Source organism: Piliocolobus tephrosceles, chromosome 1 (assembly GCF_002776525.5).
Source record: "Piliocolobus tephrosceles isolate RC106 chromosome 1, ASM277652v3, whole genome shotgun sequence".
In the NCBI taxonomy this organism is placed as follows: Eukaryota; Metazoa; Chordata; class Mammalia; order Primates; family Cercopithecidae; genus Piliocolobus; species Piliocolobus tephrosceles.
In genome coordinates, this window is record NC_045434.1 from 179064583 (window position 1) to 179208761 (window position 144179).

General features: G+C 43.6%; 3 protein-coding genes across 4 annotated transcripts; 1 reads left to right on the top strand and 2 right to left on the bottom strand.

Moving 5' to 3' along the window:
- Window positions 1–13103: 13103 nt before the first annotated feature.
- CFAP57 (cilia and flagella associated protein 57) lies at window positions 13104–90354 on the bottom strand. 2 transcript variants are annotated; one of them, XM_023221559.1, is made up of 24 exons: window positions 90231–90354; window positions 89805–89983; window positions 85049–85365; window positions 83054–83340; window positions 81592–81799; window positions 80411–80563; window positions 69531–69670; window positions 68591–68756; window positions 67740–67853; window positions 61510–61722; window positions 59314–59487; window positions 53600–53761; window positions 49200–49355; window positions 47404–47497; window positions 46569–46759; window positions 45881–46054; window positions 44342–44500; window positions 41446–41589; window positions 36474–36563; window positions 36013–36129; window positions 34194–34328; window positions 33970–34113; window positions 25416–25548; window positions 13104–13482 (listed from the first exon to the last, which is right to left on the bottom strand). In XM_023221559.1, exons 2-24 carry the CDS (start codon window positions 89959–89961, stop codon window positions 13268–13270), a joined length of 3843 nt encoding a protein of 1280 aa, XP_023077327.1. In that variant the 5' UTR covers window positions 89962–89983; window positions 90231–90354; the 3' UTR covers window positions 13104–13267. The 2 variants fall into 2 exon arrangements, with proteins under 2 accessions (XP_023077327.1, XP_023077328.1); XM_023221560.1 differs by lacking the exons at window positions 36474–36563; window positions 90231–90354 and having other exon boundaries at window positions 13268–13482; window positions 89805–89961.
- Window positions 53618–98719, top strand: EBNA1BP2 (EBNA1 binding protein 2). The gene is made up of 13 exons (XM_023221561.1): window positions 53618–53699; window positions 71786–71833; window positions 89852–89996; window positions 90256–90404; window positions 90543–90631; window positions 90715–90798; window positions 91033–91205; window positions 91796–91919; window positions 93634–93723; window positions 95422–95497; window positions 95740–95833; window positions 98220–98382; window positions 98531–98719. Exons 3-13 carry the CDS (start codon window positions 89932–89934, stop codon window positions 98579–98581), a joined length of 1158 nt encoding a protein of 385 aa, XP_023077329.1. The 5' UTR covers window positions 53618–53699; window positions 71786–71833; window positions 89852–89931; the 3' UTR covers window positions 98582–98719.
- A 7691-nt stretch (window positions 98720–106410) lies between these two features.
- Window positions 106411–114914, bottom strand: FAM183A (family with sequence similarity 183 member A). The gene is made up of 4 exons (XM_023221558.2): window positions 114740–114914; window positions 111963–112022; window positions 109848–109951; window positions 106411–106596 (listed from the first exon to the last, which is right to left on the bottom strand). Exons 1-4 carry the CDS (start codon window positions 114900–114902, stop codon window positions 106489–106491), a joined length of 435 nt encoding a protein of 144 aa, XP_023077326.2. The 5' UTR covers window positions 114903–114914; the 3' UTR covers window positions 106411–106488.
- Between the last annotated feature and the right edge of the window lie 29265 nt (window positions 114915–144179).

Consider the following 144179-nt stretch of genomic DNA (forward strand, 5'->3'; position numbering starts at 1 on the left):
CTGGTCTTTGATGATGGTGATGTACTGATGGGGTTTTGGTATAGGTGTTCTTCCTGTTTGATAGTTTTCCTTCTAATAGTCAGGACCCTCAGCTGTAGGTCTGTTGGAGATTGCTTGAGGTCCAGACCGTGTTTTCCTGGGTATCAGCAGCAGAGGTTGCAGAAGATAGAATATTGCTGAACAGCAAGTGTACCTGTCTGATTCTTACTTTGGAGGCTTCCTCTCAGGGGTGTACTCCACCCTGTGAGGTGTGGGGTGTCAGACTGCCCCTAGTGGGGGATGTCTCCCAGTTAGGCTACTCGAGTCAGGGACCCACTTGAGCAGGCAGTCTGTCCATTCTCAGATCTCAGCCTCCGTGTTGGGAGATCCACTGCTCTCTTCAGAACTGTCAGACAGAGTCGTTTGGGTCTGCACAGGCCTCTGCTGCTTCCCCTGTTGTTTTTTAGCTGTGCCCTGTCCCCAGAGGTGGAGTCTACAGAGACAGGCAGGTTTTCTTGAGCTGCTGTGAGCTCCACCCAGGCCTGCCTTACAAGAGACCCTGAAGGAAGCCCTGAACATGGAAAGGAACAACCGGTACCAGCCATTGCAAAAACATGCCAAAATGTAAAGACCATCGAGGCTAGGAAGAAACTGCATCAAATAATGAGCAAAATAACCAGTTAATATCATAATGGCAGGATCAAGTTCACACATAACAATATTAACCTTAAATGTAAATGGACTAAATGCTCCAATTAAAAGACACAGACTGGCAAACTGGATAAAGAGTCAAGACCCATCAGTCTGCTGTATTCAGGAGACCCATCTCACATGCAGAGACATACATAGGCTCAAAATAAAGGGATGGAGGAAGATCTACCAAGCAAATGGAGAACAAAAAAAAGCAGGGGTTGCAATCCTAGTCTCTGATAAAATAGACTTTAAACCATCAAAGATCAAAAGAGACAAAGAAGGCCATTACATAATGGTAAAGGGATCAATTCAACAGGAAGAGCTAACTATCCTAAATATGTATGCACCCAATACAGGAGCACCCAAATTCATAAAGCAAGTCCTTAGAGACTTACAAAGAGACTTAGACTCCCATACAATAATAATGGGAGACTTCAACACTCCACTGTCAACATTAGACAGATCAACGAGACAGAAAGTTAACAAGGATATCCAGGAATTGAACTCATCTCTGCACCAAGCAGACCTAATAGACATCTACAGAACTCTCCACCCCAAATCAACAGAATATACATTCTTCTCAGCACCACATCACACTTATTCCAAAATTGACCACATAATTGGAAGTAAAGCACTCCTCAGCAAATGTAAAAGAACAGAAATTATAACAAACTGTCTCTCTGACCACAGTGCAATCAAACTAGAACTCAGGACTAAGAAATTCAATCAAAACCGCTCAACTACATGGAAACTGAACAACCTGCTCCTGAATGACTACTGGGTACATAACGAAATGAAGGCAGAAATAAAGATGTTCTTTGAAACCAATGAGAACAAAGATACAACATACCAGAATCTCTGGGACACATTTAAAGCAGTGTGTAGAGGGAAATTTATAGCACTAAATGCTCACAAGAGAAAGCTGGAAAGATCTAAAATTGACACTCTAACATCACAATTAAAAGAACTGGAGAAGCAAGAGCAAACACATTCAAAAGCTAGCAGAAGGCAAGAAATAACTAAGTTCAGAGCAGAACTGAAGGAGATAGAGACACAAAAAACCCTCCAAAAAAATCAATGAATCCAGGAGTTGGTTTTTTGAAAAGATCAACAAAATTGACAGACCGCTAGCAAGAGTAATAAAGAAGAAAAGAGAGAAGAATCAAATAGATGCAATAAAAAATGATAAAGGGGATATCACCACCGACCCCACAGAGATACAAACTATCATCAGAGAATACTATAAACACCTCTACGCAAATAAACTAGAAAATCTAGAAGAAATGGATAATTTCCTGGACACTTACACTCTTCCAAGACTAAACCAGGAAGAAGTTGAATCCCTGAATAGACCAATAGCAGGCTCTGAAATTGAGGCAATAATTAATAGCCTACCAACCAAAAAAAGTCCAGGACCAGATGGATTCACAGCTGAATTCTACCAGAGGTACAAAGAGGAGCTGGTACCATTCCTTCTGAAACTATTCCAATCAATTGAAAAAGAGGGAACCCTCCCTAACTCATTTTATGAGGCCAACATCATCCTGATACCAAAGCCTGGCAGAAACACATCAGAAAAAGAAAATTTTAGACCAATATCCCCGATGAACATCGATGCACAAATCCTCAGTAAAATACTGGCAAAACGGATTCAGCAGCACATCAAAAAGCTTATCCACCATGATCAAGTGGGCTTCATCCCTGGGATGCAAGGCTGGTTCAACATTCACAAATCAATAAACGTAATCCAGCATATAAACAGAACCAAAGACAAGAACCACATGATTATCTCAATAGATGCAGAAAAGGCTTTTGACAAAATTCAACAGCCCTTCATGCTAAAAACGCTCAATAAATTCGGTATTGATGGAATGTACCTCAAAATAATAAGAGCTATTTATGACAAACCCACAGCCAATATCATACTGAATGGGCAAAAACTGGAAAAATTCCCTTTGAAAACTGGCACAAGACAGGGATGCCCTCTCTCACCGCTCCTATTCAACATAGTGTTGGAAGTTCTGGCTAGGGCAATCAGGCAAGAGAAAGAAATAAAGGGTATCCAGTTAGGAAAAGAAGAAGTCAAATTGTCCCTGTTTGCAGATGACATGATTGTATATTTAGAAAACCCCATTGTCTCAGCCCAAAATCTCCTTAAGCTGATAAGAAACTTCAGCAAAGTCTCAGGATACAAAATTAATGTGCAAAAATCACAAGCATTCTTATACACCAGTAACAGACAAACAGAGAGCCAAATCATGAATGAACTTCCATTCGCAATTGCTTCAGAGAAAATAAAATACCTAGGAATCCAACTTACAAGGGATGTAAAGGACCTCTTCAAGAAGAACTGCAAACCACTGCTCAGTGAAATAAAAGAGGACACTAACAAATGGAAGAACATTCCACGCTCATGGATAGGAAGAATCAATATCGTGAAAATGGCCATACTGCCCAAGGTTATTTATAGATTCAATGCCATCCCCATCAAGCTACCAATGAGTTTCTTCACAGAATTGGAAAAAACGGCTTTAAAGTTCATATGGAACCAAAAAAGAGCCCGCATTGCCAAGACAATCCTAAGTCAAAAGAACAAAGCTGGAGGCATCACGCTACCTGACTTCAAACTATACTACAAGGCTACAGTAACCAAAACAGCATGGTACTGGTACCAAAACAGAGATATAGACCAATGGAACAGAACAGAGTCCTCAGAAATAATACCACACATCTACAGCCATCTGATTTTTGTCAAACCTGAGAGAAACAAGAAATGGGGAAAGGACTCCCTCTTTAATAAATGGTGCTGGGAAAATTGGCTAGCCGTAAGTAGAAAGCTGAAACTGGATCCTTTCCTTACTCCTTATACGAAAATTAATTCAAGATGGATTAGAGACTTAAATGTTAGACCTAATACCATAAAAACCCTAGAAGAAAACCTAGGTGGTACCATTCAGGACATAGGCATGGGCAAGGACTTCATGTCTAAAACACCAAAAGCAACGGCAGCGAAAGCCAAAATTGACAAATGGGATATGATTAAACTAAAGAGCTTCTGCACAGCAAAAGAAACTACCACCAGAGTGAACAGGCAACCTACAGAATGGGAGAAAATTTTTGCAATCTACTCATGTGACAAAGGGCTAATATCCAGAATCTACAAAGAACTCAAACAAATTTACAAGAAAAAAACACACAACCCCATCAAAAAATGGGCAAAGGATATGAACAGATATTTCTCAAAAGAAGACATTCATACAGCCAACAGACACATGAGAAAATGCTCATCACTGGCCATCAGAGAAATGCAAATCAAAACCACAATGAGATACCATCTCACACCAGTTGGAATGGCAATCATTAAAAAGTCAGGAAACAACAGGTGCTGGACAGGATGTGGAGAAATAGGAACACTTTTACACTGTTGGTGGGATTGTAAACTAGTTCAACCATTATGGAAAACAGTATGGCAATTCCTCAAGGATCTAGATCTAGAGGTACCATATGACCCAGCCATCCCACTACTGGGTATATACCCAAAGGATTATAAATCATGCTGCTATAAAGACACATGCACATGCATGTTTATTGCAGCACTATTCACAATAGCAAAGACTTGGAATCGACCCAAATGTCCATCTGTGACAGACTGGATTAAGAAAATGTGGCACATATACACCATGGAATATTATGCAGCCATAAGAAAGGATGAGTTTGCGTCCTTTGTAGGGACATGGATGCAGCTGGAAACCATCATTCTTAGGAAACTATCACAAGAACAGAAAACCAAACACCACATGTTCTCACTCATAGGTGGGAACTGAACAATGACATCACTTGGACTTGGGAAGGGGAATATCACACATCGGGGCCTGTCATGGCGGGGGAAGGGGGAGGGATTGCATTGGGAGTTATACCTGATATAAATGACGAATTGATGGGTGCTGATGAGTTGATGGGTGCAGCACACCAACATGGCACAAGTATACATATGTAACAAACCTGCACGTTATGCACATGTATCCTAGAACTTAAAGTATAATAATAATAATAAAAAAAAGAAAAACTGTGATATGGATACAAAGTTTTAATGTTAGGAAAGATTAGTCTTGTCCTTAAGGAAATTATATTGATTAGAATTTCTCTCAAATGAATTTAAAGTGACATTCACTTGGATTAAGTAGTAATAAAAAAAGGTGATATTTTCTAGTGGTTTTTTAAAATCTCAAGTAGTTTATCACTGATTGACCTTTATGTATATAACTTGAAAACAAAATATGTGGCCGGGCGCAGTGGCTCAAGCCTGTAATCCCACCACTTTGGGAGGCTGAGACGGGTGGATCACGAGGTCAGGAGATCGAGACCATCCTGGCTAACACAGTGAAACCCCGTCTCTACTAAAAAAAAAAATACAAAAAACTAGCCGGGCGAGGTGGCAGGCGCCTGTAGTCCCAGCTACTCGGGAGGCTGAGGCAGGAGAATGGCGTGAATCTGGGAGGCGCAGCTTGCAGTGAGCTGACATCTGGCCACTGCACTCCAGCCTGGGTGACAGAGCAAGACTCCGTCTCAAAAAAAAAAAAAAAAAAAAGGAAAACAAAACAAAATATGTGCAAGTGGTGCACTGGTTTGAAGATTTTGGCAGTAAAAGTTACCTAATCAGTTCTCAGTACTGTGTCTAGAAACCAGTCTTGGAAGTGTGATAATCTGTTTTTAAAATAGCTGAAAAGAAATTGTTTTGTCCTTGTTCTTACTTTGTCCTTATTTTGTTGTATAGTATTGTGTCCAGAATTGGTTCCTTCCGGTGGGTTCTTGGTCTTGCTGACTTCAAGAATGAAGTTGTGGACCCTCGCAGTGAGTGTTACAGTTCTTAAAGATGGTGTGTCCAGAGTTTGTTCCTTCCGATGTTCAAATGTGTCCAGAGTTTCTTCCTTCTGGTGGGTCCGTGTTCTCGCCTGACTTCAGGAGTGAAGCCGCAGACCTTTGCAGTGAGCTCTTAAAGGTGGCGCATATGGAGTTGTTTGTTCCTCCCGGTGGGTTCATGGTCTCGCTGACTTCAGGAGTGAAGCCACAGACCTTCGCAGTGAGTGTTACAGTTCTTAAAGGTAGTGCGGACCCAAAGAGTGAGCAGCAGCAAGATTTATTGCGAAGAGTGAAAGAACAAACTCCCCACAGCCTGAAAGAGGAACCCAAGCAGGTTGCCACTGGGAAGCTCAGATGGCCAGCTTTTATTCCCTTATTTGGCCCCACCCACGTCCTGATGATTGGTCCATTTTACAGAGCACTGATTGGGCCATTTTTACAGAGTGCTGACTGGTGCATTTACAAACCTTTGGCTAGACACAGAACACTCATTGGTGTGTTTTTACAGAGGGCTGATTGGTGCGTTTACAAACCTTTAGCTAGACACAGAGCACTCATTGGTGTGTTTACAATCCTTAACTAGACAGAAAGGTTCTCCAAGTCCCTACCTGACCCAGAAGCCCAGCCAGCTTCACCTCTCAGTATTTAAGTGAAAGATTATTTCTCATATTGAATTTACAAAACTGATACTTGCATTTACCATATTTTGGAGGAAAAAGTTGTCTTAGTTTGATAAGTTTGGCATAGGGCTTATCACATTTTTGATGCTTTGGGTCACAGTTCTGTCACTAGAATACTAGCAATTAGACATATGCAATGAGTAACCTAACTATTTTAATACACTGGTTTGAAATACTGCAGGCAGTTATTCCTAAACACTAAATCACAGTGTTTTTATTTGTAACATGTTAGAGAAAACGATAGGACTTTCTTTAGTATAAATATCCTAGTAACTAATGCTTGTGTTGTTAAGTTACAGGGCTTTGACTCTTGAGCCTCAAGAAGGCACTAACCTGATAAATTTTGAGCATTGGATCGATACCAGTCAAATCCTCAGGACAGTGATGCAAGGCCAGTGACTGGGCCCATGTGTTGGAATAACAGGGTTTTCTTGGAGTATTGATCTGCTCTTTAATAGAAAATTGGGACCAGGCATGGCGGCTCATGCCTGTAATCTCAGCACTTTGGGAGACTGAAGTGGTAGATCACTTGAGGCTAGGAGTTCAGGACCACACTGGCCAACATGGCGAAACCCTGTCTCTACTAAAAATACAAAAATTAGCTGGGCGTGGTGTCATATGCCTCCCAGCTACTTGAGAGGCTGAGACATGAGGATCTCTTGAACCCAGGAGGTGGAGGTTGCAGTGAGCCAAGATGTTACCCCACTGCACTCTTGAATGCAGGTTTCTGATAACTTTGGAGATTGTGTCATTGGATTAGAGAGAAAACTTTCAGGGCACTTATTGAAAGGCTGATGTGCTCATATCCCAATATGAAACAGAGCAAGAGTTGATTGCATGGACTGAACTAATAAGGGACTGAATTTTTTTTTTTTTTTTGAGACGGAGTCTTGCTCTGTCGCCCGGGCTGGAGTGCAGTGGCCGGATCTCAGCTCACTGCAAGCTCCGCCTCCTGGGTTTACGCCATTCTCCTGCCTCAGCCTCTGGAGTAGCTGGGACTACAGGCGCCCGCCACCTCGCCCGGCTAGTTTTTTGTATTTTTTAGTAGAGATGGGGTTTCACCGTGTTAGCCAGGGTGGTCTCGATCTCCTGACCTTGTGATCCACCTGTCTCGGCCTCCCAAAGTGCTGGGATTACAGACTTGAGCCACCGCGCCTGGCTGGGACTGAATTTTTTAATGGTTTTTGTTGTTTGAAATATTGCTGATTCTTTTTGTTTTCCGGAGTCTGGAGAATTTTTTTCTTTTGAGCTATTTATATCCTTGAAATATACTTTAAGTGTATTGAGTAGAGTATACTCCTGTAAACACAATTTGAAACATGTTTCTCTCTCTGCCTAATTTCTCCAGAATTTGGAAACTATTTGTGAATATTCTTTTTTTTTTCCTGAGATAGAGTCTCACTCTGTCACCCAGGCTGGACTGCAGTGGTGCGATCTCTGCTCACTGCAAGCTCCGCCTCCCGGGTTCCTGCCATTCTCCTGCCTCAGCCTCCCGAGTAGCTGGCACTACAGGTGCCTGCCACCATGCCCAGCTAATTTTTTGTATTTTTAGTAGAGACGGGGTTTCACCATGTTAGCCAGGATGGTCTCGATCTCCTGACCTCATGATCCGCCTGCCTCGGCCTCCCAAAGTGCTGGGATTACAGGCATGAGCCACCATGCCTGGCTGAATATTCTTAATTCATGGCAATGTGTTTGTTTTCATACATGAAATAAGAACCTGTTTTCTTTTGTAATGGGACACACTTGGAGGAACTGGTTATTTCCCCAGTGCTTTGAAATGGCCTTGTGATAGGTTCCAGCAAAGCTAATTTAGGAGAGCTTATGTTGTCAAGCTTCTTGCTACACTTTGATTCTTGCTACACTTTGTGTAGGTAATCAGGTCAAGTATATGAGACTGAAGCCTATTTTGCAGGTAGATTGGTCCTGCTGTGATTCATCTTTGGTGGAAGTGGCAGACTGGAGAAAGAAAGACGTTTCAGAAGAAAACTCTGTATTAGATTAACTTTTGATTCCTCAGCGGCCACATGGTCACTCATGGTATGGAGCTGCCTATGACACCCCTCCTCAGCATGAAGCAGCCAGAAACATTGACAGCCAGATTCCTCATGATTGAGCAACTGATAAATAGAAAGGGAGCACTGGCCAGGCGCGGTGGCTCAAGCCTGTAATTCCAGCACTTTGGGAGGCCGAGACGGGCGGATCACGAGGTCAGGAGATCGAGACCATCCTGGCTAACACGGTGAAACCCCGTCTCTACTAAAAAATACAAAAAACTAGCCGGGCGAGGTGGCGGGCGCCTGTAGTCCCAGCTACTCGGGAGGTTGAGGCAGGAGAATGGCGGGAACCCGGGAGGCGGAGCTTGCAGTGAGCTAAGATCCAGCCACTGCACTCCAGCCCTGGCAACAGAGCGAGGCTCCGTCTCAAAAAAAAAAAAAAAAAAAAAAAAAGAAAGGGAGCACTGAAACTGGCCCAAGACTCCCAAACTCCCAAAGACTGTTCTTTTGGAGGAACATAGAAATTGATCCTTCTGCTGTTAAAGCTTGAAACTTGTATTAGTTTTATCTGAGTTCCTTCCTCAGGAAAGGACCTTCAAAAAAAGTATCAGAGAACTGAAACTCACCAGATCACTGCACCAGATGCCTCCTTGCCTCTCCATAGTCCTTGTTTTCTTACACATTGTTACATTTCTTCGCTGGTATATAAACCCCTAGTTTTAGTGAGGGAGATGGATTTGAGGCTGAGCGCTCATCTCCTTGGCTGCAGCACCTGATTAAAGCCTTTTTCCTTGGCAATACTTGTCCTCTCAGTGATTGGCTTTCTGTGTGGTGAGCAGCAGGACCTGGACCAAACCTCGGGTGTTTCTCTAACATTCTCATGGTTCCACTTATAATACACTTAATATGTTAATACATGCAGCAGGTGTTTGGCACTAATTCCTATTTGTAGCCCCTGCCAAATCCCATAGATGAGTAATATATATAAATCTACATAGTAGATGAGCAATATATAGAAATTCTTGTATGCTACTGGTCATAGTAGGTGATTAGTAATGCTAGTCCCTCCTGCTTCCAGGTGCACAATGCTAGTCCCTCCTGCTTCCTTGGAAATCTGCTCCTCAGCCTACCTCAGCTTAGGGCAGTCTGGGCACATCTTAGACATGCTTGAAGCCTAAGTATGCCCTTGAACCTCCAGTGGTCTAGGAGAGCTCACCCCAGTGGAGTTCAGAAAGAGTGAACTCCCATTCCTGGCCCTAAGATGCCTTCCCTTTCACTTCTCACTCCGAATCCAGAGGAGTGATTATAAGGGGATCCTACTTGGGCACACAGATGTTCCCAGGCCTTCAGGTACTTCCTGGGACCAGCAATGGCTGGCTATATTTTGTATCAGAAGCAGGACAGTGATGCCAGAACCTTCTGTAGGTCAGGCTTTTCAGTATTGAGATAACAGGACACCAGGGGAGTCTCAGCTAGGTAGCTCACACTGCCTGGCCACAGCTGATGCCAAAACTCTAGAAGAAGGTGAAGGGCCCAGTGAGGAATTCTGGAGGCTGCTATACAAAAGTGGCACAGCACTCCCCAAAGGCACCAGCCATCACACCAGAATTGAGTGAATATCTAGAGCTCAATGATGGACTGCAACCGGGAGAGCAAGAGTGGAGTCTGTGTGCCAAGGCCTAGTCACTTGAGTGACCAGCAGGGGCCCTAAGGCTGCTTACAGGAGGAGGTGACTGCTAGGCCTGCTCCAGCCCTGAGGGGGCTGAAGCAGTAAACTGGATGAAGAAACTCATGAAGGAAAAGGGGCACCAATGGGGTGAGTGCCTTCAGTTTCTCCATGGAGTCTAGATAGACAAAGAAGAGGGAGGTCTTGGATGCTAGAGAACCAATGCCTCCCGATGGGTGGATTAGGAGCAAGCACTGAAGACAGAACATGGAGACGTAAGCAAGACTGAACCTCTGGCCCTACATTTACTAACAAGAAGCTGTGTGCACCCCTGTGCAGCCAAGAAAACACCTTGTTGACCTGCTGGCCAAGGTGCCAGGTTCTGCTAGGGTGGGGCCCTCCCTCGGCCCATACTTCCTCCTCACCAGCTGGACAGCATCCAGGTTTAGGTTAGGCTTAGATTAGCTTAGCCTGGGGGTTTCCACTCCTTTAACTTCTGATTTAGACTCTCAGGGTTTCAAGTTCCTATAACCTTCACTTGGTCTACAGTGTTTTGTTTGGGCATCTCTCCGGTGCAGTGCATAAGAAGAGCACCTTTGGAGTCACTGGGCTGACTGGGATGCAACCCCACCCCTGCCTCTGTGACTATGTGCCAGTCACTTTACTCCTCTTTGGTTCTGATTTCCTTGTCTGCGAACCGAGGTCCATCTTGTACGTGAAATGTGACATCTCGATTCGAAGACATTTTGCAGCTGAAAAATCTATCACTTGAATATTGATATGTCAGCCATTAAGAATTTCCTTCTGGTCTTCAGAAAAGCCCCAGTTTCTAGTGCATTTTTCTTTTCCCCAGGCCCCTGCTCCTTGCCCCTTGGTTTGGCTAACTCTCACCAGTCCTTAAGTCCAAAGAGTTCACATCTCTTCCTCCCCACTGCCATCATCCTGGTCCAAGCTACTGTCCTGTTTCACCTGGGCAACCACGACATCCCCTGCATCCACTACTGCATCCCTTACCCTGTAGAACTCTCCTAGCAGGACAGACAGATATTAAGCAACTAAACACACGTTACAGTGAGGATTATGAAGAAAAACGATGCGGTGAGTGCAGTTTAGGTGGGAGAGAGTCAAGGACTGCCTTTCTGAAGAAGTGACATTTAAGCTGAGATCTAAAGGATAAATAGAAGTTCACAAAGAGGTGTGGAGCAAGAGCGTTTCAGGCAGAAGAAACTGTGTGGAAAGAGCTGAAGGCAGGAAAAACCTTGGCCTCTTGTAGGAACTGAAAGGACGCCAATGTGGCAAGAGCTTGGTGAGCAGCGGCACTGACTCCCAGCGGCTTAGCATTGGCTTCTGGGTGGCCCATAGCTTCTGTGTGCCTTTAAGGTCCTGCACAATCTGCCCCTGCTGGCTCCTCATCCCCAGACTCATTTCAAGTCCGTTTCTTCTGCAAAGGTGAAGCCAACATGCTAGTTTGAAGTGGAGGAGTTTGGGTCCTGGAAGATCCCACCTATCCATCATAATAATGTAAATTGGCTGTCATCTTTGCAGCTGAACTTCTCTGGGGGTGCCTGGATCCTTCCCTGCTCTCTGGATCTGGCTTCCCAGTAGGGCGAGGACATGTGAAGAACATGCCTGCATGGGGGAATGAGCTGGCTGCTGTGACAGGGTGCAGGCTGGGTGGGGGTTGTTCCTCAGCAGAGAGAGTCTCCTGCAGACCCTGTGGAGCCCTTTGCTCCTGGCCTTTGCCTGCGTGCTCCTTCTGCTACCCCAGCCTTTGGGAGACCTTGCCAAATGTGACTGCCAAGCCTCAGCTCTCTGTGAAAGTCAATCCATGAGCAGTGCTGAGAGTTTCAGTAAAGTGATTACGGAAAGATGGGACAATGCCAGGTTTAAGACAGCCAGATGTGACCAGCAGGGACCAGCAGGGACTGTGGGCTTAAACATTTCTTATTTGGGTATTAGAGGGGCGTCTGGTCTCTGCAGGTGGGAGAAGAGAGGGACATTGGATTATATTCTTTTGCTCTTTAATGCATACAGAACTATCTCTCCTGGTACCTGTGTGTGGCTGGGTCTCCCAGGATGGGGCCTGAGAGGAATAACCAAAGGGAAAGTGCATCCCCTCCCACCCCAGAAATGGAGGAGCAGAGCAGGACCCTGCAGAACAAAGATGGCAAGTCTAGAATGACATGGAGGCAAGGGAAATGAGGGCAGGGCTCTACTTAGAGTTCCAAGAACAGGGTCAGCAGATAATGTAAGACTTTGGGGAATTCTTGCAACACTTCCATGTCTGCTATTTTACCGTCATCTTTTCCTTCTTCTTTACACAGATTTTAAAAAAAGAAACTCAGAGGCTGGGCACAGTGGCTCATGCCTGTAATGCCAGCACTTTGGGAGGCCAAGGCAGGTGGATCACTTGAGGTCAGGAATTCGAGACTAACCTAACCAACATGGTGAAACTCTGTCTCTACTAAAAATACAAAAATTAGCTGAGTGTGGTGGCACACACCTGTAGTCCCAGCTACTCAGGAGGCTGAGACAGGGGAATCACTTGAACTCGGGAGGCAGAGGTTGCAGTGAGCCAAGATCGTGCCACTGCACTCCAGCCTGGGTGACACAGCGAGATTCCATCTCAAAAAAAAAAAAAAAGAAAAAAATCCGCCAGGCATGGTGGCTCACACCTGTAATCCCCAGTGGATCACGAGGTCAGGAGATGGAGATCATCCTGGCTAACACGGTGAAACACTGTCTCCAATAAAAATACAAAAAATTAGCCGAGTGTGGTGGTGGGCAACTGTAGTCCCAGCTACTCAGGAGGCTGAGGCAGGAGAATCGCATGAACCTGCGAGGCGGAGCTTGCAGTGAGCCGAGATCGCGCCACTGCACTCCAGCCTGGGTGACAGAGTGAGACTCTGTCTCAAAAAAAAAACAGTCCTTAGAAAGCCTCGCTGCATTTCATGAAGGAGACAGGAATGAGCAGGCTTTGGTCCTTACTGAGCTGGCAGAGGAGAGGCCAGGTGAGGAGCAGCAGGCAGCCCCATCTGCAAGGCCTGGAAGAAAGGGTGGCAGGAAAGCCAGCCCCAAGTCCAGTGTGATCTCTCAGTGCCAGGCAGTCCTGTGCCCAGACAGGGACAAGCAGAGGTGGCTTCAGATGAGCTGGACCCCCCAGTCCTCAGCCTCCCCTCTTTCCCTCTCCTGGCCTTGGCCTCCCAACTAAGCAGAAGTTAGACAAGGTGTGGGCAAACATCTGTATTCTGTGTCCCAGATTCCCCGGGGCAAGAGAAAGAGGTTGCTGGGGTCAGTGCTGCAGGGACCATACAGACTCCAACCGCAAATCTGGCCTGGGGACAGACACGCTGTTCTTCTGGTTGTGGCTGGAGATGGCTCACCAGAGGGGGTCAGTTGGTCTTCACCTCTAAGTCTACCTCAGAGTTGGAGAGGGAAGGAAGCCGAACTCCAGCAAGGGTGTGGAATCCTGTGATCTGCTCTTGCTCTTGGATCTGGTCTCTGAGGCGCTGGATTTCTAGGCGCTGCATTTCGATGATCCTCCCAGTTTCTTCTCGCTCGTTCAACCTTGCGGTGGGAGCCGCGCTGAGCATGTCCCTGCTGGGTTCTGTGAGGGACAGCAAGACTCATGTGGACCTGTCCACTGCACTGCTGCGGAGCCGATCCTCCCCTCCTCCCTCCCTGCTTCCTCAAACATTTATTGGGCACCTACTGTGGAGCAGACACTCAATCCCAGATGCCAGAGGTACAGAGACAAGCCATTTTGCTGTCTCGCAGAGAGATGGAGAAGTGAAGCGGCATACTTCAGAGTGATGAGGTGAATACTGAGAACCACCGCAGCCCAACCCCTCTTCTAAGCCCCCAGATCCGCCTGCACAGAGGCCCCCACCCACGGAGGCTGCCCCTACTCCCATTCTCCACATCCTAGGCAGGATGGCACTCTTCTGCTGACCTATGTTGGCTTCTGAACTGCCAGTCTTTCTCCTTGTGCAAAACCCCTGCTCCTGGAGACAGACCCCTTCCTGCCTCTCCAGGTGTGTCCACTCATATCCTGTTCCTTGAAGACTTTCTCCCCGAGTCATCCTCCCTGTCTCAGGTGCTGGCATCATCCTGGGCAATGGCAGTGTCCACCAGGGTCCACGGCTCACCGCTGCCCCACAAGGCTGAACTTGCAGCGTTAGTGACCTTGGCCTCCACGCCATGCCAGCACCCACTCCCTTGTCTTCCCCTCCCTTGTCACCTGGATGCCATGCTTTAGGTCTTTCACTCTAGCACTGTTCTCTGTTTTCTGACCACAACTGCTGTAACTGCTCTATGCATGTCACACATGATCTTGGACTAAACCGAGACCCCCCTCTTCCTGGACAACTCAATTTCTTGCCTACCAAATGGGCTCTTTTTAGATTTACTCCCTTTTCTGGCCAGCTAGACCCCAGTGAGTTTCTTCCTCCATCTTCCCAACAGGACCCTCAGTGTTCTAGTTGCCTTGTCCTCCTGTCCTATGTGCCCTGCTTGGGATCCCCTGGGCTTCCTGGATTTGATGATAGGCATCTTTCATCAATTCTGGAAAAACTCTTGGCTGTGCCTTATTGTAATGTTGCCTCTCCTCATTCTTTCTTTCTCAAACTTCAATTAGACATACATTGCATTATCCCACTCTCTCCTCTTTGTCTTTTACTATATCTTTATCTCTCTGGGCTGCAATCTGGGCAATTTATTCTTTTAGCTCACAAATTCCCCCTTCAGATGTGTCTAATCTACTGTTCAATCTGTCCATTGAGCTTCTAATTATAATAGTTTTCATTTCTAGAAGTATTATTTGGTTCCTTTTCAAATCTGCCTATGCAATTTTGGAAGACTTTTGCTTTTTTGTCTTATTTTCAAATTCCTTTTTTATTTTTTCCGACATGAAATTTTCTTATTTTAATAATCATACGAGCTGTGAGTCTTTGTTGGTTTTATTCTGTAGTTTGATTTTTTTGTTGATTTTCACTCCTGGTGGTTTATTTTTTCAAGTATTTAGTGACTTTTGATTGTGAGCTCATGTTCCTCAAAACATTATTTATGGGAATTCTTTGAAGCCTGTATTTAAAATGTACTCCTCCAGAGAAAATTTGCATTTGCTTCTGCTTGGGGCCTAAGGACACTACTACTGTGGGGTCCTTTTAAGGTAAATTTTCAGCTAAGATGGCCTTGAGACACAAATTGAATGCAAATTCTAGACTAAAACTTGTCTGAGTAGGGACTTTGGTTAGAAATTGTCATGCAGAGACCTTGTCTCAAGTTTTTCTTTGCTTCATCCAGAGCCAAGATTGACACAAACACTTTCTCACCCATCTTCTTATGCAAGGTAAGTTTTCTCCTCTAGTCAATCTTTAGTTTCCTAATTCATTCTATTTTGCTTTGACTCTTCCTTTCTTTTTAAAACAGAGATCCTTGTCAGTCTTCCCATATGCATAAGGGGAGAAAAATAAAAACGTGCCTGCAACAGTAAACTGGAAGGAAAGCGTGGTTTTCCTAATATTTTATTAATTTATTTATGAAAGTTATATATGCTTGTAGTCAAATAACCCTATAAGGCTTATTACAAATATCAGTATCTCTTGTTCTACATTCCACTCAATTTCTCAATCCTCAGAGGCAACAATTTCAATTATTTTAGCTAATTCTTTTGATATCTACTTCCACACTCTGCTTTGATTAATGTGCTTACATTGCTTCTTTGATTTATCATTTTTAGGCATTATCTATTGACTTCTCTCTATGAAAGACGAGGATTTAGCTTTCCTTCAGCACCCTCCCCTGCCCCTGCATACTTCCTATCCTTTCATCCTCCCAATTTTGAGTAGATCAATAGTCAGAATTTAATTATGATTAATATAACTGCTGGTCACAGTTGAGCCATGTAGTATACAATGATTCATTTCTCTTTTCCATACAATAATTTCTGTTCCCTAAAGTTAACAATTGCTTTGTGTTTTCATTTGCAAAATTTTATTTTTATTTTTTTAAATTTTATTTATTTATTTATTTTTTATTGATTTTTGAGATGGAGTCTTGCTCTGTTGCCCAGGCTGGAGTGCAGTGGCGCCATCTCAGCTCACTGCAACCTCCACCTCCCAGGTTCACACCATTCTCCTGCCTCAGCCTCCCGAGTAGCTGGGACTACAGGTGCCTGCCACCACACCTGGCTAATTTTTTGTATTTTTGGTAGAGACAGGGTTTCATCATGTTAGCCAGGATGGTCTCGATCTCCTGACCTTGTGACCCACCCACCTCGGCCTCCCAAAGTGCTGGGATTACAGGCGTGAGCCACCATAGCCGGCCTCATTTGCAAAATTTTATATGTCCATATTGCTAATGAAACTATCTCAATAGTCCCATAGACAGTTGTTTTTGAATAAACATAGAAATTGACCCTTCTGCTATTAAAGCCTGAAACCTGTATTTGTTTTATCTGAGTTCCCTCTTCAGGAAAGGACCTTCAGGCTCCTTAAAAAGGGAATGTCAAAGAACTGAAACTCATCAGATCACTGCACTGGGTGGCCCTTGGTTCCTCCGTAGTTTTTGTTTTCTTACCCATGTTATATTTCTTCCCTGCTATATAAACCCCCAGTTTTAGTTAGTAAGAGATACGGATCTGAGACTGAGCTCCCATCTCCTTGGCTGCAGCACCTGATTAAAGCCTTCTTCCTTGGCACTACTTGTCCTCCCAGTGATTGGCTTTCTATGCTGTAAGCAGCAGGACCTTGACCAAACCCCTGGTGTTTCAGTAATATATTTTGTTTCCTTGATCAGGAATGTCTTGCTCGTGGCAGCTTGGCTGCTGTGGGCTGGGAGTCTCAGAAGCCCTCCTAAGCAGCTGCCCATCTAATTTTGGCTGAAGGTGAGTTTCCATCTCTCTCTGGCCCTGCCATAGCCAGGCCCAACTTTGTTCCTGATTGCCTTGGAAGAACTGCCTTTGAAATTTGACATCTGTACCCAGACAGGTGAGTGTCCTTTGTGGGTCCAGACAGCGGGATCTGCTCCTGTCAATTTGGGAAATTTTTAAAGGAATTTCCATTTGTAGGTGGAACAAGCCCAACGGCCTGAGAGGGAAGCACCCTGACTGTTTCAGTACGGACACTCTTGGGGACTTGTTTGTAATTGTGTGTTGTGTCCCAGCAAGTGAGTGTCTCTCTTGGGTACCAGACAGTGGGATCAACTCCTCTCAATTTGGGATATTCCTTATGGAATTTCCATTTGCAGGTCAATCAAGCCCAACCAGCAGAGAAAGGAAGCACCCTGACTGTTTCAGTTTGGACACTTGGGGCTTGTTTGTTGCTGCAGCAGTTGGATAATGTTCTGGTGATTGTGTGTGTCTGATATAGTCATGGGAAATCAGAATGTAGCCAACTTGATATTCTTTTGCAATACTGTTTGGCCCCAATCTTGTTTGGAATCTGGAGTTTGCTGTTGAATGGAAAAGTGGGATGGAGTTGCGTGTATCCAGGCTTTTGTGCTGCTGTTGTAAGCAGAGTCAGGCCTGGTTAATGTGTAATGTTTTCCTTTGGTGCTGTTTAGTTAGCCCCAGTGTTCTCTGGAGTCTAGGGAAGTTTGACCTTTAAAAATCAAACTGCCATGGAAACTGCTTTACCCAAAATTTCAGTTCACGTTCTTCATTGGATTAACTATTGGGGCAAACAATGTATAACTATGTAAAACCAGTGAGCTTGTATTGGCATTTCATGGCTAGAGTTCCAAGGTAAAAGTTACTGGATTTTTGTTTGTGTGTGTGTCTACATGTCCATTTGTATGTGTTTATTTGTATGTACACTTATTGTTACATGTTGTGTCTATCAAGATGGCTTATAAGTAAAAGAGCACTCATACATTAAGTAAAAATGTCCAAGCAATTTTCAAGTTCATGTGACTTACGTAAATCTTGACTAAACAAACTGGCTTTAAAATTATTCGTAAAATGAAAATAGAAATGTCTTCAGAATTGTCAGCATACATTTTTGTTTGGGTTTTATATATGTCTCTGCTAGATATTCTGAGGTTTCAGTGTTCGGCATAGAAGGTTATAAAGCTATTAACCTCACCAAAACAAAATGATCTTGGTTTATATGCCTTGACAGATAAGACTAATTAAATGTTGTTACGTGAATCTTCTGAGTTATTGGCAAAAATACCTGTGTATTTAACTTTGAGGCTCTTTTGGTGAGCACCTAATGTTCACTGGCTATTAAGAAAATGGTTGGACTGGGTGCAGTAGCTCACGCCTGTAATCCCAGCACTTTGGGAGGCCGAGGCAGGCGGATTGGCTGAGCTCAGGAGTTTGAGACCAGCCTGGGCGACACGGTGAAACCCTGTTTCTACTAAAATCCAAAAAAAAAAAAAAAATATTAGCTGGGTGTGGTGGCTTGCGCCTGTAGTCCCAGCTACTCAGGAGGCTGAGGCAGGAGAATTGCTTGTACCCGGGAGGCAGAGGTTATAGTGAGCCAAGATTGCGTCACTGTACTCCAGCCTGGGCAACAAAGCAAGATTCTGTCTCAAAAAAAAAAAAAAAAAAAAAAAAAAAAAGGACATGGTTAACAAAGAAATAACTAACTTTGTATGATTGTGTCTAATACCTGTTTTCAGAAGTAATCTAGATAAACTGTTAAAAATGAAGAAACCAGGCTGGGCGCAGTGGCTCAAGCCTGTAATCCCAGCACTTTGGGAGGCCAAGATGGGCGGATCACGAGGTCAGGAGATCGAGACCATCCTGGCTAACACGGTGAAACCCCGTCTCTACTAAAAAATACAAAAAACTAGCCGGGTGAGGTGGTGGGTGTCTGTAGTCCCAGCTACTCGGGAGGCTGAGGCAGGAGAATGGCATGAACTCGGGAGGCGGAGCTTGCAGTGAGCTGAGATCTGGCCACTGCACTCCAGTCTGGATGACAGAGTGAGACTCCATCTCAGAAAAAAAAAAAAAAAAAAAAAATGAAGAAACCGAATACATGTCAATGGGATAAATGTTTTAGGTAAACTTTTTGTGTAATTTAAAATCTTAAAATTATTTTTGATGCTCATTGGCTATCTGGGTCATTTCCAATTAAGAAAGGGTTATGGGCTGGGTGTGGTGGCTCAGACTGTAATCCCAGCACTTTGGGAGGCTGAGGCAGGCGGATCACGAGGTCAGGAGATGGAGGCCATCCTGGCTAACATGTTGAAACCTCATCTCTACTAAAAATACAAGAAAAAAACGAAATAAGCCAGGCATGGTGGCAGGCGCCTGTAGTCTCAGCTATTTGGGAGGCTGAGCCAGAAGAATGGTGTGAACCCAGAAGGTGGAGCTTGCAGTGAGCCAAGATCCTGCCACTGCACTCCAGTCTGGGCGAAGGAGCGAGACTCCATCTCAAAAAAAAAAAAAAAGAAAACTTTTTTTTGTGAAACAAGGTAGGGGAGAGAGACGTGAAGAAAGTTATGGATATGAAGATATATTTTTTGGTAAGGAAGGTTATAAAGAGATGATAATAAATTTGTATGAGAAAGAATTTTGTATGATGAATTTTTTGTCCTAGAGCAAAACGATTGTTTTTTGTTTGTTTTTTTTGAGATGGAATCTCGCTCTGTCACTCAGGCTGGAGTGCAGTGGTGCAATCTCGGCCCACTGCAAGCCCTGCCTCCCGGGTTCATGCTATTCTCCTGCCTCAGCCTCCCGAGTAGCTGGGACTACAGGTGCCTGCCACCACACCTGGCTAATTTTTTGTACTTTTAGTAGAGACAGGGTTTCACCGTGTTAGCGAGGATATTCTCCATCTCCTGACCTCATATCCGCCCGCCTTGGCCTCCCAAAGTGCTGGAATTACAGGCATGAGCCACTGCGCCCAGTCAAATGACTGGTTCTTTAAAGAAAAATGAAGAAGAAGAAAATCTGGGACTGGATGGAAAGCTCAGGCATGTCGCTCATGGTCTGTGTAAGCCACATGTAGTTTTTTTTGTTTGTTTCTTTGCACATACAGAGAAATTAAAAAGTTTAGATAATAAAATATTCTTTAAAACCTTATAGAGAATTGGAGAAATTTGGATAATTAACATTTTTATAATTAAAATTCTTAGTCTTGATGAAGGTAAAATAAGAAATATTTTAAAGACATGCATTGGCAGTTTGGCAATTCTTTTTTTTTTTTGAGATGGAGTATAGCTGTGGCACCCAGGCTGGAGTGCAGTGGCATGATCTCTGCTCATTGCAAGCTCCGCCTCCTGGGCTCACACCATTCTCCTGCCTCAGCCTCCCGAGTAGCTGGGACTACAGGTGCCTGCTGCCACACCCAGCTAATTTTTTTGTATTTTCTCTTTTTTAATAGAGACAGGGTTTCACCGTATTAGCCAGGATGGTCTCGATCTCCTGACCTCGTGATCCACCTGCCTCGGCCTCCCAAAGTGCTGGGATTACAGGCATGAGCCACTGCACCTTGCTGGCAATTCTTTTTTAATACAGTTAAGCATGAAGCCAGTTTAAGTGTGAAGCCAAATCTCACATACATGCTTGGATCGCTTCACACTGTGTTTGCTGTTTTGCATGAATAATGCTGGCACTGGAGTACTTACCAGTAGGTCATGTGCCTAGAGTGAATTTCTTTTTTTTTTTTTGAGACGGAGTCTCGCTCTGCTGCCCAGACTGGAGTGCAGTGGCCGGATCTCAGCTCACTGCAAGCTCCGCCTCCTGGGTTTAGGCCATTCTCCTGCCTCAGCCTCCCGAGTAGCTGGGACTACAGGCGCCCGCCATGTCGCCCGGCTAGTTTTTTGTATTTTTTAGCAGAGACGGGGTTTCACCGTGTTAGCCAGGATGGTCTCGATCTCCTGACCTCGTGATCCGCCCGTCTCGGCCTCCCAAAGTGCTGGGATTACAGGCTTGAGCCACCATGCCCGGCCGAGTGAATTTCTTGATTGCACAGGATGTATGGTGATATTGGTGGACTTAAGGATATTGAATTGTGTATGAGGAATAAAATATTCATCATGTGGTTTTTTGGGCTCTGGGTAAATGGTAGTCTCTAGGGTAGACTGAGTGGGGAAAATGGTGGCATTGGTTTCCTGTTTGTTTTGCTTCTAATTTTTGTTTGTTTGCTGTTTGTTCTCCTTTGTGTTTTGCTTGTGTATGCATATGTATAAAATCATCCATGTTCTTTAGTTTCTAGTGGAAGGCTTTTATAAGTTCTGAACAGAAATAGTACATTATATTATATTGTTGTTTGGAGAGGTGGATGAAAGTGGAACTGTTTGAGTGGTGTTTGTTTCTAGTGTGAGCCACTTGAATCAATAGTTTGTGTTGGCTTTAGATCTTTTCCTTTAATGAAGAAGAACTGTGATATGGGTACAAAGTTTTAATGTTCAGGAAATATTGGCCTTGTCCTTAAGGAAATTATATTGATTAGAATTTCTCTCAAACTAATTTAAAGTGGCATTCACTTGGATTAAGTAGTAATAAAAAAAGGTGAGACTTTCTAGTAATTTTTTTTTTTTTTTTTTTTTTGAGATGGAGTCTTGCTCTGTCGCCCAGGCTGGAGTGCAGTGGCCGGATCTCAGCTCACTGCAAGCTCCGCCTCCCAGGTTTACGCCATTCTCCTGCCTCAGCCTCCTGAGTAGCTGGGACTACAGGCGCCCGCCACCTCACCCGGCTAGTTTTTTGTATTTTTTTAGTAGAGACGGGGTTTCACCGTGTTAGCCAGGATGGTCTCGATCTCCTGACCTTGTGATCCGCCTGTCTCGGCCTCCCAAAGTGCTGGGATTACAGGCTTGAGCCACTGCGCCCGGCCTGTAATTTTTAATCTCAAGCTGTTTATCACTGATGGGCCTTCATGTGTGTACTCAAAAATAAAATATGTTCAGGTTTTTAATACAATTAAGCATGATGCCAGATTTAGTATGGAGCCAAATCTCACATACATGCCTGCATTGCTTACATTGCTGCAAATCTCACAAACAACTCTATTTTTTATTTTGTTGCCTGTGCTTTTGTGTCATTCACCAAATAAATATTGCCAAATCCAATGTTACGAAGCTTTTCCTCTATGCTTTCTTCTAAGAATTTTACAGTTTTAGCTCTTCTGTTTAGATCTTTGATTCATTTTGAGTTAACTGTTGTATATGGTGTAAAGTAAGGGTCTACCTTAATTCTTTCGTATGTGTATATCCGGTTTTCCCAACACTACTTCTTGAGAAGACTGTCCTTTCCCCACTAAATGATCTTGGTACCCTGGTTGACAATCACTTGACCATATATTTGAGGGTTTATATCTGGCCTCTATATTCTATTCCATTGGTCTGTATGTCTGTTTTTATGCCAGTATCACACCGTTTTGATTGCTATAGCTTTGTTGTAGGTTGTGAAATCAGAAAGTATGAGACCTCCAACCTTGTTCTTCTTTTTCAAGATTGTTTTGGCTATTCAGGGTACGTTGAGATTCCATATGAATTTTAGAATGGATTTTTCTGTTTCTGCAAAAATGTCATTGAGGTTTTTATAGGGACTGCAATGAAATCTTCAGATCACTTTGGGTAGTACTGACATCTTAACAACAAGTCTTCCAATCCACCACTTACTGGTATTTAATTTCTTTCAGCAATGTTTTGTAGTTTTCAGTCTTTTGCCTCTTCAGTTAAATTGATTCCCAAGTATTTTATTCTTTTTGATGCAATTGTAATGCAATTGTTTTCTTAATTTCCTTTTTGGATAGTACACTGTTAGTATATAAAAATTGCAACTTTTTTGTGTGCCTTGATTTTGTATCCTGTAATTGTGATTTTTGATCCTTTGTATAAAAAATTTCCTTAGGCCGGGCACGGTGGCTCAAGCCTGTAATCCCAGCACTTTGGGAGGCCGAGACGGGCGGATCACGAGGTCAGGAGATCGAGACCATCCTGGATAACACGGTGAAACCCCGTCTCTACTAAAAATACAAAAACTAGCCGGGCGAGGTGGTGGCGCCTGTGGTCCCAGCTACTCGGGAGGCTGAGGCAGGAGAATGGCGGGAACCCGGGAGGCAGAGCTTGCAGTGAGCTGAGATCCGGCCACTGCACTCCAGTCCGGGCGACAGAGCAAGACTCCGCCTCAAAAAAAAAAAAAAAAAAAAAAAAAATTTCCTTAACTCCTTTGGAAGTCTGGAGGATTTTTTTCCTTATACTCTGGTGTTCTGAAATTTCAAGATGATGGACTTGATGTGGGTCTGTTTTTAGCCACTGTGTTGGATAGTAGGTGGATCTAACAGCTTCTTAAACAGATTTTTTTCTGTTTTCAGCCCTACCTTCACTTCCACCTCCAGAGATATCTGCTCCTGATCATTGCTGAGCCTTTTGAGGGTTTTGTGGCATACATTAGATTTCTTCTAGGTTCACCACTCTGGCTTCTGGGTGGGGGTATATTGATGAAACACAAGTGACAGGAGTTGATATTTGTTGAAGTTGGGGACTGGGGTCACAGGAATTCATTAGACTTCTCTCTCAATTTTTGTGTATGTCTGGAAATCTCCATGATAGTAATATGAAGAATCTGACTATATCACATGGCATCCCGAGGAGGTCTCAACTGAATATTTTGTTAGGCTACTTGGACATATTTAAAACTTTTTTTTTTTTTTTTGAGACAGTGTCTTGCTCTGTCACCTGGACTGGAATGTAGTGGTGTGATCATGGCTCACAGCAGCCTTGAACCTCTGAGGCTCAGGTGATAAATTTTACTCTAAAATCCTCACACCTCAGCCTCCCAAGTAGCTGGGACTACAGGCACGTGCCATCATGCCTGGCTAATTTTTGTATTTTTTGTAGAGATGTAGTTTCACCATGTTGCCCAGGCTAGTCTTGAACTTCTGGGCACAAGCATTCTGCTCGCCTTGGCCTCCCAAAGTGCTGGGATTACAGGTGTGAGCCACGGCACCTGGCCTGAAACATTTTTTAAGAGAAGTTTTGCAATTGTTCACATCTGTGCTTTATTTTCAAGAGAAGAGAAGATGGTTTCACCTCTGAGAAGTCAAGTATGTCAGTTTTCTTTTCTGTTTTTTTGTTTCTTGTTTTTTGTTTTGAGACAGAGTCTCACTCTGTCGCCCAGGCTGGAGTGCAATGGCACAATCTCGGCTCACTGCAACCTCCGCTTCCCAGGTTCAAGCAATTCTCCTGCCTCAGCCTCCCGAGTAGCTGGGACTACAGGCCTGCGCCACCACGCCCAGCTAATTTTTGTATTTTTAGTAGAGACAGGGTTTCACCATGCTGGCCGGGATGGTCTCGATCTCTTGACCTTGTGATCAGCCTGCCTCAGCCTCCCAAAGTGCTGGGATTACAGATGTGAGCCACCGCACCCGGCCCCAGGTATTTCAGTCTTTATGACACATGCTGTGCTCTCACATCAACTCTGTGCACTTCAACCCTAGCCAAAAGTGCACAAAACGACAACACTAAATACATATATAAGATTTTACATATATGTATTTAATTTTGTTATTAAATATATATAGTTATATACTTGAAGACCAAAAAGAAGTTGCAAAAGTCGTACAAGGTTCCTGTGTACCATTCAGCCACCTTTCCACATCATAATCCTGTGTGACCGTGGTACAGGAAACAACTGACACTTCAGAGACCCAATCCATAGCTATGGGATGTTTCAGTTCAAGCCTCTAATCTTTATTCCTGAATGCAAACCACCAGAACACAAAAACTTGAACCGTGTTGGCTTAGTCTGCCACAGAGATGCCTTAATCTCTTGGTTTTATTGATTGTCCAGATAAGGAATGGATACTTGAAAAATGCTTCTTTGGGGCCTGAAAGCGGCATATGTAATTAAAGACTGTTCATGGTTACTCCACATTCCTCTCCTAAGGATCCATGTGCTGAGTTTCTCAGAGAATTTATTGCCAGGGAAACGTTTGTTTCTCCAGAAAAAAAGCTCCCTTTTGCCATACAATAAGAATGATATAAACGATCATATTTCTTTGTTTCTCTTTTTGCCTTAGCCGTCAGAAATTCAGAGGAACTTTAGGATATAATTGCAGTAACTGACTCATTTAATATTTATGTAATTATTTCCCCTCTTCCTTTAAATAGCTTCTCATCTTGCTTTTTGTCTTCATTTTAATTGTACAGGTTCACAATCCCTTATTCACTATTCTAAAATGCAAGAGGATCTAAAAACGGAGTGCCTTTTTAAATTCAGGAAGCTTGGTGTGAATATTCATATGTCACTACAGGAATACTAAAGTGTTTGATTTCAGGGCATTGCCCCAGACCCCTCTGGATATGTTATATAAAGTATTCACTTTCCAAAATCTGAAAGAGTCTGTATTCTGAACTGTAGCTAACCTCACGGATGTCAGCCAGGGGACTGTGGACCTGTGTGTGTCTGAGTGTGGGAAGGCCCTCACGGATTCCTCAGAGAGCAGGCACGTGTCCCGGACAGGATCCCAGACGGCTATGTGGAGATGGGACCTGATACAGAAGGAAGCCAAAGGGAGACCTGCCTGCGGCTGCATGAATCCCTTCGTCCCAATGCCCATCTCCCCTGGCCACTGGTGACATTACCTGTCTCTGAAACTTCTTGTGGTCGGACTTTCTTGGTCAGTTTCAGAGCTGCTTCGAGGTCATAAACTTGGGACCGAGTGAACTTCAGCTCCCTGCGGAGCTCATTAATTTCCTTGATCAGAGAGACATTTTCCTGCAGAAAAAGGGGAAGATTGAGGGAGTGTGGACAGATGCATGGTCAGTGGGCACATGGCATGCCCTCCTGGGCTGAGTGTATGGGGAATGGGCAGGGTTAGGCCTGGATCCAGAACTCTGGATCCTCTACTGGGGCCTGAGCCTTTATTCCAGCCTATTGCTCAGCCTCTTAAGGAACCAGCTAACTTACCTTCAGGTGGACTCAGCACCATTCCCCCATCCACTTATGCTTGTTGCAACGTCAACAGCAACAACAATGCTTTTCCACGCACTTTTTATATGAGTTTAAATGCATCATAACAACCCTATGGCTGGGTTGTTATTACAATCACAATTTTACTGAAGAGAAAACTGAGGCACAGAGAGGTATATGACTTGCTCAATTACACAGCTAGCAATCGGTAGAGTCAGGATTCCAACCCCAACAGTCTGGCTCCAGAGTTCGTAAGCACTGTGCTGTACTTCATTCATTTTTCATTCATTTGCTGAACCCACATTTATAGGCTATCTGGGAAGTGCATAGAATGCAAACAGAAATAGGACATGGTCTGCCCTCAGCAGCATGCTATTTAGTGAGTAAAACAGAAAAGTACATGGATAATTAACGTCTGCTGCATCCATTGGAAGCTCACTTCTCTGATTTGTGTTTGACAAATATCCATCCATCCATCCATTCATCCATCCAACCATCTACCTAATAAATGTTTATAGAGTACCCATAATGTAGTCATGCAATATTATAGAGATACTATGTTAATCCTAGAGTATAGAGAGTAAATCTTAGTTTCTGCTCTTGAGGAGTTTACAGTTTAGTGGGGGGCGTGGGTACAGTTCAGCATGGTGGCCACCTTGCTGTGATGGAGGAGTGGGCCTAGAGGAAAGATGCTGACTTCTGTCTGAATGACTAGGGTGGATTCCTAGGAATTGACTCCCGGGCTGAGGCTTGAAGGAGTCACCAAGGAGACGGTAAAGGTGTCCCAGACAACTAGAAGAGCAGGAGCAAAGGCACAGAATATGACACAGCTGATGGGGGTGGGGGAGACCTGCAGCAGTCCTGCATCACTGGAATGCAGAGTGAAAGGAGGGGAGTCGACAGGAGTGAGAACGAAGCTTGCTGGGGGCAAGGTGGTGCAGCCTCTGCACTCTGGGACCAAACAGTCTCTTCTCTTCTCTTTTCCCACACCTCAAATCTCTGCCTTCCATTTCACATCCAGCACAAGTACCCCAAGGAGGAGCCCCATCCCCAAGGGCCCAAAGAGACTGGCCACTTTGCTCTTAGATCCCACAGCCACAGTGGCTTGTCTACAGCAGTGCCTCGTGTATGACCATACAAATACATCACCTGACCACCTTGTTAGCTGCCACTCTGACTCATAGGTCTGGGATGGGCCCTGAAATCCTGCATTGGACTTCCAAGAGATGCTGCTGCTGGTCTGCAGGCCAGACCACACTTTCAGTTGCAAAGCACCTGAGGGTCCGCACACCAGAAAAGGCAGTTGCAGGCCAAATCTACGTAAAATGGACCTGTGCCAGGAACAAATTGTGCTTCCACTTGGGACATTATCTCATGAGTGGGGGCTACGGAGTCAAAGCCCAGTGAACAGGATGGTCTTAAGCACTGTTCTCCCTGAGCTGTGACAAACAGTCCTCTGCTGTGGGGAGGTACCTGTGGAGCCCAGGAGGGAGTGGGGGTCGGGCTAGAGACACCGCAACAGATTCTTTTCCTCCAGAAATGCTTCATCTAAAGCACAGATCTACACCTTTAGACTTCAGTATATTACTTAATGTCAGTATTCCTTACAATATAGTTTGGATGTTTGTCTCCTCAAAATCTCCTGTTGAAAATTGATCTCTAGTGTTGGAGGTGGGGCCTAGAGGGAGGTATTTGGGTCATGGGAGCAGATTCCTCATGAAGGGCTTGGTGCCATCCTCGTGGTAATGAGTGAGTGCTTGTTCTATTAGTTCCTGCAAGAACTAGTTGTTTTAAAAGAACCTGGTCCTGGCTGGGCACGGTGGCTTACACCTGTAATCCCAGCACTTTGGGAGGCTGAGGCAGGCAGATCACGAGGTCAGGAGATCGAGACCATCTTGGCTAACACAGTGAAATCCCGTCTCCACTAAAAATACAGACAATTAGCTGGGCGTGGTGGCGGGTGCCTGTAGTCCCAGCTACTCGGGAGGCTGAGGCAGGAGAATGGCATAAACCCAGGAGGCAGAGCTTGCAGTAAGCCAAGATGGTGCCACTGTGCTCCAGCCTGGGCAACACAGTGAGTCTCCATCACAAAAAAAAAAAAAAGAAACTGGCCCCTTCTCCTCTCCTGCTCCCTCTTTTGCCATGTGACACGCCTGCTCCTCTTCCGCCTTCCATCATGAGTAAAAGCTTCCTGAGGTCTTGACCAGAAGCAATGCTGGCGCCATGCTTCCTGTACAGCCCTCAGAACTGTGAGCCAAATAAATCTCTTTTCTTTATAAATTACCCAGCCTCAGGTATTCCTTTATAGTCATGAAATTCTCTCTCTCAGATGAAATGCCTAGTCCTCATTGTCAGCCCCTCATTCTTTATGCTAGGATCTGTACTTGTGTTTCTGAGTCAGATGTTTTCTCCATTGAATGCTTTACCCTTTTAACCAACCCAGGCCTTGGTGACTGTGGTGTGATGGGCCCCCCACCAGGTTACTTAAGGGCGTATGCTCACTGTCTGAACCCTCAAGGCCAGGCAGTTTGTCAAGGCCATGGTGCCCAGCTGAGGCGCAGGTGTCCCTGAGAATCCAAACATCCTAGAAGATACCTGAAAACCTACCAAGGAAAACAGTCCCATGGCACATACACTGTAGGTGAAGAGCCAGAAAATTAGCTTAAAAGCAGCTTAGAGATGGGAGGCAATGCAGGTCTCTAGAGCTGTCCTGCGGCTGCCCAGGAGTGCCCCGCATGGAAGACCTAAATAAACTCATCTACTCACCAAGCTGGACTTCTCATTCTTTGGTCTCCCCAGTTTGGGAGGGAGGGTGGGGAACATTACAGTTCCAGATTTTCTCATAACAGTGATAGGTTTCCCACATTTCCTTTCCAGATGCTGCTGGTAAAACTCTGCTAGATCCTCCCATGGACCTTGTCCTTGCAGACTTGCTATCATGACACGATCAATACAATACATATTTATTGGGTTATGGACCTTGGACCCTGCCTTGCATGTTAGAGGTGCTCAATAAATATGTGCGAAATGGATGAGAAAATGAGTAACTAATGCAGTGGATACCAAACCGAATAAGATGAGATTCTTACTAATAAGGAAGTTACAAACCAAGGGATAAGGGAGAGGTGAGAGCTCAGAACAGAAGGGAGGGTCTTAGAGCCACAGGGGCAAGCTTGCTCGCTCCAGATCTCTCTCCATTTCTCCTTTCAGTAGGCTTTGCTAAGCTTCACTTCTCCTGATCCTCATTAAATAACTCATTAATAATCATCAGAATAAGCACTAGAAACTGAAAGCACAATTCGAGTTCTCTCACAGTTTGCATCTTTAGTTGCTTCCTCTTTTTGGTCATCTCCTTCCATTCTGTCACTGAGTCCTGTTGATTTTGTGTCTGATCTGATTCTGATGTTCACCCTTCCTGCTGGTTTGTCACCAGCTCTCAGCGCTCTCCCCTGTTCTGCTGTAAAGTCCCCACCCGCAAGTGGAGCCCTGTCCTGGTTTCTCCCCACCCCCTCCACCCTCTGCAGCCCCGTCACTGTGATTGGGATTTCTGGCTCCTGGGACCTGTTGGTGTGAATGCCTGTTTCTGACCCCCGTGCCAACCTCTGACATCTTCATGATGCTCCCTCACCTAAATGGGTCTCCAGGGCTTGATCCTTGTTGGAGTATGATTGAGGCCCACCACTCAGTGCAGCCTGACTCTCTTGTTCTGTTCATTCATTCATTCATTCATTCATTCACTTACTCATTTAAGAAAAGTAAGAACCAGTTCCTGAAAGCTTACACTGGTCACTGTGCCAGAGGTGGGAGGTCCCGCTTGGCTCCAGTGCACAGCTGCCATGAGAGGCTGAAGCAGGGGCCCAACCCAGTGTGAGGAGGGCTCCCAGGGGAGACAGAGGAGAAGAGTGTTCCAGGCCCAGAGCCAGGAGGTTGGAAAGGAGAACCTAAGGCAGGAAGAGCTTGATGATAACAATAATAAGAGTAACCACAATTGCAAGTGTTGACTGGATCACTGCAATGTATCAAACAGCGTGCATACAGTCCCTCAGTTCCTCCTTACACCAACCTTGTGAGGAAACTGAGGCCGTACCTCAGTGGTAGAGCTGGGGTCTGAACCCTGTCATGCCTCCATCCAGAGTGCCCTGTTCCTCCATGACTACTGCTTTCTAGGCTCTGCTGTCCCCCCTCACATGTCTGTCACCTCCATTCCAATACCTCACATAGTATCATGGCCAAGGACACCCCCAATATATATAAGTTGGGCTACCCGCAAAATGTTTTCTGGGATGGCCTGTGTTCTGAGGGGTCCTGAGGTCACACTGAGGTCAACTGTTTATGCTTTGGATGGCTTTGTGAATTAAAAATGTGAATGCAATGGGTTTGCTGAGCCTTCTCTTCCTGGTCGCTCCCTGGTCATTTGACCTCCAAAAGCCCCTCCAATCCTCCATTCCCCCACCCAGGTCTACATAGCTGCAGAGGAAACCTGACCTGGGGTCCACCAAGGTGCCAAGTCTTGGGGAATGTGAAACTGTTTATGTAAAAAGCTTTCTAAGCCAAGGGGCTCTGCCAAGCTGTCCAGGACTGCCTTTGGCGTTTGGAACTGACTGATGACCCCGGTGGGTCTTTCCAGACCTCCGTATTGAGCAGAGAAGAGAAGGGAATGCCTACAGCACCCCCTAATGGCATGGCCTGAGTCGATGCCTTTAGAATATGGCAATACCTCACAGCCCGGAAAAAGCAGGCAACAGATTTATTCCATGGACTTGGAATCCTTGCATCAGTGACATCTTTCTGGAACCCACAGTTAGTGGGCTCACCATCTGCCTAACTGCACAAATGAGCCATCCTGGAATCCTCCGTTCTTTCAGCCTTCCTCCCATGTCTAACCTGACATTTCTATTTGTCATTTCTCCTCCGAAATGCCTTTTGACACCACAACTTTCCCCTTTCCAAGTCCTTCTCATCTACCCTTAACGTGACAGTCACTTCCAAACGGGTTTTTCTGCCACCTGCTTCTTTCCCCACCAGTCTTCCCACCTTGCCAATGGAGTGTTTTGTCTTTTCAAAACAAAGACACCCCTACCTAAGAAACTTTGGGTGGAGCCTGTTTACAGGACAAACTGTACTTTTTGGCATGGCATGGAGGCCCTTTTCAACATGACCCTCAGCCACCAACCATTTCAGTGGGTTCTTCTCCACTTGGACACTCTTCTCTTGGATTCCTGGGTCTCCAAGCACCTCACAGGCCTCATTCTTCTCTGCTTTTTCTCAGGTTGTTCCCACAGCCTGGAAGGCTCTTCCCTGACTTGTTCCATGATCAACTTCTACTCACCCTTCAAGGCCCAGCTCAAATGCCCCTTGCCCCAGAAACCTTCCACAAGTCCTGAAGGCATCACTGAACCCCTTTTCCAGGATGAGCCCACAGCACTGCATACAATGAGTTGAGCAGTAATTATTTTTATCTGGTCCAGGTTCCCAGTGATGAACTCCTTGAGAGTAGGAACACTATCACATTCATCTTGGAATCCTCTGTGATTGACACAGAGCTTGCTGTACAAGAAGCCCTCAAAAAATGTGTACTGAATGAATAAAATGCGTGTCCTAGATGTTTGTATCTCATAGCAACTCTTATTTTCATATCTGCCAGTGTGCTGAGGAATGGAGTGGGGAGGCTGAGCTCCTGTCTGAATATACAAATGAGACAGTGACCTCGTTTTCTGTTATTTTCTAATGAGTTACTCTTAGATGCCATGTTTGCCACGGCCTTCCTCAGCCTTTTTGGATTGAAGTGCCAGGGCCATGGCAACCTGAAGATGAGGTTCAGCTAGCTCCTGACCAGCACACACCAAGGCCACCAACTGAGGGTCTGGAATCAGTTGTGCCATCCACCCTCCACCCCCTGCCACCTGCAGTCCACAGGCACCAGTGGCCCATCCTGTGATGGACTTCTAGGCTTTCCCACTGGATTTCTACCTTGGTTCTTGGATAGGTCCTTTGCTTGGATGACGAGGATGGAAATTGCCTTTTTTTTCCTTTTTTTCTTTTTTTTTGAGACGGAGTCTTGCTCTGTTACCCAGGCTGGAGTGCAGTAGCGCCATCTTGGCTCACTGCAAGCTCCGCCTCCCGGGTTCACACCATTCTCCTGCCTCAGCCTCCCGAGTAGCTGGGACTACAGACGCCCGCCACCTCGCCCGGCTAATGTTTTGTATTTTTAGTACAGACAGGGTTTCACCGTGTTAGCCAGGATGGTCTCGATCTCCTGACCTCGTGATCCGCCTGCCTCGGCCTCCCAAAGTGCTGGGATTACAGGTGTGAGCCACTGTACCCAGCTGGAAATTGCTGTTTTTTGAGCACTTATTCTGTACCAGGCCAGTGCCTGGTGCCTCATATGGTTACCCCATTCGATCTTGCAGGAACTCCCCCAGCCCTCAGGTTGCTGTTTTCTTCCCCGTTTTACAGATAGGGAGGGTGGCTCCTTGAGTTAAGGAATTTACCCAAGGTCTCCTGGCAGAAGAGTGGCAGAGCAGGGGAAACCAGGGTCGGCACAGTGGTTTTGAAAACTTTTTTTTTTTTTTTAATCTTCCAAGCCTTTTGCCAACAAAAAGAGCCCCACTGTTATCAACAAGCAGTCTCTTTCTGGTTGAAGGGGTGCGGACCCGGAGACCTGCACCCCCTGTCACACACCCCCACCCCGGGCCCCTTTTCACTTCCTGCAGTTGCTGGAGTTACTTATTGGATCCATGGGACTCCCCAGCACGTAGGTTACAATGCTCCTGGAGAAAATGTTCTTCCAGGGACCTCACTCTGCTAGCCATCAGGGAGGCCCCGCCTGGGTCCCTGCTTCCCACCCCACCCTGGCCCAGCACCCTCCAGGGCATGGGGAAGCACAAGAGGACAGGATGCCAGCCCCAGCAGCCTCATGCTGATGCTCACACCCTCTGGCTAGCCTGTGGTCTTCCTTCTCCTACACCGATGTTTGCTTTGGCTGCTTGGCATGGACAGAGGGACCCAGTTCCTCAGGCCTGTGCTCTGGTGATAGGGTACAGAGGGTGCTCGGTGATGTCAGCAGCTGACAACGCCTCCTGCTGTCACCCTGGTTCCCTTTCCCTGCTTGCTGCACTCCAGAGCCCCAAGTAGTGGCTCAGTGTATGGCTGCTGGTGTCTCAGGGCTCCACCAGCTGGAGGCACTTCTATCTCTGGGCCTCTGACAACTTTCATGGCCACAGAGTAGGGCAATGGGTAGATGGACTGGGCTGCTTTTCAGTGGGGACTGGTCGTAAGATGGCATGAGACCAGCTGTGCCTGGTTCTGGCCTGAATCACAGTGTGCTCTGCCCAGCTGTGTATGAACTGGCCAAGCTGGGAACTGGTTTGTTTCAATCTAATTGCAACCTGTTCTCATTCCAGTATTTTAATTATGGCATTAAAGAAATGTGAACATAAAAAGGTACGTGCTTTATAAATGTGATTCTGATGTTCCCTTTTGATACTAATTCACATTAATTGCCTCAGACGATACTGATACCCAAACAGAAATCTGGCAGAAGAATCCCGACTGGCAGTCCTGATAACGTGCCTGTGTGGAGGTGGCAGTAATGGGGTCAGGCTCTCTGAACAGCCTATGAAGGATCCAGGGAGGTGGGTGTGAGGCGCTTATTAAACCAGAGTGAGGCCAGCTCTGGGAGGGTGTGGATAACTTGGGACACAAGAGATAAGGGTAGGGACCTGAGGCACCAGAAAAATCAGATGAGGCATGGCCACGAGATATGGGTAGCAGAATAAAAAGGAGCAAGACAAAGTCAGGTGAAATGAGAGTTGGGAACAGAAGAGAGAAGGGAGAGTGGCTCAGGAGAGCTAAGATGATGTGGATGAAGGTCTAGAGGGCCCAGGGGCTGATGACAGGAGTGGGGAAGGACACAGGTGTGCTCTGGATAAAGATGGGGTAGAAAAGAAGAACAGGGTGCCTGGGGAAGGGAGGTGGGCATTGGTGGGGTGGAGGGCAGGGTGCAGCATGGAAGTGCCTAGAAAACCTCCTAGGTGAGCTCTTAGCCACAGTCACAGCCAAGATGAGGTCAGAGGAGAGGAGCCAAAATAAGACTTTAGGGGGAGCTACTGGGCCCCCAGACGCCTAGGTAGCTCTGAAGACAGGTGGTCTCAGAGGGACCCTTGATGGGATCTCTCATCTTGGATGGCTTGGCCTCCACAGGGGCCGAGGGGAGTGTGCAGGTACCTGCATGATGCGGACGTAGTCTGTGCGGTGCAGCTCGCCCTCCTTGACCACCTTCTTCTTGAGAGTGGCCAGGTTCCTCTCCAGATGGTCCCGCTGCCGGGCGTACTCCTGCTGCAGGTCTGTGTTCAGCCCTGCGATCTCCACCTGACGGGGCCCAGGAGATTCTCAGTGAGGGAGAGGAGACCCTGGAGGGCAGGGCTGGCAGGAGGGGAGGCTGAACTTACCATGTCTGCTCGCTGCACGTACTTCTCAAAGAGACCTCGAATCTTCTCCTTCAGCAGCCGTGGCTCCTGAATATAGGCTACGCAGTTGTGGAGGTCTGTTTTGAACCTTTTGACAAGCGCTTCCAAGTCTCGCTCCTGCAATCAGAGACATTTCCTTCTGGCACTGTAGGGTGCTCTCCAGGTGGAGGGGCAGGGGCTGCAGGCAGAGGTTAATGGCACAGAAAGGGAAAAGAGATGCCTCATCTGGGACTCACAGCTGACCACCAGGGGCCACACTGGGCAGAGACTTAGATGGGCACAGAGCCAACAGGTGGAGGCACGAAAAGTCTTGTGCACCTGCCCTCGGCTGGACACCTGGACTGAACAGCGTACATGGGGCTTCATCCTTAAGAGGCCACACAGATGGGCTTCTTTATTGGCTCTGATTTCCTTTCAGGACCACAGGCCTTAAAAGATGAAAGGAAGCTCATGTGGTTACCCATATCCCTTTAGAGTCAAGATAGATGGCATCATTTCTCTCTTGCAGATTCCTGGCCGGGACTTCCACGTCCCCCGTATTAGCTCATCCAGTGCTTACCCAGCGCTCAATAGTCAGGAGCGCTGCCGTGAGGGGTCAGGTTGGTTTATCTACACACTCGGGCTAGCGTCCCCTCTTCATCATGCTTTTACCTGTCTTCCCCAGCCCTGACCTGGAGAAAGTCTCTTCTTTCTCTTGCTGCCATCCATGGCCCTTTCTACATGTTCCACCGTTTTCCACCTCTCAATGTAACTATTATGCACATGCCACAAATCCCTGATCATCGTCTTCAGCATGGAAAGAGCAGGATCTGTATCAGTTCACATTTATGGCTCTGCAGCTGCTAGTGTTACCTAGTGCAGAGTTAATTAATGCTTACTGCAGAGAATGGAAAGTTCCAATCTTTTTTTTTTTTTTTTAGACAGAGTCTCGCTCTGTCACCCAGGCTGGAGTGCAGTGGTGCGATCTTGGCTCACTGCAACCTCCGCCTCCCAGGTTCAAGCAATTCTCCCGCCTCAGTCTCCCAGTTAGCTAGGACTACAGGCGCGTGCCACCATGCCTGGCTAATTTTTGTATTTTTAGTAGAGACGGGGTTTTACTATGTTGGCCAGGCTGGTCTTGAACTCTTGATCTCGTGATCCGCCTGCCTCGGCCTCCCAAAGTGCTGGGATTACAGGCATGTGCTGGGATTACAGGCATGAACCACTGTGCCCAGACGGAAAGTTCCAATCTTATTCAACAAATGTTAAGGAGTGGCCTGTGCTAGGGAAGAGGGCACAACCGTGTCCAGGCCCATGTTCAGAAAACCTAGATTCCATTATTAGCTCTGTGTGTACTACCTAGCTGTGGGTGCTGGGTGAAGTTTCTTAATCTCCCAATTTTGGGGGCCTAATTTTTCTTATTTGTAACATAGAGAAATGGGAATCGATGATCTTTGAGGTTCCCCTGGCCTCTGCAGTTTTTTGGTTGTCAAAGCCTTAAACCAGTGGCAACAAAATTGCCTCTCTGAGTATGTACTTTCCTCCGCCAAAGAAGCCAAATGCTACAAATATTCCTGCCACGCTGACTTGCCACCTCCTTGATCACTTACCCAAAGTGATTTTATAGTCTCAGATGAGTTCAATGATGTAAATCTACATGGGCCTGAAAGCAGGCAGGGCTGGGAGCAAGTAAAGAATGTGAGTTAAAATGGGAAACATGTCCTCGCAGTGGGCTGGCTCTGTCTCTTGGAAGCCAGCTGCCCATTGCAGATAGGTGCCAGATCCCGAATCCAAGAACTGCCAGACTCTGAAACCCTCACACCTTCTGTCTCTCTCTGCGCATCTCCTGATCAGTGGCTCTCAGTTTCTGCCACAATTCTGTGATGTTCAGCTCCAGTTGAGTGTTCTGCTTACGGAAATTCTCCAGTTCGGCTTCCATCTGTAGAGAACAAGGGAAACGAGTCAAGAAGAAGAAAGTGAGATAATGAAAACTGTGTTTTTGAGAACCGTAGTCTTTCAGTGGGGATGCCGCCCCCGATTCCCGGGCATTTCTTTCCTCATCCCCTTCTGTGTCCTCTGGATCAAAACCTTTCTCTACTTGCTTTCCTAACAGCTCCCCACCCCTGGACTGATAGGCTAAACCAGCATCACGTGTTTCCACGGCCAGGCTGGGACGTTTTCCCTCTGAGTCACTTTCCCTTTCCTTCAACCATGCTGATTATTTTATGTTCTTGAATTCCTTATAAAGTGGTGCCACCCAAATACTGGAACCTCAACTCTAACCTGAGGCAGGGCTCCCCAGAGAGGCGCCTTCCTCGCCTGCTTTGTGAAGTTGTATGAGCGAATCTCGACCCTCTGGGGCCACGGGTCATTCTAAAGCAGAAAGTTTGGAGGGACCAACACGTGGGCACCACCCTTGTAAGGCATAAAACAGGAAAGGGGAAGCTGAGAAGGAGCCTCAGCCCCATCATTCCGTTGAAAGGTCTTAAAAAGTACAACTGAGAAGTGTCCTGTCTTCACAGGAAAACTAAGAAACCACCAGTGAACTTCTGAAATATATATTTTTTAGATGGAGTCTTGCTCTGTTGCCCAGGCTGGAGTGCAGTCGTGTGATGTCTATCTTGGCCCACTGCAACCTCCACTTCCGGGTTCAAGCAATTCTCTAGCCTCAGCCTCCCGAGTAGCCGGGATTACAGGCAACTGCCACCATGACCAGCTTTTTTTTTTTTTTTTTTTTGTATTTTTAGGAGAGACAGGGTTTTATCATGTTGCCCAGGCTGGTCTTGAACTCCTGACCTCAAGTGATCTGCCCACCTCGGCTTCTCAAAGTGCTGGGATTACAGGCATGAGCCACTGTGTCTAGGCTGAAAGATTTTTTTAAAATTCACTGTTGCATTTATATTAACCAAAGTCATGGGAATGACAACTGAAGTGTCCAATTAGGATGAGACAAGCCGTGCGTGAGCTTTCATTGACCTAATTCCTAATGACTTATGGACTAAATCTGGTGGACACTAGTATTTCTGTTAAAAGAGAGGTTTGCTGACTGTTTCGGGAGAATGGAATAGTTCACTGGGTTTTTTCACGGCTGGGTAGAGTAGTCCCTCCCCCTCTAGTCTATCCCAGGCCTTTGATCAAATTTTAAGGCTCTTGGCAACCTTCTGGGGGGTACCAGGAGGCCCTAATGAACCACATCCACGTTCTAGACACAAAGGGGCAGCTTTTAGAAGAACGTTTTCCTCATTATTAGAAGCATTTTGTATAGACAGGATAGCCCTCTGACCCAAAGCCTGGCATAAAGGTGGCATGCAAATATTTGACGAATGAACGAATAATGGCAAGTGTGGTGGGCAAAGGAGAGCAATAGTGAGGGTCACAAGAAGAGCCTGAAACAACCTGCTTCTGGAAGAGGAATGATAGGATAAGAAGGCAGTGTTGGCAGAGTTATGTAGAACCACCTTGTAGGGGACACACATTGAGTGTGGGTATTTGCACAGCTAAAGAATGTGCCCATTAGAAAGGGCCGCCCAGCTTGTTGTAGACTTAGGGATCTAAAACTGATTAAGAGGTAGTTTCTGCCTTCAAGAGGCCTCAGGTCTGCAGGGATAAGTAGTAAGTCAGAAATTCAGGTGGAGTAGGATAAACACTGCAGTCAAGGCAGAAAGCACTGTGTGTACACAGACGAGGTGAGCAGGCAGCGCCCAAAAAGATGGGATGTGTCCCCTGGATTTGGGAGGAAGAAAAAGTATTAGAGGACAAAGGGGGAAAGAATTCTACGCAGAGAGAACAGCCTGCACAGAGAGGACCAGAGCCATGGGCAGCCTGGTGCATCTCTGCAGGCTACAAGTGGCTCAGCGTGGCTGCAGGAGGGGGGATTTGAAGAAGGGGGAGAGTGGAGGGACAGGAGAGGCTGGCTGAGCTAGGTCATGCAGAACCCAAGGGCAGAGGCTCAAATGGTGAGAAGTTTGCCTTTATCCTGAAAGCTCAGAGAGCCGCTGAAGGCTTAGACCAGGATGGAATGATGTAATTTGCATCTTGGAGGGCCTGATGCAGAGGTTCTGCTGAATAGAGCAAGATGGGAGCCAGGCAGACCAGTCAGGAGCTGCCAGTGTGGCTGAGGAGACAGATGATAGCGTCCTAGGCCAAGGCAATGGCAGCTCAGCTGGAAAAGAGAAAGGGGGCTTCTAGTTGAGGGGCTCACGAAGATCATGTCTGAGTGCCTCATTCTCTAAATCTCAGGCCAACAATGACAGGTGAGGTTAGCATGGAGGGCGTACAGGAGTATATTATTTACTTCTGTTCATTTTTTCCCCCAGGCAAAGACTCATACTACTCTGAGAATAAAAATAATCTGTTTATAGAAAAATTGGGAAATATGTCAAATTTGACTAGCTGGCTGGACAGCCGGAAGCCTAACCCATTATGTGGAAACAAGCATCTTTTCCCAGTGTGGAAATTCCATCTACTTTTCCATGTGTTTTTCATCACACTCAGAGATTCTCAATGGGACTCAGGCAGGAGATAGAAAGCATTTTGCCCCCCAGGGGACCTCTGGCAAGGTCTGAAGGCATTTTTTAGTTTTAACACCCTGGATAGGGGGTGCTTTTGGGATCTAGCAGGTAGACACCAGGGATGCTGCTAAACATTCTACAATATACAGGACAGACCCTCCATGACAGAGAATTACCTATCTCAAAATAGTAATAAACTCTGCCCTAGATGAGTAAATAAATGAGTGTAAACTAAAACGGCAAGCCTCAGGAAACCTCTCCCCTAGGCAGGAAAAAGGGACCCTTGAATCATCAGAGCCAAGTTGGAAAAAGAGTATGTGAGGGGAGGTACCTGAATCAGGAAGTGTTATAAGAGGTTGCAGTTCTACAAATGAGCCGAGGGCTTGAGGCTTCCTTCCTGGGGGAAAAGGACCTTTACAGGAGATCCACAGTGCATGAACCAAAGACGTCTATGACCCCCAGAGGGAAGCCCCAAGGTCAGAGGCTCCTGGAAGCACCCAGGCCCAGATATCAGCCCTGATAGCAACTGGCACCAGTGAAAGGAGGTAGGAGGCGTCCTGCTGGAATCACTCCCAAGGTGCACGTGTGAGCATTAAGGCCATGGTTGGCCCCTGTAACTGCCAGAGAAGGTGAATGGTCCCCCCAGGTGTGTCGGTGGGGGAAGTAAGCTAACCATTAGCAAACAATGGACCTGACCTGAAATACAGCTGACAAATGTGTCAAATGAGGAGGGAGAAAGGGGGCAGTGCTGTGCTGGCCCTCCAGGTGGGTGGGGCCTCTGTTCTTCCTCTCATCTTCTCAGGCTGCTATGGTCTGAACCTTGGTGCTGTCCACCCTAAATTCCTATGGTGGAACCTAACCCCCAAAGTGAGGTCAGGTCTTTGGGAGGTGATCGGGTCCCAAGGGCAGAGCCCTCACAAATGGGATTTGTGCCCTTTTATGAGGCTGGAGGAAGCTTGTCTGCCCCCTTTTACCCTTCCATCACATGAGGACACATAGCAGATGTCAACTGTGAGGAACAGGCCTGGACACCAAATCTGCTGGAGTCTTGGTCTTAGACTTCCCAGCCTCCAGTACTTTCAGCAATACATTCTGTTGGCTATAAATTACCCCTTCTAAGGTATTTTGTTATAGCACTCTGAATGGACTGACAGCTGCCATTTTGGGGCCCTGAAATTACTCAAGAATGGCAGGAGGCCCCGTGGAGGCAGGTCTGTGGTCAGCTGGGGACATCCTTTCTCATCCCAGAAGCCAGGGAAAAAGTCATTGTCACAAGGACATACCTTCTCTGGGCGCCCTGACCCTGGACTGATCTCCACCGGGCTTCTTTACTGGGCCTACCAGAGCAAAGGTGTCATTGGGCAGAACTGGCACCACCATGGCTCTTACACTTCTAGTTGGGTCATCGGTGCTCTCTCACACCCTTGTATCTGTTATCCTGGCTCAGCATAAACAATTAGAGAAGATGGAGGGGGAGCAGAAGCCTATTTTGTCTAGGGTGGTCAGGGAAGGCATATAGACTGAGACCGGAAAGATGCAAAGAAACCAGCCATGTGGCGATCTGGGGGGAGAGCCTTCCAGGCAGAGGCAGCAGCACTGCAGAGGTTCTGAGATGGAAAAGCGTGACTCGTAGGAACTGTCAGAAAGTCAGTGGGCTGGAGCAGGGAAAGAGAGCTTCGAGAGGAGGCTGTAGAGGCAGGGAGAGGCTGGATCACATAGGACCTTATGGGCTTGACTGGGACTCTGGATTTTATTGTAGGTGAGATGGGACCCCACTGGGGAGTTCACTCAGGCCTCTATGTGGAGACCAGACTGGAGGCTGGAGTCCAGGCCATATAAGAGATGGTGGCTGCTTGGACCGGGGTGATAGCAGCAGCGGGAAAGGAGGGTTTGATGTGAGATGTGTTTTGGAAATTGATCAGATAGATGTTGCTGATGATTTGGATATAGGAGTTAAGAGAAGTGAAGAATCAAGGAAGACTTCTGCATTTCTGCGTTAAGTAACTGGGTGGATCATGGACCACTACCTGAGAGGGAAAACTGGAGGAAGCGGGAGAGAAAAATCAAGAATTCAGTTTTAGATCAACATGGACTCCACTGTCAGCCCAGTAGGGGAGGCTGATGGGGAAACATATGTTGCAGGGAAAGGTGGTATGTGCGGGGGGACGGGAGACCTTACAGGATTCTCAGAAACCCTTGTCCAGTTGATTGTGCTTCTAATCTCGCCTCTCTACCTTCATCCTGTTTGCTTCCCAGAACATATTCTTAATTATGCCACTCTTCTGCTCAAGAGCCTCTGATGACTTCTCATTCCTTATCAGCTGGAAGTCCAAACACCATGGCCTCGCCTAGGGTCTCAACCAGCATTTCCAGTTTGAGAACAAACGTTGAACTAGGATAGCCTGTTGGCTGAGTACACACTGCCCTCTGGTGGCCAAATGCCCAATAGCTGCGTCTCCCTTAGGAGGGCACAGAACACTGCACACTGAGGCACGGGTAGTGCCAAAGCCCATCTCCAGGTCCTGCAGCAAGTTAACTCCCAAGCGATTTGCTTTTGGACAGCTGAGCCTGCAGTAGGGCCATGGCCTTCCCTGTTGCACCCCTGTGGGCTGGAGGCTGCATACACCGTGGGAGCAGAGAGGACTGTGAGGAGAGCTTCCTCTCAGTCCCTGAGGCCAGCTAGCCAATCGTGGAAGAAGAGACAGAAGGTCTGAGAGGCCAGAGTGTTGCAAATGGCTTCTCACCTCCTGAATCTGTTCCTTCATCACCCTGATCTCGTTTTCTCGAGGTTCTATTTGCTTCTTCAGCTCCTTTATTTTGTAGTCAAGCACAAACTTGAACTTCCCCAGTTCTTGATTTTTCTTTTTCAGATCATAAATTCGCTTCTCCTGGGGGTGAGAAGAGACAGAAGTGAGAGATATCATAAGGCTCTGGTATACTGCAGCCCTTTAGGGCAAAGAGCACGAAGCCTGTGGCTCTCCTGGTTGAAGAGGTCAACCAGGAGACTCCTCTCCTCTCTTCGTCAGTACAGAGGCTGGCACTCTCCCCACGGGGCTACAGCACAGACCCCTCAGCTTCTGTACCAGGACTCTCATGCATCACTCACTCATTCATATTAGGTTGTGAACAATGGTATTTTCCAACGATGGCCCCCACAGCATCTCCCACCCCACACTCCAGCTGTTCTCCAGTGTGACCTTGCTGCTTCTCCATCAGGAGGTGGAAGTGAATCCCCTTCCCTTGCATTTGCCTGGACTTGTGACTTGTTCATAACCCAAATAATGCAACAGAAGGGAGACTGTGTGGCTTCCAAGGCTAGGCCAAAAAAGGCTAAGCAGTTTTTACCTGGCTCTCTTGGGACACCTGCTCTGGGGGAGGCCATCTGCTATGTAAGAAGTCCAACTACACTGAGACATCCAGGCTGGTGGGCACATTAGGGACTCTGGTCAAAAGACCTAGCTGAGCCTAGCCTCCCAGACATCCCTGCCAAGGTGCCAGACATGTGACTGAAGAAGCCACATTGGATGTTGATCTTCCAGCCTTCAGCTGTTTTGAGTCACCCCCAGTATTCCCAGCTGAGGCCCCAGACATCGGGGACAGAGATAAGCCACTCTGTTGTACCCTGTCCAGATTCCAGACCTGTGGAACCTGTAGGCAGAATAAAATAGTTGCTTTCAATCACTAAGTTTTTCCTTTTGAGACAGGGTCTGACTCTGTCACCCAGGCTGGAGTGCAGTGGCAAGATCTCGGCTCACTGCAAACTCTGTCTCCCAAGTTCATGTGATTCTCTTGCCTCAGCCTCCTGAGTAGCTGGGATTACAGGCATGTGCCACCACTCTCGGCTAATTTTTGTATTTTTAGTAGAGATGGGGTTTCACCATGTTGGCCAGGCTGATCTTGAACTCTTGACCTCAATGATCCACCTGCCTCTGCCTCCCAAAGTGTTGGGATTACAGGCGTGAGCCACCACGCCTGGCCTCAATCACTAAGTTTTAAGGTTAATTCGTTGCATGGTGATAGTAATCAGAACATAAATATTTCCATCTCTCAAACATTTACTGAATGAAGATCTTTTGCCAAGTATTGGGTTTCCAAATATAAATACAGCACAGTCCCTTGCCCTTAAAAGAAAACACTAGCTGGGAAAGAAGATACAGAAGCAAATCTAAGCCTAAAACGTGACAAATGTTGTAAAAGAGGAAAGCACAGAAGGCAAAGTATATATTGAGGGTATTGAGAATGACTGGCTTGAGAGCCAAGTGGTGGTTCATGGGGGAAGTGAGAGGTGAGGCTGGGGAAATAGAGGAGGGAGGTGAGGGTCTTCGTGTTGGGGAAAGAGTTCAGAATTTATCTCCTAGGCAAAGGGCTGGCAAACTACAGCCTATGGGCCACATTTGGCCCGCTGTCTATTTCTGTAAAGCTTTATTGGAACACAGCCAAGTTCATTCATTAATGTTTTGTTTATGGGTGGTTTCACTCTACAGCAGCAGTGTTGATTCATGTTGATTCGTTGAGACAGACCACATTGCCTCCAAAGCCAAAAATATTTACTACCTAGGCCTTTACAGAAAGAGCGTGCTGACCCCTGCTGTAGCAATGGGGAGCTGTAAGGGCTTTGAGCAGGAGAGTGGCGGCATTGCACCTGCACCCTGCCAGTCCAGGGTGATGGAAGGTGGGAAATGAGGCCATTAGACTGCTTAGGAGGCTGTTGCCATTTTCTAGGTGAGGAGGCCTTCATCTCTTTCTTGTCAAAGCCCCCTTTGAGAATCTGAACAGAACTTTGGATCCTCCCTAAAAAATAAAATAAAAATAAAAAGCCCAGATACATACACCGACACTCACATGCAGAAATGACATCTAGGCATGATCCCATGTAATCCTTACAAGACCCCTTGAGGTGGTGATCATCCCCATTTTATAGGTGAGAAAATGAAGGCTTAGAGAAGTTGCTCGAGGTGCAATGGCCAGTAAATGGAACCTGTGCCGGACCTAGTTCCCTAACACTGAAGCCCATGTTCTCGGCCCTTGGAGAATTCCTCCTGCCTCGGGCCATAGTGGCAGAGGCGATGGAAAGGAGGGCATGGAATCTGGATGTGCTCAGGATGATACTACATGGTCTGCCCCACAGAATGTGATGTCTCTGTCATCTGAGTGTTTTGTAAGAAAGGCATCCCAAAAGTGGAAGCAGCCTCCTGGACAGGGTCAACCCCAGGAGAGTCCCTCTGCGACAGGGGGACCATGTGGGCAGTGTGGCAAGTGAGTTGCCCCCAGTCCATGGGGGAGCGCCTCCGAGGATGCCTGGAGCAGTGGAGTCAGCTGACTCAGGTTCTTATCGCAGCCTGTCACCTATTGAAGTGTGTGACCCCTGGGCAAGATACCCAGCCTCCTGGAGTTCAGCTTCCCGAACCATAACACTGGGTTCTCAGGCCCCCTGGGTTGTTGGCAGAATTGAATGCGATGTGTTGACAGCGATTAGCCCAGTGCCAAACACACAAGAGGCACTTCATTGACCGCTGGTTCCCCCATCAAGTTAAAGAAATGCGTCCTGAGAAGCTAGGGACCCTCTCTCCCCTGAGCTTTGCCTTCCTTGCCTTGGCCCATGTGGCCGTAGCTGAGGGAGGACAGAAGGAGAGCTGTCACCTTGTCTTGAATAGTCTCGTCTCTTTCCTGGATCTCTCGCTTGAGACCTTGGATGTCCTTCTCCAGAGACTTAATGACTCCTTGCAGCTTCACCTGCTCTCCTTTTAGGGTCTCGATGTCATTGGTTCGTTCTTCAATCTCCTTCTGCAGGCTGCTGAACTAGAAAAGCGAACGGCAACAACAAAGACCACTAAAGTCAGAACTCATCTCCACTCCTCCCACTGTCTCGATGTAAGGGGTTCCCCACCGCCGGCCAACTGTGATCTGAATCGCCCCACCTTCCATGGCCTGAAAACACTTAGCACTCAACATTTCTGGGATTTTAGGAGTGAATATTTGGAGAATCTGGGACAGTTCAGGAATTTCCCAGGCCAAATGGATGATGTAGTATTCTGTCCCATAACATCCAGGCCCATTCCCCTATGAGAGGACTGACTGTCTTCACGAGAGGTTCCGGAGACCGGTACGCCAAGTGGACCAGAGACTTCTGTGACCACACTGATCTTGAAAGGCTGGGATCCACACTGCATCAAGGTCACAGAAAGTGGGCTCTAACTGATGAGCCATCTGAGCCATGACCAAGAAGGGAAGACTGATTGTCCCCTGGATTTACTAGTGTGCTTTCTTTCTTTTTTTTTTTTTTTTTTTTGAGACGGAGTCTTGCTCTGTCGCCCAGGCTGGAGTGCAGTGGCGGATCTCAGCTCACTGCAAGCTCCGCCTCCCGGGTTCACGTTATTCTCCTGCCTCAGCCTCCGGAGTAGCTGGGACTACAGGCACCCGCCACCTCGCCCGGCTAGTTTTTTTGTATTTTTTAGTAGAGACGAGGTTTCACCGTGTTAGCCAGGATGGTCTCGATCTCCTGACCTCATGATCCGCCCGTCTCGGCCTCCCAAAGTGCTGGGATTACAGGCTTGAGCCACCGCGCCTGGCTAGTGTGCTTTCTAATAGGAAGAAACTCGAGCTTGCTTTGAACTTAGCTTCTCCAGGGCTAAATGTTTTGGGGAAACTGAGTTGAATCCTCCCTCACCCTCAATGGTGAGTGAACTAAAAACATCTTCCTCACTTTGTAAATCAAGCATCCTACACCCCCATTCCCTCTTCCACCTGTAGTGCTGAACAGGAGCCGCCCACGACTCCCTGGACCGAGAGCCTGAGGATGCCTCCAGGCCAAGACTTCATCTATCTCATCCCCAGAAGACCTTATTTCCATTTCCATCGGAGGGTTAGCTCTGAAAACACTGACTGAATCCTACTTGCCAATAAGTGAAAACTAGAAAGCCTCTATCTGCACACAGGGAACCCCAATATCCTGTGAAAAGGAGAGCAGGGACGCCCGTGTGGCTGCCTTTCCGAGGACGTGGTGGGGAGGGTCCGTCTGCGTGAGTGTGCACTGGCTCGTGCTCTTCTCCCAGCCTGCTTGCTGAAGATGGGGACAGGCAGGACCCTGGCCAGGCCCCCTAAGGCTGGTCAGTCCACCCACCCCAGCTTTCTCTGCAACACCCTCGCCCACCCCAGGTCTCTTGGAGAACAGCCTGCTACCTTCTTCCTCATGATGCCTGTTTCTCCCTTGAGCCGCAGGTTTGATTCCTTTTCATCCCGAAGCTTTTTCTCATACTTGGTTTTGATATCTTGGATTTCTCGGTCTTCATCTTCTTCAATCTGCTTCTTGGTCTCTTCAAATTCCCGCAGCTGCTGCCTGACGTCTTCCTGTGCCTGGCTCGGAGAGAGTGGGCCTGTGGTCAGGGGAGAAGGGACACCCGCACCTTTGTGCCCACAGGGCTTGAGGTGAGATGAGCATGGGGGCCTGTCCCAAGGAGTGGGAGGTGAGTGTCATTCCAGAAACGGAGACCATGGCCACAGGGCCCCTTGACCTGTCCACCTTCTTCCCCTCTGTCCCCTCTTTTCCTACCAAATCAGGCCTCATGCTCCGCCACTTCAACCCCAACCTTTCCAACACCCCATCCCTGTTCTCCTTTGGTCTTGTTCACTGGAAACCCAGGCTTCCCATATTTTTCTCTCACAGAACTTGTGACAATCGTAATGTTATATTTATTTGCGAAGTTATTTGGCTCTCTCTCCCATTAGATACAAGTTCCTTGGGGGTAGAAACCATGTCTGTCCCAGTGCACAACACATCCTGGCATACAGTGGCTATGCCATGGAGATCTGAGTGAATGGGTGGCTTTTCTCTGGGAAAGGGAGGCACAGCATGGCTTCCCGTGAGTACCTCTTCCAGAAGGGTGGTTTTCTCCTGCAGTTTGGCCTCGTAAAACTCAGTCAGCTCCTCCAGGGCCTGGCTCTTGGTCTCATCATTATCCCGGAGCTGTTTTTCATACTCTTCCTGCATCCTCTGGGACTTGAGCTGCAGCTCCTGGTACTTCTCATATTCTAGAAGCAACTTTTGGTTGTTGCAACATTCTGGAGAGAAGCAAGGAAGGTATTTAAGGTGGGAGAGCAGCACCCAGGTGCCTCAGGGACACCCAGGAGCCTTGGGCACCCATTCCTTCCAGCACCAGCTGGAGCAGCTGCCTCCAGAGCCAAGATTCAAATGCCTGCCTGGCTTCCTCACCGCCACCCCCTCATCCCATCATCTCATCAGGTAGCCAAACTCCCTGCCTGCCTCCTCTGGGAAGAAAAGTTACCAGGAAAGCACAGAGTGGTATTTGGGGACTCAGGGCCAAGAAGAATACCCTGAGTGTGAAAACTAGGTATTAGGACCCCCACTTTATAGAAGAGTAAAGTGAGGCTCGGTAAGGTGAGGTGACTCCCTAGAGCACCTGGCAAGAATGCGGTGAGCCTGGGACCCAAGGCAAGACGATCAGGTTCCAAACTTGAACTTTTCCATGTCTCCTACTTTCATGTAACAGGTGTTTAATGTGCTGAGTGAATGAGTAAAAACACAGAAGTAAAAACCACCGTGAGTTCCAGGGGATACATGTAGCCTGTTTTTAGACAAAGCTATATTCCCTGAGACTTCTACCGTGTCTGGGGGACTCTCAAGTGTTTCCCCATAACCTAGCTCTTCCAACCCTAACCAACGAGGCCTCCACTTGTGGGCTCACCCAGGTCTTGCAGCTCCCGGCTTTGCTTGTCTAGGAGGTCTTCTATGTGCTCACGGTGATAAACATCCTGCTTTTCTTTTTCTGTTCTTAAGACCTAAAACAGAGTCACATTTCCTCATTTACACACATCTGCTGAAAGCGCTACTAGGGCAAGAACTGACTTTACAAGTTACACCCTCCTTCACTCACAAACATTTCTCAAGCCCTTATTTTGCACCAAGCACTGTTCTGTGAAGCAACAACCACACTGTCACCTTTTATTTATGTTATATTCTGCTCGAAAAGCTCTATACTGTTCCTATTTCTATTCTTGCTACTAAATGGGTTTGTCAATGATGAGTTCAGTTTTGGACACGTGTCAAAAGGACTTCTGGATGAAAAAGTAGGGATACATTTGAATCCTCTGTTGCCGGCACGTTGCTGTCAATGAAATCCTTGGGTGTGTTCATGGGTAAAGCTTCTGAGCAAGTGTTTTCTTTAACTGAGCAGGAAAGCTTTCAGGCTTGGGGGGCGAGTTGGAGGTGGTGTGCCATCTTCAGGACCTAACTTTGCGCCTGGCTTATATACAGCACCAAATAACTGTTTGTTGGCTAAAAGAATAAAATTATAAAATGAATTAATTAATACAATTAATAGCCAAAGTTTTTCTTTCTTTTTTTTTTAGCCAAACTTTATGACCCGTAGACATTAAAGAAACAAATACCCCTCAAGCACATAATTGGGAATTTTTTTAGGGGGTAAGGGACAGGGCCTCACTCTGTCACCCAGGCTGGAGTGCAGTGGTGAGATCATGACTCACTGCAGCCTCCACCTCCCAGGCTCAAGCAGTCCTCCCATCCCAGCCTCCCAAGTAGCTAGAACTACAGGCACATGCCAGCATGGCAGACTCATTTTTTATTTTATGTTGGAGACAAGGTCCCACTATGTTAACCATGCTGGTCTCAAGCTCTCGGGTGCAAGCGATCCTCCTGCCTAGGCCATCCAGAGTGTTAGGATTATAGGGGTGAGCCACCTTGCCCAGCGGGGATTTTAGATAGGAGTCCAGATTTGTGTAGAACAAAGAAAAGAATCTGGGAGAGTCCCGGACCAAATCTAACTATGTAAAGGCCATGTAGACTAATTTTATTTAACTTCCTGACAATCCAGGAATCAGTATTCTGCTAGTTATTCTCCATCTATGCTTTGATTTTCTTATCTTTTTGCTTTGTTTTTCTTACCTTTTCATTTTGTTTTTAAATAAGTTTCTCCTAATCATAATTCTCATTGTAGAGAATTTAGAAATTACAAAAAGGATAAAAAACAAAATTTAAATTATCTGTAATCTCAACTTCCAGTGACAATTATACCGTTATCTATTTTCTATATGTATTTTACTACTATAGATTAATTAATCTGTTAATACCACTAATACCGATTAATACCATTCATCATAAAGTGGTTTATATTCTGCTTTTTTTTCCACTTAGCAATGGATTGTAAGCATATTTATTTATTTATGTTTTCAGATGGAGTCTCTGTTGCCCAGGCTGGACCACGTTGGCCAGGCTGGTCTCAAACTCCCAACCTCAAGTGATCCGCCCGCCTTGGCCTCCCAAAGTGCTGGGATTGCAGGCGTCAGCCACTGTGCCCAGCCAGTTCCAGTTGTAAGCATTTCTGATATCAACAACTATGCTTTAAAATGGGACATTTTCACGTATCTTACTGTTTGAGCATAGCTTGGGCAGTATATGCCAGTCCTGTCTTGAAAGTGGAAATTTCTTGTTATTTGCGCTTGTTGGTCAGTCTCTTAAACAGACCTGGTTTTTTGTTTTCAGGGACTCCATTTCCTGGATGAACTTGTCTGTTAGCTCCTTAATCTTCTCAGAATAGTTTATGTCCTTTAGTCGGAGTTGATACTCATTCTCCATTTTTAATTCCTCCACACGAGTCTTTAGCTCCAACATAACCTGAGCCTTTGGGAGAAGGACAGAGAATCAAGAACACTGACAGTGAGGGTGAATCAGAATATTTAAACCTGCGGCCTTGACCTGAGACCTGCAGCTCCGTCTAGCTTCAAACTCAATGTGTCTCAACTGGAACCTGTCATCTTTTCCCCAGAAGACACACCGGCTAAAAACGAGGAGACATATGAGCTTCCTCCTCTATCCTCAAAAGGTCCTTACTACATTGTGCTAGTAATGCTCTCATCTCTTTCAAGTCAGCCTAAACGTCTCCTGCTTGATGAGGCTGACTTGGACCACATTGTTTAATTCTGCAATCCCTTCCCATTCCCAGGACCCATCACCTTTCTTACTCTGCTCTACTTCTTCTTATTTCCTTAGATCTTGCACTTTCTATAATTTACTTATTATTTTATTATTTTTATTCTTCTTTCCCCATTAGAACTTGTTCCACATAGACCAGAATCTTTGTAGGGTTTCTTTGCTGATATATCCCAAGTGCTGGAACAGTGTCTAACACAGAGTAGGATCTCAGAAGATATTTACTAAAGCATGACTCCTGTCCCCATAGAACTTAGAGTCTACTAAGGCAGTCAGATAAACAATTATGACAAATCGTGGTAAGTGCCCAAAGCTGGGTCCCTCTTGATGTTTTCTTAGACTCAACTTATATTACTTTAAATCCTAATTCTTCTGTCTTGCTGGTTTTTATGCCTAGTAAGTATTTTCTTATACTTCCTTTTTTCTTTCTTTTTTTTTAGACTTGGTTTCACCTGTCACCCAGGCTGGAGTGCAGTGGTGTGATCACGGCTCACTGTAGCCTTGACCTCCTGGGCTCAAGTGATCCTCCCACCTCAGCCTGCCAAGTAGCAGGATGCCCCACCACACCTTGTTAATTTTTATATTTTGCGTAGAGATGGGGGTCTCACTATGTTGCCCGGGCTGGTCTCAAACTCCTGGGCTCAAGCAATCCTCCTGCCTCAGCCTCCCAAAGTGCTGGGATTACAGGCCTGAGCCACTGCACCCGGCCTAGTGTCTTCTCCCACCGTACTCACTGATGCCAAAGTTTTCTAAAAATACTATAATACACACACCCTTCATTTCCTTAAAAAGTTAATGTTGATGACAAGAGTGGGTCAGAATGCAGTGTTTTCTTCTTGCTTACCTATGGGGAGACCCCGTGCATCCCTATCTCATCATTTCTGGTCTGTCTCCTCTACCACCTGTGAAAGACTTGAGATTATCAAGGAACTGGATTACACACATTTCTGCATTTCTGGCCAGCAGACTAGTGAGGATCTGGTGCACAGGAAGTACTGAGATGAAGGATAAGCACAAATTGCACGTGCAAAGTCAGAGAAGAGGGAGCAGGAATGCCTGGCCAGGGCACTCACTGCATGTGACATGGCACAGGTGGGATGCACAGGAAGGGGCAGCCAAGACTGTGTCAGACCATCAGGGGTCTGGTAGGCCATGCTAGGAAGTTTGGATTTTATCCTAGAGGGCTTCCAAAGGTCCTCATCAAACCTGATCAGTCTGACTTTGGTGTTATAAAGATCTCTCCAATGGTGGTATGCAGCACGGACTAGATTAAGGAAGGACCAAAAGCAGGATGATGAGTTGCTGGGGTGGGTGGGGGGCAACTGCATAGACCAGGTGAGAGACGGACAGGGTTTGGACTGAGGTAGGGGAGGGGACCGGAGAGGAATGGAGAGGTTGGAGAGAGTGAGTTTAGAGAGGGTAGTGCCTGATTGGGTGTGGGGTGGAGAGGTAAGGATCATGGATGAAGGCTATCTCCTAGGTAGAAGGGCCGGTACCTGAGGGTGGGGCTTGGCCTGTCTTGCTTCACCACTTTATCCCCAGAACCTAGCATAAAACTAGCAACATGGTCAGCACTGAATGAATACTTATCAATGACCCCAGGGGTCTGCCCTGGCTAGTGGGATATATTTATCCATGGGAATGACCTGGCCTTTGACATGCTGTGTTTGAGGTCCTTGTTCAGTGTCCTTCCTTCATCTCTTCTCCACGTTGCTGCAGAGTAATCTCTCTGAGATGCGAATCATATTAAGTCATTCCCTAGCTTAAATTTATGAACGGTCCTTATGAACAATGTGCAGCCTAATGCATGGTGTAAAAGGCCCCCTGACCTGTTTCTCTCCAGCTTCATCTTCAGCCCTTCTCTCTGGCACACCCTAACTAGGAGCAGCTTTGCAGATCACCACTCCCTCATCCCTCTGCACACACTCACTGCTCATTGCTCAGTGGCCCTTGTCCATTTGTTCTGGAAGGCTCTGAGCAAGGCTTATGTCCTCTGGCACCACCTGGCCTGAGCCAAGTTCCTTCCCCTGTGCTCCCACGGCATTGTTCTTTCATGACACTTCATTCCGCTGCACGTTTAATTCCCTTCTTTATGATACTCTGCCCTCTTCCCAGGCTATCAGCTAAAGGATGCTCTATGTCTTTTATCTCTATAATCCCAGACCTTAGTATAGTGTCAGGTACACAGCAGACCCCTCTGTAAATCCTAGGCAGAGAAGGTAAATCATGGCCTGAGAGTTACATAGACTATAATAGAATATAAAGAGAGCTGAGAATTCCGGGAACATGCTTTTTTTTTTTTTTTTTTTTTTTTTTGAGACGGAGTCTCGCTCTGTCGCCCAGGCTGGAGTGCAGTGGCCGGATCTCAGCTCACTGCAAGCTCCGCCTCCCGGGTTTACGCCATTCTCCTGCCTCAGCCTCCCGAGTAGCTGGGACTACAGGCGCCCGCCACCTCGCCCAGCTAGTTTTTTGTATTTTTTAGTAGAGACGGGGTTTCACCGTGTTAGCCAGGATGGTCTCGATCTCCTGACCTCGTGATCCGCCCGTCTCGGCCTCCCAAAGTGCTAGGATTACAGGCTTGAGCCACCGCGCCTGGCCAGGGAACATGCTTTTAAAGGGACAGGTGGAGGAAGAGCCAGGACAGGAGTGGGGAGGAGGAGTCAGAAAGGTTTACAGGGAACAGAGTGTGGTCACATGGATGGTAAGACAGAAGGGAGTTTCAAGAAGGAGTGGTACATGCGCGAGTCATTTCCAGCCTGGCAATGGTACTGTCAGGTCCATATGGGGGCTGTGGTCAGAAGGCAGCTTGGGCACCTTCAGGCCTTTGGTTTAGCCTGCTGTCTCCTATTTGGCCTCTTCCCCTACCCTCTGGGAAGAACAGAAAAGATAACAGAGAAAAGGAGGGGTTTCTTCTGCAGCAGGTCAGGCCCCCACTCTCACGGGGCCCTCCCTCATCCTCTTCTCCCTCTTTGCTTTTCCTGCAGAAAATTCTAGGGAGCTCTAGAAGGGATCTCCAGCACATGCCAGAGGCTTGTCACCCTGCTTTGTGGCAGTGTTGCATTGCTGCTCTGATGGCTTTACTTGTTTCTATCCCTCACCTGACTGTGAACTTCCTGGTCATGTCACAGGGCCCATACCTGTCTTTTCACACATGCATCCCCAGTGCCTAGCAAATGGCAGGTATTCAATAAACACAGTTAAGATTCTGGACAAACAGCAATGACTGTGTAGCTCTGTGATCCTCCATGAGCCTTGTGTGTTTATCATCCATTCAGCTTCTCCCTTAGGGAGCACAGCACAGAGCTATGCACTCACATCTCTGCAAAACGCACCTTTATGAAATGTTCACTGCATCAACAGGAAGGAACGGATGTTCCTTTGGTATAGTGATTAAAGGAGGGGGCTCTAGATTAAATCTGTTTTAGAACTCTGGTCCTATTAATTATTAGCACACTGACTTTGGACACATCCCTCAAGCTCTCCTAATTTGTTTTTTGAAGCATGGGGAGAATGACAGTATCTTTTTCATAGAGATGTTGTGAGATTTAAATGAGAATATACTTCACTTTTGTAAATATTTATTGACTGTCTTCCATGTGCCTGGCATGTGCTAGAAACTGTTGGTCGTAAGAGAACTGTATGTTTCATTGTTCTTGGTTTCAAAGAGTAGGAAGAGGAAAACCAGATCACAGAATAAAAGCAAAGCACAGTGTAAGTCAAGATGATCACATGGCAGAAAGACAGGCAGAGAAGGGTAGACAGTGGCAGTGAGGAGGAGAGCTTGGTTGTGTGGACAGCGCATGTGCAGGGAGCCGTGGGGGTCTGCACTGGGCACAGGGTGTAGCCAGGCTATAGAGGGCCCTGGTGCTGGCCCCACATTTGAATGCAGTCCGGTAAGGAATTCCATGTCCCTCTTCATTAGATCCAGTTCTTACCTTTTCTTCCATGTCTGTTTTAGTCACAAGCACCTCTTCGGCAAAGCCCACCTCCCTCTCTCGCTTGATTCCCCGGCCATCCTTATCAAAGACCTTCCAGGTGAACAGGCAGCCATCCTCAGCAGCAGTCAGCAGGAATTGATCATCAAAGGTAAGCAACATCTGAAGAGAAAAAGGTCATGGCCAGGAAGCTTTCAAGGCCACAGATGACCAGGGCTGTGCCAGCTGTTGTGCAAGGCTTCCCCCCATGCAATCCTGGGCACAGCCTCACAGTGGGCTAAACTAGATCCCAGGTAAGAATGAGACAGGAGCCCTCACAGGCATCTGTTAATGAATAGAAGAAGCAAGGTTATGTCTACATTCCCTGTGGATTTGGAATCTGAAGAGTCGGCTATTATCTAGAATATATAAGGAACTCTCAAAAACTCAACAGTAAAAAAGCCAAACAATTCAATCAGAAAGCAGACAAAAGATATGGAGACATTTCACCAGGGAAAATATACAGATGGCAAGTAAGCATGTGAAGAGATGTTCCACATTATTAGCCATTTAGGAAAATGCAAAATTAGGACCATGATGAGATATCACTCCACACCCATTAGAACAGCTAAAATAAAAAAAACAGTCATAACACCAAGTGCTGGCAATGACGCAGAGAAACTGGGTCTCATACATTCTTGGTGGGAATGGAAAATGGTACAGCCACTCGGGAAAATAGCTTGGCAGTTTAAAAAAAAAAAAAACCTGAATATACACTTACCATATGATTCAGCAATTATACTCCTGGGCATTTATCCCAGAGAAATGAAAACTTATTTCCACACAAAAGCCTGTATATGACTGGTCACAGCAGCTTTATTTATAATAGCTGAAAACTGGAAAAAGATTGATACATAACACAGCTTGGATGGATTTGAAAGGGATTAAGCTGAGTGGAAAAAGCCACAATCAGGACATTAAGCTAAAAAGCTTCTGCACAGCAAAGGAAATAATCAACAGAGTGAAGAGACAACCTGTCAAATGGGAGAAAATATTTGCAAACTATTACTCTGACAAAAGACCAATATTCAGAATACACAAAGAACTCAAAAAACTCAACATTAAACAAACAAAAAAATCTAAAAATCTCATTAAAAAGTCAGCTAAGGGGAGGCACGGTGGTTCACACCTGTTATCACAGCACGGTGGGAGGCCTAGGCGGGTGGATCACCTGAGGTCAGGAGTTTGAGACCAGTCTGGCCAACATAGTGAAACCTCATCCCTACTAAAAATATAAAAATTAGCTGGGTGTGGTGACAGGCACCTGTAATCCCAGCTACTCGGGAGGCTGAGGCAGGAGAATCTCTTGAACCTAGGAGGGGGAGGTCGCAGTGAGCCAAGAGCACATCATTGCACTCAAGCCTGGGCAACAAGAGTGAGACTCTGTCCAAAAAAAGAGAAAGAAAAGAAAAAAAAAAGGGGGCTAAGGACATGAACAGACATTTCTCAAAAGAAGACATACAAATGGCCAGCAAGCATGTGAAAAAATGCTCAACATCACTAATCATCAGGGAGATGCAAATCAAAACCACAGTGAGATACCATCTTACCCCAGTTACAGTAGGTATTATTAAAAAGCCAACAAATACAACAATAGCAGATTCTGGCAAGAATGTGGAGAGAAGAGAACTCATACACTGTTGGTGGGAAGGTAAATTAGTACAACCACTATGGAAAACAGTATGTAGACTTCTCAAAAAAACTAAAAATAGAACTACCATACAATCTTGCAATCTCATTACTGGGTATTTATCTAAAGGAAAGGAAATCAGTATATTGAAAGGATACCTGCACCCCACCCCCCATATTTATTGGACCACTATTTACAATAGTAAAGATATGGAATCAACCTAAGTGTCCATCAGTGGATGAATAAATAAAGAAAATGTGGTATATATACCCAATGAAATACTATTTGGCCATAAAAAGGAATGAAATCATGTTTTTGCAGCAACATGGATGGAACTGGAGGTCGTGAAGTTAAGTGAAATATGTCAGGTACACAAAAACAAATATTGTATGTTCTCATTCATATGTGAGAGCTAAAATATGTTGACCCTAGCTGGGCATGATGGCATGTGCCTGTAATTCCAGCTACTTGGGAGGCTGAGGTGGAAGAATCGCTTGAACCCAGGAGGCGGTGGTTGCAGTGAGCTGAGATCGTGCCACTGCACTCCAGCCTGGGTGACAGAGTGAGACTCTGTCTCAAAAAAAAAAAAAATGTTGACCTCATGGAGGTAGAGAGCGGCATGATAGATACTAGGGAAAAGTGTATGGGTGGGTGGGATGATAAAGATTGGTTAACAGATACAAACATTAGAGAGAAGAAATCAGTTTTCTTTTCTTTCTTTCTTTTTTTGAGACAGAGTCTTGCTGTGTTGCCCAGGCTAAGAGTGCAGTGGCACGATCTCCTGGCTCACTGCAACCTCTGCTTCTCAGGTTCAAGCAATTCTCCTGCCTCAGCCTCTTGTGTAGCTGGGATTACAGGCATGCACCACCATGCCTGGCTCATTTTTTGTATTTTTAGTAGAGATGGGGTTTTCACCATGTTGGCCAGACTGGTCTCAAATTCCTGACTTCAAGTGATCTGGCTGCCTTGGCTTTCCAAAGTGTTGGGATTACAGGCATGACGCAAGTGTCAGGTTGAAAAAGAAATAAATTCTAATGTTTGATAGCAGAGTAAGGTGACTATAGTTAACAACAACGTATTGTATATTTTTAAATTGCTAGAAGAGAGGACTTGAAATGCCCTCAACACACAGAAATCATAAATACGTGAGGTGGATGGAAACCCTAAATATCCTGACCTGACCATTACACGCTCTATGCCTGTAACAAAATATCACATGTACTTCATAAATATGTACAAATATTATGTATCAGTGAAAAAGCCATTTTGAGAAGGCCACATACAGTATAATAGCATATGCAATTCTCAAAATGACAGAAGTTATGGAAATAAGAACAAATTAGTGGTTGCCAGGGATTAGGGATCATAGTCGAGAGGAGTGGTATGACTCTAAAGGGTAGATGGAGATCTCTGTGGGGATGGAACGGTTCTATATTGTGATTGTAGTGGTGGTTACACAAACTGTGCATGTGAGAAATAATTCAGAAATACATATACACCGTGGACCAGTGTCAATTTTCTGGTTTGATACTTTGCTACCGTTCTAGGAGATGTAATGACTGGGGGAAACTGAGTGAGGGGTACATGGGAACTCTGTGCCATCTTTAAAATTTCCTCTAAACCTGTAAGTATTTCAATATAAACAGTTAAAACAAAAGAGTTAACTATGAAAAATGTCTTCTCACAATCAGCAGTATATGTCAAGAATCTTGAGAATGGCAATACTCTTGAATTCAGGAATTCTCTCAAGGAATTTAGTCTTAGGAGAGAAACAGAGATGCAAATATAAATTTGTAAACTGGGCTATTCACTATAGATCATAAGATAATTTAAATGCCTAATTGCAAGAGAAGAGTTAGTAAGTTACAGTCCATCACAGGATAGGATATTTGTGTAGCTACTAAAGTCATGCTTCTGAGAAATATTTAATTGTATGGACAAACGCTTACAGTAGTGTGAAGTTAAAAACAAGCGGGTCACGAGAGTGGCCTTACAGTATGATCTTAATTTTATTTAAAACACACACACATGGAAATGTAGAAGGAAATGCATGAAAGAAATGATGATGCTATTATGAGGATTTGTTTGTTTTTTTGAGACAGAGTCTCGCTCTGTTGCCCAGGCTGGAGTGCAGTGGCGCCATCTCAGCTCACTGCAACCTCCACCTCCCGGGTTCAAGTGATTATCCTGCCTCAGCCTCCTGAGTAGCTGGGACTACAGGTGCCCGCCACCACGCCTGGCTAATTTTTTGTATTTTTAGTAGAGACGGGGTTTCACCGTGTCAGCCAGGACGGTCTCAATCTCCTGACCTCATCATCTGCCTGCCTTGGGCTTCCAAAGTGCTAGGATTACAGGCATGAGCCACTGTGCCTGGCAAGGATTTTTATTTTAAAAATAAACATGCATTGCTTCTATAATCAGAAAAATAAATTCCTTATCCACAAAACTTAGCAGATCTGAAGGGAAAATGGGGAATATGTTGTAGTAATTTACTTTAGACCCAAGGCCCAGGCTTGGTACAGAAATATTCTGTTTTATAATGAGAAACCTTTTCTTAATACAGCTCGTGTTGCAGGTAAGCCACTATGGAGTTTCAGACATAATTCAAAACCTCAGGTGCTATGTCATTCAGTCTGCAGAAGGAGAGAGTAAGGAAGAGGAGACGCACACCTTCCCAGTGCCTGTTTTTCAGGGGGTCAGTGTAGGTACAGACATTGCTTTTTTTTTATGCACTATGAATAACCTTTAATTTACTATTGACTATGATTTCTTGGCAACCATTTTGCACGCAAGATAATTCTTTTTAATTTCATTTTTAAAATTGTGGTAAAATACATATTCTGTAAAATTTGCTATCTTTTTTTTTTTGAGACGCAGTCTCACTCTGTCACCCAGGCTGGAGTGCAGTGGCCGGATCTCAGTTCACTGCAAGCTCCGCCTCCCGGGTTTACGCCATTCTCCTGCCTCAGCCTCCCGAGTAGCTGGGACTACAGGCGCCCGCCACCTCGCCCGGCTAGCTTTTTGTATTATTTTTAGTAGAGACGGGGTTTCACCGTGTTAGCCAGGATGGTCTCGATCTCTTGACCTCGCGATCCGCCCGTCTCGGCCTCCCAAAGTGCTAGGATTACAGGCTTGAGCCACTGCGCCCGGCCAAATTTCCTATCTTAACCATTTTCAAGTGTACAGTTCGTGTTATTAAATACATTTGTAATGTTGGGCAACCATCGCCACCAACCACCCCCATAACCCTTTTGTCTTGTAAAACCAAAACTCTATACCTATGAAACAATCACTCCCCATTCCCCCTCCCGCAGCCCCTGCCAACCACCACTCTGTCTTTGTGATTCTGACTGCTCTAAGTATCTCCTAAAAGTGGAATCACACTGTATTTATCTTTTTGTGGCCGGCCTTATTTAATTTAGCATGACATCCTCAAGGTTCATCTATGCATTAGCACTTTGCAGAATTCCCTTCCTTTTTAGGTAGGATACTGTTCCGTTGTACAGATATACCATCTTTTGCTTATGCATTCGTCTGTCGGTGGACACTTGGCTGCTTCCACGTTTTGACTGTTGAACACAGACACTACTTTATGAGAAGGGCGAATGGAAGGACAATTTACAAATGTGTACTCATGGTATTGCCCCTGGGCTGGCCTTTCGTACCCTCAGGGGCTAATCTTCAGGGCTATGGCTCCTTTCAGTCCAGGCCATTCTCTGGAGAAGGAGGCAGCTGTGGTCAAGCGCAGGCCACACTCACAGTAGCTACGGCATCCACCAAATGGCCCCTTATTATACATAATATTATGGTGAAAATGTCATACATACATTTTTAGGTGTGTCTTTGATGATTTCCTAGGCTCAATTCCTGGAAGTAGTTTTAAACAGAGTATATTCATAGTCAATAGACAGTGATTCAATGAATGATGGATGAATAAATAAGAGAGACTAAGGAGAGAGAAAAGACATTGGGAGGTTGAAGGGATGAACAAGGCATGTGGCAGGCAGGTGTGGGACTGGGTTCCTGGGGAGAGGGCCCTACTCACCTTGGTGATAGGACCGGCATGGGCCTGGTACTCATTGAATTCCTTCTGCAGAGGCAGAGGGTACTTCATGGCACGAATGGTTCCCACTGAGGTGCCCACAAACATCATGCGTCCGGAATGCGAGATGACAATGGTGGTGTAGGTGACGTCAAACGCTGATATCTCTCGAAGGATCTGGGACACAGGCAGTTCTGCTCAATGTGAGGGGTCGAGCTGTGGCCTCCGTGTCCCGGTACTATTCTCTCTCGCCCTCTCCTCTAACAGATCCCTAGGGGCCTGTCTTTAAAAAAATGCTTTTTCTATCCCTTTTGGCATCCAGAATAGTGCCTAGCACACACACAAAAAGGTGCAAACTGGATATTCCTTGTTGTGTTGCTGGTAAATAACCAGTTTCATGAGTTAGGAATAATACCAGTAAAGAGAGATATTCATATAGCACTTACTATGTGCCAAGCACTGTTCTGTGCTTTCTCCATATTGCAAGTCATTCAATCCTCATGAAACCCACTGAGGCAGTTACTGTTATCCCTAGTCTACAGATGATGGACCATCTGTGTGACAAGGGACTTGCTTCAACTCATGTACCTAGGTGGGCTCCAGTCTCTGCTTTGACTGCTATGCTTGGGTGCATTTCAAAATGAGAATGGGCTATTGGTCATAGATATATTCAGCAACATTTATTAATGCTCATTATATAAACAAAACTATACATGAGTCTCCCCTTATCCTCAAGGGATATGTTCCAAGATCCCCAGTGGATGCCTGAAACCACAGATAGTACTGAACCCTATATATACTATGTTTCTTTCCTATACATACATAACTACGATATGGTTTAATTTATAAATTAGGCCCAGTAAGAGATAAATAATACCTAATAATAAAATAGAACAGTTACATGAATACCATATAAAAGCTGCGTGAATGTGGTTTCTCTCTCTCAAAATATCTTACTCACAGTATGGTACTCACCTGTTTTTGGACCTTGGTTGACCGCAGGTAACTGAAACTGTGGATAAGGTGGGACTACTATACTATCAGAGCGCCCCTTCATTCCCTCACTCATTCATGCACTCATCCACCGGCCCACCTACACACACATTTACTGAACACTGTGCACCACACGGTGTGCCAGCTAGCAGGGCTGCCAAGAGGAGCAAAACATGGCCTTGCCCTAAAGGGGCTTTATTCTGGCACAGCACTGATAGCTGCCATTGAATTAGGACCGGGCTACTCGGGAGTACACAGGAGAGTCACCATACTGTCAACTGTGTTCCAGCCGCAGGGAGACCTGCCTTGGGCTAGCTTGCTGCCATGGTATCTTCACACTTTCCCAGGCACCAGTCACAGGAAAAGTGGGAGGAGCAGCTGGAGGAGCGCACAGGCCATGTTTGTAGGACACATCCTTGCTGAGCTCCTCTCTTTTCCCTTCACTATTTGGAGCCTAGTGTAACTGTACAGTTTCAGAGTTTGGGGATTTCAAAAGAATACAGTGGCAAGCCTAGGTGATAGCAGCTAACTGCACAGTCATGCACTGCTAGATATGGGATACATGGTTAGGCTATTTTGTCACACAAACATCATAGAGTGTATTTACACAAACCTAGCTGTGACAGCCTACTATACACCTAGGCTAGGTGGCAGAGCCTACTGCTCCTAGGTTACAAACCTGAACAGCACATGACTATGCTGAATACTGTAGGCAACTGTGACACAATGGAAAATATCTATATATCTAAACAGAAAAAGTACAGTGAAAATTTGGCGTTATAACCTTATGGCATTACAATCTTACAGTCTATGTGGTCCATCATTGGTGTTACTCAGTGCATACTGTAGTTAGGTTTTTACCCCAGGAAAGTTAAGTGCAGACCAAGGGTAAGAGCACAGTTTAGAGATGACATGACTTCCATGCCTGGAAAGTGGGAGAGAAGTTACAGACGGCAAGTAAAACAGAAATGAAAAAGAGGCCGCAATTTACAATTTCACCCAGTCAGGAAGGAAACTGAGCAGGAAATTCAGGAAGTGACGATAACTGAGCTAATCCAAAAGGAATGAGGAGCCTGATGTTATCTTGGGAAGAATGGGCCCTGTACACAGAGGCCCTCATTCCGTGCATACTTTCTGCTGTAAGCACAGGAGGCTGTCCCTGCAGATCTGTGCAGGAGCCCAGAGGCAGGGCAGGGGCAGACTCACCGAGGAATCCGCAATCTCCTTGAGGGTGTGGTCTGATCCAACAGCAAAGATAATTTTGGCATCGGGGGAGACAGTAACACAGTTGTAGCTGCAAGACTTGAGCACGCATTCTGTCTCTCTCTTTCCTGTGGCCAGATTCCACTCATATACAGCACCATCTGTGCCACCAGAAATCAGTTTGCTATCATCTGCATTCCACACAATTGAGCGAATCTGCAGGAGAGGAAGGCATATCCAGTGAAGAGCATATACATACATACATACTGACACAGAAAAGGCTGCAAACTCCTCAGGTGCTCCACTAGACTGAGCAGAACATCCTTTCCTGTTGTAGGCCCTTCTGTCAGCACAAAACATAGCTTCTTGTGAACGTACACGTTCTGTTTTCTATGACACTTGCAAATTACTGAAGATGAGACACTCCCATTTCTTTCTCACGTTATGAACGTAAAGACTGAATCATACAGGTTTCTTAAGGCTAGAACCAACCAATTATTGCTGTTTTTTCAAAACATTTTTGACATAATTATATATTCACAGAAACTTGCAAAAATAGGAAAGAGAGAGTGGACTTCTGGAATGGCAGGGTAAGGACCTCAACTTGACCTTCTCTCTGACAATGTAGGTTAACTGGTAAATATGATAAAAATAATCATTTAAAGTCTCTAGAAGGCTGGGCGCAGTGGATCACATCTGTAGTCCCAACACTTTGGGAGGCTGAGGTGGGAGGATCACTTCAGCCCAGCAGTTTGAGAATAGCCTGGGTAACATAGTGAAACCCTGTCTTCATAAAAATAATAAGCTGGGCATGGTGGCATGTGCCTGAGGCAGGAAGATGGCTTGGACTGGGGAGGTTGAGGCTGCAGTAAGCTATGAGTGTACCACTGTACTCCGGCCTCAGTGACAGAGTGAGACCCTGTCTAAAATAAAATAAATAAAATGTCTCTGGAAATTGTCCTCAGGGAATACAGCAAATGGAAAAACATTTATTCAAGAAAATCTGCTCAATCCCAGTAAGAACAGGGTCTGCAGCATTTGAGCCATGACTCGCTCTGTTACAGCCTCAGCTCCAGAAACTTCACTGCTGTGCACACTGGGCAGATGTGGCCAAGACAAGTGACTCCCTCTCCCCATAGCTCCCAGTCTTGGGCTATGGTTTCAGTCTAGAAAGGGAAACTGCTGGGATTTCTTATTCTTACCCCAGCCCCATGTTGCAGAAGCTCTATTCCAAGCAGGTGTGGCAGAGACGGCTCAGACTCTCTTCCCCCCAGCCCATTCTCATTTGTTGGAAGAAGCTCCACTGCAAGCTCAGCATACTAAGAATAACTGTGCCCCAATGATTCCTGACCCAGTTTGCTCACTGAGTGAAAGATCCAAGCCATGAAGGGCAAGCCAAAAAGACCAGGGGCTTACACACATGCACATAAACACACACACGTGTGCGCGCACATACACCTCAAGTGTCACTCACGGAAGTGAGATGTTACTCCTGGAAAAGCAGGTCCCCGCCCCAGCTCTGGTGCAGTGGAGCAAAGGTTCTGACCATGGGAAAGTCAGGTGCTAAGACAGGGAGCTCTCAGCTCTGCTTGAGGGTACTGACTTTATTTGGAATAGAACACGGAAAAGTCCATGCCTATGGGCATTGTCTAAAACAACGGAGATCTTGGTGGAAAGTGATTAAGAGGAGGCTGATAACTCCAGGATGTAAGCAAAACGATATAGAGGAGTGGAATTTTGATAGAACAAGGGAAAGGGACAGGGAAGAAGCGCCCTTCAGGGGTAACAGACAACTCTAGGGGCTGGAAGGTCTTGTGTATGTGCTAGGCTGTCCTGATTCAGGTGCAGTCAGAGTGGGATATGGGGAAAACTTGAAAGCATCTCCTAAGCCACACAAAGACCCATTAACATAGGGCAGGGTCTCACTGGCACAATGAGCCTACCAAACACAATAGTCCACCCAACGCTGAACATTAAGCTCTCCCAACCCAGGGGCATCTCCTAGGAAGCCAGGCTTAAAAATGAAATCAGGCGCCTGCCACCACGCCCAGCTAATTTTTTGTATTTTGTAGCGCCACTGCACTCCAGTCTGGGTGACTGAGCGGGACTCCATCTCAAAAAAAAAAAAAAAAAAAAAAAGAAATCATATTCATCCCTCACAGCCTGGAAGACTGTGCATGTCCAAGGCTGTACCCTCTTATGTACAATCAGAGAGAGGACATCCAAACTACCAGTCTCTGGCTGAACATGAGGCAAAAGCCATTGACTCTCTGAACTGTGATAGCATTTTCTAAGCCACACATAAATCTGGTAGTAAAAGGTAAAAACCTAATTGGCTAAGGGGGTTTATGCACAATCTATAACTAATTAGCAGCTCAGGCAACTCATGGGCAAGCCTAGGTAGCCAGGCTAAAAGAAAAGATGAAAAATATCTGAGTAATGATATGAGACACTGCACACTACAGGGGAAACAGACTTTACAGAATTAGCTCAGCCAAGTCATGAAACAGATAATCAGCCAACCAACAACAACCACCTGGGGGGACACATATCCAGAACTGCTACAATATATTGTCTAAAATATTCAGCCAACAAAAAATTGAAACATAAACAAACAAACAAAAAGAGTGTGACCAATAAGAAAAAGCAAGCAAGCAAGCAAGCAAGCATTCAGGCAATAGAAATTGCCTTTGAAGGGGCCCAGATGGTAGATTTTGCAGCCAAAGACTTCAAAGTAGCTAATACAAATAAGTTCAATTAACTAAAGGAAACTATGCTTAAATAATTAAAGGAAGGTAGGATGACAAGCCTCATCAAATAGAGAATATAATAAGAAGACAGAAATTATTTTAAAAATCAAATGGAAATTCTGGAGTTGAAAAGTACAATAACCAAAACGAAAAATTCACTAGAAGGGCTCAACAGTAGATTTGAGCTGGCAAAATTGAAATAGCTCAATAGAAATTGTGCAATTGGAAGAACAGAGAGAAATACTAATTAAGAAAAATTAACATTAACAGAGTTTCAGAGAAATGTGGGCAGCCACTAAATGCACCCACATATGTGTACTGTGATGAGAGCACTAGGAGAAGAGAGAAAAACAACAAATATTCAAATAAATAATGCTGAAAAATCTCAAATTTGTTGAAAAACATTAATCTACACATCCAAGAAGTACAATAAACTCCAAGTAGGAAAAATGCAAAGAAATCTAGATCCAGACACATCAAAAACAAAATGTTGAAAGCCAAAGATAAGAAAATCTTGAAAGCTGGTCGGGTGCAGTGGCTCACACCTGTAATTCCAGCACTTTGGGAGGCCGAGGCAGGTGGATCATGAGGTCAAGAGATCGAGACCATCCTGGCCAATATGGTGAAACCCCATCTCTACTAAAAATACAAAAATTAGCTGGACATGGTGGTCCACACCTGTAGTCTCAGCTACTCGGGAGGCTGAGGCAGGAAAATCGTTTGAACCTGGGAGGCGGAGGTTGCAGTGAGCCGAGATGGTGCCACTGCACACTCCAGCCTGGTGACAGAGCAAGACTCCATCTAATATATATATATATATATGTATATAGAAAGCCATAAGAGACAAATGATTAATCACATAATATCTAACTTATCTCAGAAACAAAGGAGGCCAAAAGCAGTAGGAGACACATGCAAAGTACTGAAAGTAAGAAAAAAAACTTACATCCAGCAAAACTGTATTTTTGTATTTTAAACATGAAGATAAACATGAACATAAAGATATTCTCAGATAAATAAAAACATAATATATATATATATATTTTAACTAGAAGATCTGCCTTCCAGGAAATAGTAAAGAAAGTCCTTCATGCCGAGGTGGGCAGACCACCTGAGGTTCGTAGTTCAACATGGAGAAACCCTGTCTCTACTAAAAATACAAAATTAGCCAGGCGTGGTGGTGCATGCCTGCAATCTCAGCTACTCAGGAGGCTGAGGCAGGAGAATCGCTTGAACCCGGGAGGCAGAGGTTGCAGTGAACTGAGATTGCGCCATTGCATTCCAGCCTGGGCAAAAAGAGTGAAACTCTGTCTCAAAAAAAGAGCATGTGTTACTTAGGAGGCTAAGGCAGGAGAATTGTTTGAACTCAGGAGATGGAGGTTGCAGTAAGTCGAGATCGCGCCACTGCACTCCAGCCGAGGTGACAGAGTGAGACTCGGTCTCAAAAACAAACAAAAATGCTTGTGTTTACATAAACAAACAAAAATGCTTGTGTTTCACTTTCCACAGATTTTTACTTTTCCTTCCAATGTCCTGTTATTTGCTAAAGTCAATAGTCAGTTTTGGACTTTACATGACCTCCCTCTGACATCTAGTACCACTGACCACTTCAACCTTTCAGAAATTGTTTGGTTCCTTGGCTTCTTTGAGACAATTATTGATTCCGAGTTCTCTTCGTATCTTTATTTTCAGTCTTTCATTGGCTCTTCTTCTTTCACCAGTCTCTTAAATGTTGGTCTCCCCTCTCCTGTCCAATATTCTGCTCAGATTCCACATAGGCCCTTGGTGATCCATTAGGCCCTTGGTGATCTAGTCTATGCCTCTGACTTTCTCTACTTTCTAATTCCCCGAATCTTCATATTCAGCCCAGACTTCTTTCCTGACCTCCACACACATACATCACACTTCTGGGCACATGAAATATAACATGGCCAAAATGGAACTTCATCTCTTTCTTCTCTCTGCCTCTGCTACTAAAGTCATGGTTTAGTTCCTAACCCAACTTTCACCTTCACATCCTAGCTGCTCTCCATCACTCCAATTTCCTTCCACTCTAATCCTTCCTCAATACTGTTTAGAGAGTTACCTTTCTGATCCCATTACTTTCTTGCTTAAATCCTTTCCTTTGTTTCTTGTCACTGAAAGACTAAAGTCCAACTCCTTGGCATGGCATACACTATCTTCTATGATGCAGCCAACCTTTCCTACTACCTCTTTATCATCACTCAAATGTGTCCAGTGTTCCAGCCACATGAACCAACGAGCACCTCCATTTCATCCCTCCATTTCATCATCTCCAACAAGTCCTTCTGCCTAGAATGCCTCTCTTTTCCAATGGCCTCTTCTCTCCAAATTCATCTGCTGACTTCTTCTTACCCTCTCCATGCCTCTCCCTCTTAATCATGTCTGACATCTAATCCACCACTCTAGGACCCAGTGATTTTACTTTCTTTTTTTCTTTTTCTCCTTCCTTCCTTCCTTCTTTTTTTTTTTTTTTTCCAGACAGGGTCTTACTCTGTCAGCCAGGCTGGAGTGCAGTGGTGTGATCATGGCTCACTGCAACCTTGACTTCCTGGGCCCAAGTGATCCTCCCGCCTCAGCCTCCCAAGCAACTGGGACCACAGGTGTGTGCCATCACACCTGGCAAATATTTTTTACTTTTTGTAGAGACAGCATCTCCCTATGCTGCCCAGGTTGGTCTCGAACTCCTGAGTGCAAGCGATCCTCCTGCATCAGCTTCCCAAAGTGCTTAGACTATAGGCATGAGCCCACGACTTTACTTTCTAAAATCATCTGAATCCATCCACTTCTCCCTAACTGTACCACCACCACTATTATCTATGGTGTAGATATCCACAATAGCCTCCTTACCATTTCTACCCTCGCCCCCTTCAATAGTCTTCACTCTGCAGCCAAAGTAATCCTTCAAAATGCAAATCTAGTCATATCATTCTCTGCCCTGAAAGTCTTCAATGATTTCAAGGAATAAGAAGGATAAATCCTTATAAAACCTACAAGTTTCCATGCATTTGGGCCCTTGTGACCTCTCCAATCTCAGCCCATCTTTACCCCATGGTTTATCCTGGCACCACATCCCAGGTCCACAGACTTTCATGTCCTCTGACACCCCATGAATCTCCCATCTCTGGCCTTTGGATCCCTATCCGCAATGATTATCCCCACCAGTTCCGTCTGATTAACTCCTACTCACTCTTATAGGACCAAGCCTTTGCAAATACAGCCACCTAAATTATGCCGCCCCCTTCATTATTTCTCTTATAACAACACCATGTTTTTCTTTCAGTGGAACTGCAATTAGTAATTACATTTGTCTATGCATTTGTTTCATGGTGTCTTTCCCCAAGTAGACAGTGAACCCATGAGGAAAGGAACCACCTCTCTTTTGTTCACCTATATCCCACTGGCTGGCGGCATGCTTGGCTCTGTGCCCCTTGTTTCCCTGGAGACCGTTCACTCACTCACCTTCCCTGTGTGTCCTTTCAGGCTTGAGATGTTCTCTAGGTTCGTGGTGGTGTAAACGTGAATCACATTTCCATTGACTGCAGCAAACAGGTGACCTCCGTTGCTAAAGGAACACTACAGGGAAAGACAGCAAGAGAGCAAGCAAGCAGGAAGTGAGCAGTCTAATTAGAGGTTACAGTCAAGAGGTGATTTTCCCAACGAGTTCGGACTGAAACTACGTGTGAGGGTGGGAGTGGGGGTAAGGTGCAAATGAGATTGAGGAGTGGCTGACATTTTCAGACACTTTCACTATTCCTGTGACTCATAGTGGCCAGATGCTGACACTGCCAGACCCACAAATCATGAAGCCGTTGGGACCACAAGTAATCATTTTGCCTGTAGAAGCACGTTTTAGAGCGGGGGAAGTAATTCCTGAAATCATTGCCTTGTTTCTGCAAGTCACCTCGGGGAAAGCTGATGAGCTCTTTCCTGCCTCTCACCATCGATGCTTATTTTTCCGTGGCTCCTGTCTCCAACCTCACCTTCCTAGCTGTGACTCTGCTTCTGAGATTACTTTTCTTTTAAAATATTTGTTAATACTCCACCATTACAGACAGGACTTATCATAGTGGGGATCTCACAAGGTTTTAGGTTCAATGAAATAGTCTGGTGGACATAAGAAAATGGGGATGGAACCACATACTCAATAAGGTTGCTGGGAAAAGAAGTGGATTTCCCCCTCTCCACTTTTTTTAAGCCACTATAGTTCTCCAAGACAGATTTTGGTCCCACCTCCCCAGACCATGTTAGTTCCTGATATTTCAGCCGTGGCTTTCTAAGAAACTGGACTTTTGTCTTCAGCAGTTTTTTACCTCTCTGCATCCTCTAATAGAGTATTCTTTGAAAGAACGTATATCATCAATGAGTAGATTCATGAGGCGTAGTTTGTCAGCAAACCCTACTACAATGAAGTGTCCAGATGGATGAAGGCTGATGGAATATGCCTCTTCTTGGTACTCCTTAAATAGTTCCAGAGTGCTGTGAAAAAGATCAATTACTGAATTGTAAGCCTAGCTCACTAAATCCCTCCAGTCATCCACTGTATCTGATATATGTTGTTATCATAGTATTTGAGATACACTATTTGCAATTGTTGGTTCCTCTCTTTTCTAGATTTTGGTTATGAGCGGATAATGTCCAGCATGGAGCATGGTAGATAAGGAGACTGGTCAAGGTGTGGTCTAGCAATGCTGAAGACATAGCTCTGTTTAGATTCCAAAATTCATGAGTATTGTCCAAGTATTTTTTCCCTAGAAGCCCCAGAAGTTGTACACAAGAACAAAGAAAACAGTGGGGGGTGGGGGTCCAACTAGGGTTGGAGCTTTCCAGGGAAGCTGTGCCAGAAGGTAAAATCCGGGTTGGGATAGTGATGTCCTGGGAGAAAGAGGAGGAAGAAAGGGTCTGGAGAGCTCCCTGAAGCAAAGAGCAGTTCCTGTGGGAAACAAGGGGATAGGAGAGCTGGAGGGACACAGGAGTTTATGTAAGAAGGTGAGAGACTGGGGTGTTATCTTCATATCTTCATGTCCCCCGTGTCTGGCATGTGGTGAGCATTAAATAAACCACAAAGTAGTTTTCTAGCCCATGCAAGACTGAGAAACAGGTAGGCTGACTGACTTGATTTTTTAAAAATATTTTTCAACTGAAAGCTTCTAAGAAATTAAAGTTTGAAACACTGTAATTAAAATAATTCACATAAACAAATTAACAGCTGGAGTCTTGCATATTAGAGTAGGCAAGTCTTTCATTCCTTACTTTGTTTCATAGTTCCAAATGCGGATGGATCGATCCAGAGAACAGGTGGCTATGAGGGGTTTGCGGATGCAGGTAGCTAGACCGGTGATGGGTGCTGAGTGCAATGGATGCATCAAATACTCAAAGTGAGCAGGCTCCCCCTAGAGAAATCATACAGAACAAGATCCCACAGAGTAAGCAAAAGGCTGGCTGTACATGTCAGCTCTAATTAGTTCCCAAGAACATTAATTAGCCTGGGTGCACAGAAATTAGGCTGTGGCTAAACTGTTTGAATATTACGCATATTTTCCCGAGCCAATATTATTATTTATTTTATTTTATTTTATTTTTGAGATGGAGTCTTGCTCTGTCCCCCAGGCTGGAGTACAGTGGTGCGATCTCAGCTCACTGCAAGCTCCACCTCCTGGGTTCACACCATTCTCCTGCCTCAGCCTTCCGAGTAGCTGGGACTACAGGCACCTGCCACCATGCCTGGCTAATTTTCTTTTCTTTTTTTTTTTTGTATTTTTAGTAGAGATAGGGCTTCATTGTGTTAGCCAGGATGGTCTCGGTCGCCTGACCTCGTGATCCGCCCGCCTTGGCCTCCCAAAGTGCTGGGTTTACAGGCATGAGCCACCACGCTCGGCCGAGCCAATATTATTTTTAAACATTATTTTAATGGCAATAAAATATTTTCTTCAATGGATATCTTTGAATTTAATTTAACCCTTCCTCTGCTGTAGGAACATTTAAGTGGCTTCTAATTTTTGTTATTTATTATAGGAATAACACTAGACTAAATATCCTTGTACAAGTCTTTGTGTATCTCTCTGATTATTTCCTTAGCATACATTTCTAGAAGTGGAATACTGGGAAAAATTGTATGAATGATTTTTAAGGATCTGGATAAGTAATGCCAAGTTTTTCTCTGGAGAGACAGTACTAATTATCACCAGTAGCAAATGAGAGTTGGATGATTTTAAATTGAAATGCATCCTACTGCACTGGTTATGTAGGTTACAGATGTCTGTCATCAGAGGCATTGTTTCTGGAACACCTGAATGAGGAGTGATGGTTGGGAAATTTAATGAGATGTACATATTTAGGTCTATTCACAAGCTAAGACAAAGGCTGAAATGGATTTTTTTTTTTTTTTTCAAATTCTGCCCCTCTGCTACTTATACATTTATCTGCATCCACTCTATCCTACCCTAGTGTGTTCCATCCAAGTACTAACCAGGCCCAACCCTGCTTAGCTTCTGAGATCAGACAAGATCAGGTACATTCAGGGTGTTATGGCTGTAGACCCTACTGTCTCAGAGAAAGAGATGCTACGCTGGGTAGGCAGGCACAGGTTATTGTTATTCTTCTCCATCTGTTACCCTTTCTTTCTCCAAATCTTCAACCTGCCTGTCTCTATAAGCACATTCTTATTAGCTTTTACACACTCAAATCTCTCTTGTCTTAAAAACAAAAGCAATGCTCTTGCTTCCCCCTCTGCCTGAGGAGTCATGTAATGATGGGGAATCACACAAGCGGGCTTACTGGTTTCACTGTGAATGCATGATCACAAACCTTCAGTGGGCATTTAACCCTGCCTGGTAACTCTACCATACTTTTCAATAAATTCACTTTCTAAATATCCAAGATAAGTATTTCATACTATTTATTCTCTCTTTTCAAACATTCCAACCTTTTTCTTCCAATTCTAAATCTCGTCTGATGGCATTATCTTGTATTTCCTTGATTTCTGGATCTTTGTTTTCATTTTGTATCTCAGAAGCAGACTTGCAGAGATTCATCATAAATTCATATAAGACAAATTTTATTTTATTTCACTCCTTTCTTCCTCAATTTTTACTTCTGTTCCTCCCTATGATAAGTAGGCACCAACAAATGGATTTTATGTATGTCATTGATTATATATAGATGTGTTTAATATTTCTATAAATGACATTGTGCTTCAGATCTCATTCTGTACTTTTACTTTTTTCTCAACATGATATTTTTGAGGAATCATCTATGTTGCAGTATGTATAATTTGCTTCTAACTGATGTTTGATATTCTACAATATATATCTAGCTACTTTACTTCTCCATTACCACTAGGGATGAACATGTGGATTGTCTTCAACTCTCCATTGCTACAAACACTATGGTGAATATCTTTGTCCATGTTCTTTTTTTTTTTTTTCTTTTGAGATGGAGTCTCGCTCTGACCGCCAGGCTGGAATGCAGTGGCGTGATCTCAGCTCACTGCAACCTCTGCCTCTCAGATTCAAGTGATTCTCCTGTCTCAGCCTCTCGAGTAGCTGGGACTACAGGCACGCATCACCACGCCCAGTTAATTTTTGTATATTTAGTAGAGACGGGGTTTTACCATGTTGGCCAGAATGGTCTTGATCTCTTGACCTTGTGATCCACCCGCCTCAGACTCCCAAAGTGCTGGGATTGCAGGCATGAGCCACCACGCCCGGCCTGTGCATGTTCTTTAATGGCTTTGTAGGATCAAATTCCCGGTATGTATCCAGTGCAGACTACTGGATAACAAGGTACATCCATTCTCTATTTGACCAAGAACTATCAGATTCCTTACTAGAATGGCTGTATCAGTTTACACTCCCATCATCGCCATATTAGGATTATCATTCTCCCCTGTCCTCAGAAATCTCTGGTAATAACTGGATTTTTAATTTTTGACAATATAATAATGAAACTTCTTATAAAAAAGCATCTCAGAGTTGTATTAATTTGCATTTTTCTGTTCACAGGCAACAAAATTCCTTATGGCAGCACCCAAAGGCTTGAAATTAGCCATTCCAAGTGTGTCCGAAAAACTAAAGGAAACCATGACTAAAGAAATAAAGATAGGGGCCGGGCGCGGTGGCTCAAGCCTGTAATCCCAGCACTTTGGGAGGCTGAGACGGGCGGATCACGAGGTCAGGAGATCGAGACCATCCTGGCTAACATGGTGAAACCCCGTCTCTACTAAAAATACAAAAAAAACTAGCCGGGCGAGGTGGCGGGCGCCTGTAGTCCCAGCTACTCCGGAGGCTGAGGCAGGAGAATGGTGTAAACCCGGGCTGGAGTGCAGTGGCCAGATCGCAGCTGACCCCAAGCTCCGCCCCCGGGGACAAAGCAAGACTCCGTCTCAAAAAAAAAAAAAAAAAAAAAAAGAAATAAAGATAGAAATGATATGCATCAAATAGAGAAGGATAAAAGGATCCCATCAATATAGGGATAGACTGTAAGAAAATAGAAATTCTAGAGTTAAAAAGTACAATAACTAAAGTGAAAAATCCACTAGAGGTGCTCAATAATAGATCTGAACTGGCAGAAGAATCAGTGAACTTTATAGATCAATAAAGATTAAGCAATTTGAAGAACAGAGAGGAAAAAGAATTGCAAATTTACAGAGCCTCAGAAAAATGTGGGACACCATTAAGCACACCAACTAATGCATAAGGTGAATGCTAGAAGGAGAGGAGAAAGAAAAAGGAGCAGCAAAAAACATTTTCATAAATAATTGCTGAAAATATTACAAATTTATTGGGAAACATCAATGTACACATATAGGAAGCTCAATGAACTCCAAGTAGGAAAAACACAAAGAGATCCACAAACAGACACATTTTGGTAAAAATAATGAAAGCTAAAGACGAGAAGAAAATTTTGAAAGCATCGATAGAAAAACGACTGATCACTTACAAAAGGGTCCCAATAAGATTAATAGCAGATATCTCAGCAACGACAATGGAAGCCAGAAGAGAATGGGATAACATGTTCAAAGTGCTTAAAGAAAAAGTTGTCAAACAAAAACTCAGCAAAGCTATCTTTTAGAACTGAAGGTGAAATAAAAACATTGCCAACAAAAACTGAAAAAATATGTTGCTAGCAGATTTGACTTACATGAAATACTAAAGGAAATCCTTCAGGTTGACAGCAAGTTACTCCAGATAGTAATTCAAATCCACACAAAACAAAAAGCACTGGTAAAGGTAATTATAAAAGACAATATAAATATATATTTCATCATCTTTTAGCTGATTTAAAAAGCAATTGTATGAAACAATATGCATATAATATACTGTTGTGCCTATAACATATAGAAATGTAATATATTTCCCAGTAGTAGCACCCAAATGATGAGTGGGAACAAATGTGTATTGGATTAAAGAAATGACTTCAATGGTAACTCAAGCTCAAGGAACAAATGAAGAGAACCAGAAATGATAGTAAAGGTTAACATAAAAAGACTATAAATATATAATTGCTCCCCATTCTAACCTCAGCTTCTTTAAAAGATATACAATTATATAAGGTAATAATTATAAGAATATATTATTGGGGTTTGTAACACTCATAGATGTAATATGTATAACAATAATACTATTAAAAAGGGGAAAGGGAATGTAGCTATATGGCAGTAACATTTCTATATGTTACTAGCATTAAGTTAGTATGAAATTGAATCAAAATAAATCTGACTATAATGAGTTACAGTGTGTATGGTAAGCCCTAAGAAATAATTAAAAGTATATAGGGAAAAATAAAGATACTAAAATACTACATTACAATTTTACTTAATGTGAAAGAAGGCATAGAGTAGAAGAACAAAAATCCCATGATACACACACAAAAAAAGGTAAAATGGTAGACATAAATTCAACTATGCCAGTAATAACATTAAATGTAAATTGATTAAACAATCCAATCAAAAGTCAGAGATTGTCAGACTGGATAAAAAAGATTAAATTCTATGACGTTTATAAGACACAGTTTGGAATCGAAGATACAAATATATTGAGAGTAAAAGGATGAAAAAAGATATACCATACAAACAGCAACAACAAAAGTGCTGGAGTGGCTATAGCAAGATCAGGCAAAATAGGCTTCAATACAGAAAATGTTACTAGAAATAGAGACATATTTTATAATGAAAAATGGTCAACCCATCAGGAAAATATATTAATTGTAAAGACATGTGTATATAAAAATAGAGCACCCAAATGCATAAAGTAAAAATTGTCAAGAATGAAGGGGAAAATAGCTCAACAATAAGAGTTGAAGATTGCAATATACCACTCTTTTTTTTTTTTTTTTTTTTTTTTTTGAGATGGAGTTTTGCTCTTGCTGCCCAGGCTGGAGTGCAATGGCACGATATCGGCTCACCACAACCTCTGCCTCCCGGGTTCTAGCAATTCTCCTACCTTAGCCTCCCGAGTAGCTGGGATTATAGGCATGTGCCACCACTCCCAGCTAATTTTTTTGTAGTTTTAGTAGAGACAGGATTTCACCTGTTCTCTCTTTAGTAGAGACAGGAACACCTGTTGGTCAGGCTGTTCTCGACCTCCCGACCTTAGATGATCTGCCTTCCTCAGCATCCCAAAGTGCTGGGATTACAGGTGTGAGTCACCACACCTGGTCTTTTTTTTTTTTTTTTTTTGAGATGGAGTTTCACTCTCATTGCCCAGGATGGAGTGCAATGGCATGATCTCGGTTCACTGCAACCTCTGCCTCCTGGGTTCAAGCGATTCTCCTGCCTCAGCCTCCCGATTATAGACATGCACCACCAAGCCCGGCTAATTTTGTATTTTTTTTTAGTAGAGACAGAGTTTCTCCATGTTGGTCAGGCTGGTTGTGAACTCCTGACCTCAGGTGTTCCGCCGACCTTGGCCTCCCAAAGTGCTGGGATTACAGGCATGAGCCACCACAGCTGCCCATGCAATATACCACTTTCAAAAACAATCAAGACAAACAGGTAGAAGATAACAAGAAACAGAAGACTCAAACAACACTAAAAACCAACCGGACCTAACAAACGTATATAGAACACCCAACTCAATAATAATAGAATGTACATTCTTCTCAAGTGCATAAAGAGCAGTCTCTAAAATAGATTATACGCCAGACCAAAAACCTTAATAAATATAAAAGAACAGAAATAATACAAAATATATTCTCTAAGCACAGTGGAATTACATTAATAATTAATGACAGAAACAGAAATTAACTGGGAAACTCACAAATAAGCAGAAATTTAACAACACATTCCTAAAACCAATGGATCAAAAAGAAATCAAAAGAGAAATTCCAAAATATTTGAGATGAACGAAAATAAAGACATAACATACCAAAATTTATGGTAAGCAATATTAAGAGGAATTTTTTCTGGGTGCAAATACCTACACTTTCAAAAAAGAAAGATCTTAAATAAATAATCTCATCTTCCACCTTAAGGCACTGGAAAAAAAAAAAAAAGAGCAACCTAAATCTAAAGCAAGGCAAAGGAAGGAAACAGTAAAGATTAGAGTGAACATTAATGAAATAGAGAATAGCAAAGCAATAGAGAAAAATCAACGAAACAAAAAGCTGATTCTTTAAAGAGGCCAAAAAAAAAAGGGGAGGGGAGGGGACAGAGGGAAGGAAAATCATATTAATGTAATCAGAAATGAAAGAGGGAATATTACTTTTAAGCTTACAGAAATAAAGAGGATCATAAAGGAATACTAGGAACAATTATATGCGACTAAATTAGACAACTTAAATAGACAAATTCCTAGAATGACACAAAAAATGAAACTGGCTCAAGAAGAAATAGACAATCTAAATAGATGAAAATAGGTAATGAGATTCATTAGAAAAAGAAACTTCCCACAAAGAAAAGCCCAGGCCCAGATGACTTCACTGGTGAATTCTACCAAACACTTAAAGAAGAATTAATACCAATTCTTCACAAACACTTCAAAAAATCAGAAGAGTCTGGAACACTTCCCAACTCATTCTATGAGGCCCTGATGCAATAGCAGTCAAAGACATTGCAAGAAAACTATAGATCACTATTTCTTATAGATACAAAAATCCTCAACAAAATACTAGTAAATTGAATATTCTAATATGAAAATGACTATATACTATGGCCAAGTGGATTTTATCCCAGCAATGCAAGGGTGGTTTAACATCTGAAAATCACTTAGTATACTATAATATATTAATAAAGTAAAAACAAAAACTCACACAATCATCTCAATAGACACAGAGAAAAAAATCTGACAAAATCCAACAGCCATTCATGATAAAAACATTCAACAAACTAGGAATAGAAGGGAACTTTTTCAGCCTGATAAACAGTATCTTCAAAAAAACCTACAGACAGTATCAAACTTAATCGTTAAAGACTGGATGCAGCCGGGCGCGGTGGCTCACGCCTGTAATCCCAGCACTTTGGGAGTCTGAGGTGGGTGGATTACGAGGTCAGGAGATTGAGACCATCCTGGCTAACACTGTGAAACCCCTTCTCTACTAAAAATACAAAAAATTAGCTGGGCATGGTGGTGGGTGCCTGTAATGCCAGCTACTTGGGAGGGTGAGGCAAGAGAATGGCGTGAACCTGGGAAGTGGAGCTTGCAGTGAGCTGAGATCACGCCACTGCACTCGAGCCTGGACAGAGCGAGACTCCTTCTCAAAAAAAAAAAAAAAAAAAAAAAAAGACTGGATGCTTTCTCCCTAAGATTAGGAATAAGACAAGGATCTGCTCCCATCCCTTATATTTGACATGAGACTAGAGGTTCTGGCCATGGCAATTAGGCAAGGAAAATAAGTAACAGGCATTCACAGATTGGAAAGGAAGGCTAAACTACCTCTATTGCAGATGTCATGATCTTATATATAGAAAATCCTAAGGAATTCACTAAAAACACTGATAAAATTTGGATATTTGTCTCCTCCAAATCTCATGTTGAAATGTAATCCCCAGTGTTGAAGGTGGGACCTGGTGGGAGGTGTTTGGATCATTGGGGCATATCCCTCATGAATAGTTTAGTGACATCCCCTTGGTGATGAGTGAGTTCATGAGAGATCTGGTTGTTTAACAGTGTGTGGCATCTCTCACCTCCCTCTCTTGCTCCTGCTCTCACCATGTGATGCGCCTACTACCCCTTCATCTTCCACCACGATTGTAAGCTTCCTGAACCCTTACCAGAAGCAGATGCCAGCATCACGCTTCCCGTATACCCTGCAGAACCATGAGCCAATTAAACTTTCTTTCTTTATAAATTACTCAGTCTCAGGTATTCGTTTATAGCAATGCCAGAATAACCCAATACAAAAACTATTGGAACTAATAAGTGAGTTTGGCAAGGTTGCAGGAGACAAGATCAGTATGCAAAAATTAATTGTATTTCTATACACTTGGAATGAACAATCCAAAAATGAAATTAGGAAAATAATTCAACTTACAATAGCATCAAAAAGAAGAAAAATTTTCACAAATATTTAACAAAAGAAGTGCAAAAGTTATACTCTGAAAACTATAAAACATTCTTGAAACAAATTAAAGACAACCTAAATAAATGGAAAATATCTCATGCTCAAGAATTGGAAGGCTTAATACTGTTAAGATGGCAACAGTCCCCACATTGATCTATAAATTCAGTGCAGTCCCTATGAAGATCCCAGATGGCTTCTTATAGAAATTGAAAAGCTGACTGTAAAATCCATATGGAATTGCAAGGGACACAGACTACCCAAAACAATCTTGATAAAGAAGACTAAAGTTGCAAGATTCACAATTCCCAATTTTAAAACTTGCTACAAAGCAGCAGTAATCAAGACAGTGTGGTACTGGCATAAAGACAGACAGATAGATCAACGGAACAGAATTGGGAGTCCTGAAACAAACCCATGTGTCAACTGATTTCCAACAAGATGCCAAGACTACTCAATGGAGAAAGACTAGCCTTTTCAACAAATGATGCTGTGACAACTGGACATCGACATGCCAAAGAATGAAGTTGGACCCCTGTACCATCCCATATACACAAATGAATTCAAAATGGATTAAAGACCTGGATGCAAGACCTAGCACTATGAAACTCTTAGAAGAAATATAGGGGTAAATCTTCATGACCTCAGGCATTGGCTTCTTAAATATAACACGAAAAGCACAACCAACAAAAGAAAAATAGATAAATTCGATTTCAATTTCATCAAAATTGAAAACTGTTCATCAAAGGACAACATCAAAAAAGTGAAAAGACAACCCACAGAATGGGACATAGTATTTACAAATCACATATCTGATAAAGGACTTATATCTAGAATATATAAATAACTGTTACAACTCAATAATAAAAAGACATATGACTCAATTTTTTAAATGGGCAAAAAATCTGAATAGACATTTCTTCAAAGAAGAATTACAAATTCTTGAAAAGATGTTCATGAAAAGATGTTCATCATTAATCATCAGGTAAATGCAAATCAAAACCACAATGAGATACCACTTCTTACCCACTAAGATGGCTATAATAAAAAAGATAATAACAAGTTTTGGCAAGGATATAGAGAAATCAGAATGCTCATATACTGCTTGTGGGAATATAAAATGGTCCAGTCACTTTGGAAAACAGTATGACAGTTCCTCAAATAATTGAACATGAAGTTACCATATGACTCAGCAATTCCACTTATAGGAAAAGAAATGAAAACCCATCCACATAAAAACTAGTTGCATTATTCATAAAAGCCAAAAGGTAGAAACAACCCAAATATACAAATTTGGTGAATAAAATATAGTATATCCACATAATTAAATATTATTTGGCCATAAAAAAGGAATGAACTACTGCTACATGCTACAACATGGATGAACACTGAAAACTGGCCATGTGTGGAGGCTCATGCCTGTAATCCCAACACTTTGGGAGGACAAGGTGGGTGGACTGCTTGAGCTCAGGAGCTCAAGACCAGCCTGGGCAACATGGCAAAACCCTGTCTCTACTAAAAACACAAAAGCTAGCTGGATGTGGTGGCGTGTACCTGTAGTCCTAACTACTTGGGAGGCTGAGGTGGGAAGATTGCTTGAGCCCAGGAGGTCAAGGCTGCAGTGAGCCATGATTGCACCACTGTACTCCCACCTGGGCAACAGAGCGAGACCCTGTGTCAAAACAACAACAAAACCCATTATGCTAAGTCAAAGAAGCCAGTCATAAAAGTCCATGTTTTATGATTCCATTTGTATGAAATGTCCAGAATAGGCAATTCTATATATAGAGACATAAAGTAGGTAAGCAGTGGCCTAAGGCTGGGGTGGGGAAGGGTGATAATTGGGAGGATGGAGGAATAATAATAGCTAAAGGGTATGGCTTTTTAGTTTTTTGAGGTGATAAAAATGTCCAAAGGCTGTCTATGATAAATGGTTGCATAACTCTTTGAATATACTAAAAACAACTGAATTGTATACTTTGAATAGGCAATTTGTATGTGAATCATAACTCAATTAAGCTGTTATAAAAAAAGCACCATTACTGAGAAAGATATGTTAAATCTTCTACTGTGATTGTAGATGGTCTATTTTCCTTGTTGTTCTGTCCAGTTTTGCTTTATATATTTTGAATCTATGGTATTAGGTACATGCAGACTTAAAATTGTAATATCTTATTGGTACTGAGCCATTTTAAGTACAATATGATCTCTGTCTTTAATAGTGCCTTTCTTATTGTAATGTCTGCAGTGTATTTATATCAGCTTTCTTTATTATTCCAAAACAGTAAAAAAGAAAAAGAAACATTTTTATATATATGCATTTGTATACATGAGCAAATATAGCGATAGATTAAATGCCTTAAAATGCAATTTCTGGGTAAAAGGATATGTGGGATTTAAATCTGAGACAATGCCAATGTGTCCTCCAAAGTTACTGGAGCAATCACAGTCCCACTGAGTCTATCAGCATACTTCTATGTGAACATCTTAAAATTAGAATTTTGTTTTGCTCTGTGTGAAGGGGATGTATGAGTTTATGCTAACTTATTTGGATTAAAATTTGCCCACATGGTGACCAGTCCCCCAGCCAGGCACACGGGTCCTGGTCTGGAAGGACCATTGCTGGGAAGACTCACCTTGCTGATTTCTGTCAGGGACATGGTGATGCTGTAGAGTTGGTTCTTACTGGTGCTAGCAACCAGAGTTTCCTCTGAGGGGCTGAAGCATAGGCAGAGAACATCCTGTTTGTCAGACTGACTTGGATCGTTGCTCTGCGGGTCCACAGGAATCTGCTCAAGATGCAAAACAGCTATCAGTAATGTCCCCAGGTTGTCAGTGGGCCTTAGGCTTTCAGAGTTTTCTTGGATAACTTTAGCTTACAGACTCCCAGACCAGGCTGCTTCCTGGGATCCCCCTATTCTTTGTTTGCTTTTTTTGAGAGAGGGTCTGGCTCTGTTACCCAGACTGGAATACAGTGGCTTGATCTTGGCTCAATGCAACTTCCACCTGCCAGGCTCAAACCATCCTCTCACCTCAGCCTCCCAAGTACCTGGGACTACAGGTACACATCACCACACCTGGCTAATTTTTTTTTTTTTTTGAGACAGAGTCTTGCTCTGTCGCCCAGGCTGGAGTGCAGTGGTGTGATCTTGGCTCTCTGCAACCTCGGCTGCCTGGGTTCAAGCAATTCTAGCTGGGATTACAGACACATGCCACCATACCTGTTTCCTTTTTTTTTTTTTTTTTTTTTTTTTTTTTTTGAGAGAGAGTTTCAATCTGTCACCCAGGCTGGAGTGCAGTGGCATGATCTCGGCTCACTGCAACCTCTGCCTCCCGGGTTCAAGCTATTCTCTTGCCTCAGCCCCCCAAGTAGCTGGGACAACAGGCACACACTGCCACGCCTGGCTAATTTTTGTATTTTTAGTACAGATGGGGTTTCACCATGTTGTCCAGGCTGGTCTCAAACTCCCGACCTCATAATTTTTCTTTTTTCTTTTTTGTAGAGATGGGCTTTCCCCATGTTGCCCAGGCTGTTCTACAACTCCTGAGTTCAAGAGACCCACCCACCTTGGCCTCCCAAAGTGCTGGGATTACAGGCATAAGCCAATATGCTGGTCGATTTTCCTTTTTTAAAACTAATTCTGTTCACTTCATCCTAAAACCTCTCTCAGGACAGGTATCTCAAGTCACCATTTCACCATTTCTGCTCAGCAATCCTGCCTTATCCCTCCCCATCAGATGCCTTCTCAGAGAACTGCTGCTGGGGAACAAATGCCAATAGGACCCCCGTTTTGCTTCTTTTTTCTTCCCTCCTTACCCTGATTTCTCTGCTCTCACGGTAAAAATCCTTTTCTTCCATCTTCTCAAACAGCAGAACTCTCCCTGGCCCAGCAGAACAGGCAAATCCCTTTGAATAGGCTGCAATGGCAAACACCTGGGGCATGGACAGCTGGCTGTGGCTACTGGTCGCCACCATCTGTTCGTAGGAAGGGAGTGGAGAACTGACTGGCGGAAATTCAATCAGGCTGGAAACAAAAAAACGCATATACAATTTACAGAGACAATCTTGAGGAGATGGAATTCTGCTGGGGAGGAGAAAGAAGGCTGTCGTTGGGTGTGACAGAAACCACCCAATGATCCCCTTTTCCAGAGCCAAATACTGCCCTTTGGCTTGGGAACTGTACACAAACTGCACATGGCCAAGCCCAGAAGCAAGAGAGTACTCGGGGCGTGTGGAGTAGACAGAGGCAAGAGTTGTAGAGGAAGAGAGCCACAGGTATGCTTGGGCCAAGCCAACGAGTCTGGGCTTTTTTCTGGGAGGCCTGGACCCCAGAGCTTAAGGACTGTGAACGCAGCTCCTGGAGAAGGTTATGGGGACTTTTTAGGAAGCTCCTAATTACAAAAAAAAAAAAAAAAAGGATATTCCACTGGCATGGGGGGATGGTGGTGAAAATGGGTGGATTGAAGGTTGTTGAGGAAGAAGAATCTACAGGATGTCATTGGGGTTGAGGGCCCAGGTTCTGGCATCCAAGAGATCTGGGTTTGAATCCTGAGCCTGCCACTTCTCAGAGCAATGATCTTGGATAGGCCACTTACCTCTTTGATCCTCAGTTTCCTTGTCTACAAAATGGGCATGATAATAGTACGAACTATATAGGGTAAGAATCAAATGGGAATATTTATAAAGTGTTTAAAGCAATGTCTGGTGCATGCAATGGTACATTCCAATACACAGGAGACATGATTTTCACTGGTTGTCACAGCGGTAATGTGGCATCTCTCTTACCATGGTCAATAACCACTCCTTCCTGAGACTGCACTTTACCCCTACCCTCTGTCAGATTTACCTAACACATTTCCTTGCATTTGTTGGTCTGTCGCCTCCTGCTGAATTATAAGTTCCGTGAGGACTTGTGTCCCCAGCATCTAGCAAGAGATGCCTTTTGTATACTGCAAGGACTTGGTGGACATGAATCAATTCATTAAATTAGTCACTGTAAAATGTGTTTCTAAAACTATAGTTTTGAAGACCAGCCATATTATATGCTTATAAAATGAGGTTAGGTATAAAAAATAAAAAGAATTGTATCTAGCCTATGGTTATAACTGTTAAATTTGTGCTTAAATATAAATGAAAACTCTTCGAGAGGAAGAGGGAAAATGGGCATAGTTGACTTTTATGGTAGAGGGGTTATGAGCAGTTTCTAAAGAGCGCTGTCTTCTGTATAATGCTGTTAGTACAACGAATGTGGGAGTGCCAGCCCAGGAAGCACCATTACCTCTCTGATTCCTGGATGACATCCAGGCTTTTTGAGTCATGGGTGGGTTCTTTGACCATTATGCTGGTCTCCCAACGCTGATCTCCAGATTCAAAGAGGAAGAGTTTGCCTGTGTCAGTGCCAACAACAATCTTGTCATCAGCCACCCAGGTGTGGGCTAGATAGTTTTGGGGTTCTCCCCTCTGAAAATTGGTTTGCTTCAGGGTTCCCTCAGTAAAACGGAGAAGCTTAAACATCCCATTTCCAGTGACACACACCTGAGTGTTATCCTGTGGACTGAAGCTCACCTGTAAAATGTGAGAGAATTGAAGAAAAAAATTTATGAAACTAATCTTGATGGAATTATTTCCCACTTTACAAGTTAATATTTATTTCAGGCTGCTCAGAATATCTCCTAAACATCACAAAATCATGTAATTTTATGCTGCATTTGATAAGGGGACACATCTATAATCCATTATATTTATAGGGATATGAGTCAAACTAGGAAATCTACAAAGGCCAAAGAGCAGAATGAGCAGCTTTTGACAGGAGCCACACCCAGTGCTGACAAAATGGAATAAAGCTCAGCTGGAAACACAGAAAAAGAGGGTCTGATAGGTTTACATAGCCCTGTCCAGGAGGAAAGAAATCACATGTCAGGGGATGCTACGTGGTCTCCTACCAACTGAACATCCTTCAACCACAGCTCCTATCCCAATATACACCTGCTCCTCTAGTTACAATGGGATCATGTCCTGATAAACCCATCATAAGCTGAAAATGGGCAAAGCCATGTGGCCACACAGCACCACACTGTAGAGTACCTTGGTTGTTACCTTCGTGATTCAGTGGCTGATTGGGGGCTGTGGCTGCAGCTGCTGCCCAGCATCATGAAAGTATATCACTTGGCCTCTTTCTCCAGGGTACATATCACTCTTGTACCATTGTAAAGATGAAAATTTTAAGTTTAACCATAGTAAGTTGGGGACTACCTCTACAGTAATAGGCAGTCAACCTGCTGCCTGGCTAGATAGTGAGCAACTTGAACGGCTGTGACTTTTTCATCTCTGTTTTCCCAGTGCTGGATTCATCATGGGCATCCAATAAATGGTTGCTGAATCTACTTAGTCAGAGCAGGAGGTGCTTCATCGGCCTCACTGTGGCCTGGTTGAAATCCCCTTCTGGTTCTACCTGCCTTTTGTCTGATTCTGGAATAATCACCCAGCAGCTTTCTGATTACTATTATAATTTCACCTCGCAACTTCTCTACTACTAGGAAGGGAATACACTGGATAAATAATGTGAGCGTTCTGGTTGTAATATGCTGGTTTACACATCAACATCTTGTGGGTTGAATAACTGAGTCTATGCCGGAGACACTGATTAGCTAGAATCCCTGAACATGAACAGAACTGAGTCGTTGAACTTGTGGAATTGAGTGCTAGATCCCAGACTAGGGTGAGTGAACCAAGATCAAACCTCCTTGGGACCCCTTGCCTAAGCCATCAGTCAGGTTCCTGAGGGGTCTTCTTCCTTTTGCCCTCAAGACACAATAGAAGGTTCTGCTCCTTACATAACAGCAACTTCAGCAACAGCTGCCTAAAGACCTACCGCTTTACATCATTTCGGAAATCTTCCTACTGCCCGGCAATGCTGCTGGAAAAAAAAGGCTAGGACCAGGGAGAGAAAGCAAGTTTTATTAATCCACTGCTGGGCCAAACCTGTGACCAGAAAGCAGTTCTGGGCCAAAGTAAATAAGACAGGAGCTGGAGTTGGGGAACTCCTAGCTCTGCTACTCACTGCCTCTGTGATCTTGGGTGAGTTACCTAACCTCTTGGAGCCTCAGCTCTCTCATCTGTAAAATGGGGATAATGATTGTGCATACCTTATATGGTTGTTGTAAGACTAAATATAAAAATGCATGGAGGAAATTAGAACTGTGGCACACAGCATTCAATAAAAAGTAGTTCTATTTTTTATAATTTTCACGATACTTGTCACACTACTAGGTACCTGGTAGACAGGGTTGTTCTGAGTGTCGATTCTAACAATGGCCATTACTTTCTGTTTTTCCCACAGCCAATAGACAAGATTTGACTCTGGAGGTGATGTCTGAGCCAACAGGTATTTGGAGTCTGGAGAAAAAGCCATGCTAATAAATTTCTGAACTTGGAAGTCAAAATTATTAAGAACTTTGCGCTTCCGGCAAGGGATGGATGACAATTCATAAATGGTGATGGCAGGTTTTTCTTGCACAGTCTCAGAGATAGCGAGATACCGCCGATTGGGACTGATGGACAAGGCCAACATGCCCTGACTCTTGTCTGAGCCTGCAAACAGAGGAAAAAGGAAATAATCAGGGTGGATCACACTTTCACCAGGATTCACCAGGAACCAGGCACAGTAGTGGGCACTGGAGTGGACAGTGGTGGACACAAAGAACAAAGGTGGCCTTGGCATAGCTGTGTTTGGGCATTATGAAAATGACTAGGGGCCAGGCGTGGTGGCTCACGCCTGCGATCCTGGCACTTCAGGGGGCCGAGGCAGGCAGATGACTTGAGATGGGGAGTTCAAGACCAGCCTAGCCAACATGGTGAAACCCTGTCTCTACTAAAAATAAAAAAATTAGCCGGGTGTTGTGGCAGGTACCTGTAATCCCAGCTACTCGGGAGGCTGAGGCAGGAGAATTGCTTGAACCTGGGAGGTGGAGACTGCAGTGAGCTGAGATCATGCCACTGCACTCCAGCCTGGGAGACAGAGGGAGACTCTGTCCCCAAAAGAAACTGACTAGGGCAGGCACCTCTGAGGATGAGGTGGGAGGAGAAGTCAGGGAAAGCTTCCTGAAGGAGGGCAGGGGGCAAGGTGAGATGGGGGCTGGGTGGCGGGTGGCAGGTGGCAGTAAGAGCTTGAGCCAAGGGGTGGATGTGACAAAGGGTACGGCATAGTGCGAGAACTGCAAGCAGTGGGTTTGCTGGGGCACTGCATGTGAGATGGGGTGACCAAAGATGGGCCTAAAGGGGTGGAATCGGGTCAGATCATAGAGGCCTTTATTCCCTGAGTGGCTAGCTCATCACTCCTCCTCTACTGCAGAGGCTGGGATGCCAACTACTGGATTCCTCAGCCTCCCTTGCAGTTAGCTGACGTGTGTGACATTCTGGACATGAGGTGGAGGCAGAAGTCTTCCAGAGTGGCTTTATGTTAAAGCTGGTGCTTCCTTAAAAACCAGACAGATGCATTCTATCCCCTTTTTCCTGAAATCTAGAGGTGATATCTGGAGATACAGCTCTCATCTCACAACCTCAGGTAATAAGAATGAAAATGAAGGCTGTGATCCTCTAGAAAACAGAGCCTCAGGCAAAGATTAAAGTGTAAATACTTTATCTGGGAAATGCAATCAGGGTCACATTACAGTTTTCGAGGGCTCTAGGTTTGATTTCATGGCCCCCTCCTTCATTAAAAATTGTTTAAAAACATATTTACAGGCCGGGCGTGGTGGCTTAATCCCAGCACTCTGTAATCCCAGCACTCTGGGAGGCCGAGGTGGGCGTAGCACCTGAAGTTGGGAGCTCAAAACCAGCCTAACCAACATAAAGAAACCCTGTCTCTACTAAAAATACAAAATTAGCTGGGCATGGTGGTCCATGCCTGTAATCCCAGCTACTTGGGAGGCTGAGGCAGGAGAATCACTTGAACCTGGGAGGTGGAGGTTGTGGTGAGCCGAAATTGAGCTATTGCACTACAGCTTGGGCAAGAAAAGCAAAACTCTGTCTCAAAAAAAAAAAAAAAAAAAAAATATATATATATATATATATATATATACACACACACACACACACACACACACACATATACATATATACATGGTATGGTGGCTTGTACCTGTAATCCCAGCTACTTGGGAGGCTGAGGTGGGAGGATGGATTGAGTCCAGGAGTTCAAGACCAGCCTGGGCAACATAGCCAGACCCCATCTACATAAAAAAATTAGCTGGTCAAGGTGGTGCGTGCCTGTATTCCCAGTTATTCAGGAGGTTAAGGTGGGGAGGATGGCCTGAACCCAGGAGTTTGAGACTGCTGTGAGCTATGATTGTGCCAGTGCACTCTAGCCTGGGCAACAGAGTGAGGCCTGGTTTCTTAAAAAAAAGAAAAGAAAAGAAAAAAAAATATGGAGAATGGAGTTGAGATGGTTTGGAGTTCCAGAAGGAGGTAACAGAACAAAAAAGATACCTGTCCTTAGATCTAGGAATCTCAAAGAATCCCTAGAGGATAAAAAATGAAAATAAAAACTATACTGTATGTCTGTGTGTGTATCTGTGTGTGTATATATACACACACACATGTATATATACATGTATATATGATGTATATACATGTACATATATGTATATGGTGTGGTATATATGGTGTGTATTTTATACTTATGTATGTATATAGTGTATGTGTATAGATATATATACACACACACACCATAGACAGACATTAAACATCCAGAAAAAAAGATCATCTACAGAAAGACGATGCTGATAGCTAATTTCTTAACCACAGCAACAAAACAGAAGCCAAAAAAACACAATGGAATACGATCTATAATGTGTTGATAAAAATTGCATACCTGTTGAAATTATCGTTCAGAAGTGAGGATAAAATAAAGTCATTTTCAGACAAAAACTGGGAGAGTTTATTAACACATTATCAGTAAATGCAGAAGGAAAATGATCCCACCTGGAATATCTGATTTGTAAAGAGTGACGGTGGGCAAAGAGTTTGGTAAGTATGAGAGCAAATATAAATTAATGTTGTCTGTATAAAACCATAATTTAATTAATATTGGAAAGTCATATGATCTTTTTTATTTCTGTTTTTGAGACAGGGTCTTGTTTGGTTGCCCAGGCTGGAGTACAGTGGCACGATCTCGGCTCCCTGCAACCTCTGCCTCCCAGGTTCAAGCAATTCTCCTGCTTCAGCCTCTGAGTAGCTGGGACTACAGGCACGTGCCACCACTCCCAGCTGATTTTTGTATTTTTAGTAGAGATGGGGTTTCACTATATTGGCCAGGATGGTCTCGATCTCTTGACCTCGTGATCTGCCCACCTCGGCTTCCCAAAGTGCTGGAATTACAGGCGTGAGCAACTGCGCCCGGCCAGATGTCCATTTTTATCACCCCTATTCAACACTGTCTGGAGGTGCTTACCAGCACAGGTAGCACAAGAAAAAGGAAGAAAACCATCGTTATTTGTAGATAATATGATAGTCTATATAGAAATCCCTGCATAATCTATAGACAAATCATTAGAATTAATAATAATTTACCAAATATGCTGGAAATAAACATTAATAAATAAAAGTCAACTGTATTTAATACAGTTTATTCCAACAGAATATTATGTGGTTGATAAATTTGACTTTATTAAAACTAATAATTTTTGTCCATCAAAAGATACTGTAAGGTGGGAGAAAAATGCCCCAAACTGGAAGAAATTATTTGCAAGATATATATATATCTGACAAATTATTGGTATACAGAATAGATAAATTGTGCATGTAAATCAATAAAACTGCCAAAAATTTCCTGCACAACAAACTATAAAAAACAAGTAAAAGACTTGAATAAGGCATTTAACATACGACTAAATGGGAATAGCCCATAAACATGTAAACAGATACTCATCATCATTAATGATAGCAAAATGCAAACGAAAACCACAATTCCTTTTCTCAACTACTGGATTAGCAAAAAATTAGGAAGTTGGACAATACCAAGGGTTGGCAGGGTTGTTGAGGAATGAGAACTCTTATGCACTCCTGGTGGGAGTGTAAATTGTTACTATCATATTACTCAGTAAGTTTAGTCCTGGCCGTGTGTCCTAGAGAATTTGCACAAATAGATGAATGTATACGCATGCAAGAATGTTTATAGTAGTATAGTTTGTAATAGCATATGATTGTTATTTCCCAAATGTCCCTAAACGCTAGAGTGAATACATATATTTGAGACGTTATATTCATATGATGGAACACTACATAGCAATAGAATGAACTTGGTTATATGTGTCAAGATGCATGAATCTCAAAAGCATGATGTTGAAGTGATGCAGCAGGACACAGAATACAGGGAGAAGCCCTAGAACTGGTAATATTCTATTTCCTATGCTGGTGGCTGGGTTCACAGATCTACATTCTATTGTAATTCTTTAAATATTACATATATGTAGGGTACATTCTTTCGTGTGTATATGTCACAATAAAAGGTGTCAATGCAAAAAATGGGAAAATGGATTTGGTTGTTGAAATCATGAATATCATCAACAGGACCACTGTGAACAAAAATAAGGGCTGTAATGTTATACAAATGGTTATCTGCAACTGGGGATAAAGTTTACAGTGTCTTCATCATACATGGATTCAAAAGGTGATGTAATGAAGGTGGTGTGCTCAGGAAAACTGTGTTAGACAACTCAAAAAGGGGCTCTGGTAATGACAAAGGCAACGATATTGAAGACACCAAAAGAGGGATTCTTAACATATTTTCCTGAAATTACAGTGAAAAAAGTACTTTTAAATTAACATTGTATATGTGATTTTAACTACGTATGCGTGACTGATTAATCTAGTTTCATAATACAAGTTGCCATTTATTTCCTCTACATTTATAATACTGCATATATATTCAAATTGGCCAAAATCTTTCTTTCCAATCATCATGCTGGGATTATGGGGTTATATGTGGCACATACCATTCCTGTATATGTCAGGATGGAAAGGGTTTTTACCTGGAATGAATTTTTGCCATTTCTGATCCACATTGTACTTCACACAGTGATTTCCTGAAGGAAATATAATGATCTGTTCATCGAAGTAGAAGATATTGTTGGCCACGTGGGATCGAAGACCAAAAACATGCAGCGTCTGAGCTACCACGGCCGACATGATCTCCCGCCAAAGAGTTCTGCTGAACCACCAAGGCAGCGCTTCAGAGTGGAGAGCGCTGCCCCCGCCCCGCCCCGCCCCCGGCCCAGACACGCTCCTCCCCGCCCAGCATCCAGGACACGCCCTCCCCGTCCCTTGCCCCTCCCCTTCCCCCTTCCCCGGGGTCCTCCTGCGCGCCACCCCATCCCCGCGGCTCATTTTTCTGCCCTTTCCTTTGTACCCGCACTGCTACCAGCTCCTTCTGGCGACCCCCAGGTACCCCCTCCCACCTTTCACTTCTCTCTGGGTCAGCAGACCACGCATGTATCCCCAAGCACTACCTATGCGGATCCTAAGCAACCCGAGCACTTTCAAACGCCGTAGCGGTTCCTATAGCAACGACAAACCGGAAGTATGGTTTGCCGCCGGAAGCGGAAGTCCCAATCAAAAGTTGAGCAGTAGCTGTGAGTTGCTGGCCCTGGTGCGACTCGGTGGCACGTGGAGCCACGGCCTGGGAGTAGGGGGCTGAAGGCAGGCAGCGGCGGCCAGGGCCGCCCTCTGCTAGCCACTTGGGTCTCGGGATACCCCGCTTCTTCCTGTAGGTGTGGGACCTGCGTGCGGCGAGATGGACACTCCTCCGCTCTCGGATTCGGAGTCGGAATCCGATGAGTCTCTTGTCACAGACAAAGAGGTAAGTGTCAGCCGAGCTCGCGGGGCTGGGCGTGGGAGAGGGGGTCTTACACCCCTGGGAGTGACCGTGATTGTGTCCTGCAGTTGCAGGATGCGTTTTCCCGCGGGCTTCTGAAGCCAGGCCTCAATGTCGTGCTAGAGGGGCCGAAGAAGGCCGTGAACGACGTGGTGAGCGCGGGCACAGGGTCGGGGGTACTTGGACTTGGGATGCGCACCAGCCGCTGTTGGGCATGGGAGACCGATTCTTGTCCCAGGAAAGATGCACCCTGAGCCTTGCCAAGAGGGTCTATTACCTGTCTGCGTATTGGGGATTAGCGCTTTGTCCCTTCGCCTAACAGCCTGTGCTTGGGAAGGACAAACTCCGAGTCCCCTTCTTAAGAGCTCAGTGTCTGGATTTCCTAGAATGGCCTGAAGCAGTGTTTGGCAGAATTCAAGCGGGATCTGGAATGGGTTGAAAGACTCGATGTGACACTGGGTCCGGTGCTGGAAATCGGTGGATCTGAGGCGCCAGCACCTCAGAACAAGGACCAGAAAGCTGTTGATCCAGAAGACGACTTCCAGCGAGAGATGAGTTTGTATGTTTTCGAATGTTGGAGAAGTTGAGGATCCTTGTGCAGGAGAGTGGGAAAGAGGGGAAATTAGTAAGCCTGCACTCAGAATAAGCTTAGGAGTAGGGAGAGCGGCTTCTTTTGACTAAGAATAGCTAGGAGCTTCTCGCTGTTTGAGAGGAGAGCTCCTTGGTCCACAGTCATGATTCAAAGTCCAGTTTATGGACTAATTTGAAATATTCATGTTAAAGCTTTTTGTGCATGCTTCAGTTAAAAAAAAACATTGCTTATGGGTGTTCTTGTGTGGAATTGCTTTAGTACTTACGTAAGAATCCATAATCGACATTAGTTTGTGTTAATGGGTACCTTTAGAGTAGTCATTCTCTTAAACTATTTTTAGCAATACCCCTCCCCTTTTTAAAAACTGGTATATGTCTACATTTCTTTTAGATACTAAATCAGTGAGGTTTGGTGACAGTTTTTATTTGTTTGTTCTTGCTAATGGAGGTCAGATTTTGAGAGTCCTTCTGAGCTTGGATAACTCATGAGAGGCAGTGAAGAGGAACGTAAGGCCTCTCTCCTTCACCTCATTACACATTTTGTCCCACAATTCTCAGCTACCGCCAAGCCCAGGCCGCAGTGCTTGCAGTCTTACCCCGCCTCCATCAGCTCAAAGTCCCTACCAAGCGACCCACTGATTATTTTGCAGAAATGGCCAAGTCTGATCTGCAGATGCAGAAGGTAAGAAGTAGAAGTTTTCCTCTGGAAAGCCAAAACTTTGTACTTAAGTATATTCAGCTGGCTTAGAAAGATAGCTGTGAGCCCAATAATGGGGAGCCAGTTGTCAGAGGACAATTATTACCTCTTCCATAGATTGACTGCTTCAGAGTCATGCCAGTTACCACCAATTAGATGCATATAAGAATGACATTTTTTCTAAAATCAGCAATTAAGGAGAGGAACAGTGCTGTGAGAAGTGTGGTCCTTGAGGTGAAGATGGCCCATTGCATTTCCTAGCTGGCTTGGTCATGGCATGGTGTGCAGAGAAGACAGCATTCTTGTGTCCTTGCCACTGGTAGTGCTAGAACTTGTAGACAATTACTTTTCTCTGGGCCTCAGTTTTCTCCTCTATAAAATGAGGAATTCTTAGATGGTTCAGATACAGTACAATTTAGAGTTGGGTAGAACTTGGACCTCATTTAACTTTGAAGGAGGGGATTGCCAGCATGTAATCCAAGATATACTCAGCCCTCCATAGCCATGGGTTCAGTATCTGTGGATTCAACCAACCTCGGATCAAAAATATTTGAGAAAAAAATTTGAAAATGTTGCAAAAAGAAAACTTGAATTTGCCATGTGCTGAGAACATTGAATCTGTGAGAATGACATGATGCGTAGCATTGAATTCAGTATTATAAGTAATCTAGAGACTATTTAAAGCAGTGGTCTGGCACCAGGGACCGGTTTCGTGGATGACAATTTTTTTCATAAACTGGGGGAGGGGATAGTTTCGGGATGAAACTGTTCCACCTCAGATCATCAGGCATTAGATTCTCATAAGGAGCACACAACCTAAATCCTTTGCATGCTTAGTTCACAGTAGAGTTCGGGCTCCTATGAGAATTTAATGCAGCCGCTGATCTGACAGGAGGTGGAGCTCTGGTGGTAACGCTCGCTTGCCTGCCACTCACTTCCTGCTCTGTGGCCTGGTTCCTAACAGGCCACAGATTCATAGCAGGTTCGTGGCAGTCTGCGGCCCAGGAGTTGAGGTCCCTTGACTTTAAAGTATACTGGAGGCGAGTGTAGGTTATATGCAAACGCTACACCATTTTTATATAAGGGACTTGAGCATCTGTGGATTTTGATGTCTGTAGTGGGTCCTAGAACTAATCCTCTGTGGATACTGAGGGATGAGTATATTTAAATAGTACTCTGGGGTCTCAAACTGGATTTTAGGGAGCTTTTGTCATGGTAGTAGTTCACCTTCTCACTGTGAACTCTATACAAGTTCTCACTGACAACTTCTCATCCTTTAACTAAAATGTGTATGTTTGACTGAAAAGGCTAGGCACCTGATATCTGCGTGGATTTTTATTGTGTATGTGGTATACTAGAAAAGGACACTGAGGCCGCATACTGGTTTCCAGCCTCAGTCTACTGACAGTAGAAATGGGGAGAAGTTTGTCTTCTTTCCTGGGCTTCAGATAGGCAGTTTGTAAAATGAAACAGACAGCACACTGGGAGTGGGAAGGTGACTTTCAATCTCTGGCTTCACTCTAACACTTTTGGTAAAGTGCTCAGCCTGTGGGCCCCATTGTCCTTAGGGGTTGGAATTGATGATTTACAAGTTCCACAGTTTAAAGAACAGGGAATATCTGTTCCCTGCTCTAGTGCATCCTAAGTAGTGGTCATTCTAGATTCAAATAACATAAACTGACAGCATTTTGTGTTGTAGATTCGACAGAAGCTGCAGACTAAACAGGCTGCCATGGAGAGGTCTGAAAAGGCTAAACAACTGCGAGCACTTAGGAAATACGGGAAGAAGGTGAGAAGGAAAGTGTGCAGGGAATAGGAAGAGGCGGAGTGTGTGTGTTTGATGAGATTGCCGTGGTCTGACGTGGTCCCCTGAACTGAATGGAGCTGTGTGTTGATCGTGTGTTTACCGTCTCTCAGTGTATGTGCTGGTATTCATGAGCACAGTCTTGCCTGGACATGAATGCTTCCCCAGGAGTAGTATGGTGACTGCAGGCGAGCCAGTCACCTCTCTGGTCTTCAGTTTTCATATCTATACACTGGGTCCAGATGAGTGGTTTCCAAACCTGACCTCACAGCCAAATCACCAGGGGAAGTTTTTCAAAACAGGATCCTAGACTTCAGAATCCCTGGGAATCTGTATCTGTTTTCCCCCTTCCCCAAAAGCTTTCCAGGTGATTCTGAAATGCATCCTGGTTTGGGATTCACTGGCCTATGTGATAATCATGTCCCTGAAGAAATGATCCTAATGATTGTCATCCAATCTGAAAGATGGCCTGTGTGTTTGAACTGTGAATGTCTGAGTTCTAATGTAACACCAGATCAGGCATACCCTGAAACTTTTCTTGGTTTTCCTTTTTTATTTCATGGTCATCTAAGAAAGAAGATGACGGGTTTTAAAGTTAGGATTGTGGGAAGACATGAATGTGAGGAAGATTGGCATGGGGGTTAAGACTTTGTCAACATTTGGACAGAAGCAGTTGTGATCTGGGTTGCAGGACTCTTGTCCACATTTGGGGTCATTTCACTGATACATTCTCAGCAGAGTAAGAATAGGCTGGGATCCTGTCCTCTACAAAAGGCCTGCTGTGGATTTATTATTTCTTTGATCTGGAGGTGGATGGTTGAGATTCTCTCAAAGACACCAATAAGTAATTTAACATAACGAAAATTACCAAAAGCAAAGACAAACTCACTTGGGCCTTTTAGTTCACTGTTCCTAATTTAAGGAAACATTGGGGAAGAGGTTGTCAACTGGGGTGGATTTGCTCCCTAGGAGTTTTCTATGACTGCCTGGTGATATTTTTAGTTGTCAAATTTTGGAGGGAGGGTACTACTGGCATCTAGTAGATAGAGGGCAGGGGTGCTGCTAAATGTCATACAGTGCAGGACAGGCCCCTACACCCCAGCAAAGAATTATTCTCTTCACACTGTAGCAGTATCAAGATTGAGAAACCCTCTGTTAGAGTATTATAAAGTGTCTCCTTTTATCCATCAAACTTTTTTCTTTTCTTTGGCTGGGGACATTGTTTTTTTCTCTTCCTTTTGGTTACTTTCATGCCTAGTAACAGTGAGTTAAATAATCTGTCCAAATGTGATGTGAAAACTGATGTAGTCTTAAACATGATTTGCTTCAGTTTTGTAGGCAGGATTGTATAATAGGATGAGTGCTGGCTTTGGAGTCAAACAGCCTGGGTCATCTCAGCTATGCACTTTTTCACCATGTAACTTGGGCAGTTAACTTCTCTGTGCTTCAGTTTAGGGGGTAACACAAATTTCAACTTCACTGCATTGTTATAAGACAGATATATCTTCATCTATGAAGAATATACCTAGATCTGAGAATATACTTAGAGTCCCTAACACAGTTTTTGGCACATAGTAAATGTCAAAGGGTAGCAGCATTAATCATGGTGTTGCTCTTAAGACAATGTAGACACTGGAATAATGGTATGGGATAGCTGTAACAGCGCTTGTGTTCATATCACAGGTGCAAACGGAGGTTCTTCAGAAGAGGCAGCAGGAGAAAGCACATATGATGAATGCTATTAAGAAGTATCAGAAAGGTTGGTACATCTCTCTGCTAGGGGAACAAGGGTAGCAGGTACTTTAGAGTTGATTTGAACACTTAGTGCTTTGGAGCCTTCTTGGTTGATGTGGACCTATCGGATCTAGGTTTTGGGAATGGTGTTGGAGAGCAGGATGTGACTGTTAAAATCAGTGTAGCAAATAATAGCCTCATATGGTGGTTTAAACTTTTCTTCTTAAAATACAGTGGTGCTGATCAAAATTACTTCTTCACTTACAGGCTTCTCTGATAAACTGGATTTCCTTGAGGGAGATCAGAAACCTCTGGCACAGCGCACGAAGGCAGGAGCCAAAGGCCAGCAGATGAAGAAGGGGTGAGAAGTGTTTTGGCATGGTTTCTTTGGATCCCGTGAGGTGTGAAGGGGCCACAGGTCACAAGGATGGCAGACATAGCACCTCCACCAGCACACCAACAGAGTCCAGACAGTGCAGCTGCTGCCTGTGGCCGAGACCCCTAGCACTGTGTGATGGCCCCTTTTAGCCATGCCAGTCTTTGAAGAGTAAAAGAAGGTACTGTTTAAACTTGTGTTTTTTGGACAGAGTCTCAGTCTGTCACCCAGGCTACAGTGCAGTGGTATAGTCTTGGCTCACTGCAACCTGTGCCACCTGGGTTCAGGCGATTCTTGTGCCTCAGCTTCCTGAGTAACTGGAACTACAGGTGCCCGCCACCACATCCAGCTAATTTTTGTATTTTTAGTAGAGGTGGCGTTTCACCATGTCGGCCAGGCTGGTCTTGAACTCCTGGCCTCAAGTGATTCACCCACCTCAGCCTCCCAAAGTGCTGGGATTATAGGTGTGAACCACTGCACCCATCCCAAGAAGGTACTTTTAAGTACGTGGCACCCTTTAAGTGAATGCCAAGTAAAAGTTGATTCCTCATCACACAGTGTGATGGTCGAGAGTTCAGACTTAGGGTTCAGATCCCGACTCTACCACTCAGTAGGAGGGCAGTTTTGAACAAGTTACCATACTTTTCTAAATGCTAATTGCCTCATCTGCTAAGTTGAGGAAATAGTGTCTGCCTCATAGTATGAAGATTAAAAGAGAGAATGTGGGCTCTCATTGTTCTTTCTAGTCAACTTTTTTGCATACCTGGATACCAGGCCTAGGGGAAATGATAATTTCCATGTAAGATAGTAAGTGCTATGATAGAGGCATTTGGGGATTAGTACTGAGGCAGCTTTTATAAATACCTGACAGGATCTGGGGATGGATTTCTGGAGGAGGGTTTGACTTGAGCATTGCTTGAAGCATGAGTAGGAATTAACCACGAGAATAGAAGAGAAGCTGGGTTTGGGAAGAAGTGAAAGCCTGAAAGAGCAAAGCCATCGAGATGTGAAATCTCAGGGGTTTGTGAGGAACAGTAAGCCCTTGGTGTCACTGGGAATACAGTGCAAAGCAAGGAGGGGTGCGATGTGGTTGGGGGGACCTGGGCTGTGGGTTTGCCTTGTTGAGGAGCTTGGGCTTTGTCTAGATGGCAGTAGAGAGACTAAGTTGTAGGTTGTACTAATAACAATGAGCAGGTTATATTCATGTTTTTAAAAAGATTACAGTGGATTTTGTATCAGTGGCAGACTTGAGGCAAGCTGGGAAAATGACAAGCAGACTATTGCAAAAGTCCAGATGAGCAATGATAATAACCTGAAAGTGGCAACTGAGGGAGAAGATAAGCTGGATTGAAGAAACATTGAAGAGGTGAAATGAGCAGGACTTAGTAATTGACTTGGGTATAAAGAGTGAGAGAAGAACCAAGGCTGACTCTCACATGTTTGACCTGTGTGTCTGGGTTGGTGGGAGCAGTGCCAGCCTCAAGTGAGGGCATATGTACAGCAAGTAGAGCCAGTCCAGGAGATGACATGAATTTGGAGATGCTGAATTCAAGATTCCTATTGGATGACCAGTTTCACATTTGAATGTTACTCTGTTTGAATGTTATTCGAATGCCTATAATTACATTTGAATGTTTACATTTGAATGTATTCATTTCATTACATTTGAATGTTACAAATGTAACATTAGATTTGGATGTGAACTGCATGTATTTACCCTTGAGAGGAATAGACACAACTGAGGGTGATTTAACAAGATTTGGTTAAAATAGAAAGCTTTCTTTTTTTTGTTTTTTTTTTTTGAGACAGTCTTGCTCCGCCACCAGGCTGGAGTGCAGTGGCGGGATCTTGCTCACTGCAAGCTCCGCCTCCCGGGTTCACGCCATTCTCCTGCCTCAGCTCCTGAGTAGCTGGGACTACAGGCACCCGCCACCACGCCTGGCTAATTTTTTGTATTTTTTTAGTAGAGACGGGGTTTCACTGTATTAGCTAGGATGGTCTTGATCTCCTGACCTCATGATCCACCCTCCTCAGCCTCCCAAAGTGCTGGGATTACAGGCATGAGCCACTGCACCTGGCCTAAAATAGAAAGGTTTCTAAAGACAGCAGGAAGCCACATGATACATGTAGAGCCTTCCCTGCTTCTTGCTTTATTTTCCTGCCCTGGTGGTCAGAACTGTAAATAAATGGGCTAGATGAGTTTGTCTAGAGAGGCTGTAGCATAGGATTGTGGGGCCAAGGATGAGATTCTGGGTTACAGACGTGCCTAAGGGACTTTGCTTATAGAAAGGAAACTGAGAGCATTGCTGGGCCATCAAATTCATGAGGGTTTACAGTGCTGTGGGTGATGTCTAGGACCATTCTTTTCCAGGCCCAGTGCTAAACGACGGTATAAAAACCAGAAGTTTGGTTTTGGTGGAAAGAAGAAAGGCTCAAAGTGGAACACTCGGGAGAGCTATGATGATGTATCTAGCTTCCGGGCCAAGACAGCTCATGGCAGAGGCCTCAAGAGGCCTGGCAAGAAAGGATCAAATGTAAGTGAGCCCAGGTGTCCGGGTGAGGAGCAGGCTCAGCCTCCCCTCCCACTCCCAACCCTGCCCTCTCCCTTCAGTTATGTTCATCCTCACCTGGGGCAGAAGGCAAGCTGCTATGTGACCAGATGTGGTATATCTTTTTCTGTAGAAGAGACCTGGAAAACGAACAAGAGAGAAGATGAAGAACAGAATACACTAAACAGCATCTTTGAATACAAAGAACCAAGAAAAAGGAATGAAGACTCACAATTTCACAACACACTTTGATCCCTTCTGTTGGTGTCATGTTGTAAACATTTCTTTCAATAAACTAAAGAAAAATTATTAAAGGAACACATACCTTTGGTTAAATAGTCCAAACTAAAAGATTGAGAAGTTACTTTGCATTGCTATCTATTGGTAGATTTTGTCTCAATTTAGACATTGAGACAATGTCATTGAGACAATGTCTCAATTTAGACATTGAGTTCAAATTGCCTTCATTTTGTGATAAATGATTTAACTGACACCTCCCTCATTTCTTATGTCTCATCCTTCTAAGTAGTTATATTACAATCAATCCCCGTAAAGCTCAATGCCCATATTTTACAGGCGTGAGCCATCGTGATTTTCTTTGTGGTACAGCTTTTGGTTTTTCCTCCAGTTAACTTGCACCGTACATTCTTCTGCTTGCCTAATTTTCCTTCTGTATTCTTAGTTCTTTCCAGATGCTTTATCATCTTACCCACTTTATAATTTTTCTCCTACAACCTAGTTACGCCACACAACTGTCCCTTTTTTTCTAGACCTTCTAAGTTGGTGCCATAATTTCCAGAATCCCATATTTTCCCATCTTAGCATATGCCTTCTTTTGCTGTGTACCATTTTTTGGTATCTTACTAAGAAAGGGAAAATAAGAGGTAAACTTTTTATCTCCTTGCATTTCTGAAATTGCCTTTAATTTGGGCTGATAGGAATTTCCTCCTTAGAATTTTAGAATTTCACAGGCACTGTTCCTAAGTTGTATTTCAGTTCTACTTTTGGGGGAGAGATTTCTTTGTTTCTTAAATTTTTTTTTTTTTTTTTTTGAAACACAGTCTCGCTTCATCGCTCAGGCTGGAGTGCAGTGACACAACCTCGGCTCACTGCAAACTCCACTTCCCGGGTTCAAGCGATTCTGCCTTAGCCTCCTAAGTAGCTGGGATTATGGGCACGCGCCACCACAACCAGCTAATTTTTGTATTTTTAGTAGAGACAGGGTTTCACCATGTTGGTCAGGCTGGTCTTGAAATCCTAACCTCAGGTGAACCACCTGCCTCTGCCTTCCAAAGTGCTGGGATTACAGGCATGAGCCACTGTGCCCGGTCTAAAATCATTTTATTGAATATGTATTTTAGCTTTCATTTCATTTATCCCCCAAGAGTTCCTTATTCTCGAATTTGTCATTTTTCATATCATTTTATTCTCAAGATGCAGTATCTTATATCTCTCAGGATATGATTATAATTCTAATTTTTTGATAACGTTTCCGTCTGTTCCCTTCATTCTGTTTCTGCAGTCCGTGCATTTTGATCTCCCCTTTCCCATGTTTGAGCAGTAGAGTATTGTAGAAGCTAAGAAGCGTGGACTCTGGGGCCTGGCTCTGTTGCTTAGTTGCTGTTTGATCATAGGGAATTTAATTTGTATTTCCCGTGTCATCTCTGGCATAATATAGATGTATCTACCTCATTGGGTTCCCGTCAGCATTGGGTTAATCGACGTAAAACACTTAGAACATTGCCTGCCATATAATTAAAACATTATCCTAATATAACACGATAATCTGATAATCCCCTTTGATTAGGATTATTTTGCTGGGGTTTCTTTCCTTAATATCTGGCAAGCCTTGGTTGTTCATATTTGAGAAGTATTAGCGTAGGCGGAAGCTCTGTGTAGGTGGTATGTTGAGTAGGCAGGCCACATTAATTGTTGGGCTTTACTCTGTGTTGATAGAGTGGTAAGCCATTTTACCTGCCCCTTCTCTCTCCATTCCAGTTTAGAAACCATATTTTATTTTTAAGGAAGTTAGAAATGCCTGAGAGCTATATAGTATCTTTAGCAGAAAGAATAACTTATTTTCACATTTTCTTTTTTTTTTTTTTTTTTGAGACGGAGTCTCGCTCTATCGCCCAGGCTGGGGTGCATGGCGCGATCTCGGCTCACTGCAACCTCCATCTCCTGGGTTCACGCCATTCTCCTGCCTCAGCCTCCCGAGTAGCTGGGATTACGGGCGCCCGCCACCACACCCGGCTAATTTTTTGTATTTTTAGTAGAGACGGGGTTTCACCATGTTAACTAGGATGGTCTTGATCTCTTGACCTCATGATCGCCCACCTCGGCCTCCCAAAGTGCTGGGATTACAGGCGTGAGCCACCGCGCCCAGCCTATTTTCACATTTTCTTGTAGCATTATTGGCACATGAAAAGGATATTTCTGGATTCATATAATACTAAGATTGTAATGTAGAACAAAGATAATTTAGTTTTTATAAACTAATTTCAACTAACAAAACATCACACAGGTCACATATCAAGAAGACAAAAATATTTACTCTGTCCACTTTCATAATTCATGCCATATTATTGCATGGGGATAATGTGTAACAGGCTCAGAAGCAGTTAGAGACTGAATTATGCAAGTAACACAGTGTTTCACAAAAGGAGAACACAGGTTAACAACATTTCACACCGATAAAGCCAAAGCCAAAAGTAAGTTACTAATGCAACATACTTTTACAGGCTTCGAAAACTATGCCCACACCCCCGGCCCCGCTTTTACTTCCTTGATGTTTTTCTTTCTTATTTATTATAGAGCAAAGATTTACATATGGAATCACTTTCCTTAATTTTAGAAATATCCTTTGTAGAACTCATTTACATCACTTCTACCATTCTAACCCTCAAAATAAAGGATGTTCAAGGTGCAGGTAGCATTATGTCTTCTCTTTCTTTTGTAAAAGCAAGGTCTTACTCTGTTGCCCATGCTGGATTACAGTGATATGATCATAGCTCACTGTAGCCTCAAACTCGTGGGCTCAAGCAATCCTCCTGCCCCAGCCTCCCAAGTAGCTGGGACTACAGGTGCATGCCACAATGCCTGGCTAGGTTTTTTTTTTTTTTTTTTTTTTTTAATTTTTTGTAGGGACAGGGTCTTGCTCTACTGCCTAGGCTGTTCTCAAACTCCTGGGCTTAGGCAATCCTGCCTCAGCATCACAGAGTGCTGGGAATACAGGTGTGAGCCACTGCACTTAGCCTCCTTCATATCGCTTTAAAATAAATACAATTCCATTCATTGAAAAATAAGTAGGAACTTAGGAGTCCCCAGTACAGATTCTAATATGCATGAATTCAGTTATCACGATGTAATTAAATAAGTTTCTCACCAACAATGTTCACATTTCAGTTACCGAAGTAATAACTGAGTAATTGCATAAAGTAGAAATGGTCGCCGCTAGCTCTTTAGTCCACAAATCACTCCAAAAATGACAGATGCATGAAAACTAATGACCATCACTTCTTTCAAAGTCCAAGATCAGCCACTGCATCTGTTATTCATTTCACACATACACACAGCAAAGTGTGTAGTTGTGTTGCCTCTATCTTCAGCAATAAACTCATGCATTTTATAGAGTTGAGAGGGAATTGACCACCAAGGATTAATGTACACCAAAGAAACAAAAAATGATAGGGCACAGTGACTCATGCCTGTAATCCCAGCACTTTGGGAGGCCATCTGAGCCTAGGAGTTTGAGACCAGCCTGGGCAACACAGTGAGACCTCTCTACAAAAAATTTTTGGCTGGGCATGGTGGCTCATGCCTGTAATCCCAGCACTTCGGGAGGCCGAGGCAGGCAGATCACGAGGTCAGGAGACTGAGACCATTCAGGCTAACACAGTGAAACCCTGTCTCTACTAAAAATACAAAAAATTCGCTGGGCGTGGTGGCGGGTACCTGTAGTCCCAGCTATTCAGGAGGCTGAGGCAGGAGAATGGCGTGAACCCGGGAGGTGGAGCTTGCAGTGAGCTGAGATGGCACCACTGCACTTCAGCCTGGGTGACAGACTGAGACTCCATCTCAAAAAAAAATTTTTTTTTTTTGGCCAGGCATTGGTGGTATGCACTTGTCCCAGCTACTGAGGAGGCTGAGGTGGGAGAACATCTTGTGCTTGGGAGTTTGAGGCTGCAGTGAGCCATGTTTGTGCCACTGCACTCCAGTCTGGGTGATAGAGTGAGAACCTGTCTCAAAAAACTAAAAAAAAAAAAATTTTTTTTTCTTTTTAATGGTGAGACTGGAAGTAAATGTCTCCAGGGAGTGACACTAGTGAAAAACTTCACATTAAAGCGACTCTTGGAGATATGTAATGACATTGGAAGATCAAGTGATAAAATGTTGGAACTAAATCCAAACTTAGAAAGGAGTAAAGACAATTTGCCAAGGCACGGAAAAGATGCTTGTTCTATATTGTAAGTTATAGAAGGGAAAAAAGAAGACAAACATGGTTTTTCATACAGAAATAAAACACTTGATTCTCAATGTTTCTACTGTTTTAAAGTTTATCTACTAAATATTACTATTTTAATTTTGTTACGCATTGAACAGAGTTTTTAATACTTTCACACAATTTTTTTTCATTGTTTAGTTTTCGTTTCTAAGGCTTAAAGATTCATACTTTTTCTTTTTCTTTTTCTTTTTTTTTTTTTGAGACAGAGTCTCAGTCTGTCGCCCAGGCTGGAGTGCAGTGGTACGATCTCGGCTCACTGCAAGCTCCGCCTCCTGGGTTCTCGCCATTCTCCTGCCTCAGCCTCCCGAGTAGCTGGGACTACAGGCGCCCGCCACCACGCCTGGCTAATTTTTGTATTTTTAGTAGAGACAGGGTTTCACCATGTTAGCCAAGATGGTCTCGATTTCCTGACCTTGTGATCTGCCCGCCTTGGTCTCTCAAAGTGCTAGGATTGCAGGCATGAGCCACTGCACCCAGCCAGATTCATACTTTTTAAAAGGACTTTTGGACAATTTTTCTTTAAAGGTCACAGAACAATTGTAATTTTCCCCCAATGATGATTAAGATCGCTTTGCAAAGTTTCAGCAAGCAGGACATTTTTGTAGTCCTGCACTGTTGTACAAAGTGCAGACTGACTATATATGCTTTTTTAGATGAGTATACAAAGTAACAGCTTTCTGTTTTTTGGGCAGAGTTGGGAAGGAGATGAAAGCAGAAAATGTGGTTGCTCTCTTTGCAGGAGCAGAGCTACAGAAGCATATTGATTGCTTTCAGAGCACAGCCTTGTGATGAAAACATTCAGACATTTAGTCTATTTTGTAATTTACACTGGATCATAAAACTAGACTCACCTTTCTGCATATCAATGAATCCACTTTTTATGCTGTTCTGAAAATTTAAATATTCATGAAGATGAATTCAAGTGTCATTATAAGAGGTACCTTTTTCACATTGAAGACTAGATGTCAAATAATGTTCCAGAATCTTTTGGTATAAGATTTTTGTTTGTTTGTTTGTTTGTTTTTTATTTTTTGAGACAGAGTTTCGCTCTGTCACCCAGGCTGGAGTGCAATGGCATGATCTTGGCTCACTGCGACCTCCGCCTTCTGGGTTCAAATGATTCTCCTGCCTCAGCCTCCCAAGTAGCTGGGATTACAGGCACCCACCACCAAGCCAGGCTAATTTTTGTAGTTTTAGTAGAGATGGGGTTTCACCATGGTGGCCAGGCTGGTCTCGAACTCCTGACCTCAGGTGATCTGCCCACCTCAGCCTCCCAAAGTTCTGGGATTACAGGTGTAAGCCACCGCTCCAGGCCTAAGATCTTTAATTGGAAGTCATTGGACCTCAACTGCATACATGTAAACTAACTCTTCTGGCCAATCAGAAATTATATCTGATCATTATCCTGTATATTACCTACTACATTGCTGGTTGAACTACTTCCAGTATCAGATATGCAGTTTTGCTATAGATGATGGTAGCTATGATGATACCAAAGAAAAGGCTCTTTTTAGCCCAACAAAAATTTTAAAAGAACACTGAAAACAAGCAGAGTGGATACATAAGAATTATGCATGTGCTCATGGAAAAGCAATTTCAAACAGACGTGTAAAGGAAAATGAACCTGTTCTACTCTAATATAAAAACAATGCACAGTATTTCATTTGCATTTTAAAAAACAGAACCAAGATTATATGCAGCATTTACAAGTATCTTACCTTGAATCACAGTGCAGGATTCCACTGCTCCCCATCAATGTACTCTGAATTTAATATGGGCTTCTGTGATACAAAATGGGGTGAATCTGCTGAGACTTGCCCTCAGGATTTCCTTCCTTAACCAAACCCTATTACATATTGCAGGGTCCATGGCCTTCTTCTCAAAACAAAGAATTAAAACAAAAATCAAGATCCTAAGACAAAACATACGTAACTCTTTTTAAATAATGAGCAATGATTTCTTGTCATTAGATGCATTCCCCCTCACTCAGGAATAAGAGATCTTTACCAGTTTCTTCTTTATCCGCTTAGGCCAAAGAAAAAGCCAAAGTGATGACTATATATTAAAATTTAGATATTAATTTTATTTTCTCTAAGTTTTTATACTTCCTACTTTTAAAAAAATGCCAAAATGCTCATGTTCTGGTTTTCTATGGTTTAAATAGCAACTTAGGATGGCAACATTGGCTTCTGCGGTTTTACAAAGACAATTCCCTTAGCGTACAGAATGGCCAACAAAGGATCTATCTAGCTTGATGGCAGCTAGGAACAAGTCTAACTTTCTGGAACTCATCATTTGAGGCTTCAGTGGCAGCACACTTCTTTTCATTTGCCTGCTCCATCATCTCGTGAGTTGCCTCTTTGATTTCATTTCCACCCCCCCTCTTTTTTTTTTTTTTTTTTTGAACTTCAGTGCCTGGCTCAATGACATCTTTATGATCAGTTCCTAGATTACTTTCCTTACCTGCTGGCCCTTCTGTAAAGATTCCTTGGACTTCCTTCTGCCCCCTCCTCTCCTTGGCATCCTCTTTAAGAAGCTAAGGCTTCTTGAGGAAGAGATGGTATTGGATGCCTTGGGCCCTCCACACTTTCCTCAGGGACGTGCAGCAGTTGGGGATTTCTGCTAACACAGCCCCACCCAGTCATTTGGTCACCCTGGAGAGATCTGTGGCCCACATGACCCTGCAGAGGTGGCACACTGGCTGCAGAGGCTGAGCAGAAGCTGAGGTGGCTGCAACTCTGAAGCAGGTGGTAGCTCAACAGGATGAGGTCCAGGAGGAACGGTTTGTAGCAGGAAGGGGGAAAGGAAACTGACTTCCCTGCTTCTTTCCTTAAAGGTCTCTCAAATGGTACTATGTGGGGTCTCTAGAGAAGTTTCATTATTTTTCCAGAGGAGAACACTCCATCTTCAAACCTAGGGTAAAAATGTAGTATGTGTGTGGGTGGGCACCTGGGCTAGGGGTTCAGCCTTCTTTTTGTAGATTTTCACAGATTGTTTTCAGCTCCATGGCTGACTTATGCCTTGTGTTTTAGTATCCCTGAGCCCTGGGCTTCTCCTCTTCCCCCAAGAATAACCTCCCAGCCTCCAGCGCGGGGGAGATGTTATAAACCTGGCTCCTGGTGTGTGTGGGGGTGGGATTACCCCTACCCACATCCAATTTCAGTTCACACCCCACTCTGCCTCAGAGTCCTGAACCTCTGTCTAGAGTTCTGGAAACCCTGTGCTCAGAGGCATTCCATCAGCTTGCATTTTGTGATTCCTGCCATCTCCTCCATCAGCTTTCTGTCTCCTGAACACTCTTCCAGTTTTTTTCTATTGGTAACATTTTCCTTCCATTCCCTCAGTGGTGGGTTTTGTATCCCTTTGTGATCCTTTATTAGTATTAGGAGGGCAGAGCAGATGATTGTGTGCAATTAGCCCACCATTTTTATCTGATTTCTCACTTCACTTTACCACAGAAGGATTTCAACCAGTGGACTCAGCCAGAAATGAGAAAAGTGAGACTTGACTTTAAAGTAATATTTTATTTCTCTGGGCTGTGCACACTTAGGGCATTAGATCCACAGACGGGCTCCTCTGCTGGGATGCTACTTGTGGCGATCATCTCCTAAGCCCCATGTTTTAGCCTTGTACAGAGTGATGTCACTGCAGACCCTGAAGTGATTCAGCCTGCGGTCATGGCGTTCTGGGTTGACCTAGAAAGGAGGATGCAGAATCAGGAAGAAGTCTGTGAGGATGCAGGAGGACCTGGGTTTGGAGTCAATGGACTTGGCTTATATCAGGCTTCACCCTCCTGACCTGTGGCTGCATTGTGGAATGGAGATGACCACATGCACATCAAAAAGGTTGTGAGATCGAAGGAGAATAACCTATGCACAGTTGTGGTCTTCCCTGTCCCACTGCCTGACTTGGAGGCCACAGTATCCTCAGCACCTAGAGCAAGACCCAGTGCACACTAGGTATTCAATGCATATTTGCTGAAAGAATGAATTTGTTGAAAGAATCACATAGAACCTGAGTAATAGTCGGCACTCTGACACATCGATCTTATATAGAAGTTACACCGTGCAAATAATTTAAAAAATGTATTTCCAGAAAATGTTACCAGGAGATGAGAGGCTGAGTGATGGTCATTGAGTCTGGCTTTGCCAGTGTCCCAATACTGAGGTTGGAGGGATCTTGTCTATCTAAGGTGAGGCCCTGCCAGGGGCCAGGGAGCTTCCAGTTGCTGCTGATCAAGCCCCAACTACTTCACTCTGAAGCTCCAACTTAATTACCTCTTCCGGTTGCACAGCACCTGCATCTAATGGTTTTTAAGGTACACTTTCTTACTATGCTAACAGTGGCCTCTGATGGCATTGTCCCCAGGTTTATAATGATGAACAGCATGGAATATTTGCAGACCCTTTGCAGCTCCAGAGTGCTCACTGATCTGGAGACACTTGCCATCTGTGATCTGCAGAGCCTACGAAGGTCTGAGCAGGGCAGGCCACACTTGTCCTTCCTGCCATCGTAAGCCTGCATGAGATGTCCTGGAGGGTCAAAGATGCAACATCTCCACAGGCACACTTTGTACTTGTGTGAGCCAGGTCTTTACTTTTTTTTTTTTTTTTTTTTTGAGACAGAGCCTTGCTCTTTATCCCAGGCAGGACTGCAGTGGCGCTATCTCTGCTCACTGCAAGCTCCGCCTCCCGGGTTCACGTCATTCTCCTGCCTCAGCCTCCCCAGTAGCTGGGACTACAGGCGCCCGCCACTGCACCTGGCTAATTTTTTGTATTTTTAGTAGAGACAGGGTTTCACCGTATTAGCCAGGATGGTCTTGATCTCCTGACCTTGTGATCCACCCGCCTCGACCTCCCAAAGTGCTGGGATTACAGGTGTGAGCCACCGCGCCTGGCCTGTCTTTACTCTTTAACAAAATGAAGAATGGTGAATTAATTTACTTGTGCATTGTACTATTTTTCTAAGTTGCTTCATGATCTATCTTGGCTGATTTCTGTCTTCATGCCAACACTCCTTCCTTCACAACCTTTCTTCTCCCTAGCAAAGATTTTTTCCTTGAGCAAACTCTATTCAGGCTCCCTGAACTACTTTTCAACCAGGTCTGATGTTGGGATTTCCATTTCCTCTGCATTGTCCAATTCTAGCAAAAATCCTGCTAAGGTGATTTAGCCAGAACCCCCCAACCTTTCATATCTGATCACCCTTGATATCTGATTGGGTTCCTCATCCTCCACCACTCTCCAGGGGATGTCTGATCCTGCTAGCCTGCCTTCAGCAAGCACCCTGTTAGGTGGAAGTTAGCCAGAATCTACCCCTACCCCTGATGTTTCCTCCTAGTATTTTTCCATCACTGACCCCCACCTTGTTCCTTGGCTACACTTGCCCATGCTATAATCAGAGTTGAGGCCAGTCTCTCTCCCTCCCTCACTGCATAACCCCATAGTGGTGCCTACGCCTTTCACAGTAGTTTCCCCACTTGAAAAGTCTTCTTTCTGGTTTTTAAATTTAAAATTTATTTTTTTCCACTAGCACTTCCAGTACCATTCCTTCTGGTTTTTAACAGTCATTGAATATTGGCCTATTATTCATATTTATATTCAATAACTGTCATTGAATACATATTTTAACACTTTTCTCTTATTCATGATGTTAGATCTCCCCACCTCCTCTTCCTCTTTGAGTGTTTATCTTCTCCAGCTCTCTAACCATACCTCTCCTTTTGTACCAAGTCCCTCCTTGTAGGTGTGTATATATGCATACATACATGTGTATATATACATATATATGTACATTTTTTTTGTGTGTGTGTATATATATATACACAAAAAAAAAGAGAGAGAAGAAGAATAAAAAAAAGTTAGGGAAAAATACAGAATAGTTGCTTGATAATGTAGGTGTTGAAGGTTTTACTAAGCAAGGCACAAAACCCAGAAACCATAATGAAAATTGGTTGTATATTTGATGACTTAAAAATGAAAATTTTCTGCATGATCCAAAACATAAGCAGATTTAAAGACTTGTGTGGCAGAAATTTATTTGACTTGTCTATTCCATATTGCACATTTCTCCCTTAAAAACAGAAGCGCTGTATTCCTTAGGGTGATTGTTGCCAAAGTGGCTAATTGTGCCTTTCCAATCAAACAAGGAGAGGATCCTTACTCATATGTCCATTTTTTATGTATTTTTGTTTTAATTTTTGAAATTTTTTAATTTTTAAAAATGTTATTTATTTATATATTTTTAAAATTAATATTTTTTTTTTAGAAAGAGTCTTACTCTGTCACCCAGGCTGGAGTGCAGTGGCATGATCTTGGCTCACTGCAACCTCCACCTCCTGGGTTCAAGTGATTCGCCTGCTTCAGCCTCCCCAGTAGATGAGACTACAAGCATGAGACACCACGCCCAGCCAATTTTTGTATTTTTAGTAAAGATGGGGTTTTGCCATGTTGGCCAGGCTGGTCTCGAACTCCTAACCTCAGGTGATCCACCTGCCTTGGCTTCCCAAAGTGCTGGGATTACAGGCATGAGCCACTACGCCTAGTCACATATTCATTTTTTATGGATAAGGAAGCAGAACTCAGAGATATTGAGTGGCACACCCAAGACCACCTTGCTGATAGCTGATGGAGTTGACTCAGGTGTCTGTCGTCAGTACCTTTATTTAAAGACACTGTGTTTATCATGTACCAGACCCTGTTCCAGGTACTGCACAAATATCACCTAGTTTCATCCTCATAACAAGATTTTGAGATAGGTATTAGCTGTATTAGCTCCATTTTACAACAATTAAACTGAGTCATAAGAAAGCTTAGTAACTTACCCAGCTGGTAAGAGGTAGCCAGGTTCAAGCCCAGGCATATCTGGCCCCCTGCTCTGTTCTACAGTCACCACCTACATTGCCGCTGTGTTTCCTCATGTTGCCTGAGGAAGGAGCCACGCTTACCAAGGGCTCTAAGTCCCATCCAACTTCCTGGTTTTCAGTCTGTGTCTCTGGGTACTTCTTCCTTGGTCCCTGGGCAGTGTGGTGAATGAGATTCAGAAACCTGGCTGGGAGATGAGGTATGAGTTATGAAGGAGTCAGGCTTTGGGACCAGAGGTTGGTCCTGTGCCCTTTCCTGCGTCCACATTGTTCCTTTCAGGTAGAGCATCTGGGCCTTGGAGGTTGGCCTCAGCCTCGAGACCAGGGTGTCTGGTCTCTCCACTCATTTTTCAACAAAGATGGTGGTGAGCTCAGACTCTATGCCAGGTATGGTTCTGGGTGCTGGGCATAGAGTGCTGAGTGACAGCATGGTCCCTGCTTTCCTAGAGCTCATGGTCTAGACGGGGCAGAGGACACAGTATGCAGGTTTACAAAATGACGTGATGGTGGCAGACGGGGATATGTGCTGTGAAGAAAGGAATAGGTGAAGGGTCATGTGCAGGCAAGGGCAGCTGCTGTAGAGGGGGCAGCGAGAGAAGGCCTCTCTGGTTGACAAGCAGGAGCCAGCCCTGGAAGAGGCAGAGGAAGAGCACACCGCAGGCAGCAAGAGCAAAGGCCCCGAGGCATGAGCGAGTTTGGCCAGTGTAGCACAGCAGAGAGTGAGGAGCAAGCTTGTAAGAAGTGAGGTCAAATCTTTGTGTATTGAAATAAGTATGGCTGCCGACACCAGATGGATTTGCAGCTCCATAGTTCTTCTGCCCTATCAAGTCTCCACCAGAGACAGGCAGGCGGACAATGGAATGAACGTGGGCTTTGGAATCAGTGCTAGTACCAGCTTGTTGGGTGGCATCACTTCTCTGGGCCACACTTCACTCATCTGTGAAATGGGAGGAAAATGTCTATCTCAGCTAGATGGCTGGGAATGAAATGAAGGAAGGTGATTCAAGGGACTGACACTGGGCTGGCACATCCTTAATGTAAGGGAGAGGGCAGCTAACTCCTGCCTGACTTTCAGGACCCTCATTTCCTGTTGTATTCCTTACTGCTACAGGTTCTCAGCTTGCACCCTTAACCCTAGTCAGGAGAGAACACTACGGATAACACCTTACTGCCTGTGATGATGCCCTCTCTATTAGTCTATTGACTTGTCTGCCTCCTTCATAAAGATCTGAGATCCTCTGCTCCCCTACTTCCCATCCCAGCCACGGTCATCTGTCCTTCACCAAAGTTTGCTCATAGAAGGTAGAGGGGAAGAAGGAAAGCTTTCCAAGAGGGATGTGGTTTTCCACCAAATATCTCTCCTCCCTCACTCCCAAATAGGGCCCTTTCTCCACCTGTATGTTGTGGCCATGCCAAACTACTTGGAGCTTTGTTTCTCTTTCTGTAATTTTCCATAGAACTTGGAATGTTCTTCCACAATCTTCTCCACCTCACCCTGTGGTCACCTCCTCCAAGAGGTCTTCCCAGAACTCCACTGCCTGATGGAGGCACCTGTTTCCTATGCTGTTCTCACACCAGTCATAGTCCCTCTCTACTTGTCTACTTATTTCCAAGTCTACTTCTCTTCTTCCTTATGCTATGAGATCTCCCCAACCCAGACCCAGCATAGAGATTACCTAATAATGAAAATAACAATGGGACTAATATTTCCTGAGGACCATGTACCAGCTACTATTCTATACACTGGCATTGTTTTGTCTAATCCTCACATCAATCCTGAGAAATAGGCTAAGAGAGGTGAAAAACTTGCCCAATATTACAGTTAATGCGTAGCAGAACCAGGATTTGAACTGAGTTAGTACAGCTTCAGAACTTGTGCTTGTAACATTTACATATCTGATGAATGAATGAAGGCAATGTTAAGCCAGTAGGAACACTAGTTGGCTTGACAGTTATAGTTGCATATGTCCATCTTTTAAAAATTATACTAAATTTTTTAAAAAATTATTTCTTATTCTATCTGCCACAGACTGTCTGAGTAGCCATCTTTTTTGAGCTTGGTTAGCATGAGTCCCATTTCCAGGATCAAAGCAGAGGACTCTGATGCGTGCTCCAGGGTATCACTACCCTGAGAGGTCTCTCCAGCCGGCCTGCCTCTCTGGGCTGTGTCTCAATGGCATTTCAAACCCCAGGACTTACCATCTGCAGGTTCCTCCAGGTTATCATGCCAAGACATGGGCTTCCTGGTGATTGTGTGAACTAGAAAAAAAGAGAAAATAATGGCATCACAGGTTCAGACTAAAACGTGAATTCCCTGCCCTCTCTAAGACCCACCTTAAACAGGGCACCCGTCTGGCACTGGTACATGCCAGGTATTATCCTGGGTGCTAGGATAATACACGATTGGATAAGGCCCTCAAGAACCTGACAGTCTAGAGTGGCACTGCCCAGAATGGTGGTCATCAGCCACATGTGGCTCCTTGAATTCGAATAACTAAAATTAAATACGATGTTCAGTTCCTTAGTCACGTTAGTCACACTTCAAGTGCTCAATAGCCACATGCGGTTAATGGCTACAGTTTTGACTACAGCCAAGACAGAGAACATTTTCATCACTGATGAATTCTCTTGGACAGTGCTGGCCTATAGGGAAGGCCAAAGAGGTTTGCCAGGCAGTGATCTATGCCCAGGAGGGCGCATGGTAACAGAGGAGCAGCACCCACATTCATCCACTCAGCTCATAATTACTGTGCACTGAAGAAGAGGCTGTAAACAAAACAGAACTGGCTCCTGTGCCCCCTGAGCTTTTACTCTATTTGTGGTGACAGGCAATAAACATATATATATATATGTAACTGGGCAAATGTGAGTGTGATGGAGAACAGTAAAGCAGGTTACGTGGATGGAGAGTTGGCACTGGGGCTGGGGTGTGGGTGATGTATCTCTAGGGAGATACATATTAGCAGAGCTTTGAATGAAATGAGGGAATGTGCTGTGTGTGTGGGAAGCATATGAGCGTGAGCCTGGGGAGTTTGAGAAACGTCAAGAAAGCCAGAGTGGCTCCAGTGGAGTGAGCCAGATGGAGAATAGTGGGAAATGAGCAGACACCTGTAGAAACCAGTGGTCTCCAAGCTGCTTGTCTCAAACTCCTATCAGTAAAAGGACTTTAGAGCATGCGCCCTTACAATATGTATAATTCTGTAGTTTTTATGTACTATTATCAGTATATTAGCAAAGAAAATTTCTATTTTTATAAATAAAAGTAATCAATACAAGTTGTAATATTTTCTCACTTTATTCCAATGGCTCACATGCTCAAGGGACATGAGCTGGGAGACAGCATTTTCCCTAGAAAGCATGAAGGTTGCCTGAAGAGATTATTTCCATTGTTGGAATGGACCCAGTTTGAACGGCTTTCGACGCTAATTTGCTTTCCTGAAACTAGTGGTTGGGGGCTCCAGAAGAAAAGCAAGTTAGTTAGAAGGAAAGTGAAGACAGTACATTTTCTCTATAGAGCCGGGCAACAAAGTGTACTTTACTTATTAGGCACAGAGTTGGGAAAGACATTCAGGAAGAAGCAACAATGTTTATGCAGGTAAAGTGGGAAATGACATGATGCATTTAGGAAATCTATTTATTTAGAAACAGCAGGGGGAAAGGAGTGTGTGTGGGATTCATCAGCAACGGCTGGTGCAGAGTAGCCACCAAAGTATTTCTTAAAGGAGCAGGGTAAAGTCGGGGAGAGGAGTATGGGATGACGCTGGCAGGAACCAGAGCCAGTTCCAACGCGCCTTATGTCCGGATTGATTTAAACTTTACCTCAGAAGCTATGAGAAGGATTTTAGGTGGGATTGATGTGATCTAATTGTCCTCCTAGCATAGCACTAAGCTAGCAAGGGTGTAGGCGTTTGGTCGGAGGGGCCAGCTTGGAGGGATAGAGAATAAGGAATTGGGAGCCCATCAGACCAATCCAGGCGGTAAGGACTAGGGCCCTGCAGAGGCTTCAGGAATGAGGATGCAGGCAGAGGCTGTTTGAGGTACTACTTAGAGCATGAAAGTACCTGAGCAGAGGCAGAGGCAGAGAGGAATCTATATGCATGATATATAGAGGAGAGCAGAGGCAGAGAGGAATCTATATGCATGATAGTGTCTTTCACTGAAGCAGGAACAGGTAGGTGAGGGGAGAGGAATGTTAATAAACAGGACTTGTGCCTTTTTTAAGTGTGTGGAGGGAGGGAGAGAGACCTTGAGGAGGACTCCAAGGCTTCTAATGATCACGAGATCATTAGATGATGGGAGTGAATGATCCTGATCATGAGAGTGAATCATCCGGGGATCCTTTTGCAGAGACAGGGTATTCTGGAGCAGCAGAGAGTGGGAAAGGTGGGGATGAGCCTGGCTTTCCTCCTGCTGGGTGTGAGGTGCCTGTGGGTGGTCCAGGGAGGGGAGCTGGGAGGTAGTTGGGCGTGTGCATCTGAGGCTCCATTTGAGACCCAGTGGCATTCAGGGGAAACTGGTGTGACAGGACAGATCAAACTGCCCAAGGAGGGTGCACCGAGACAAGAGTGGAGAGTAGGGCTGTTTTATCAGGGGGCACACTGGGAACTTTCCGAAGGACAAGATAAAAAGCCTGAAGAAAAACCTTTCACTTGTTAAAAACCGAAAATACAAACAAAAACTAAACACAAACAGCCTGCAAAATATAATTATTTCAAAAATAAAATCATAAAAAGCTATATAACCTTTTTTTTCTTCTACAACGAAAAGGTTTAATCGTGTTGCGCATGAACTTTAATACAGCGAATACATCTGATATGATGTGGCCTCTCCAAAGTCATGGTTCCTGAAATCTAGGAAAGGGGGCGGGTGCTGGGGAAAGCGTTTTGACTTGGCCCGCGTTCCCATCCCGCAGCCCGGAGGGCTCCTTCCCCGAAGCCCTCCCGCTGTCGCCCTTCCCCCCCCACAGTGCCTCTCACTCTTGCGGAGGGGATTCACGTGATACTGCGTGTAGAGTTTCTGGGTTCGTAGCTCCTTGAGGTACAGTTCCCGCAAGATCTGGTTCTGATGGACCTCATCTGGAATCACCTTCTCTCTTGGGTGTCCCGCCATGGCCTTGGGCTGCCCCGCGCCCTCTTGCATGGGCCTTCCACAGTTTCCAGGCAGCGCGTCCCCGCTGTCTCCAGGCAACGGCGTCCCGCGGTCTCCAGGCAACAGCGCTCTGGTAGTGCTGCACGGTCGGGGCGGGTATCACCAGGCCGGTCCATTCCCCTGCCTGCATTGCCCAGCCCTGCGCCCGCCTGTCGGGATCTTATTTCGCGCCCCGCCCTTTTCTGGCGCCTCACTCACCTGTCCCAGCTTCTCAGGCCGGGGCTGGTTACTATAAGGTCCCCTGGATACCGCCAGGAAAGGGCTTCCGGGCAAGGGGCAGACCCAGGAGGTAAGGGACAGATGATTGGACCTCACCTTGGCCAATCATTTCCTTAAAAAGCTTTTGAAAGGAGTCAGAAATCTCTCCCACCTTAAAGCAGATGCCCAGAATCAAAACCTCACAAAAAAACCGGGGGTTCCCTCTCTGAGAAAACGTTCTGGCCAGTGTGGCCAAGATTACCAATGTGATAATATTGACAGAATAAACCTTTCCTAATTAAGGAACTTGCTGACTTTATAGTTTGTTTATTTTTAATGTTTGTGTTTAAAATGCACATAATATAATTTTACCATCTTAGCCATTTTTAAGTATTACAGTACAGTAGTATTAAGTATATTCAAACTATGTGAAACCAATCTCCAGAACTTTTTCACAGTCATTAAACGTTTCCGTTTTCCCTTCTCTCCAGCCCATCATTTCACTTTTTGTTTCTATGAATTTGAGTCTGCTAGATACCTTAAATAATGTAGTTTATTTTAAAAGAATCGCCGGGCACGGTGGCTCACGCCTGTAATCCCAGCACTTTGGGAGGCCAAGGCAGGTGAATCACCTGAGGTCAGGAGTTCGAGACCAGCCTGACCAACGTGGTGAAACCCCATCTCGACTAAAAATACAAAATTAGCCAGGCGTGATGGCGCATGCTCGTAATCCCAGCTACTTGAGAGGCCGAGGCAGGAGAATCCCTTGAACCTGGGAGGTGGAGGTTGCAGTGAGCTGAGACCATGCCATTGCATTCCAGCCTGGGTGACAGAGACTCCCTCTAAAAAACTTTTTTTAAAAAAAAGAATTAAAAGTAGGTCTAGCATAAAGAAAGAAGCCACCCTTAGTTTTAGTAAGCACCTAAATACTGACTGAAGACTGTGCTCTTCCCCACTCAGTACTTCATTCATTCATCCATTCATTCATTCACTCAGGACACAATGTGACTTGCAGAATGGGTTTAGTCTGGGACACAGTGTCGAACACAATTTTTAATTGGATCATTTATCTTTATCAATTTGTTGGAGTTCTTAATATATTATTTTGAGGGCTGTACATGCTGCAAATTTACTTTCCCTCTGTGTGGTTTGCCACTTTAGTCTCTTAATGGTGTCTTTTGGACACCAAAAGTTAGATGTAGTCAAATATATTAGTCTTTTCCTTTATGATTATTGTTTCTTAATTTTCATTTAAGACATCTTTTTCTAATTTGATGACCTGAGGTTATTTTTATATTACTTTTTAGAGCAGTGCTGTTCAATGAAAGTGTGAGCTGAGCCACTCATGTAATTTAAAACATTCTAGTATTTGCATTAAGAGGGCAAGAATTAGATAAAACTAATTTTAATAATGTGATATTTAACTCAGTATGTCCAATTTGTCAATGATTCAATGTTTGAATATAAAACTTATTGAGATATTTTACATTGTTTTGTCCTACTAATGCTTAAAATCCAGTGCAGATTTTTTCTTTTTTTTTTCTTTTTTTTTTTTTTTTGAGACGTAGTCTCGCTCTGTGGCCTGGGCTGAAGCGCAGTGGCCGGATCTCAGCTCACTGCAAGCTCCACCTCCCGGGTTCACGCCATTCTCCTGCCTCAGCCTCCCGAGTAGCTGGGACTACAGGTGCCCGCCACCTCGCCCAGCTAGTTTTTTGTATTTTTAAGTAGAGACGGGGTTTCACCATGTTAGCCAGGATGGTCTCGATCTCCTGACCTCGTGATCCGCCCCTCTCGGCCTCCCAAAGTGCTGGGATTACAGGCTTGAGCCACCGCGCCCGGCCTCCAGTGCAGATTTTATACTTCATAGTACATCTCAAGAGCTCCATGGCCATCTGTGGGCAGAGCTATTAATATTTAAGAGGATTTGTTGTTTTACCCTTTCTCAGTGAGATCTGTATTCCACCTGAAATTGGTTTTTGAGTGCAATGTGAGGTAGGAATCCAGCTTAATTTTTTCTTTCCAAACAAGCATCCAGTTGACCCACCACCAACTTATTGAAGAGACAGTCCTTCCTCACTGGTCTGCTGTGCTACTGTGGCCATAAAGAAAGTGTCCCCATATGTGCAAGTCCGTTTCTGGACTCTATTCTGTGCCATTGGTCTATTTGTCTAAGCAACGGCACTGCACTATCTTAATTATCATAATTTTTGTAACAAATTCTAACATCTGGTAGGGAAGGATGTCTTCTCAAGAGAGTCTTGCCTCTTCTTGGCCCTTTGTATGTCCATATAAATTATAACAAGCTTGTCAAGTTCCCTAAAAATATCTTTTGAGATTTTCATTGAGATTATATTGAATCTAGACCTCAGTTTGAGGAGAGTACTTCTTTTTTTTTTTTTTTTTTTTTGAGATGGAGTCTTGCTCTGTCACCCAGGCTGGGGTGCAGTGGCCGGATCTCAGCTCACTGCAAGCTCTGCCTCCCGGGTTCACGCCATTCTCCTGCCTCAGCCTCCTGAGTAGCTGGGACTACAGGCACCCGCCACCTCGTCCAGCTAGTTTTTTGTATTTTTTAGTAGAGATGGGGTTTCACTGTGTTAGCCAGGATGGTCTCGATCTCCTGACCTCATGATCCGCCCGTCTCGGCCTCCCAAAGTGCGGGGATTACAGGCTTGAGCCACCGCGCCCGGCCTGAGGAGAGCACTTCTTAATGTCATGTGTTCATCTAATGCTATCATCTGCTCAGGATCTGGACACATTCTTGCCTTCTAGATGGCTACCTTTCCCATTCTGAAGTAGAAGCGCTGACCGAGCAAGAGGTTCAACCCTCAGAGCTTTGATGAGAGCACAATGGGACCCTCCCCTTTTTGCAGGAGACATTTCTCAAGGGCAGAAAGTCCTTGGGATGGTCCTGGAATCCTAGGATGAAGAAAATGGAGTCTGGGAGGAACCAGAGCAGAGGAAACAGAAGCAAATCTGAGTCTCCATCTATCTATAGCAGGGACCTTGTGCCCTATGTGTGATTCTCAGGGGTTGCACTCACTTGAATGCAGGGCAGATCGACAGGACTTACCCTCCAGAGAACACATTAGATGTGTTCCACTCCTCACTCTCCTCTTCATTCTCTGTCACTGGCCCTGCAATTTGCTCTGTGGCTACAGACCAAGTTCCATGGAGAAGCCGGTCTCAAACGTAGAGAGCCTCATGCAGGCTGGCTGACCAGGCATGAGAGGAAAGGAGGGAACTGTTGAAAAAAAGGAAATCTCTGGCATCTGAAGAGGATTGCCCAGATGGGAATGGAGACAAAATAGATAGTAGCAAGGTAACCAGGATCTGGTCATGGAAAAGGGGTCCTGTCACTTACCAAGGCTGAAGGTGGGTTTGCTGTTGTCTTGCATTCCGTGTGTCCACCAGACCAAGCTGCTGGGAATCCACAGTCCTGGCAATTCTGAACTGCCCTAGAACTGCCCCAGCAGGAGGGAAACCATCTCTCCAGGATGAGAGCTGTGAATTGTCATGGCTGGTTGGGGGTGGCTCGATAGGGAGTGGGAGCTAGAGTACAGGGCATTAGAAACAAGGGCTAGGAGGAGGAGCAGAGGGAAAGGCAGGGGAGTAATGGAAATTGGGACCCTGATGAACATGGCAGCAGCAGATGCATGGTTTAAAACCAACAGAGTAAGAGCTGGGCAGATCCTTACAGTAGGGTAATGGGCAGGGCTGACGTTATTCAGAGAGGGGTTATTCAGATATTCAGATAGGGCAGAACCCCGTTATTCAGATAGGGCAGAACCCCAAAAATGTGAGATGGCACAGGAGACTAGGGTGCAGGCTTGGACACTGAGGAAAAATGGCAGAAAGGAGGGCTGGATAATGAGAGCATTAAGGAACAGAAAAGGTGAAGTCGTGGGTTGAGGAAGAGAAATTTGAGGTAGCTTGCTTGTCATTCTTTCAAATGGGAGCTCTCGTTACTTGTCCAAATGAATCCAAATGAGTCATTGGGATGTGGCCAGACCTACTCCAGGATTTATCTCACACACAGCCCTCACATCATCCCATAACTGAATGCCCATTATGAAATGTACATACACATCTCTTTTGGTCTAGTGAGCAGGTCCCACCAGTCAGGGAAATGGTGCTAGTTTCTAGGTTTAAGAGTTGTCATGGGAAATGACAAAGAGAAGAAATGGGGCTGTAGTAATAATCCTTGTTCTTGGGATACTACATAGTTTTGCCCTCAGTAGGCAAAGACTGACCAAAGGGCTAGGATAGATTTAGAGGGCTGGAGCCTAGGAGAGCAGTGCTGAAGCAGGAATTGGGAAAATGGGAAGAAATCAGTGCCCCAGTATCCTTCCCTGACAACACTGTTCAAAGCCCTTTTCACTGCATTTACATCACTGGATGGATATGTGTGATTAGAGATGACGTGTCCATTTTACCATGAGGATGGTGAAGACCAGAGAAGGAAGTCCCATAGGTGGCAAGGGGGTGACAAAGCAGATGGGACTAGAACTTGGGCCAAAAGAAGGGGGCAGGAATGAGGGAGCACAGCATGGTGCAAAACGCAGACCAGCAGCTTTGCCTCCTCCTGAGTCTCTGAACAGGATCCCGTAGGGGGCGCTTCAGAGCAGAACTGAACTTTTTGGAGCGTACCATCTTGGTTCCTGTGTTCCCTTGGTTTGATGACTTAGTCTTAACTGGAACTATAAACATAGAGCTGAAACTGGTAGGATGACTTCCCACTCCTGGGTGCCTAACGACTAGATTTGGACTTCATTGCTCACTACCTGAGATGTCTGTCTCCATGTCAGATAATTAAGGAGAGGGCACCCTCCCCCTTTCTTTAGTCTGATGAAGCAATCCCCTCTGCTAACCATTCCTCATTTCTTTGATCACCATCCAAATCATAAGTCCATTTGCTCACCTATTCTCTCTGGTATTTTTGTCACCATAATATTCTGATTGTTCTTTCTTGACCCAACACCCTTTTCCTCCCTTACTTTCAGTGGTACTCTATGGGTTCAGCTGCATGATTAGCAAACTTCCCTATTTCCTTAGACTGCTTCTGTATGGACAGTTGCTTGCTTCTCCCAGCTTTAGATGTAGCTTGGATTTCCCTTGAGGACATTGCGTCCTGTGTATTTCAGGTAGAGACTACTTACTCTGAAACTCTAAGTACTTCAGGGTGGGAATGTAGCGTATAGGTTCTCTTTGCTCCTTTTGATTCCTTTCAAACCATTATTCCTCTCTTCCTACTATAAATCTCTTGCTCCTACGTGTGTACTTGAGAGTCGTGAGAGGAGAGAGAGGATTGAAAAGCTACCTATGGTGTACCATACTTATTAGCTGGGTGGCAAATAATCAGTACACTAAAATCCCGTGACATGCAGTTTACCTATATAAACCGGCACATGCACTCCAGAGCCTAAAAGTTAAAAAAAGGACCGGGCGCGGTGGCTTAAGCCTGTAATCCCAGCACTTGGGAGGCTGAGACGGGCGGATCACGAGGTCAGGAGATCGAGACCATCCTGGCTAACACGGTGAAACCCCGTCTCTACTAAAACATAAAAACTAGCTGGGCGAGGTGGCGGGTGCCTGTAGTCCCAGCTACTCGGGAGGCTGAGGCAGGAGAATGGCGTAAACCCGGGAGGTGGAGCTTGTAGTGAGCTGAGATCCGGCCACTGCACTCCAGTTTGGGCGACAGAGTGAGACTCCGTCTCAAAAAAAAAAAAAAAAAAAAGTTAAAAAAATAAATACACACAATATTATGTGTATATGTTACATGTATTTGTAATATAGACTTTATATATTAAACATATAATATTTTAGATGTCAGTTGTATTGATATTTGTATAAACTATACAACTATATATGATTAATAAATATAATATGCATATTTACATATAAATAGACTTGAATTGCTGGGATAAGGTATGTTGTTAAACTTTGATAAATTCAGCATGAACACTGAAAACCAGCAATAGTGCCCCAGCCCATGGCCGCTTCCCCACTACAGTGCCCAAGGGTCATAAAGCCCAGGACCCTTCCCCGTGTCCCTGCTGAGCCAAGCAGTGACCCGCCCAATGCTGAGGATGCTGAGTGACCTGAGGGGCCTGTGGGGGAACACAGAGCAGCAGGTGCTGGGGAGATGGGCAGTGGGTCTGGACTCCCAGTGGAGGGATGTTTAAAAAAAAAAAAAGAAAACCTCTTGCTTCTTAAAGTTTGTGCTATACATCACCATTTCCCTGCATCGTCCCCTAACATCTCCTGGACACTCTCTTTCTCTCTTTTCCTGTGAACATTGTTACAGTTGTCTCAGTCTTATTCTTGAGTTCATCACACTGAGTGACTTCAGTATCCATTTAGATGGCCTGATTCAATTCTCTGACCGCTCTGTGTGTGTGTGTATGCGTGTGTGTTTTACTTATAACACATTCTGTATTTTGTAAAAGTTTGATTTTTGACACATAAGAATTGCACATATTTATGGTGTGATGTTTTGATACTTGTGTACATTGTGTAATGATCAAATCAGTGTATGTAACAAATACATCACCTCACTTATTTCTTCTTGGCGCAAATATCGAAAAGACTCTTTCATATGTCTTGAAATAACAATAGTCCCTCTAACATGAAATAGAACACTAGAACTTATTTCTCCTATCTGTAATTTTGTACTGTTTCACCAAGCTCTCCCCATTTCTCCTCTAGCAAACACTATTCTGTTCTGTACTTTTATGAGATTGACTTTTTTTAGAGCCCACAAATGAGTGAGATCATGTGGTATTTGTCTTTCTGTGACTGGCTTTTTCACTTAATATAATGTCCTCTAGGTTCACTTAACATAATGTCCTATAGGTTCATCTACATTGCTGCAAATAACAAGGTGTCATGCTTTTTTATGACTAAATTTTATTCTATTGTGCATATGTACTACCTTTTCTTTATTCAGTCATGCGTTGATGGACATTTAGGATAATTTCATAGCTTGCTTATTGTGAATAATGCTCCAGGAAACATGGGAGTGCAGATTTCCCTTTGACATATTCATTTGCTTTGGATCAATACCCAGTAGTGGGATTTCTGAATCACATGATACTTCTACTTTTAATTTATTTGTGGAAACTCTATACTGTCTTTCATAATGGTTGTACTAGTTTACACTCCCACCAAAACAGTGTGTAAGGGTTCTGTTTTCTCCATATCCACACGAGCATTTGTCATTTTTGCCTTTTTGATAGTACTCATTCTATTTAGGGTGAGGTGATATCACACTGTAGTATTGATTTGCATTTCCCTGATGATTAGTGATGTTGAGCATTTTTTTTCATATACCTGTTGGCCATATATATGTGTTCTTTTGAGAAATGTCTATTTTGGTCTTTCACCCACTTTTAAATTAAATTATTTGGTGTTTGTTTTGTTTTGTTGCTACTGAGTTGTTTGATTTCCTTGTATATTTTGGATATAATCCCTTGTCAGATGCATGGTTTGCAAATCTTCACCAAAATTCACCACTTGCCTTCTACTTCAGCCACTTACGGATATATCTGGTCCTTCTCATTACTGAAAAATTGTCGCACTTCTGAAACCATATATTCAGATATCCTGTTCTCTGACCATGACTTCCTGTCCTTACAGTGTAATCACTCTATTCCTCTCAGTTCACTTGGCCTGCAGCCCACCATCCTTTCTTTTTCTATATCTAGTAACTCTAATTCCCATGCTGTCTTTACTTCCCTCCTTACATACTTCAGAGTCTATGATTTTATAATTTCAATGACTTTTTAAAAATCAATATTATCAATTATCTTGCAGTATTATAATTTTTTTATCTCACTTTCCTGGAGAGAAAAACTCAATCTGGCTGATCGCAGCCATTTGCCTTTCCTATGGTGCTGAATGCTGTTGAGAAAATATTTCATAAAACCTAAGAGATTGAAGTACTCTATCCTAAACAATACCCACAATACTCAATTCATAGAAGTTGTTGGAATAAAAAAATTGAAAGCAATCTAAATAATTATAAATAAAAATAGGTAAATTATGGTAGAGCTACACCATACAATGTAAAAAGAAAATCCACAAATATAAAAAAGGGAACTTTTCAGTAATATATGAAAGAACTCCTATAAATAAATAAATAAATACACACTCCAGAAGAAAAATAGTAAGAAACTTGAAAAGGTACTTCACAAAAGATGAGAGCAAAATGACCAATAATATTCAAAAAGGAGCTCAGCCTCATAGATGTTCAGAAAAATCCACATTAAAACCACAATGAGTTAACACTACAGACCCATCAGAATGGCTAAAATTGAAAAGATGGTCAATACCAAATACTGGCGAGATTATGGAGCAACTGGAGCTCTTATGCCCTGATGCTGGGTACGTAAATTGGTAGAACCACTTTGGAAAATGTTTGACATTATGTACTAAATAAGAGTATGTGTGTATTGTACAATCCAGTAACTTCATGCCTATCTACATGTATTAAAGAAATGGTTACATAGGTAAAATTAAAGATATGAAAGAGGTTCATGGAAGCATTATTTGTAATAAACCCAAACTCAAAACAACTCAATGACAATGTAATGGATAAATAAATTATGGCATATTCATACACTGGAATATTATACAGCAATACAAATGTATGAACAATACAGCTATATACAACAATATGGGTAAATCTGGCATACATAGTGTTGAATGAATGCAGACACAATAATGCATCCTGTGTAATTCCATTTATAAAACATTTAAAGCTAAGCAAAACTAATCTATGGTGTAGGGTCCAGCCCTGTGGGGCTTTGCAGTGTTCTCCCCGTGTGCGGAGATGAGAGATTGTAAGAAATAAAGATACAAGGCAAAGAGTTAAAGAGAAAACAGCTGGGCCTGGGGGACCACTACCACCAAGACGCGGTGACCGGTAGTGGCCCCAAATAGCTGGGCGCACTGATATTTATTGCATACAAGACAAGGGGGAAGGGTAAGGAGGGTGAGTCATCCAGGTGATTGATGAGGTCAAGCAAGTCATGTGTCATGCGACAGGGGGCCCTTTGCTTTTAGGTAGCTGAAGCAGAGAGGGAAGGCAGTATATGTCAGCGTTTTCTTCTGTGCACTTATAAGAAAGATCAAAGACTTTAAGACTTTCACTATTTCTTCTACCACTATCTCCTAAGAAATTCAAAGAGGAAGCAGGAGTATGAGAGGAACATGAAAATGGATAAGGAGCATGACCACTGAAGCACAGCGCCACAGGGAGGGGTTTAGATCTCCAGATGACTGCGGGCAGGCCTGGATAATATCCACCCTTCACTTTCATAATAGACTTGCTTTCACTTTACTCTATGGACTCGCCCTGAATTCTGTTTTTGCATGAGATCCAAGAACCCTCTCTTGTGGTCTGGATCCAGTCTCCTTTCTGGTAACACTTCTGGGCTTGGATAACTCATGAGAGGCAGTGAGAAGAAACGTGAGGCCTCTCTCCCTCACCTTACCACACCAGAAGGTAAGAAAAGGTGAGATACAATGAAGTTTTCTTTTGAAAGCCAAAGAGAAGAGAGTGGGTAGAGGGGCAGGGAGCTGCGCAGCCCTCTAACACTTAATGCCTTCAATAGTCACCTTGACTGCCTCCTCTCCCAGCCCAAGGCTGCTGGAAGAATCTGGTGGCCATGAGCAGTCTGGTAGTGACATGGGGACACCTGAAGCACTGACTCACAAGTCCTATCTCTCTTTCAGAAATGAGGCAGCTCACAGTATTTGGAGGAGCTAGAGGAGTTCCATCTGTCTTACCCTGCCAAACTTCAGGGTGGAGTGGAAACCTGAGCCTACAGGCTCACTTTTCCTCATAAATGGATTCAGGTCTGGCCCTACATCCCCTCCTGCCCTACAACCACACACACCAGTCTGGGATGGAAGCAGTGCCTGTTAGAGTAGGGGGAGGAGTCTCTTTCCTACCCTGATCATACCTGCATCTCCATCTTCCCAACACTTGTCCCAGTCTGGTTGCCTGGGAGACAGGGAGTAAGGGTGGTTGGTAATGCACAAGGAGTTAGACAGGTGGTCCTGGAGTTTCCCCAATCACATGCACACAATGGGGTCCCCCGTAGGCCAATTACTGACACTGTTGTTGACCTTGGGGTAGGGTGGATGGGCTGGTGGTGAGATCACTCTTGGAGGGGCTCAGGAAGGCCATGCTGGTGAGTAGGGGCTTCAAAATACATAAAGCAAAAATGGAGAAATCTCCAAAGAGAAACAGATAAATCCAGAATTATAGGCAGATACATCAATACCTCTCAATAATCACTGTCAACCAACTTGATGTAATTGAGATTTATAGAACATGCCATTCAACAACAGCAGAATAAACATTTCTTTCCAGTACATAGAAAACATCGGGCCAAAATAGTCCATACTCTGGATTATAAAGCATGTCTTCAATTGAAAAGTATTCAAGTGATACAGAGTGTCCACTAAAGAAAATCACTGAGGCAAGTCTCAATCAATTTAAAGGTTTATTTTTTCAAGGCTGAGGGTGTGCCTGGGAAAAAGAGACACAAGCCACAGTAAGACTGTAGGATCTGTGACCTGTACTTTTTTCCAAATAAGATTTTGAAGGATTCAATGTTCAAATGGGGAAAAGTGGGCAGGAGGGGAAGGGGAAAAATAAAAAAAAAAAAGGGAGGATATGGTCATATTCTTCCAAGACTTTGATTAGGCTCACTGAATCCAAGTGTTGCACGACAAAAGGAAGGGTAGAGGGAACAGTCAATTATGTATTTGTCTTCTGTTCAGTAAATCTGCACTTTACATAAAATAAACATATTTTTTGCATTCCTGGGATGGGTGGGAGATGATTTCTTTTTGTCCCTTACCTGTGAAGATAAGCTGTTAATTTGCATTGTCAGGGTGAGGGAGGCCCCCACATGTGGCCTTCTAGCTGTAGCTATCAGTTTAGGAACAAAAGAAAAAGCAAGCGTTTTGCTTTTTTTCATGACTCAGCTTCCAAGGTTAATTTTTCCCTTTTGGCATAGTTAATTTGAGTTGCCAAGATTTTATTTTCCTTTCAGAAGAGTATGTTCTGTGACTGCAAATTAAATTGGGAATAGTAACAAAGACTAACAGGAATCTCCAAATATTTGGAAACTAAATAACAGACTTCTAAAAAGTAGAAAATTAGAAACTATTTTGAGCTGAATGAAAATTGAAAACATAACATCAAAATTTGTGGAATGTTGCTCAAGCAGTACTTAAGCAACGTTCTTAACCACTTTAAGAAACTGGAAAAAGAAGAGCAGATGAAACTAAAAATAAACAGAAGAAATGAAATAATAAAAATTAGAGTGCAAATCAATAAAGCTGTAAACAGTAAACAAGGAAGAAAAATCAATGAATAGTTCTCAAAGAACCGACGTTCACTCAAGAAGAGACAACTTGAATAGTTCTTTATTTATTAAATAAATTAAATTTTTGAAGAGACCTTCTCACAAAGAAAACCCTAGCCCAGATAGCTTCACTGGTGAATTCTACCAAATATTTAATGAGAAAACAACTTCAGTTCTACACAGACTGCTCCAGAATATTGAAGAGAATACTTCTTTACTCATTCTATGAGGCTAGAATTACCCTGATAGCAAAACCAATCAGATATTACAAGAAGAGAAAATTATAGATCAATGTCCCTTATGAACATATATGCACAAATTCTTTAAAAATTAGCAAATCAAATCTAACAATATATTTTTAAAATAAAACATCATGACCAAGAAGGGTTTATTGCAGGAACACAAAGTTCATTTGACATCCCAAAATCAATCACTGTATTTGACCATATTAACAAACTAAAAACCATGCAATCCATCTCAATAGATGAAGGAGGAGCATTGACAAAATCCAGCAACCATTCCTGATAAATCTCTCAGCTAAGAGGGAATAGAAGGAACTTCCTGAACCTGATGAAAAGTATCTATGAAAACTCTACAGCTAAAATTACATTTAATGGTGAAAGGCATGAATGACTGTGTCCTAAGATCAAGAACAAGACAAGAACATTTGCACTCACCATTTTTATTCAACGTTGTGCTGGAGAATCTAGCCAGTGTAATAAGGCAAGAAAAAGAAAGAAGAGGCAACTGTTGGGGAAAAAAGGAGTCTATTATTTGATGACACAATTGTCTATGTGGACATTTGACACAACTATTCAATGTGTGTTACACAGCTTTGAAATGATTTCAAACACGTAGTTTGCTACATGAGTGATACATGTTTTACTGTGGTAAGAACTTGAAGTGTACTTCCCTTCCCCCTGAGAATGTTACATCACACATCACACCTATGAGACCTCATAGGTGAGTTACAGACTTCAACTACTGGGTTTTAAAGTACATATAAACCTAAGAGTTTGACAGACACTTTGAGAATTTAGGCCTTGGCAGGGCTACACTCTGTCGGCTACTTCTCCAAAGACCTACAGCTCAGGCTGCAACAGGGCTGAACATGTTAGCCTTTGAGTTAATCTCTGAAGCCTCACCAGTCAACACTGGCACGGCCCTCTCATGTCTAGGGAATATAAATGTTGTCACAAATTTCCACTGTGTTGCTCAAGCCTTATAAAGGTACTCCCTAAACTTCAATTAGACTTTTTTTTCCACAGAAGCCTGTTGTCATCCTAATTGACCAACTAGACTTTAATAATTAGACTGTAACAAAATTGGAACTCATTCACTATGTGGTTAATGTACTTCATCTGTCAAGTGTATTCCCTGTGAAATTTGCTCTAATTATTCTCCCTGTCTTTAAGAATTATGAACAAAGGAAACTTTTTGTATGGCAATAAACTATGTGCTTCATACTTTGATCATCCTTTTATTTTAACCACACAAAATAATGTGTTGGAATTTCTGGGCTTTTCTAAGCTTCAGCAGAGGAAATCTTCAGAGTCCTGTTACTAGAAGCAGTGAGAATGGATGTTGGCTAGCAAAATCAGTTGCCCAACATAGTCTATAACATCAACTTTAGAAATCATCACTTAGGAATTAGTACAAAAATGGAGAATCCTACATCTACAAAGAAGTTCATTTCAGTATTGATTATAAAATAATGTTTTGTGAAACCATGCATCACATTATGCATCCATTTAAGATAGATGTATTCAATGTGCAGTAACTTGGAGCAATTCATGTGATATAATATGAAGTGGAGAAAAGCAGTCTACCAAATGACTAGTATACAGCAAGTACAAGTTTATATATACAAAAAGTATGTATAAAATAGTGGAAGAAAATACACTGAAAAGAAAAAGCCATTGGTTTTGGGGAAGTGGAATCATGGTTGATCCCCTTTTCATATTCCCTATCTTCCAGTCTTTCAAGAATATTATCACAACAGGATGTTGACTGGGACTTTTCCTGTTATCTCAAAAGATCTTGAGATCTTTACATCTTTACTTTTTAAAAAAGCCTCAGCAAGTTGCTAGACACAAACCAATCCTGTGACCATCATTCCATTATCACATACCTATAGACTACAAGAAAAGACTTGAAATGTGAAACGGAAGTTCATTAAACAGGAAAATGTAGTCTTTATTGTAGGGGAGAGTAATGTGGCTTTTTCCCTCCTGGGCTGTCCTCTAGGTCTCCTCCCCACGTTTGCCCCATGATGACATTGGACAGGTGCACCAGGAGGACTTGGGACGTTTTGGTGTGTCCCTTGGAATTTTGGGGATAAATGAGTCTGATGTTTCCTGCACACCTGGAGAATTCTAAAGGCAAAGGCTGACTGGAGAGGCCCGTGAAAGAAGAAAGAGGAGAAAGGGCAACTGAGGGACAGCCAACAGTGGGACTTCCTGATTTGGTGTTGCAAGGATGTGTGTGTTTAATATGGGATTTGGTAGTGAGCATCCTGCTTGGAAACTTAACTTGGCTCCTTGGTCCCTACCCTTGTGGAGGTTATACTCTGAGTGGGAGGCAGATAGTAGTCAAAGAGTCCTATAAATAAACATAAACCTACTTGTTGGAAGTATTAAATAGAAAGGTGCATGGTGCTACACGAGCATATAGTAGGTATGCTTAGACTCATTAGAAAGGTCTGGGAGGGTTTCCTTGTGGAAGTGTTGTATGAGATCCTAAAATAAGAGTTGACCGGAGGAAATTTGTAGGGGAGGATGAGAGCACTCCTGGGGGGAGGCAACAACATATGCCAAGTTCCAGTTACTAGGAGGAGCTTGCCTGTGCAAGGAACAGAAAGAAGGTCCAGTCGGGCAGAAAGCAAGGGAGAGCAGGTGCAGAAGTGCAAGGCCAACCACGGGCCTTGTGGGCCACGTAGGAACTTAGTCCTTTATCTTAACAGCTCTGGAAAGGGATTAAAGCATTTGAACCTGGGGATGATGTTCTAAGACTTGTGATTTGAATGGATCATTCTAGCTGAAGTGTGGAGAAGAGATTATCAGACGAGAATGCATGCAGGTGTAGATCTTTTTACTAATTTTGCCTGGAATATAGCAGGATGTTTTGATCTTCAGAGTATTTCTTTGGAAATTCAGAAAGTGTTTTCTTATATATTATACCTTTGGATCTACTTATTCTGGCTCTCTGATCCATTTACTGTTTTCTTCTTTAGACGTTCTTTAATGCTTACAGGTTGGCTCTATGTAACTCATCCTCCATTCTGTAATTATCAGAATTTTCCTTCTTTTCCCTTCCATTCTGAGAAGATTTTAATGTTTATGCAAGGTCCATTTTTCTGTTTATTCTCTCCAGTTTAGGTTATATTTTGGCCGTTGTGTCAAATTTTATTTTATTGTGTTTCTTCATTTAATTTCTTATCTCAGTCTATTACCTTCTTACTCTTGCACCTGATTGAAATAAGAGAAAGCCTATTTAAAAATACTTTTGTTGTCTGCCTTTCAAATAAGGGCTTTTTCTTAGAATCTTCAGGACGTTTCTCTGTTCTCATGAACTACAGATGTATATTATGGTTGTGGCCATGGGAGTGGTAAAATGGTGCAGCTGAATGATGGTGTTTGCAATGATAATGGGGTGACGATAATATTGATGATGATGATAATAATGGTTAAATGATGAGTTGGTGATAATACTGAGAATGATAATGTAATAGGAAAAGGACGATAGTTCTGGGATGACAGTGAAGCAAAGCGATGATAAGAATACTGATGGGTGATGAGGTTGTAATGATGTATGATGAAAATAACAGAGTGATAGTGGTGGTGAAAGTGGAGGTGTCTTGGGTATGTGCTTCGTAGCTAGTGTACACACTTGGGATAGAATTAGGTAAAAGTTAAAACAAGTTTTTTCAGATGCCTCTGAGGGACACTGAGTCACTTACACTTTTTCTGCTTTGCAGCTGGTGTTGGCCCAGCTGCCTATTAAGCTGAAGTTCTTAATGATGTTCCTTCCATTTTCGGAAGCACTGAACTTAACAAGCCTCCCAGGAATTCTCACTTCTGAGCAGCTCAACTGTGGCTTAATTGGGCCACAGCCAGGAGAGAAGACTCCTGAGGCAGAGGGACCCAGGAGTGGCCCCCAGTTACTGGGGAATAAACCTGGAGCCTCATAGCAGGAGGAGGAAAGAGAAAGAGTGGAGACTGTCAAGATACTACAGAGCGTAGCTCTCTGTGTAATTGGCAGTTCTTATATCCTCCTGGGGAGTGTCAGCCTAATGCAGAGCTTGTGGGAGATTCTCAGCAGCTCAAAGCCTGGGGCCTGTGATTATGCCTGCAAAGTGACATACATAATTCTAAGGCAGGTCCCTGAATTCAGGTGATTATGTGTCTGCCTGAGAAGTTTTCATCCACGTAACAAACCTGCACGTTATGCACATGTACCCTAGAACTTATAGTATTAAAAAAAAAAAAAAAAGAAATATGTATACATTGTTGAATGGTTAAATTGAGCTGATTAACATATGTATTAATTCATTTTTTTTTGTGGTGAGAACACTAAAAAGTACTTCTTAGCAATTTTCAAATATACAATACATTATCATTAACCTATCCTCACCATGGCATGCAATTGATCTCTCAAACTTATTCTTCCTGTCTAACTAAAACTTTGTATCCTTTGACCAGTATCTCCCCCATTCTGCCCTCTTCACCCCTTACCCAACCAGCCCTGGCAACCACCATTCTACTCTCTACTTCTATGAGTTCAACCTTTTTGGATTTCACATATAAGTGAGATCATGTGGAATTTGTCTTTCTGTGTATGGCTTACTTAACGTAACGTCCTCCAGGTTCATCTGTGTTGTTGCAAATAACAGGATCTACTTCCTTTTTAAGGCTAACTAGTACTCCATTGTGTACAAATTCCACACTTTTTTCATCCGTTCATCCAGTGAAGGTCACTAAGGTTGATTCCATGTCTTAATTAATGTGAATAATGCTGCGATGAAGATAGGAATGCAGATATCTCTTCAACAGACTGATGTTATTTTCTTTGGATATATTCCCAGTAGTGGGATGGCTGGATTATACTGTAGCTCTATTTTTAGTTTTTGAGGAACTTTCATGCAGTTTTCCATAATGGCTGCACTAATTTACATTCTCAGCAACCATGCACCAGGGTTCCCTTCTCCACATCCTTGCCAATACCTGTTATCTTTCTTCTTTTTGATAATAACCATAGGATTTAAATTCTGAAGAATGTGGTGATGAAAGTGAAGTTCAGGGCGAGGTGAAATCCAGTTTGGGTACTGGAGACTTAAAGCCAATGAGAAGTACTTTTATCTTGGTCTAGTGGTGAGGAATCAATCTATGTCCAAGGGGTCTGTCTGCAGGAGTGGGGCATGGGCCACTGGAGGGAAACTGAGGGGCAGAATTGGATGGGTCCTAGTAACTGGTATGGGTCCCGGCAAGAGCAAATCATCTTGAAGGACGTCTGCAAGGCAAACGCCAAGGCAGACCTGTGAATATAATATAAGCACAAAGTTGGACAGGCCCACAGCCTAGCTGGACTGGATGCTATCTCAGAGTATGGGATGGAGACTGCTTAGTACTCAGGTCCCCAGAGATGTAACGTTTATATCCAGGCAACACGGATTTTTGTGTCTGGCTCCAGCTGTGGAAAGACAGCAAGACAGGGCCTGTGTCTCTAGAATATGAAGTCAAGAATGGGATTGGGGTAGGGTGATCTCTTATTTTAGTTTTTATGACCCAGTCCTGCTATAGGTCAGTTAACACCTGTGATTATTTTAAACATTCCCCTTCATCTCAAAATGTGTCTGAATTTGGACCTTATATGGTCTCCTATATGCTCTTTATTATATGGTCTCCATGAGCTGGCAGCTACCTGACATGGATGGGCCTACCCATGGGCACGGACAGTAGACATTGCACAATGTAGTTTGTGCTTTAATGTTCTCTCTCTTAACTATTTATCTGCTCCATACATCATGCCCTTCCCTAGACTTAGTTTCTTAAACTCCAGAAGACAGAGCCATTCTTTATTATGAGACACAGAGAAAAAAAGTCAGACAGATTGGGAGTTGAATGCTGACTTCACCACTTCCCAGTCATATGATGTCGGACAAATCACCTTCTCTCCTCGAGCCTCACTCACCGTATTTAGAACCAAAAACAATGCTGTGAGGGTTAAGAAGACGTGTGTGTAGTTCTTAGCTCAGGTTCTGGTAAATAAAATGACTCAGTCAATGACAGGTTCTATCCAGTCACAGGTGAGCAGGTATTGAAGGTCAGCCTAGTTCTTCCCCAGTAGGGAGCTGGGACACCTGGAGTAGAGGCCAGAGTCTGATACCTGGATCTCCAGCAGAGGTTCCCTGTCCAGGACACTCACATCTCAGGCAAGTGGGAGGAGACAGCGGTGCATGTGTGGTGGTAATTGCCTTCCTTTCTAAAAGATGAGCTTCTTGAATCTGGCATGCTTGTGATCTGAAACACAGATTTAATGTCCAAACAGAGATTTAATGTTTACTTACAGGGCTGCGTATCCATAAATAAGTAAGCAGGTAAAGAGTTTATTTTTTTGTAAGCAGGTAAAGAGTTTAAAAAGATGGTACATGTCTAATATGCCAGGCAGACCTATGCCAGCCATTCAGTAGTTGTTAGCTCTTTGTATCCTGATCTGGTTCAATTTTCATGAGTGGTCTACTAGTTACTCAGGTGAGTTACTTAACCTTCCTGAGTCTCAGTTTCTTAAACTGTGAAATTAGAACAATAATATAAACTTTACATGATCTGAGTGTTAAGTGAGATGCATTAAAAACTATGTATTTTAAGCATCGAACACTATGAACATAGTATGTGCTCAAGAAATGAGAGAAATAGTAATCATCATCACCATCATCATCATTATCATCATTATCCTGATTCTCTGAGGTTAGATTTCTAGGGAATGGTCCAGATGAGACTGATGCCTAGATCTGGTATTCCAGCATACTTCTCTGCCTCTCAACTTACTTTCTCTTCATCTAACTCTTGGCCAGGGTGTAGTGGGACTCAATTTGTTAAAATTATGTAAAGAATGTGGGCATCTGTGTTCATGAGGGATAGGGACCAATAGTTTTCTTTTCTTGTAATATCTTATGGTTTTTTTTTTTTTTTTTTTTTTTTTTTTTTATCAGAGTGGTGGTGCTCACAAAATGGGTTAGGAACTATTCCTTCCACTTACATTTTCTAGAAGACTTCATGCAGGCTTTGAGTGTGTCTTCCTTAAATGATTGGTAGAATTCACAAGTTAATCCATCTGCACTAGAGTTTCCCTTGTGGAAAGGTTTTTTATTTTATTTTATTTTTTATTTTATTTTATTATACTTTAAGTTCTGGGGTACATGTGCAGACGTGCAGGTTTGTTCCATAGGTATACATATACCATGGTGGTTTGCTGAGCCCATCAACACATCGTCTACATTAGGCATTTCTCCTAATGCTATCCCTCCCCTTGCCCCCCAACCCTCGACAGGCCCCAGTGTGTGAGGTTTGCCTCCCTGTGCCCATATGTTCTCATTGTTCAGCTTCCACTTATGAGTGAGAACATGCGGTGTTTGGTTTTCTGTTCCTGTTAGTTCGCTGAGAATGATGGCTTCCAGCTTCATCCATGCCCCTGCAAAGGACATGAATTCATCCTTTTTTATGGCTGCATAGTATTCCATGGTGCATATGTGCCACATTTTCTTTGTTCAGTCTGTCACTGATGGGCATTTGGGTTGGTTCCAAGTCTTTGCTATTGTGAATAGTGTGGCAATAAGCATACGTGTACATGTGTCTTTATGTAGAATGATTTATAATACTTTGGATATATACCCGGTAATGGGATTGCAGTGTCAAATGGTACTTCTGGTTCTAGATCCTTGAGGAATCACCACACTGTCTTCCACAATGGTTGAACTAATTTACACTCTCATGAACAGTATAAAAACGTTTCTATTTCTCCACATCTTTGCCACCATCTGTTGTTTCCTGACTTTTTAGTGATCGCCATTCTAACTGGCATAAGATGGTATCTCATTGTGGTTTTTATTTGCATTTCTCTAATAACCAGTGATGATGACCTTTTTTTCATATTTTTTTGGCCACATAAATGTCTTCTTTTGAAAACTGTCTGTTCATATCCTTTGCCACTTTTTGATGGGGTTGTTTTTTTCTTGTAAATTTGTTTGGGTTCCTTGTAGATTCTGGATATTAGCCCTTTGTCAGATGGATAGATTGCAAAAATTTTCTCCCATTCTGTAGATTGCCTGTTCATTCTGATGATAGTTTCTTTTGCTGTGCAGAAGATGTTTAGTTTCATTAGATCCCATCTGTCAATTTTGGCTTTTGTTGCCATTGCTTTTGGTGTTTTAGTCATGAAGTCTTTGCCCATGCCTATGTCCTGAATGGTATTGCCTAGGTTTTCTTCTAGGGCTTTTATGGTGTTAGGTCTTATGTTTAAATCTTTAATTCATCTTGAGTTAATTTTTGTAAAAGGTGTAAGGAAGGGGTCCAGTTTCAGGTTTCTGCATAAGGCTAGCCAATTTTCCAAACACCATTTATTAAATAGGGAATCATTTCCCCATTGCTTATTTTTGTTAGGTTTGTCAAAGATCAGATGGTTGTAGAGGTGTGGTGTTATTTCTGAGGCCTCTGTTCTGTTCCATTGGTCTATATATGTGTTTTGGTACGAGCACCATACTGTTTTGTTACTGGACTCTTGTGGTGTAGTTTGAAGTCAGGTAGCATGATGCCTCCAGCTTTGTTCTTTTTGCTTAGGATTGTCTTGGCTATGTGAGCTCTTTTTTGGTCCCACATGCAATTTAAAGTAGTTTTTTATAATTCTGTGAAGAAAGTCAATGGTAGCTTGCTGGGAATAGTATTGAATCTATAAATAACTTTGGGCAGCATGGCCATTTTCACAATATTGATTCTTCCTATCTGTGTGCATGGAATGTTTTTCCATTTGTTTGTATCCTTTCTTATTTCCTTTAGCAGTGGTTTGTAGTTCTCCCTGAAGAGGTCCTTCACATTGCTTGCAAGTTGTATTCCTAAGTATTTTATTCTCTTTGTAGCAATTTTGAATGGAAGTTCACTCATGATTTGGCTCTCTATTATTGCTGTATAGGAATGCTTGCGATTTTTGCATATTGATTTTGTATCCTGAGATTTTGCTGAAGTTGCTTACTTATCACCTTAAGGAGTTTTTGGGCTGAGATGATGGGGTTTTCTAAATATACAATCATGTCACCTGCAAACAGAGATAATTTGACTTCCTCTCTTCCTATTTGAATACACTTTATTTCTTTCTCTTGTTTGTCAAAGATCAGATGGTTGTAGAGGTGTGGTGTTATTTCTGAGGCCTCTGTTCTGTTCCATTGGTCTATATATGTGTTTTGGTACGAGCACCATACTGTTTTGTTACTGGACTCTTGTGGTGTAGTTTGAAGTCAGGTAGCATGATGCCTCCAGCTTTGTTCTTTTTGCTTAGGATTGTCTTGGCTATGTGAGCCAATACTATGTTGAGTAGGAATAGTGATAGAGGGCATCCTTGTCTTGTGCTGGTTTTCAAAGGGAATGCTTCTGCCTTTTTCCTATTCAGTATGACATTGGCTGTGGGTTTGTCATAAATATCTATTTTTATTTTGAAATACATTCCATCAATACCTAGTTTATTGAGTGTGTTTTAGCAGGAAGGGGTGTTGAATTTTATAAAAGGTCTTTTCTGCATCTTTTGAGATAATCTTATTGTTTTTGTCATTGGTTCTGCTTATGTGATAGATTACATTTGTTGATTTGCATATGTTGAACCATCCTTGCATCCCAGGGATGAAGCCGACTTGATCATGATAGATAGGCTTTTTGATGTGTTGGTGGATTTGGTTTGCTAGTATTTTATTGAGGATTTCTGATTTGATGTTCATCAGGGATATTGGTCTGAAGTTTTCTTTTTTTCTTGTGTCTCTGCCAGGTTTTGGTATCAGGATGATGCTGGTCTCATAAAATGAGTTAGAGAGGAGTCTCTCTTTTTCTATTGTTTGGAATAGATTAACATCTATTGTTAATATTGGAATAGTAACATCTCCTCTTTGTACCTCTGGTAGAATTCGGCTGTGAATACCACTGGTCCTGGGCACTTTTTTTTTTTTTGGTTGATAGGCTATTAATTACTGCCTCAATTTCAGAACTTGTTATTGGTCTATTCAGGGCTTGAATTCTTCCTGGTTTAGTCTTGGGAGAGTCTATATGTCCAAGAATTTATCCATTTCTTCTAGATTTTCTAGTTTATTTTCATAGAGGTATGTATCATATTCTCTGATGTAGCTTGTATTTCTGTGAGATCAGTGGTGATCTCCTCTTTATCATTTTTTATTTTGTCTATTTGATTCTTCTCTCTTTTCTTCTTCATTAGTCTGGCTAGTGGTCTATCTATTTTGTTAATCTTTTCAAAAAACCAGCTCCTGCATTCATTGATTTTTTTAAGGGATTTTTGTGTGTCTATGTCCTTCAGTTCCGCTCTGATCTTAGTTATTTCTTATCTTCTGCTAGCTTTTGAATTTATTTGCTCTTGCTGCTCTAGTTCTTTTCATTGTGGCATTAGAGTGTCAATTTTAGATATTTCCTGCTTTCTTCTGTGGGCTTTTAATGCTGTTAATTTCCCACTAAACACTGCTTTAGCTATGTCCCAGAGATTCTGGCACGTTGTGTCTTTATTCTCATTGGTTTCAAAGAACTTATTTATTTCTGCCTTAATTTCATTATGTACCCAGTAGTCATTCAGGAGCAGGTTGTCCATTTTCCATGTAGTTGTGTGGTTTTGAGTGAGTTTCTTAATCCTGAGTTCTAATTTGATTGTACTGTGGTCTGAGACTGTTATGATTACTGTTTTTGTTCTGTTTTGTTTTTTGTTTTTGCATTTGCTGAGGAGTGTTTTACTTCCAATTATATGGTCGATTTCAGAAGAAGTGCTATGTAGCGCTGAGATGAATGTATATTCTGTTGATTTGGAGTGGAGAGTTCTGTAGATGTCTGTTAGGTCCACTTGGACCAGAGCTGAGTTCAAGTTCTGAATATCCTTGTTAACTTCCTGTCCCATTGACCTGTCTAACATTGACAGTGGGGTGTTAAAGTCTCCCACTATTATTGTGTGTGAGTCTAAGTCTCTTTGTAGGTCTCTAAGAACTTGCTTTATGAATCTGGGTGCTCCAGTATTGGGTGGATATATATTTAGGATAGTTAGCTCTTCTTGTTGCATTGATACCATTACCATCATGTATTGCCCTTCTTTGTCTTTTTTGATCTTTATTGGTTTAAAGTCTGTTTTATGAGAGACTAGGATAGCAACCCCTGCTCTTTTTGTTTGTTTGTTTTTTTGTTTTTGCTTTCTATTTGCTTGGTAAATATTCCTCCATCCCCTTATTTTGAATGTATATGTGTCTTTGTGAGTGAGATGTGTCTCCTGAATACAGCATACCAATGGGTCTTGACTCTTTATCAAATATGCCAGTCTGTGTCTTTTAATTGGGGCATTGACCCATTTACATTTAAGGTTAATATTGTTATTGTGAATTTGATCCCATCATTATGATGCTAGCTGGATATTTTGCCCATTAGTTGATGCAGTTTCTTCATAGTGTCGATGGTCTTCACATTTTGGCATGTGTTTACAGTGGCTGGTACTGGTTTTTCATTTCCATATTTAGTGCTTCCTTCAGGAGCTCTTGTAAGGCAGGCCTGGTGATGAAAAAAAAAATCCCTCAGCATTTGTTTGTCTGTAAAGAATTTTATTTCTCCTTCACTCATGAAGCTTAGTTTGGCTGGATATGAAATTCTGGGTTGAAAAATTCTTTTCTTTAAGAATATTCACTGGCCCCCACTCTTTTCTGGCTTGTAGGGTTTCTGTAGAGAGATCCACTATTAGTGTGATGGGCTTCCCTTTGTGGGTAACCCGACCTTTCTCTCTGGCTGCCCTTAACATTTTTTCCTACCTTTCAACCTTGGAGACTCTGACGATTATGTGTCTTGGGGTTGCTCTTCTCCAGGAGTATCTTTGTGGTGTTCTCTGTATTTCCTGAATTTGAATGTTGGCCTGTCTTGCTAGGTTGGGGAAGTTCTCCTGGATAATAACCTGAAGTGTGTTTTCCAACTTGGTTCCATTCTCCTGTTACTTTCAGGTACACTAATAAGATGTAGGTTTGGTCTTTTCATATAGTCCCATATTTCTTGGAGGCTTTGTTCTTTCCTTTTTATTCTTTTTTCTCTAATCTTGTCTTCACTTTTGATTTCAGTAAGTTGATATTCAATCTCTGATATCCTTTCTTCTGCTTGATTGATTTGGCTATTGATACTTGTGTATGCTTCATGAAGTTCTCGTGCTGTGTTTTTCAGCTCCATCAGGTCATTTATATTCTTCTCTAAACTGGCTATTCTAGCTAGTAATTCCTGTAACCTTTTATCAATGTTCTTAGCTTCCTTGCATTGGGTTAGAACATGCTCCTTTAGCTTGGAGGAGTTTGTTATTACCCATCTTCTGAAGCCTGCTTCTGTCAACTCGTCAAACTGATTTTCCATCCAGTTTTGTGCCCTTGCTGGCGAGGAGTTGTGATCCTTTGGAGGTGAAGAGGCATTCTGGTTTTGGGAATTTTCAGCCTTTTTTCACTGGTTTTTCCTCATCTTCATGGGTTTACCTACCCTTGGTTTTTGATGTTGGTGACCTTCGGATGGGGTTTTTGTGTGGTCATCCTTTTTGTTGATGTTGATACTTTGCTTTCTGTTTGTTAGTTTTCCTTCTAACAGTCAGGCCCCTCTTCTGCAGGTCTGCTGGAGTTTGCTGGCGGTCCATTCCAGACCCTGTTTGCCTGGGTATCACCAGCGGAGGCTGCATAACAGCAAAGATTGCTGCCTGCTCCTCTTGTGAAAGGGTTTTAACCACACATTCAATCTTTAAAATAGATATGTGTCTATTCAAGTTATCTATTTCTTTTCAAATGAGCTTTGTTAGTTAATGTATTCCAATGAATTTGTCCATTTTATCTGTTTCTAATTTATTGAAATAAAGTTGTTCACAACATTCCCTTATTCTTTTAATATCTATAGAATTTATACTGATATTACCCTTCTTATTGGAAATTCGTGTCTTCTATCTTTTTTCCTGATCAGTTGGGCTATAGCATTGTCAATATTATTTACCATCTAAAAAAAAACTCCAAAAATATTAGCCTTTGGTTTTGTTGGTTTTCTATATTGTTTTTCTATGTTCCACTTCATTGGTTTTGTAATATCTGCTATTTCCTTTTTTCTTCTTACTTTGAGTTTAATTGGGCCTTCTTTATCTAGTCTTAAGGTGGAAGCAGAGGTAATTGCTATGAGATCTTTTTTCTTTCTTTCTTTTTTTTTTTTTGACAGAGTCTCACACTTTTGCCCAGGCTGGAGTACAGTGGCGCGATCTCGGCTCACCACAAGCTCTGCCTCCTGGGTTCACGCCATTCTCCTGCCTCAGCCTCCCGGGTAGCTGGTACTACAGGCACCTGCCACCACACCCCGCTAATTTTTTGTATTTTTAGTAGAGACGGGGTTTCACCCTATTAGCCAGGATAGTCTTGATCTCCTGACCTCGTGATCCACCTGCCTCAGCCTCCCAAAGTGCTTCTTTTTTTTTTTTTTTTTTTTTTTGAGACGGGGTCTCGCTCTGTCACCCAGGCTGGAGTGCGGTGGCCGGATCTCGGCTCACTGCAAGCTCCGCCTCCCGGGTTTACGCCATTCTCCTATTCTCCTGCCTCAGCCTCCCGAGTAGCTGGGACTACAGGCGCTGGCCACCTCGCCTGGCTAGTTTTTTTGTATTTTTTAGTAGAGACGGGGTTTCACCGTGTTAGCCAGGATGGTCTCGATCTCCTGACCTCGTGATCCGCCCCTCTCGGCCTCCCAAAGTGCTGGGATTACAGGTTGAGCCACCGCGCCCGGCCGCTTCTTTTTTTAATATAAACATTTAGTGCTATAAATTTCTCACTAAGTACTGCTTTAACTATATCTCACGAATTTTGATATATTGTGTTTTCATTTTCATTGGCTCCAAATATTTTCTAATTTTTTGTTTTCCTTTGCCTCACAAGTTTTTAGACGTGTGCTTTAGTTTCCAATGTTTGGAGATTTACTAGATATATTTCTGTCATTGTTTTTCAGCTTTCAATGTCTGAAAAATTCTTTCCTTCACCTTGATATTTGAAAGATATTTTTTCTGGGTAAAATCTTCTTGTTTGACAGTTTTGTTTTCTTTCTTTCAGAACCTTAAAGACATTGTTCCAGGGTTTTTTTTCTTCCCTTGTCATTGATGAGAAGTTGGCTGTTATTCTGATCTTTGATTCTCTATATGTAATACCTTTTTCTGGCTTCTTTTAAGACTAGCACTGGTTTCAAGCAATTTTCTTATGACAGGTCTTGTTAGAATTTTCTTCATATTTAGTTTTCATTGAGATTTTCTTGGATGTATGGGCTTATAGTTTTAACTATATTTGGACAATTTTTAGCCATTATTTTTTCAAATATCTTTCTGGTTTTGTATTTTGATAATGTTTATTAAACATTTTAGGCCATTTGAAGTTGTCTCACATCTCACTGATGCTCTATTCAGTTTTCAAAAGCCTTTTTTCTGTGTGTTCTGCTTTGGTTGGTTTTGTTATGTTTGTTAATCTTTTCTTCAGCAATGTCTAATCTACTGTTAATCTTACCCAGTGCATTTTTCATCTAACACATTATAGTTCTCATTTCTATATAGTTTTATAATTATATTTCAGTCTTAGACTTGTATTTTTCATGTTTCTTGTTATTGTGCTTGATCTTTCCTGTAGCTTCTTAAACATATGGAATATAGACATAATAACCATTTAATGTCCTTATCTACTTATTCTTATTGATCTGTGTATTTCTGAGTCAGTTTTAACCAAATTATTTTTCTCCTCATTATAGGTTGTATCATTTTGTTTTATGGCATTCCTGGTAATTTTTTTTGGGTGTCAGACATTTGAATCTTACTTTGTTTATCCAACTGTGTTGGATATTTTATTTTTGATTCCTAATAAATACTCTTGAGCATTTTTCTGGAATGTAGTTAAGTTACTTGTAAACATTTTGACCCTTTTGAGTTTTGCTTTTAAGTTTTGTTATGTGAGACCAGAGCAGCATTTAGTCTGACTAGTGGGAACAGGAAGTATCTATGGCCCTATATGAGCTCTGAGGTTTGTTCCCTCTAATCCTTTCACTTTTTCCCCTGTACTCATTTGCTTCCTTCCTTCCCCATCCTCTGGCCATTTCCTCACACAAATGCACTGATCAATACTTAGCTGAAGACTTGGGTGGGACCCTGTGCAAATCTCTGGAGCTCTTTCTTTGTACAGCTCTCATTTCCCCAGTGCCCTCCTCTGGGAACTCTTCAGAGAGCCACTTTGGTCTCCCTGAACTCTCAACTCTATCTCCTCAACCCATGGAGACCACTGGCCTCCTCCGTGTCCTCAGTACCCATGGCATAGCCTGGTCACTCTTTCCAAGCAGTAACTTGGGGAAATGGTAGCATTGAACTCACTGGTTTCTCAAGTCTCATAGATCACTGTCTCTTGCTGCTTGATGTCCAGTGCCTCAAATAATATTGTTTCACATTGTTTTAAAGATTTGTAGTTATTACAGATGTGTGTGTGTGTGAGGGGGGTGGTTAATTCTGATGCCTATTACTTCATCCTGGTTGGTAACAAAGTCTGAAACTGCTACTTCTATATTTTATAACTCTAACTCAACTCAATATTTTTTTTTATACCAGGAAAGCTTGCTACATTGTAGTGTTATCCAATTAGGTACCATTTTTAATAGAAAAAAAATGGGATCAAAACTACATGTCCAACAATAGGCTAACATTTCCTTGAAAATAATGGTTATAAAGGATATGTCAGTGGATGGTAAATTGCTTACTATGTAATATTAAGTCTTTAAAAAGGCATAATAATTAATCCATTAGAATTGGCCTGCAAAGAAGAACAGAAAACCCAACTAATACTGGTTCATATACACAGGAATTTTTTTTTCACATAACAAGAAGTATTGAGATAAATGACTAGTTGCGTTTGTTCACAGTTGAATACTGTTAGTGGGAGACCACTGTGAGTCTCAGCCTTTTTCTCATGATGTCAAGAGAGCTTGCCTAACTCCAGACATTACATCTGCATTCACAGTGGGAGAAAGACGGTCTGAGGAATGGGACTGTATCACAGTCACTCTATCTCTTATGTCAGGAAAACAAATTATATTCACAAAAACTCCTTAGAGGAGTTCTTAAGTCTCACTGGATGGGATCAGGTTCAATATCGCCCTTCAGGATGTGGGGTCTGGGCAAGGGAGAAACAGGGTTGTCATTTGGGCTTAGATTTTTTATGGTAGATTGACTGTCCCAAACAAATGTCAGCAAGAATATGGTTCTGTTTGCAAAGAAGGGGACCAACCAACTAGAATCTGTCACAGTAAAGTTGAATCTAAAGTGTGATATCAACCAGGCAAGAGAAAAACAAACACTATCATTTTGGCATAGAAAAAAATTAGAGAAACATCAAGAAGTCAAAATAAAAATGTTCTTTACTGTATGGAACTAAAGCATGATTTTTTTTCTTCTTTCTACTTTTCAGTGTTTGCTAATTTTCTTGATGAATGTGGATTACTTTTGTAACTCAGTAGCAGACAGGAATCTAGTACGGGTGTAAATGAATGTACAGTGGACATCCCCCGGACTGAGAATCGAGATTTTCTCTTTCCTTGTCAGTGTCCATCACCTTGAAGCTCAGGTAGGGACCTCAGAAACAACTCAGGGTTTCTGGAGAGGCTGGGGTTCAACTTTGGGGAGTCATTCTGCAGGTGACCCAGTCATCAGAAGAGCTGAGGGCAGGCCCTCTCTCTAGGCTAGAGACCCAGGTGGTCCCAGTTTGTTATTCTCCCCACCTCGCAAGCAGAGTGCAGTCAAGGTACTTTAAAAAATCAGTCAGACCTAGATGAGATCTCAGCTACCTTGAACAGCTGGAGTAGCAGCTTTGACTTGGAGTAAGCCATTTCACCTCTCTGATCTTCAGTGTCCTCACTTATTAAGTGGAAATAATGTGTTTCTCTCACAGAGCACAGAGTTGTTGGAGAACTGAATGAAATGGTGCTTGTGAAGTGCCTGGCACACTAAAAGTGTTCAATAAATATTGGTCCCATTTATCTATTCCTTCCAGATTCCCAGGAGGGTATGTATTTAGCAAAAGCCCTAGAAGAAACTCCTGCCCTCACAGATTTCTGCTCTTAGGTCTAGAGTTTGTTTAGTCAACCACCTCCTACTCCTGGACATTTCCACATGTGACTCTGTCCTTCCCATCCAGGAGCCCTGGTGGCTCCTGTCTCTGGCCTGGCTTGTAGTGGATCATGACACTGGATTAAGTATTGATTAGGGGCACAGCCTGTGTGGTCAGACAAAACTGTGTGCATAATCCCAGCTCCACACAGGCTACTTGATGCTCCAAGTTTCCAGCTCTGTATCTGTAAAATTAAAACAATGCCACAAGGATGTAGTACATATTCAATGTCTGGTCTGTAATGACAACTTTAAAAACAAACAAAAACAAAAA

Excerpts from the sequence above, each read along its gene's own strand:
- FAM183A (XM_023221558.2), bottom strand. The coding sequence starts at position 114,902 with ATGCAAGAGGGCGCGGGGCAGCCCAAGGCCATGGCGGGACACCCAAGA. Across the intron at positions 112,023-114,739 it reads CGTGAATCCCCTCCGCAAGA|TTCACACAATCACCAGGAAG; the intron begins GTGAGAGGCACT and ends CTTTTTTTCTAG. Across the intron at positions 106,597-109,847 it reads GATGGGACTTAGAGCCCTTG|GTCAACCCAGAACGCCATGA; the intron begins GTAAGCGTGGCT and ends CCTCCTTTCTAG.
- EBNA1BP2 (XM_023221561.1), top strand. The coding sequence starts at position 89,932 with ATGCAGCGTCTGAGCTACCACGGCCGACATGATCTCCCGCCAAAGAGT. Across the intron at positions 91,920-93,633 it reads CTGATCTGCAGATGCAGAAG|ATTCGACAGAAGCTGCAGAC; the intron begins GTAAGAAGTAGA and ends TTTGTGTTGTAG. Across the intron at positions 98,383-98,530 it reads CTGGCAAGAAAGGATCAAAT|AAGAGACCTGGAAAACGAAC; the intron begins GTAAGTGAGCCC and ends CTTTTTCTGTAG.
- CFAP57 (XM_023221559.1), bottom strand. The coding sequence starts at position 89,961 with ATGTCGGCCGTGGTAGCTCAGACGCTGCATGTTTTTGGTCTTCGATCC. Across the intron at positions 67,854-68,590 it reads CTATTAGAGGATGCAGAGAG|TGTTCCTTTAGCAACGGAGG; the intron begins GTAAAAAACTGC and ends CTTTCCCTGTAG. Across the intron at positions 61,723-67,739 it reads TGAAAGGACACACAGGGAAG|ATTCGCTCAATTGTGTGGAA; the intron begins GTGAGTGAGTGA and ends CCTCTCCTGCAG.